Below are 144,179 nucleotides of genomic sequence, written 5' to 3'. Positions count from 1 at the left end.
TAATGTTGGTGCCACAAGAAAACAACCTTGGCCCATGAGATAATTCTGAGTGACATTCACTTTGCTAATCCAACAACCAGTCTGAAAACCTCAAAAGGAAAATATTTTGTCACTTAGTCTCCCAAAGATAGACTACATTGCCAAGAAATATATGTTATTTAATGATTTAATCACATTCCTTAGTCTTATTTTATTAGAACAATAAAATATCGAACAGTAGGTTAGAATTCAATTACAGTAAGATTTGAAAAGATGGAAATATCAGGTTATGATCAGGCACTAGTGTTTGACTGCTTAGTATCAGTCACAACTTGGCCTGATTTATTTCTCTTTAAGACTCAAATAGGACTTTTCAGGCGAATTCCCTAAATGCTTTCTCTTCATGTTGGTGTTTGCCCATGGTGCATTAAGAACTCTAGAACTCTGGCCAACCCTGCATCAGAAACCTTGGAAGGCAATGCATGATAATCCCTCACCTCTAATTGACTTCCTTCTAATGTAATCAGAAGAGATCAAAGTTTCTCTCCTAGGAATCCCAATTATGACGGATAACCAGCATTTACTGAGCTATGTGCCAGTGAATGCAATGTAAGCCAGTATTTACAACTAGCTATGTGTTGTAAATAAAACTAGGCACTGTCCTGGCATTTTTATACAGATTTTTCTCCTTTAACTCTTTCCATTGCTTTTTAAGGTAGGTATGAGTAACACTGACATTTTCCAGATGGGGAAGTTGAGGCTCATGTCCTTATAGCCTTAGAGCCCCCAAACCTTAGAGCTAGGACTTATTACGGCCAAAAGTCAGTCCTGGAAATCCTTGCCCTGGGGCTCTTGTTCTTAAAACCACATTAACTCTGAGTTCTTGCATCCTTGGCGGTCAAGCTGAAAAGAAATTCCTTTCAGTGCTTCTGCACAAATGCTCTCTAGCATGAAATCCTGTGGGGATTTTTTTCTAGTTGGAAATATGTAATTTCCCATTCTCTCTTGCTTTAACTATAAGTGTTTTGAGGCATTCATGAGCCTTGTAAAAATGTCTTGATAAAATCCAGCCAATCAAGAGATGAACTAAATAAAGAACTAAAAATTTATATTCTTAAAAATAAAGAACTGAATCACAGATATAGAGAACAAACTAGTGGTTACCAGTGGGGAGAGGGAAGGGGGAGGGGCAACATAGGGGTAGGGGAGTAAGAGGTACAAAATATTAGGTATAAAATAAGCTACAAGGATATATTGTAAAACACAAGGAATATAGCCAATATTTTATAATAACTGTAAATGGAGTATAACCTTATTTATTTATTTATTTATTTTTGGTTGTGTTGGGTCTTCGTTGTTGTGCGCGGGCTTTCTCTAGCTGCAGAGAGCGGGGATTACTCTTCATTGTGGTGCTTGGGCTTCTCATTGCGGTGGCTTCTCTTGTTGCAGAGCACGGACTCTAGACACGCGGGCTCAGTAGTTGTGGCTTGCGGGCTCTAGAGCGCAGGCTCAGTAGTTTTGGTGCACGGGCTTAGTTGCTCTGTGGCATGTGGGATCTTCCTGGACCAGGGCTCAAACCTGTGTCCCCTGCATTGTCAGGCGGATTCTTAACCACTGCGCCACCAGAGAAACCCTATAACCTTTAAAAATTGTGAATCACTATATTGTATGCCTGTAACATATAATATTGTACAGCAACTATACTTCAATAAAAAATAAAGATAAATTAAGAAAAATAAAATAATACAAAAGATCATAGGAAAATGCAAAAGCAGTCTAACAACTCAGAACTGCTACTGGAATGCAGACTTTTGAAAATACTTCTAATTTAAAATTCAACATATTTTCTAAGTAGAGATTTTGGAAGCTGTATAAAATTAATTTATGTTGATTTCTTTACTGTCATTCATATACGTGTGTTGCATAGTTCACATTATATTGTACTTTGCCTTTTCATTTATTATATGGCAAGTATTTCCCTTTGTCTTTAAATAATATTTAACAGCATTATTTCAACAGTTGCATAATAAATCATTGTGTGTGTGAATTCACCATAATTAAAAAACAAACAAACAAAAAGAAGTTGTGATAAACAAACTGGTATTGAGCAGTGAATCCATTAAGCAAAAACTGAGACTAGAACACTGTGAGAATTATGTTATACTCCTTGATAAAGTAAAAAGAAGTAAGAATAGATTTGGAAGGAGAAGATGATAAGAGGAAAAATAAGAAGGCCAATTTCCTCAACTTTTAGACCAATGAATCAATCAACACTGCCTAAAATGTAAGCATCTAGTTTACTTTAAAAGGTTATGACCCCAGGCTCTAAAAGTGTTTCTTAATCTTTGTTCTCAACCCTAGGGCTATATTTTAGGAAGTCTCTTACAGTGAAGAAGCATTTAGCTAAAGTTTAGGCATTTCTTCAGTTTCATTTTGGTTTCTCTTTCTTCTTGAAATTCAATTAAATTTCAATGTAATATTTTTTCTTAAAATTAGTATATGGAAAATTTTTTTTGCATTTTTAAATTGAAGTGTAATTGATTTACAATATTGTGTTAGTTTCAAGTGTACAACAAAGTGATTCAGTTATATATATATATCTTCTTTTTCAGATTCTTCTCCCTTATTACGAAGTACTGAGTATAGTTCCCTGCACTATACAGTAGGTCCTTGTTGGTTATCTATTTTATATATAGTAGTGTGTATATGGTAGAATCTTTTTTTATCTTTATAGAAATATTTCTCATGTTTATTCTCTCTTACTCATAAAAGAAATGTCTGAAATGAAGTTTATCTGTGTTAACAGTGGTTATTTCCAGTGGTGGAATTGGGGTATATTTTCCTACGTCACCACAGTTCCGCTATCACAGCTAACAAAATTAACAGTAATACTTTAACATCATGTAATACCTAGTCCATGTGAAAAATTCCCCAACTGTCCCCAAAATGGTTTCTTCAAATCAGATTCCAATCAAAGACCACACATTGCATTTCATTGTGATGCCATTCATGTCTCCTTTAATGTAGAGCAACCTCCTTCTCTTTTGCTTTCCTTAACAGTAATTTGTTGAGAGCAGGCCAGCCGTTCTTTAGAATGTACCACCTTATGAACTTTTGATCCCTTGTGATATTGTTTTACTTGCTTCCGTCAGCCCTGTATTTCTTGTAAAATCAGAGTTAGAACTAAAGGCTTGATTAGATTCAATCTAAATAGTTTGGGCAAGAGTATGTCACAGCTGATGGACTTTATATTGCTTTGTCACAGAAGGTGCGTGCTGTTTAGTTGTCCCACTGCTGATGCCAAGGTAGAGCACTGACCCCTCCTTTGTAAGGATATGCTTTCCCCCTTGTAATCTATGAGGTGACATTTTAGCGCCGACATCTATTCCCTTATAGTTTTAACATCCTTCGGTGATCCATGCCTGAATCATTTCTCTTATTAGGGGTTGCAAAGTAGTGATTTTCTAATTCTGTAAGTGCATCTATTTTCAGCTAGGGTTTTACTGTAAAGAAAAATGTTCTTTCATCAACTGGGGCTAATTGTTTACCCTGGAATACAGATCCCACTTGAAAGGCAGGATAATACCTAATTCTTTCCCATTAATTACAAATTTTACCAGTAAGGAATTGATGTAATAGTCTTCTCTGATGGTGACAACTCACTTACCTTTTGCCTTTTCTATTTTAAGTATCATTATAGACTGATGGAATTTTATATATCCAAGTTACAGTTATCATGCATTTGATGCTTAAATTGCTCCAACTTTGACCAGTAAGAAACGCTTCAAAGCTGATACTTGTATTGTTTTGACATAACCTCATTTTTCTTTGAAATCTTGTTTGATTTCTGGCTCAAGAGACTTGGTTTTTAGGGAGTAAATTCCATTCATTTCCACCTCCCCCCCAGGTTCTGAGAGGAGAAATATACTCAAACAGGTGTATCTGATGCACACCTTTTACATAGTTAGCTCAAAGCTGGATACTGTGAAAGAACCAAAAAACAGGTATGTTCTTTTTTTGGCCGTGCCGTGCCACATGCGGGATCTTAGTTCGCCAATGGAACCTGTGCCCTCTGCATTGGGAGCACAGAGTTTTAACCACTGGACTGCCAGGGAAGTCCCAAAAGGTATGTTCTTTATTAGCTGGTGAGAAGCTTATACTCTAGCTGCAGAGCTGACTGGCACCAGCACAGTTAGAGGAAAGTAGAGGAGAGCATTTGTTCTGGGTCGACTGTCAATCAAGCACGTGGGGCCAGGAGTGAGCAGGGGGAGGGAGGAGCTTTGACCCTGGTTCCAGGGGACCAGCCCAGGGCAGGGAGATATGGTTCTCTCCTGCCTCAGTGAAACCCAGGCTAATGTCTAGTGTTTACCTGTTTCCTGGAGTGCTTACTTGAAACCTCACCAGTGAAACAGCACTCCTGGCAGGTGCTGGGTTTTTTTTTTTGCTTTGTTTTATGTTTGTTTTTTTGTTTGCTTGTTGTGGAGAGCTTGGCTTTGGAAGGCAGCACGCAGTTTCCAGGAAGGGGAATCTAGGGCTGGGGGCTAGAAGGGTGAGCTGGTGTGCCCCTTTATTGGAAATCTCACAGGCTGGCAGAGGGCGTGTTCTCAGCAGCTGTTGATTGGCTCTGATAATGGTTTGTACCACACCTATCTCTCTCTCTTCCCAGTACACTGCTGGCTCTGAGCAGGCAACAGACTGCCTTGCTCACCTTCCTGTGCTCAGAGCCTGGCACCACCCAGACCCACCTACCCTTCCCACTGTCTATCACTGAGCTAAAAAGAGAGAGAACAGACTTTCCTACCCAAACACCCTCACAGTGCATCTATCAAATCCTGGCAAGGCAATCCACTGCACCTTGAGTCCTGCCTGTGCCCTGTTGGCCATATGACCCTAATCCGGTTACTTAGCCTTCTCAAAATGCTTCTTCTCCTGGACAGGGGAGATAATACTGAGCACCTGGCAGGGGTGCCTCAAAAATTAGAGCTAATGCATATAAAACACCTGCCACTTAGCATATGATCAGTAAATGGTAGTCACTTCCTCCTTAGTAGATCATATTTATATTCTAGCCCCCTATTTTATAGGGCATTTTCTTGAAAATAATATATTTGTTATCAAACATGTATTTGAAAAATTATTTGAAGGGATCTTATAAGGGACGACTTTCATGTAAATGCAATATATTCCATACTGGAAGATGGGAGAAGGCAATCCAAGTTCAGCTAGGCAGCGTTGCCTAGTAACTTTGGTGCTCAGTTACTCTGCCAAAATACCGGCGCACTGAACACAGGGTGATCGCTCAGTATAAAGTGGGAACAGCTGGAGGGGATCAGAATATTCTTCTTTTCCTCCTCCTCTTCCTTCTTCTCCGGCTCCTCCTCCCCCTGCCCTCCTTTTCTTTTTCACCATTATTGTAATGGATTATTATCAGAACTGGGGTCCTATTTAATTAGTTTCTGATTAATTGAGGTGGATCAGGTAACCCTTGTCATTTCCACCTTTGTCAAGCATCCTTCTGCAACATATGAGCCCACTCTGTTGTCTAACAAGTGTCGTCGTGAAACATACAGAGGGCCCCCGACTTAGAATTGTTCCACTTACCATTTATCGACTTTACGATGGTGTGAAAGAAATATGCATTCACTAAAGATTGTACTTCGAATTCTGAATTTGACTCTTTTCCCGGGCTAGTGATATGCAGTACGATACTCTCATGTGATGCAGGGCAGTGGGTCCCAGTCAGCCGTGAGATTATGAGGGTAAACAACTGATACAACCATTCTGTACTCTTATGATCATTCTGTCTTTCATTTTCAGTATCGTATTCAATAAATTACACGAGATACTCAACACTTTATTATAAAGTAGGCTTCGCGTTAGAGGATTTTGCCCAACTACAGGCTAATGTAAGTGTTCTGGACACTTTAAGGTAGGCTAGGCTATGTAGTTGGTAGGTTAGGTGTAGTACGTGCATTTTCCACTTACAATATCTTCAACTCACAATGGGTTTATCAGGACATAACCCCATTGTAGGTCAAGGAAGATCTGTAATTTGACCTTTCTTTGATGATCAGGAAGATCTGTAATTTGATCTTTCTTTGTTGATTCAGGAATCAACAGTGCTGCAGGGTAGTTATTACAAACATTAACAAGAAGTACAGTTGTGTAGGGAAAATGAAGAAGGCTGAAGGAATTGGACTGAATTTGTATTGACCCCAGGATGTAACTTCTTCATAAATTCTCATTTTCACATTTTTCTTCCAAAAGCAATTCTGGCTTGGAACAGCATTTTGTTGGGTTCCGGTTAATCTAATTTAACCAGCAAGTAAAGAGAGCTCCCTAAGTACAGTTGTGTTTATTTCTCTTAGACCCCGTGGTGATTCCCTGGAAGTCGATCCTGTTTTCTGCCAGGCTCTGGGTCCCAGGGGCAGCTTCATTTGGTGCTATTAGCTATTTTCTTCCCTAATTTATCACCTTGTCCTATCCTGCCTTGTAATTCAATATACATCATTGCAATGAAGCAAAATTAAAATATCAGCACAGCATTCCTGTTTAGGTGCCTAATTATGTGACAATTATATTTTTTCTTGTGAGATGTTTTGCCATTTTTACAAGCTTGTAGAAAGAAGAGTTTATTTGCATTTCAAAATAGAATTTTAATTTTACTAATGGAGAATCCTCACCAAGAAGACAGAATCAGAGATTATTTTCTGATAGTGACAGTACTGGGAGGACAGCACATTTTAGTTGAACAAACAGCTTTTTTAGGAGTAACCTAGATGCACACCTGTTTCTTTTTCCCAAGGGATACTAACAGTCAATCTGGTCTTTAGCTAAACTATACAAGAAGGAGGTTCATCAAAGAGAAAGTTTTTAAAGCTTTTGTTAAGAAAATAATTTTAACAAGAAAAAAATTTTGTTATTTAAATATTTGCTAAAATGTATAAATTCTGTGCTGATTCAAACATTTCCCCAAATATTCTTGAGCTTTTAAAAATTATTATTGGACTTCCCTGGCGGTCCAGTGGTTAAGACTCCATGCTTCCACTGCAGGGGACATGGGTTCAATCTCTGGTAGGGGAACTAAGATCCTGCCTGCCGTGCAGCACAGCCAAACTAAATAAATAAATTTTAAAAAATTATCATTAAAATCCTGTGTCTTTTATTCCAAACTCTAATACATATTTCAACTGGAACATCTAATCCCACAAGTTTCGCAAAGTTGATGAGTTTCTGTCATGGACATATTTCTCATATTTCAAAAATTAAATCACAGAGCCGATTCTGTCTGGAGACCACATGTCCAGTAAAGTAATTTTTTTACAAGGGTACATCAAGTCACACAGCATGCCAACTCACCCTTAGTACAATGTTGCCACATTATTGTGCTACCAGAAAAAAATCCTATTAGATCTAATATATTAATGATGCATCTTGTAAACATAGTTTTGCAAAAACTCTCACACAAGTTCCCAAGATTTATTCAAGATCTCAAGAGACATGACCAACAGGCAGTACAGATTGTTTACCCCGTACCCTCTTGACATCTTCAGTCATGTAGGAGCCCCCTCAGCCTAGAAGTTAAAGAGCAGTAAAAAGACAAAGTCTCATTTGTGCCTGTAGTTGGGAAAATGCAACTTTACTTTGGGAGGAAGTTGCAGCATTCCAAGTGTCCACAAGATGGCACTGTTGCCCTGGGACGTTAATGCAACCATGTTGGCGAGTATTGGGCAGCTGCTACAGAGCCCAAAGTAAGGGAACATTTTGGATGCTGGTGAAAAGCCAAGCAACACGGAGAACAGGAGAGGAGAGGGTTGCACAGGGAGTATAGAAAGCTTAGGGAGTGGAAATCTGGGTCAGCTTCCAATTCATGAATTGTGTTTATAGCAATACTATAATTTTATACACATACGTGCTGGTTACTTTTTGAGAAAGAGGCAAGTGAAACTTACAGGCCCCTTTGATTTCAAATTAAGTTTTCTTGTGGTTTATCCTTTTATCATCTGCCAAGAAAGCAAACTGGAATCAAGGATTTCTCTAAGGAAGAAAGTTTCAGGACAAACCCATATATAGCCCAGTGTATCTTCTCTGACCCAAAAGACTTAATCATTGGAAGACAATTTTTAAACATCAGTTATCTATACTATTACTACTTTGGATGATTACAGTATTGCTGAACATGGTGAAAGAAACATAGTTTCTTTTCATTTTTTAGTCTAAATAGATCCCTGGCTGGTTTTAGGGATCTGGATGCAATGCTTCAACATTTGGGAGTCTCGGGGGTATGTATGCAAGTATGTGCATGTGCTTCTGTATTATACTGGGAAATTTATTTTAAAAGGTCAGGATTGTCCTTTCTGCCTTTGAATCCCCCTTTCCCCTGCTCCAGCCTTCTTACTCCTCCTGGGTACCTCCAGAACGTAAGGATTTGTCAACAGGAATATTGTTTTCAGCAATCCTAAATCAGACCATACTGATTCTATTTTCCAAAGGAAGAGCCTGCTTTTATCTTAGGAAGGGAGAATTTGAGGCCTGTTTGCTTAAGTGGGATGGGTTGGTGGGGAAAACCAGCGCTATCTTCCTTTGGTAAGTGTTCGAATCCACATAGGAACAGCAGAGAGTAAGTTCAAGTAATGTTACAGTGTAGCCCTGAAGTCTAGGGCTGGAACTTTGAGAAGACCAAAATTAAAAATAAGGAAAGCACTTTTTAATAAATGTATTATATAAAGTTAGATGAAACATAATTAATAAAAACAGTACTCATTACTGGCAGTGTACATTGGAATATCCTTTACAGAAAAAAAAAGCAAAGGACCTTAAAATGTTTCTAGACTTTAACCTGGTAAGAACACATATGAGAATTACTCAAAAAGATTAATTCAACAGAAAAAAAAGCCATAATCAAAAATATTCTTTGCAGCATTATCTGTAATTCTGAAAAATTGGAAAAATTAAACGTCAAACACTATATAAGACAGTCATTAGATAGATTAAGATACACCTAACTACCGGATGAAGTTTTAGGCAGCATTAAAAATAAATATAAAATCATTTCATTTTAGATTCCACATATAGGCGATATCATAAGGTATTTCTCTTTCTCTGTCTGACTTACTTCACTCAGTATGACAATCTCTAGGTCCATCCATGTTGCTCCAAAAGGTGTTATTTCATTCTTTTTAATGGCTGAATAATATTCCATTGTATATATGTACCAAATGAACTTATTTACGAAACCGAAACAGACTCACAAACTTATGGTTACCGGGGGGAAGGGTGGAGGGAAGGGATCGTTAGGGAGTTTGGGACTGACATATACACACTGATGTATTTAAAACAGATAACCAACAAGGACCTACTATATAGCACAGGGAACTCTGCTCAATGTTATGTGGCAGCCTAGATGGGACAGGAGTTTGGGGGAGGATGGATACAATTGGTTGAAATATAAACCATAGCACATATTCCAAAGACAAATACTAATGATTTATAGATAGGGTTATAAGTTCTCTGGGAGAGATTTTTTGTTGTCCATTCTTCTCTTTAGGAGTCCAAATAATTGATGGTTCATTGTATGTTGATTTTTGTGCAGATACAGTATAACATAAGCTGATAAAGTTCCAGGATCCTCACTACGTGGCCATCAGCGTCAAAGCACTAGGACAGGGAGAGTGTCCCCTGACTCAGCAAGTTCCTTTCAATATCAGTTTTTCACCCTGAGACACAAAATGGCTCTAACATCTTTACTTCCTGATGACCCTGCTGTTGCCACACCCCCTCCCTCCTTAGTGGAACAGTTAGTGTGAAGAAATTCAAGTCCGTTGAGGTTGACTACAGATGTTAGGGAGAGAAGGTTTCCTTGTTTTGTGAATTATTTCCAGTGTAAGTTAGGATAAATATTGTAAATTATCTGGAAAAGTTTAAGTCCATCTTTGTAACCAATTTGGATGCAAAGGAGTTTACTGGTGAGTTATTTAAAATAATTTAAAAAATCACCTAACTTTTCGGTAGAGGCTTTTATTTTTCTTTCCACTTTCTATGTAAGAGATACTAATGTCTTGAATTGTCCTTTAGATGTTGGCCATGTATCATCCTTGTCAAGTTTTGAGGTTTGAGTAGAAAAATAATAGAGGTGCAGGCTGTGAATTAAGTGCTATTTCAATTAAAAGTGGCCTGGAGGCCCCCTGCTACTTACCTGTGCGTGGTTTGCTCATGGGGGAGTGGATGAGGGGGTGGGATGGAGGTGGGCGTTAGAGGCCAGAAGACAGAAGGATATTGGGATGAACCTGAGAAGGTCACCTTCCAGGGACTGTTATCAGTACCATGTTGTTCCCTGAGGACCAGGCCTCAAGAAACAGCTAAGTTCCCAGCGATGAGGCCAACATCTAGAAAGGAAAGGAATATAAAACAAAACCCAAACCAGGCATTGCTTTCCTAGATTAACTTTCTTTTCCTTTTATTGCAGTGGTTTTCTACATGAATGGGCTACATCATGCTTCTGCAGCCAAAGTAATTTCCATCTTATATTATGCCTATGGTGAATGAATTGGAACCCAAATCTTCAGGGTTTAAAGAGCTATTCCAGCTCCATGTAGGAGTAAGGGCTGAGAGGCTGCATGCATCATTTCATCACCTCTGTGTTCTGGTCTGGTCCAAGGCCAAGAATGTGACCATCCTCCAGAAGGTAAAGGAAGATTCAAATGGGCCTGACTTCTTATTAGCAAATTCGGGACACAAAAGTCATGCACATTAACAAAAAAGTTTGGTTCAAGACAGAAAAAAACAGCATCACTCTGAAAATTAGATGCATAAAGTGTCTTCCTTTACCAACCAGATGATTTAGCTAATGGTCTATGCATAACCTCTACTCACAAACACTGAAGAGATTTACTCCAAGCCTTGTTGCCATGTTTCCCATGTTGGCAAATAGATAGAATCATGTTTTAGCATCATGTCCAAAGAAACATACACATGGGGGCTCAACTCTGCGTCTTCACTGCATTTTCTTTTTCTTCTTTGGAAATTGCCTTTCGAATGGAGAGATAGTGGGAATCATGGCTGGTCTATCTTATTTAAATTAGGAGGATTTTTAAAAAATTAAACAAATATGGAAATCACTGAGAACAACATATCAAACCCATGTATACAGCATTCAATTTAATAAATAACATTTTGGTTTTTTAAGAAATAAAAGATTTACATTAGAGAAATGCAAATCAAAACTACAATGAGATATCATCTCACACCGGTCAGAATGGCCATCATCAAAAAATCTAGAAACAATAAATGCTGGAGAGGGTGTGGAGGAAAGGGAACACTCTTGCACTGTTGGTGGGAATGTAAATTGATACAGCCACTATGGAGAACAGTATGGAGATTCCTTAAAAAACTACAAATAGAACTACCATACGACCCAGCAATCCCAATACTGGGCATATACCCTGAGAAAACCATAGGTCAAAAAGAGTCATGTACCAAAATGTTCACTGCAGCTCTATTTACAATAGCCAGGACATGGAAGCAACCTAAATGTCCATCGACAGATGAATGGATAAAGAAGATGTGGCACATATATACAATGGAATATTACTCAGCCATAAAAAGAAATGAAATGGAGGTATTTGTAATGAGGTGGATGGAGTTAGAGTCTGTCATACAGAGTGAAGTAAGTCAGAAAGAGAAAAACAAATACAGTATGCTAACACATATATACGGAATCTAAGGAAAAAAAAAAAAAAAAGGCCATGAAGAACCTAGTGGCAAGACGGGAATAAAGACACAGACCTACTAGAGAATGGACTTGAGGATATGGGGAGGGGGTGGGGTGAGATGTGACAGGGTAAGAGAGTGTCATGGACATATATACACTACCAAATGTAAAATAGATAACTAGTGGGAAGCAGCCGCATAGCACAGGGAGATCAGCTCGGTGCTTTGTTACCACCTAGAGGGGTGGGATGGGGAGGGTGGGAGGGAGGGAGATGCAAGAAGGAAGAGAAATGGGAACATATTGTATATGTATAACTGATTCACTTTGTTATAAAGCAGAAGCTAACACACCATTGTAAGGCAATTATACTTCAATAAAGATGTTTAAAAAAAAAAAAAAAAAGAAATAAAAGATTTAAAATAAAAAGTCCTCCATTTTCCCTTTCCTGGCCCCATTCTCTCTCTCTCCCTCCTTAAATAAAATCTCTGTCATGAACTTGGTGTGTGTCTGGTCAATGTTTCTATACTTCGCCGTATATAAAAATGTATCCATAGGTAATGAATTTTGTGTGTGCTTTATAAAATTAAATAGATGCATGTTCTCATACTTTGTGTAATGCCTTCCAGTTTTAAGTTTTTCTCAGCCTTTAAAAATATTTTAAATAATTTTGTTAATTACAATAAAATTTACAGTATACTTATATATGAGCAGCATTTTTTCTCAGCATTTTTTCTTTCTTTTTTTTTTTTCTTTTTTCTCAGCCTTGTTTTTGATCTCCACTATGTACCCATGGATTTGGTCAATACATTTATTCCTTCCTATTGACTATGCCATAATTTATCCCATTATTTATTCCATTATCTTGGACATTGAATGTTTCCATTTTTTTTTCACCATTACAACTCTGTTTAAATGGACATTCTTGTTCATGTTTCCATGGGCAACTACACAGGGCTGGCTACATAATTTGCTGGCCCTGTGCAAAATGAAACTGTAGGGCTGGCCCCTGACTGCTTATTCAAAACATAGGGGAAAAGTGCTGTTAAAGAAACTAAAATATAAAATTTTTTCTTTTCTTCCATGGTCTCTCTCACTGAACTTGTCACACTGTTTTTTTATTTGCCATCCTAATATTGTTCTAAGAAAGATGAGAAATGTAAATTATTATCAGGAATTTTACCTTTCAGTGGTCTATGGTATACTATGCAATGCCAGTTTTAAGTGCAAATATAAGCATATTTAACACTTACAGGGAATCACTGAAATCACACAACTCTCATCTTGCAGCTCCTATATGCATATGTATTTCATTCATACCAGAAACAGTAGAAACACTGAACAAAACTAATAGAAGTGTTTTTATGTCACTTCTTGACTCAGGCACCTTCTACCCACACTCTCTGCCTTTGACTTACTGATGAATAAGGAAACACTGAGAGAAAAAGAACTGAGTTGCTCTGTCCTTCCCTTTCCTTCTGTGTCATCATTTTCAGGGTAAGTGGTTGGTTAATACAGGGAAGTAACGTGAGTAAGGAAGGGTAAGACAGGGGTCCTTGGTTGCCCATGCCTTCTTTCTGCATTTGAGGCAAGTTCTGGTTCAGGAGATGTGTGGCCTCTTGGGGATGTCAGCTTCACGATTACTCGATTACTCTGTCGTAGATGTCACATGCTTACCTTGTTCTCCCTCTGAGCCCCACTAAACTCCCCCACATGATGGGTCCACCGGAATGCTGTGCTCAGGGGACATCCTGAATGCGAGATGTGAATGGGGGCAAGGAACAGGGAGGCATGCATATTACACCCACCTCCTCTGCCCAGGACATGCTCCATTGTCCCAGGGAACTTCACTCAAAAGCACAAGTTTAAAGCTGTTAAGAATTTCAAGATGGTGAAAGCAACACATTAGACCAAGCACGGGGCCCTCGTGAAGACAGACACTGTGAGACTACGCATGCCCATGGAGCTGGTCCTGCATCTATCTGCCTGAAAGGTGCTCCAGGATATTGTCTGCAAATGGGTTTCTGAGTGGTCATGCACATTGTCCATTTTAATCTGAAATTACCAAAATGCATTCCATAATGGCCATACAAATGTACACAAATATCAGCAGTATATGAAAGCTCCCATTGGCTCATATTCTCACACATACTTAATAATGAAATATTACTTAATTTTTGCCAAGTGTATTATTTTTGTTGTTATTTCCCTGTGAGGTCGAACATCTTTTCATTTGCTTGTTTATTCTGGGGGCAGGGGAGTATGGGTTTCTCTTCTGTGAACTTCTTGTTCTATAATATTTGCCCATTTATTTACTGGGTTGTCTGTCTTGGGGTATGGATTTGTAGTTTTTAAAAACATTCTCAATACTAATCTTGACTGTTATATATATTGTCAATCTCTTCTCTCAGCCTGCTTCTCATTTTTTAACTTTGTAAGTGGGGCCTTTTGTTCTACAAACATTTTAAAATTTATGGTAGCCCCATTTACCAATATTTCCCATTATTATTTCTATTTTTTATGTTTTCCTTGCCTTAAGCTCACAAAGATACTCTCCTATATTTTTTTCTTGTTTAAACTTTTAAATATATATGCCACCTGGAGTTTGTTTTTATGTACAGGATGAGGTAAGAATTTAACTTTATATTTAATTTGGAAAGTCAGTTGCCCCAGTACCACTTATTAAATAGTATATCACCTCCCCCACTGATTTCTGTTGGGCTGTTCCTCAGATCCCAATATTATTCCACTGATCTATTTATATTTCTCACTTACTAGCAGAGCTTTTAGTTAGTTTTGATGTCTGGTTGAGTGAGAGCCCAGTACTTTTAAATAACACATATTCTACTCATTAAAAACACAGACACAATTAAAAAACAAACAAACAAGTTTTCTTACTTTTTGGGCTGCATTAAGAAGTTCTCCAACCTACATAGTGTGAAAACACAGTGACTTTGAAATCAGACAGATTTGAGTTCTGTCGTTTTCTGGCTGTTTGAACTTGGGGTGTGTTTCTTAACCTCTGAGGCTAGACTCTAATCTGTAAAATGGGGATAATAAGATCTATGACCTAAAGCTATTGAGAGGATTAAGTGAGTTAAGTGCCTGGCACAACTTAAACACTCAGGAAATATGACTTTTCTTCCCCTTTCCTGTCCTTGAAAAGAGCCGTGTGTTTCTTGGTTATTCTATTCACTGGTGGACTCTACAGAGGATGGCTAGAGCTTGCTTAAAGGCAAAACAAAATCCATCCCAGGCTGATTATCTGATTCAGTCACTTTTCTAAAACCCAAATAATTGCCTGGGCTTAGGAATAGCAGAAGTTGCAAGGATGTCCTTAAGTGGTTCGTCAGCTGGCTGCCACTCTTACTAATGAAATGACACAAATAGGTCATAATCAAACCAGAGTCAATCAGCCGCCCCTCCAAATTACACAAACTCAACTTTCCCGACAAGTGCTGAAAAGATCAAAAGGAGGAGGAATCAATAGGATTAAGAGTTTGAAATTCTGATGTCTCACCCACGGTGAGTCTGGGACCTCCAACTCTCCAGCATGGCTCAGACCAATATCATTTCCTCAGATGGAGAGAAATTCTTTAAACTAATACACCTTGAAACCTGGGATGGAGTTGAGAACATGCTTGGAATTTCATCATGTCCAGGTAGACACCTAAATTGAAGTGGCTGTTGTGGAAGATCAAAGGGAAAATAAAGTGCTTCAGGAATAAATACATGACTAATCCCACAGCAGCAAGAGGAGGAGGCTAATGGTCCTAATGAGGTGGGATATCAGGCCTCTTGAGGGGCTTCCGCTGTACAGGCCACACTCCTGGGAAGAAACAAGCCAGCAGGTGAGTCATGGCGCAGGCTGGGTCTGTGCATGTGATGCTTTGGGGCATCATCTGATGGGGTGGAGAGGCCCAGCTGGGAGGGTGCTGAAGGCATATGCCATGAGGAAAGAGTCTGTGGCTGCAGTCGTGGAGGGCCTCGGCCAGTCTCTCCCGGAGCCACCACTGTGCTTCAGCACCTTCCGTAAATACAAGCGTCTGGAGAGTGGCACGTGCAGTGGAGAGCACTTTGGGCACAGACCCGTGTTCAAATCCGGACTCCAGGACTTGCCAGCTGTAGGACCTCAGGCAAGTTCCCCCACTCTTTCTGAGCTTTGTGTTCTTCATCTACTAAATGGGAGAAAGAATTTCAAATTTAAAGCATTGTTTGAGAATAAACTGAAATTAGATATGATCTATAGAGTTCTTAATGCAAGAGGGGTTCAATAAATGTACCCACGAGTGTGGTCCACCTTGAAGAGAAAGATGTGATTGTCTTTGGTGGGCCTGGGTTTTGCTCCTTCCCCACAGACACACCAAGTCTCCAATTTCCTGGGTCCTCCACTCCCTCGGTGAGTCCTCCCTCCACCTCAGCAAGCTTCCCTTCTCCTCCGGCCGCTCGGCAGAGCCCCCCATTCTTGGCTCACCTCCACTAACCATTGTGTGTGTGTTGTTACATGCAAGGGTAAGATCTGAACTTACAGACCATCTCCCCCAAAGTTTGTAGATGGGAGGTCTGTGACTCAGAGCACATGGCCCTTCGGTCACAATATTCCAAATCAATGTCTCCCTTGGACGTTTCTGAATCAGTAGGTTGGGGGAGGGTCCAGGAATCTGTACCTAACAAGTACCTCTAGATCCTTGCTATCAGCGTGTTTTGGCATCTCTGGCATCACCCGCGAGCTTGTTAGAAAGGCAGAATCTCAGGCTTCTTCTCAGAACCACTGAATCAGAAGTTGCACCTGGAACAGATACTCAAGTAGAATTGTCAGACAAAATACAGGATACCCAGTTACATTTCAACTTCAGATAAACAGCGAAAAGTTTTGTAGTCTAAGTATGTCCCATAAGTGTACCTATAAAACAAAAAAATGTTTGCCAAATCTGGCAACCCTATCTTCAGGTGATTTTTATGCACATTAAAGTGTTAGAAGCACTGGTTTCCATTAGTAGATCTCAAACTTTCACACGCTTCAGAATCAGCTCGGGGTCTTTTTGAAACCCACATTGCTGGGCTCCACCTCCAGAGTTTCTGAGTCAGTAAGTCTGTGCAGGGATCTGAGAATGTGCATTTCTAACAAGATCCCAGTTGATGCAGATGCACACACTTTGAATACCATAGACCTACACAACTAGATTCCTAGGTCAGCCCTCAAGATTCTCTGCAATCCCTAGAGTTCGGGTGAGATAGGGCTGAGGTTCCCTCCAACGTTCCTATCTATGAATAAAGAGAAAGAGAGAGAGAGATCTGATTCCAAGCCAACAGCCTATAAAACCTTCCCACCATTTATAACAAGGTCTATCAGGACAAGCACGGAGGACCACGTGGAGTAGGTACCAGGAGCTCATCTTCTTCTGACTTTGTGTGTTTCTTCCCTGTTTCCAAGCTGCTGGTTCTCAGAGCACAACAGGGAAGGACGGAGGGCTGGGAATAGATGGATTCAAAGCAGGGACAAATCTCTTAAGGGGATGGGCAAGAGTGGGGACAGATTGAGGGTGGGGGGAGACCAGCTAGGCAGAATGGGAAATGGTGGGGACTGGGGAGGGGCTGAGAGGTGGGGCAGGGCTGGCTCCTTGGTAGGACTGGGGGACCCCAGCTGAAGTGACCATTGGAACTCAGAGGAAGGACACCAGCTCCTGGGATCTGAGACCGAGATGAAAAGCCTAGTTCTGCCAGGGATCAGCCTTGTGACCTCGGGCAGGTGGTTCCACCTCTCTGAGCTTGAATTTCCTCATGTGAGCAATGGTCCTCCTTCCTTGAAGGCTGATTGTGAGGGATAAATGAGACAATGCAGAGACAGAAAATTCCTGATCCCTTGAGGAGGCACTCAGTAAATGGTATCAGTTGCTATTATAGTTGTAAGAGGGTTTAATGCTACTTTAGAGTAACATCCTGTTTCAGAGAATCTCTTTACCTGTGTTTAATTTTAGAAGATAATAGGTTTAGGGGAAATGTCATGCATACTCTGTGGTGACAGAGGCTTCTTGTAAAAACTATACATTGTGAGCAAGAGACACATTCCTGCTTGAATGTGATTTCCCCTCTCACCCCTCCCACTCCAGTTCCTCCAGGCTCAGATGGAACAATGAGGCCCATGGAAGAGCTATAGGCTGGACTTGTGTGGAACAGGCCCCTGGCCCTCAGCTGGTACCATAGGGAGGTCAGCAGTCAGCTGGACACAGGCTAGACAGTGAGAGGTCTCGGATGACAGACCAAAGAGTGGACCAATTTAACTAGATCCCTTTGTTTCCCGGTGAACGCAACCCAAGTGTTCTTTGATGGTTTCTGTGCCTTGTTTTATAACATTTTGTTTTATTTTCAATAGTAGCATACTGTAAAATTGCCTTTTTGGAGGTACAGCTCTATGCGTGTTAACAGTGTATGAATGGGTGTAATCACTCCTACCATCACGACCCAGAACAGTCCCACCACGCGGAAGTGTCCTGTGCTGCCACTTTGTCATCTACACCTTCCCTCCCCCACCGACCCTTAGCAACTATACTTTTGTCATTTCGAGAATGTCATATAAATAAAAGAAATTATTATTATGCTGACTGAAAAAGCCAGTCTTGCCTTATTTTACATTCTAAAATATAAAGACAGGAAACCTTATTATTATTATTTGGCACAAAAACTGAATACAAGAAAACCCATTGGTAAGCTAGACTTGCCTTGTTCCTGTCACCCCCTTTCCCTCCAGCACACTTCCCCTCAATTCTTTACAGACTTACTTCTTCCAGGAAGGCTTCTCCAGATCTTCCTTATCCTCTCCTTCTGGACCTTTTCCCCCACACGCTGTACCTCTCCTTTTGTAACTTTCTCAAGGAGTCCGTTCTGAGCAAGAATAAAGCAGCAGGACACAGGGAAAAGCACATGTTCTTTGAAGACGCGCAGATCTCAGTACCAACCTGGGTCCACTAGGACTGTGGGCATATTTAGCTTCCTTGAGCATCAGTTTCCTCAGGGCAGAATAACATCTACCCTGAAGAATGGCGTGAGGATGAAATGCGGGATTAACACAAAGCTCCTGGCACAGAGCAGTCCAAGAGGCAGGCAGTCAGTATTCTGAGCTATCGGCAGTAGGAGTGCTCATGATCATAAGAGTTTACATCGGCCTGTCCATCACAGAAGCCCATAGACCATTCCTCCATATATGTACAGGCACAAAAAATTATTCAGTGTTAAAAAGACTCAAAGCAATGGACTACATTTTTTTTCATCTATTATCCCGGCCACGTAACGAAGTGGGGCTCACATAAGGGGGAAGCATCAAAAGGTCTTGCTCGGCCATGGCTTCCCTGTGAGACCTTGACCTTGGAACCTTGGCCTCCTTCCCTCGTCCTTGATTTTTTTTTTATATGAAAATGTGAGGCTAACCTCAAAGTTCTCAGACGATTCTCTCAGTTGTGAACTTCTAAAACCTCAAGTACACTTAGACCACAGCTTTAGAATTTAGTAAATTCTTATATACTCTTTCCCCATTCTATCCGGGTTGAAAACATTTGCTGACCCTGAAGATGTGCACCAACCCCTCACCTTCTGTTTCTTATTCTGACATTTCACTGAGTCTCTACAGAAACATGGAGAGATTATCAAGTGAATCTAGACTGTACAGAAACGATGAGTAGATAATTGACTTAAAAATACACAGAGCTTTTCTACTTAAACATCGTGGGAAAGGAAAAAGAGAGAAGAAGTCTGGATTAATAAAGTAGTACACCTCATTGATTTCTGCCATGTAGATACAGTTTAATAATAATATATGACAGTCATGACATTTCCTGGGCATTTAGTATGTGCCGGGCACCAGGCTGGGCTCTCTGCATGTTACCTCATTTAATTCTGATAACACATCTGTGGCAGGGCTTTGGGTTTGCTATTTTAATCCCCCTTTCAAGTGATGAATAAACACACCCTGAGAGGTATAGTAAGTAGCCCATAGTTGTAGAAGTAGTAAGTAGCATAAAACTAGACAGAGCTAAATAAAGTACAAGTAGTTTCTGAACGGGAATTACATTCACTCCCATCACTAAAGGGAAGATAGTAGCCTCCCAGGGTTGGCCTTGTCCCCCTCTGATCCTTTAGTGCCAAAAAGTGCTTGAATGTGACTAGCACTCCATGACTATGGTTGAATGGATAAAGGTGTAGAGGGAAAGACAGAGGGGAAAGCCTGGGTAGGAAGTAGAGCAAAGGGAGGGGAGACCGCAGTGGGGAAAGAAGATTCAGGCTCCCATGGGGGCGGCTCACAGAGGCTGGCTCTGGAAACACGCCTCAGAGAGCACAGAAGGAGTGGCGGGGCTTTCAGGGATGCAGTTCCCTAAGAGGACTGGGATGAGGTGGGAGGCGGGGAGATGCCGGATGTGAGAACAGGAGAAGAATGTGTTCTCTGACCTGGGAGCTGAGAAACCCACTGAAATCCCCCTTGCCATTTCCAGCTCCTGACTACCAAAGAGGTCAATGTTTCTGTAACCAGAGAGATTTTTTTCTTTTCAGTATAATTAGGAGAGAGCAAATAAGATTTGTCCATGAAAACATTCCTAAACTATGTTTCTATCCCCAGTTGTGCTACGAGGAAAAGGAGTAACCTGAATAACGATGGGCAAACTGTAGCCATCTGGGAAGGGGAAAAAGGCTGGGGATTCTCTTTGTGTCATTTTAAAAAGAAAACGTATGACTCCACTTTGAAGAGATGGACAGACAGACCCTAAGGTGATATTCTCATTCACCATACAAAATACACGGGAAAGGGATTTTTTTTTTAAGTGAAAGAAAATAAATAGTAAATCCAAAATTACAGCTAATACTTATTAAGTGTGTGGCCTGGTACTAAGCACCTTACAACCATAATGTCTCTCAATCCTCAAAACAATCCCATGAGATTAGTGCTATTTCCATGTCCATTTTGCAGATGAGGAAAGTGAGACCCAGAGAGGTCTCACTGCTAGCAAGCAGCAGAGCTGGGATTCCAGTCTTGAGGGTCTGACTCCACACTCAAATGATCAACCAAAATGATAATCTGATGCCTGAAAAAGACGCAAAAGACAAAACGAACCCAAGACAGAAGAGTCCTAAGGAGTTAGTTATCGCTGCAGAAATGACTGAGGAAGTCCCCAAGGACTGTGGACAAAGCGTGTGTTTACTTAAGGAAGGATAGAGACACAGCAGATGCAGGTCGAGATGGCTTACAGGGTCTTGATGGGAGCTAGGACCCAACGTGAGGGAGAAAAGATCTGTGTTTTCAGGGCCTCTTCCTGGTGGCTTTGTGACTGCAGGAAAGTCACTTAACTTCTCAAAGCTTGGGTTTCTTCTGTAAAATAGTGATAATACCTACAGACAGGGTGTGCAGAGTTGACTGCACGGGAAGGCAGGGAAACAGGGACGTGCTACACACCTGGCTTATTGCAGCCTAGCCCCCTCAGGGGACGTAGAGCCACAAAGTAGTTCCAAGTGAGACGTGTGGCCGAAGGGAAAAAAAGTAGTTTGTGAGAAGACGTCAGACCCTCAAATAAACGAATAAAGAAACCAGTATCGGTCTGCAGCAAAATACTTGATTTGTCGGGAGCTTTTTTTCTTTTATGGGGCTGACTGCATCCCTGGCTCTTTTTTCTTTTTTTTCTTTAACTTTTACTGAAGGCTACTTAGAAATCTGTGCTGGGAGTGACAAATACAAGGCCGCCTCATTTTGGAAACAACCACAGACTTTGTGAGGCCACAGATGAAGAATTCAGCCCTCTTGGGCCACCAGGTGATCCAAGTTAAAACAAGTATCTGGGGGAAGACAGGTGGGGCGGTGCACAGCCCTGGGAACCCAGCTGACAGAGGAGACTGCATTTCCCAACTCGCTGGGCCTGTCCGTGGCACAATGACACCGGTGGCTGCCATCAGGGGACTGCTTGTGGTTAGTGGCTTTCCCCTTTCCTTCCTGCCATCTCCTGTCAGCCGACCTTCTTAGGGGATAGGCAGCTCCTGGTTTTAAAGCCCATCCAGATCCCTCCTTCCCACAGAGCCCCTCCTCTTTCCCCCAATTCCTGTGGAACCACATTAGGTTTTATACAATATAATTAGTAGGCTGAAGACATGCTGAATAAGGAAATAAGGCTTAACACCACCAAGAAAGCATTTAAAATTTATGAGAGAACCAGGTGAATCTTCACACCCTCCACCCCCAAGAGAAAGTGCTAACTGCCTAATGCTTTCTTTCAGCCTCTGAGAAAAATAAGAGAAATAGAAGGAAAGCGTGCTGGGCCGAGACCCAAAAGACTTGGGCTGCAGACTGCCCTTTCCTGTTGTCAGGCTGTGTGACTTTGGAGAAATCACTTTACCCCTCTGATCTTTCTTCATTTTCCTCCGTGGTGAAGTGAGCACTTTAGATCAGTGTTTTTCCAAGTGTGTGACTTGAGACAGTATGATTGTAACAGGGGAAATTTTTAATTTCAGTTAATCTTGTTAAAAAAACTACTGCAATAAAAACCTCATGATTCATGTGATTATTGTGTAGGATGAGGGCAAAGTGAAAAAGTGAATCAGATGGAAGAAAAATCTAAAGTTACTAAAATTATAGATGGATGTGACCAAAATTGCGAAGGTGATAGTAGAAAGGAGCCAGCCTTGACCTTCTGCCCCTTACCAAGGGCAGAGACCAAGACTGGCAGGCAGCCTCCTCCTCTTTAATGGCTCTTTTTGGTACCTCCTCTGCTCTGCCCTCCCAGCTTCCATCAGGGATTTCTGTCAACGTTCTTGAGAAACCTTCCCCTCACACCCAGTCCCTGGTCTGCAGTCCTTAGGTCCCAAACTGTAATTTGCATAAGTGATCATGTCAACCAGAACACTTCACAAATAAAAGTCTTAGTAAGGCCAATAGCATTTCAAATCTCCTTTTAATTTTTTATAAAATTATCACATCTTGCCCCCACAGGTTTCTGCCCTTCAGTTCTCCAAGGACTCCCTCCTTTGGCTTCATACATTCATTTGTTTAATATGACTTGTTAGGAATCATCTGTATGCCAACCAGGGAGGCGATTCTAAAACTAGAAAAGCCAGGGTGGGGAGGGGGATGAACTGACATATATACACTACTGTATATAAAATAGATAACTAATGAGAACCTATTGTATAGCACAGGGAACTCTACTCAATGCTCTGTGGTGACCTAAATGGGAAGGAAATCTAAAATAGAGGGGATATATGTATATGTATAACTGATTCGCTTTGCTGTACAGCAGAAACTAACACAACATTGTAAAGCAACTATACTCCCAATAAAAATTAATTTAAAAAAAAAGATAAATAAGGGACTTCCCTGGCGGTCCAGGTGTTAAGACTTTGCCTTCCAACGCAGGGGGTGCGGGTTCGATTCCTGGTCAGGGAGCTCAGATCCCACATGCCTTGTGGCCAAAAAACCAAGACATAAAACAGAAGCAATGGTGTAACAAATTCAATAAAGACTTCATAAAAAAAGGTAAATAAGTACTAGGGATGTAATGTACAACATAATAAATATAATTATCATTGCTGTACATTATGTATGAAAGTGAAGAAAGTAAATCCTGAGTTCTTATCACAAGGAAAAAAACCTTTCTTTTCTATTTCTTTAATGTTTTATCTATATGAGATGCTGGCTGTTTAACAGACCTATTGTGATAATCATTAAAAAAAATAAAACTAGAGAAGGAAGGAGTAAATAAGCATGTTTCTGAGCAGTTCTGTAACGTTGTGTCCAAAGGAGGGACTGGGCAACTAAGAGGCTTTGGAATGTCTCCAAATTGCCTTAAACAGAAATATCATGATAAGTAACTTTTTGTTTATGGCATGCTTTGATCTTCCTACAAAGATGTGACAAATGCTAACTATTCTTAGCAAGGAAATGCAAAACGATTTGGTATACCACGATTGATATACAAGAGCTCAGTACAGGATGAACAAGTCAGAAACAGTGTTCCCACCTTAAGGCAAAGACACAGAGGCTGGGCAGATTGAAAGAATCTGGCTGAGGAATTCAGGGGCCCGAGAAGGGTAAGAGCTGTACTAAACCTGACTAGGAGCAGCAGAATGAGAAACAAGATTGGGGGAAGTATTTCTTCTTTCCCTTCCCAACACACTATACCTTCACTTGCTAAGCTCCCTGGCACAGGAGGGCCCTCTGATGTGAACAACATGAAATGAGTCTAGAAGGGACTGGTGACTCGACTGGTGGCTCTGCAGGAAATCTGCCTGAGCCTATGCCCCTCCAAATCTGTGATGATTCGGGATTAACGTGGTGATGTCCTGGTCCCTGGCTGTGTGTGTGTCGGCAAAACTTAGAAGCAGCTAGTGAGACTTGGGGCAACAAAGCTGAAGCAATGTGGGTCCAGCCAGTAAGAGGGCTCCATCCATGGTGACAGGAGATACTGATTCATTTCAATTGTGCATATTCTTCTCATCCCCCTGAGAAAGGGAAAGCTTTGCAGTTCCTTCACCTTACCCCAAAACTCTACATTTTTTCCTCTTCCTTGGTCTCATCCTCAGCTATGAATTCCATAGGTCCTCAGCACCCCCTCTTTAACCACCTCCAGTGAGCCCTTGATTTTATAGATAGTAGTGGGCAGACAGTGAGCATTGGTATAGCAGTTTCATTGTGAGAGCCATAAGCCCTTGGGTGAGTTACTGAATGTCTCTGAGCCTCAGTTTCCTCCTATGAGAAGCAGGGGTAATAGCAGTACCTACCTCCTGGTGCTTTAGGGAGAATTTAACAACATGGAGTGTCTAAGACGCCTCACGTGCTTCTTTGCACAGAGCGCTTAATTAACATCCATCTAATAAACGACTGTGGTTCTCTCTTATTGCAAACAGAGTACATCTCCCCAGGGAAGATGAAGACAGAGCTTCAGAGTCCTGGAAAGAAATACAATCAATTAAAACATATCCCTAAAACACATTTTACTGAAAGAGAAAAAATAATCTCTTTTAATTCACTAGCTGAGATGGTACCTAAACAGTCGACAACGTTGGCTTTTCTCTCAATCACTGATTTCAAGAGATAAAAATCTCACCCATTTGAATCCAATGGACTGTCTTACCCACCAATCCACGCACAGTCAATGCCCCTTGGAGTAAAACACAACTTTTGCGACTTCTTTTTCTGCATCTAAGCCAGGGAATTCAGTAAATGAATGGTCTGACGCTTGGTGCTCAGACTTTGGCATCCGTGCCAGGCAACAGCTCCACTGGACTCTGGGAGTCTTCCAGGCTTGTCTGATTGTACTCCACAGTTTGTGTCTTTCAGTACCATGGGTTTCTCCTAGTAAGACAGTCAGAACTTTTGATGCTCTCCTCCATCACTGAGGGAAAGAGTATACAAGTGAATTGATACCATCAGTAAGGGACCAAAGCCCCATTGTTAGGACTTTCATGATTCATTGGCAGTGGCCTGGCACTCCCTCCATCATTCCTTTCCCACCCCATTTTATTGACAGTGGTGTGGAACCTTCACATAAGGGCTCTGGATCCATTCAGGAAACTAAGGAATTTGAACCATAGGGGTTGACAAATACATTCATGAATCAAGGTCTTTCCCCCCTTATTAACTAAGGACTGCTGTTTTGACATCTAACTGAAACTCAGAGGATGGCCAAAAGATAGAAATTAATACAAATCCCTTTTGGTCTCAATGCAAAGAATTTTGGTTTTTTCTTTCTGAATTTATCCTACTTTTGAGCCCTCCCCAAACAAGAAGAGTGAAATCAAAATGGTAATTTCCTTTTTGGGAATAGTTTGTCATGAATCAAATGTACCTGTTTTCCTCCAGACTGTCTCGTAAGGGGGTGAGGGCTCCTTCTCTCAGTGGGTTTGATGACTCAGATGCACATCATATTGCACAATGGTGGACAGTGGAGATAATCTAATTTCTGTTCCCATTAAAAGAAAAAAAGGAAGGCAAGAATAAAATGTCGCCGTAGAATGTCCTCTGAGAGTTGGCACGGGAGAGCAAGAGGCTGCCCCCAAAGAGGCAGGCAGTCTTGGTGTGCCACGGGAGCTCCAGAAGAGGCCACCTGCAGAAGGATGGGGCTAAGACAGAGAGAGACCTAATCGCAGGCGTGGCTTCAGATTTGCTGATGTAATTGCTCTTCCTAAAATAAGAAATCCAAAACCACTTCCATGATCCCTCATTTTGCCTGTTAATTATAAAATGTGTTTTCAAGAAATGTCGGAGCAACTTCAACCATCTGCAAAGGGAGCAAATGTTGTTAATTTGACAGCAGATTGACCTCCTATCTGATGCCAACCCTCTCTACCTAACAAGTTGGCTGTGAAGGCTGCTACAATGAGTTGTGTGATACACTTTGAATTTCACCAGGCCAGTGGTAACAAGGCAGGTCTGAACCCCAGGTGACAGCTGAAGATGCCACAGCATCAGATAGGAAGTCATTTGTATTTACAGCTTGTTTGTGCTCACTTTAACTCAGTGTGTAACTCATTTATACACATATGTAAAAGGCTTATTTTAAACCAAGAGTATATTTGGACAGAGAAGAGTTCAGCTTACCTGTTCTATAGATGACTTCAACATGTCAATTTCCTTCTCAAAGAGAATTCAAAGTAAATGGATCCTTCTTATTAGGTATAAGTGTCACAAACAGTCCAGAGAACCCAGGATGTAAAAGACAATGGTAAGGAGAACATTTTAGATGTCTTAAAGGTGTCATCTCATCCAGCTGACTTATAAGCACTCACTTCAAATGAGTCTATGGAGTTTGAGGTGAGAAATATACACAAAACCTTTCAACTTCTGGCCAAGCTGTTACTCCTTTTGCCTCATATTCAGTTTGTTTGATTAAAAATTAGATGGGAAAGTAAATGCATTACCACAGCATAAGGATGTGAGACTGGGAAGAAACCGACATTATGAAAAATGATGCTGATACTTTATGAAGGAAATTTCTGATCTGACAGCAGTGTTCACATTTTAAAAAGGAAAACTAAACATGAGCAGGAGGAGGAAGGGGAGGAGAAGGAATGAGAAAGGAAAAAAAAAAAAAAGAACGGAAGGATTAGTCTTCCGTGTAGAGGAACTTCCTCCTGTGGGAATGCATTTACTGTTTTTCTTAGTTGTGAAAACCATCATCAGATGTTGACGGCTGGTCTTGTCCTTGCTTAGGTCTGTAGATCTCCAATCATCCATTTGGGAGACATTAAAACAGGGGGTGATACTATATTACCCCTTTATTTGGGTGAAAAGTGTCTGTCATCATCTTTTATTTCAAGAAAAGTAAAACCTATTCTTAAGTAATCTTCTCCTCCACTTGGAAGCCCCCAAATAACAGCACTTCTCATTTCTTTCTTGATATATGCAAATTTTGCTACACAATTATTTAGACCTGGCAACTTTTAACGCAGGAGTTGATGCTGCCCATACCTTGATGAAGCAGGAAATCCTCAGGGAAATGTGAACTTGTTCATACCCATAATAGCTCTTTTAATAAAACAATGCATTACTGACCCAACATCTGACTCTACATAAGGATTCATCCTTTGGTACATTTCTATGTTACATAAAGGTTTTCAGCTGGTAAACGTCTTTCTATTGCATGCATATGTTATGGAAAAATAATTGCATATCCTCTGCATACAGTCTTTCAGGCTCAAACTGCAGCAAGAATGAAAGGTGACTATGGTTAAAATTTTGCCCTGAAATCATAATGTTAAATTGTCAGGGATATTTAAAAACAGCAACAACAAAACCTTCTCTCTTTACCTATCTTTACCTACTTCATCTCACTCTCACATTATTTTAAAGAAAGGAAACTTCATTGCATATTCTAGCAAAGTATATTGATGCGGGAAGATTTAACAGAGCCAGAGAAAATGTGCAAGGAGTGAGAAAGTGAATTGATGGATGGATGGTTAAATGAATATAAATGAACTGACACCTTTACAGGAAAATAACATTTCTTTTCTTTTTTTATTCTATAGATCAGTGGGTTTTGTATCTGTAATTCTTTCATATCAGCAAAGAGGAAATAAACTCTCATGTAAATCATTTTCCCCCCATCTGGAGCATATTAAAACCATGCCTTTTTTTTTTTTCTTTTAAGCAGACTCTTTTTTCCCTATTTGCTTATCAGTTCATCCACCATTACATTTTAAATGAAATTGCGAGACCCTTGTCCCTCCCCCAAATTTCAGCCTGATGTAGGAAGGTGGGAAGCAGACTTTTCTTGCTTTAGAATAGTGACCTAGATTCAATTACAGATAGACTCAGAAGAGAGAAGTGACACCTCACAATTTTCTTAGAAGTCTTGAAAAAATTAGAAATCCCAAAACAATACTTAATGGAAAAGAATCTGTTTATTTCCCCCATTCTACCGGCTTAACTTTTTCTCTGCCTTAATTGCATTGCTTCGGTCCATTTAATTGTTTCTGGTATAACATCACAATAGGTTTCCCCTGGGATATTTAGAATCATAAAAACGGGCATTTCAAGGAAATTTCTGAATTTGGTTTTTGAGAGTGGGTGTCTACATATGGGGTGTGTGTAATCCTGTAAACTGGACACAAAAAGATGAAAAATAATCGCATTAAAGGTATACTTTTCCCTTATGTTCTTAAAAAAAAAGCAAACAAATTACATTACAAAAGCACACTTCTTATAATTGCATTGCAGACAAAGCACTGAACGGGGGAAAAAGTCAGGGACATATATGTTTTACTATTTCCCCAATTACTGTGAAAAAAAAATGTGGTCAAAGAAATAGAAAGAGGGGAGAATCCTGTGATTGTGCTTATTGACTTTTATCACTAAATTAAGCATATAAATGACCTGAACGGGTGGCTTGGTATATTAAATTAAAAAAAGAAGAACAATGATTCTCTCTTCCTTTTCCCTCCCTCTCTGATCTCAGCCTGAAAGGAGTCTCGGAGAGATAAGAAAGATGGGATTCGGTAGCGCTGCTCTGGTCCGTCCTGCTTCTCCCGGGGCAGGGAGGCAGTTGCCTTCCACGTAGGATTTCCGTTCCGGGTTCACAAGAAGCGGTCACAAGCCGGGGCACACTCCCCGCCACCTCCACCGTCCCCCCACCCCCAAACAAACACGGAAGCCAAAATTGGCTGTCCCAAGACCAATGCGGTGGGGAACTTTTGCGGTGCGTGAGCGCAAGGCAGGCGGCTGTGGGCGGGCGTGGATACCTCCACCCCAGCCGCGGGGTTGGAGACGCCCAGCGTAGGAAGAGGGCAGAAGTGAGCTCGCGTCTACGCGGGTATCCAAAATGAAAAAGCTGCAAACTGCGCAGAAGTCCGGGGTTGAGGTGCAGAAAACAGAGCAGGTGAGCCGCTTGGGTTCTCAAACACCTCGCATGGATGGGTTTTCCTCGAGAGATTATGTCAGATCCTGGAAATAGGGCTCCGCTGGGCGCTGGCCGCGGCATTGGGGATATGGGTGCACGCCCGGCCCTGCAAAAAGGGTCCCCCGGGTCGCGCAGACGAGCGCAGCAGGCTCCGGGCCCCGGGGGAGCCGGCGGAGGATTGTTTCATTTCAAAGTGAAAATCTGCAGGCTTTGGGAAACGATATTCAAAAAAGTATATAATCTCCATATGCCGCTCAATGGAGGATCCTCATAATTTACAGCGGCAGATAAGGCTAGAGGGTGTAATAAAAAATCTGAAGCCCTCCCCTCCCCCTCGCCGCCTCCCCGGAATTGCACCTTGGGCAGCGGAGCAGAATCCGGAATGTGAACTTCTCCCGACATATGTTTCCCGCAGATAAGTAAACAATCTGGACGTGAAATGGAAATGGTAATTAATGCAGTAATGCTGTTACACCTCGAGTGTGCAAATCCCATTGACTCGCCGCGTCACGGGGGGTGCCGGGCGAACGGGGACTAGAGGCGTGTGCCTCGGCCACCGGCTCCCTCCCTCTCCTCTCTCCTCCCTCGGTCCCCGGGCTGGGCGCCGGGAGAGCCCGCGGGGGTTTGGCCCGGCTGCAGGAAGTAGGGAGCCGCTAAGCGGCTCTCGGGACTAAAGGCTCTCCGCCCTCCGCCAGCTAGGGGGATGCGCCGTGCCACCTCTCCCGCGGCACCCAGCGCGCGCCTCATACCCACCTCCCCTCCTTCTCACCGCCTCTCTAGCGCCCGCAGAACCTCGGGACTCCGAGGTGCGGCCGGGCCCTGAAGCACCCCGGAGAGGCAGGGAGCGGCAGGCGGTGCCTGGAGGCCGAAGGAGGACCTGCGCCCCAGTGCGGTGTATCGTCCCGCACGCATCCGTCGGGTCTAGTGTTGCGTCTGCTCCCAGCTCCAAGGCCGAGTGCGGCCCGGCCGACACTCAAGAGTTTTCTAAAGTCCCTTCCGCTCCTGCCCCGAAGGCAGGGATCCCGAATGAATTGCTTCTTTTCCCAACCCAAGAGTGAAAAAGTTTGGAAATGGCCACTGACTGCCAGAGTAGCGCAACTCCTTCACTTTGCAGCAAAGAGGAAACCCGTGGACTCCTTTCGGTCTCTATCCGGCCAAGGCACCCGCTCCCTTCCCCAGCTTGGAGCAAACTCTTGGGGCATTGGGGGTCGGAGAGGATGCCCAGAGCAGACATTCGAGCGAAGAGGAGGGAGAGTCTAGGGAGGTTGCCCAAGAACGTCCGGGGCCCGGGGCCCTTCCCGCTTCCCGAGAGCACAAGTCCCACACCCGGGCCCCGGGGACAGACCAGGAGTCCACGGGAGATGGATCCTCTGGACGCAGGGCCGGGGGCTGGACGAGGAGGGGCTGCCGAATCACCCTCTTTTCTACTTCAGTCCCCTCCCAGTGCCAGGGCGGACACTACCAAGCTTCGGGCTCCAAGCGCGCACAGAGCCTGGGTTAGGACGGCGGCGACCACTAGTCTCTGGTTCGGTGTGGAGGCCCTAGGATTTCTAGCGGCCCACACCCGCCCCCAACTTTACTATTTCTTAATTACTCTGCAGCGGCCCTGCGCCAGCGCTTCTGGTTCCAGGACAAGGCTCATCCCAGTAGCTCCAACAAAGAAACCAGCCCAAGTAGCGCTCCGGCACCTGGGTCTGAGAGGTCTCCGAGGCCAGGGCCGGGCCAGAGGCTAGGAGCGCGCGCCCCTCGGCCGAGGCGGGAAGCACCGCCCCGGCATCTCCTGAACCCCAATCTAATGGGTCCCTTCTGTCTCTGTCTGTCTTCCTAACACTCATACACGGGTACAATGCACTCAGTGAATAAAGATGAGTTCTCAACACGAATCCTGTGAGTTACATGATATTCAAATTCAAATGACTTGAAATTCATTGTCCGCTTGAACAATGGTGACAAGACCTGAGCTGGGGAGGAGCTGAAAAAAACGAGTCGAGTCCTCAAGGGCAGTCCTTGGCGCCACGACTAGCCAAGTTTTCCCGGCCCTGGCAGTCTCGGATATCTCCAGAGAAGCTGCCCGCGCTGGAGAGGTTTCCCTAGATGGTGTGATGTAATGAAAGTCCTCTAGGCCCCACCCTGTCTGAAATATCACCCCGTTTTAGATGACTGGAGAGATTCCCGGAGGTTATCTAGATCCTGTCTTAAAATGCAAATGTTAAGGGGGGGGTGTGTCTCAGAAGTCAGCCACTCACACTTCAGTCTGATTTACTCTGAGTAGCTGGTCTTTCCCATCAATGAAGTTAGCATTTCTAAGGAAATTGATATTTAAATGAGAAAACTAGGAAACTGGAAGGGAATCAAAGGTGTTTGGAGTCGGATCCAAAACTGGGGAAGCTCAAGAAAGGCTGCAGAGGCTCTCCAGGAGAGGCCAGGAGCGGAAGGGGGCCAACGATCCCGCATCTCCCAGGAGAATGTGGCCAGTGTGCACTTGAGCCAAACGGCTGCCAAGGTTTAAGAAAGAAAGCCTAAAATCCAAACTCTGCCCCTGCCGTGCCAGCGCCGCTCGCTGCCATCCCGAGCAGCGTGTTGGCCAGGTCTCCTTGGTCCTAGGAAACACCCAGTAGAGGAAAGGCGGGGGCGAGCGCGGCTTGCATTTGGGTCAAATTTTTTTTTTTTTTTTTTTTTTGGTTGTTGTTCCCTGGAAGCAATCGCACCCGCCGGCGAGAGGTCGGGGCCTGCCCTGGAGCCCCTGCTCGAGGGAGGCCTAGGTTGAGGGCAGGAGATGTCCCGGACTCCCGGGCCGAGGGACGCGCGCCAAGCGCAGAGAGGTCCGCGGAGTCGCCTCTTGCAGGGTCTCGGGCGCCCCGCGCGCCGGGGGAGCTCGCTCTCTCCCGACCAAGCAGTCTGGCCAAAGGAACTCTTGGTCGCTCTTTGCTGCGCGTCGCGCGCCGGGGAGAAGCGTCTCTCCCCGACTCCGGGCGGGCGGGGCGCTGTTCTCCCTACAGGTTTGCTTTAATGATTTTCTTGAAAGAAAGAGACAGTTGTGAGCAAACAGGTTTGACAGGGACTGCTCCCCACCCCCACCCCCCCAACCCCAGGGGATTTCTTTTTGTCTGCGCCTGACTTCAAAGTCGTAATCGGCCCCTGTCAGCGGCGTGACGGGGAGGATTTGGGCTGTTTGTTGGGGCGAGTCCCGGCTGCGCACCTCGGCGGAGGCTCTGCGGCCCGCGGGGCGCGGGAGGCAGGGCTCAGGCAGGTCCCTGCGGGGGCCGAAGCTGGGGCCAGGCCTAAGGAGCGCAGACAGCTGCACAAGCCCGACTGCCAGGGACGGAGACGAGGTGTGATTGGCAGAAGCTGCCCGAGCTAGGTCTGCGGCTTTAAGTCCGGGACCTGCGCTGGGTCCTCTGCTCCCTGCTGGCTGGAAAGAAGTCTCAGTGACCCAGCCACGGCGCACCCCAGTTTCCTGGAGCTCCGTTCCGAGTCCCCAGGGCCGGGCTCAATCTGGAACCCTGGTTTCAGTTTTCCAACTGCCGCCGCCCGAAGCCTTCCATACTCGGACCCACTTGGTGCCCCTTCCTAGCCTAACCCCGCCTGGAAGTCGGCTGGGCGCCCGGGTGGGGCCGTGCGCGGGGTTCCTCCTCGGGCTGGGGCCCTCTGTGTACCCAGGGCGCTGGTGCGCCGGGCTCTGCGGGGAGACACCCAGACCCCTGTAAGCTTCGTCTTAGGAGATGTTAAGGGACACTGAGCTATGAGGGAGATCAGAGCGGTTGACAGGACTGTCAGCTGGGGTTACATCAGACAGCGAAACCGCGAAGCCTCCACCCTGGGCCTCCTGGGCTTCCTAGGGGGCGGGAGGAGGGGCTTTCCTTAAGCGCCCGGAGCCCCCAGACCGGACGACCACCAGAGGCAAGTCACTTCCTAATTGTTTCCATTTGTAAGAGGGTTTTGTGATGCTAAGTAAGCGTGGCGCAGCCCGCCGGGCCTCCCCCCCACGAGTCCCCCAGCCCGCCTTTGTTTACCTTCGCCTGATCGCTTATTTATCTATCTATTATTTATAGGCGTCCTCTCCTATTCAGCGCCCGTGTATGTTAATTGTGTTATACCATTTAATTCTAACATCGGTCTCCAAAGAGCTCTTAATGAGAAAAGCATATACAACACGGATCACTTTGCTATTCAGCTCAGCCAGATGGACAACTGCTAACTTTTTTTTTTTTAATAATGAAAATCCCCCTTTGACAAAGGGGCTCAGATGAATAGGCTCCAAATAACACCTCAAACACTTCTAATTGTTTTGAGGACAATATGCTAATCCGTGGTTTTCGGCTTTGGTGTCTGTTGACCACGTTTCCGTGCACTTGCGGCCACCGACTCCTTTGGAAATGGCAGAGGCAAGCGCACAAATCCCTCAACAGCAGCAGAAAGCAGACAAGCCGCTCGGCTGCCGCCACCCCCACTCAGCACCATATCAAAGAAAGTGAGAAAGGCACCCGACCTACGGAAAAACATGCGTGAGCACGGCTGTGGCGGTGAGAGTGGTGGTGGGGGGGAGACAAGCAATGGGGGGCACCCTTCGATTTTGAGAACAAGTTCCAAAGAGTTGTTCTGAAAGCAATCAAAAGGTCCTTTCTCCCCGTGAAAGCCAGAGCAATCTTCAAGCCAACATTCAACCACCGGGGATAAGAAAAAGGCTCTTTTCCTTGTTGGATAAACACAAAGGGCTACGAGTTATTTAATTTTTATGATGTTTTAAGAAACTCCTTGTAGGAGCCGTGTCACCATCGTCTTCATTTTCCCTTTGCACCTGCAGGGTCTTAGTAAAAAGTCTCCCACCGTCCGGAGCGGGGACCTACAGCATTTCTTAGACTTTTATTTTTTAACTTAGAAACCAGTATCAAGCCCCCAATCCCCAGCAGACCCAGCAACAGCGTTTTCAAACACCTTGTTAAAAAAAAAATCCATTCCACCGCTCTTCCCCCAACATTGAACTTAAACACCCACCGCAGGACGAGGTGCTCTGCGGGCAAATGCTTCCCTGTAGACTCGGCGCTTCTTTCCATTCCTTTGGAGTTTGGTTTAAAAAAAGAAAATGCACTCAGATCTCAGAAGTCTGGGTCGGCCTTTGTCTTAGTTCAATCGCTTCTCGAAGTGGTCTGACCACTTTGTGAAAAACTCAAGGAAGGAGTGATGTCCCAGGAATGGATACCTTTGTCTGGCCTCTAAAGGCAAAAAGTGGATCCCGAGGGGGCAATTGGGACAAACCCTAGATTCTGGGCCCCTCTGCACCTGGCCCACGGGACACCAGGCTTGGCCCATGCAGGCCAGCCGCCAGCCGCCACTGCTGGAGTCACTCTATGTACACTCAGCCTCCCAGAGACCCCGGCCCCCGTGGACCTGGCCTCTCGACTTCAGATTTTATGCACATCAAAGGTTACTTTTTGCAATGACAGATTGTCTTTATTCAAAACGTCTTGTTCAACAAATGAACAGAGTAAGGAGGTGAAATCCTTCTAGGTACATTTCCAAGACATTGTCAAAACATTTATGACCATTTAGGATGTTTTTATTCTTTTAATTTTTGTTCACTTTCTACTTCCTGACTTCATAACCTGACATTCTGTCTAAAAGTAAACTTAGGTCTCTAGGAGCACTGCTTTATACAAAGTAAATAACCATGTGGGTCCTTTTGTTTTACCTTTAAAGAAGCAAACGCTATCATAGCATGATTTTAAATAGATATGTTTCCCTTTCTGTGGTTTTAAACTTTTAAACCTTTTCCCCCACACGAGAAGAGCAAATGGCACCTAGTTGTGTCTGATGGCAAAACACAGAGACACAGCTAACTCTTTCTTCAGGGTGCAAAAGAAAAAAAATATATGCATATTCTAGATATAATACCAGGATCTGGGAGTTCTGGAGTCCAAAGCCCATCAGAGGAAAGAGAAGGGGACATAAATAAAGCAAAACTGCCTACTTTTTTTGTCCAAAGGGGGTACAGTCGGAGGTTTGTTTTGGGACAGTCGGGGTAGGGGCAGCTGTATAGCTGTCATAAACGTTCACAAGTTTCTGGCACCTGTCTGCGCCTTGGGTCCGGAAGGATGCCCCTACCATCCCCGCGGAAGAGAGAGAGGCAGAGTCTGGGGTAGGGTAGGGGGTGGCAGCAGGACTGACCCCTAGGCATCTGCAGGCCCCGGATAGGCGCAGAGGACGGGGTGCAGACCCCGATTCCAGGCCGCCCTCCAGGTCTGGCAGGCCGGGCTGGGGGTTACATGGCCGTGGCGTGGGCTGACGAATAAGGGTCTATGCCAGTCTTGGTCATGCCCGGGAAGAGGATGTAGGCGACGGGGGGCTGCAGGGTGGAGGCAGACCAGGCGGTACAGTTACAGGGCACCACGTAGCCCGGGTTGGTGGGGGACGGGTGCGTGTGCGTGTGCTGGCTGGGGCAGCTGAGGCTGCCGAAAGCGCCGTTCTGGTAGCCCAGGGTGGACGCGTAGGGCAGCGCGCCGGTGGCCAAGGTGTGGGGCACTTCACCCATCTTCTGGATGGCGCTCGAGCTAAACTGCGCGGGGTCCAGCAGGGAGTAGGGCGCCGAGGCGGGCGGCAAGAAGGCCCGGGCTTTCTCGGGCGCGCTCAGGAGGCCGTCGGAGGCCCCCACGGGCAGGCCGGCCGCCTTGAGCGGGTCCGTGTCGCCCAGGTAGGGCAGGGGGAAGACATACCTGTCCTTCTTGAGCAGGTTCTTGGGCTTGCGCCGCGGCCGGTACTTGTAGTCAGGGTGTTCCTTCATGTGCTGGGCGCGTAGCCTCTTGGCCTCGTCAATGTACGGCCGCTTCTCTGCCTCGGACAGAAGCTTCCATTCGGCGCCTAGGCGTTTGCTGATCTCTGAGTTGTGCATCTTGGGGTTTTCCTGGGCCATCTTGCGCCGCTGGCCTCGGGACCATACCATGAAGGCGTTCATGGGTCGCTTGATGTGGTCTGAAGGTTTGGACATGGTCCGGGAGGCTAGGCGGTGGGGGTGGGCAGTGCAGGGGCTCTGCAGGCGAGCCCGGACGCGGTTGTCGGTCTGCCTGTCTGTCCGTCCTGAGCCGGGGCTCTGCGCTCCCCTCGCCTCCGCACCGCAGAGGGGAAGCCAGAGAGAAGCGCTCACCCCGCAAAGTTCAGCTGATCATGCCAGTCTCGGCACCTAGGCAGGCCCCGGGGGGCGAGCGGGGGCAGGAAGGGCGGGGGGAGGAGAGGGCGGCCGGCCGGGGGGCTGCCGGCACCAGAGGCTGGGGCCCAAGTACCGGAGTCTCTGGGATTAAGTGGCCAGGTAATTTGCTGGCGAGGGCAGGAAGCTCCTCCTTCTCCCCCTCTCCACCTTCGCCTTCTCTGGTTCTCTTCTCTCCAGTGTCTAAGGCCGTGGCTCCCTCCCCCCGCCCGTGGCTTTCCCGGAGCTGCCTCGCCTAGCGCAGCACCAGGCTGAGAATGCGGGGAAGCTGGTGAACGAGAGCCAAAAGCGGCGAAGTTCAAAGGCGAGGTGGGCCAGGACCGCACGCACTCTGACATAAGCGCGGGGCGGCGACTCCCCAACCTGGGCGCCAATCAGCTGCAGAGAAGGCGAGGGGGCGCACCTGCCAACGCGCCCGCGTTGGAAAGAGGGAGCGCGACTGCTGGGGGCGGGGAGAGGTGTAAGGGAGAGACCGAGAGAACGGAGCGGCCAGCTCCGGACCGGCGACTTGGATTCCACCTTGTTTCTGGCACTGTCAACAAATAAAACTCTTCTTGCCCGTTTCCTTTCCCGGTTGTGCAAAGGAGAAATGGGGCTTCGAATACAAAGACCCGGGGAGGGGGCAGCAGAGGGAGCAAGCCAAGAGAGCGTGTTGATAAATAGGACAGCCTCGTCACGAAATGCAAGGACAGCACTTTCCCCCCCTTGTCAAAGATCCTTGGAAGAGGAAAAGAATGTATCAAACTCAGGTTAAAAAGCGAAATAAACTTTTCACGCCGTGCCCTCGGCGGTCCGTTGGCTGCGTTCTCACGGGACGCCGGTGCGGCTCCGCCTCCACCCTGCCCCGGGATGCGGCGCCTTGGGCGAAGCGCAGGGCCCCGGGCTAGCTCAGCCGCGCGTTCCAAACCGATGCCCGAGGGCCTAGCGTCCGGAGGTGCAGAGTTTTCAAACCCTGGTTGGTGACCCTTGAAGAGCACCGCGACTCGCTCTTCACTTTCGTAGAGGGGGCAGGGGATGGGATTTCCATCACGATTCCTATTTATGTTACTATTATTTAGTGTTTTTAAACCTCCAACTTTCTCTCCACATCTGTCCAAACCGGGAGGGCAATCCAAAGGCCGGCTAGCGCCCGGCGGGGCGTGTGGTTTTCCCCGCTGCCCTTTCAGCAGCGGCCCTAGAGCGGAGGCTCAAGCTGTATCCGCACCCAGGGTCGGTTTGTCCCCAGGCGTCTCTTCCCACCCAGCGAGAAAGCGAGACTCGTTTCTTGCGTCAGATGAGCATTCTTCGGGTAAAGAGGACGAAATAACCCGCGGAGCCAAACTGCGCGCCTGTTTCCTTTGAATAATTGCCTGCCCGATGTGAAATGCCCTTGGGGGAAATATTTATTAAATGGAAACCATTGTCCCAGGCCCAGCAGGACCTGCGTGTGTTCCAGGCTTATTGGCTTTTGCACCAGCCTCTCTCGGGAGCACCGACCAGAAACGCGCACTGCTCCTCGGGCTTGGACCGGTTGGGGGTGGGGGAGGTAAGCAGAGAACGAGGATGCAGGGAGAGAGGGTCTTTCTTTAGCATGTAGTGTGTCAAGTTTGAGGCGAAGGCTTTGCTTTTCCTTCCTACAATTAGAAAGACGTGTGGCATTTCTCATCCTCAGCGCGCTCTTCAGAGAGGTGGGCACTATGCCCATTTTACAGATTAGGAAACTGAGGTTGGGAAAGGCTACGCGATTTGCCAAAAGTGACTCCAATGGAAAGTGGTGACGCCGGGTGTACAGAATTTGAAACACTTACCTGTTTTGTTTTGGTTTTTTTTCCCCACCCCACGTGGCGCCACGTCTGAGGATTAGATAGTGCTGAAGCCAAACGCGGGCCCCTCGACGAGACTACTGTAGCCATCGAAACCTGCCATACGGATAAACTACACTGGAGGACTGATCCTCAAGCCTGCTCTTGACTTACTTAGGCTCTTGTCCGAGACTTGGCCTCCCTGAGGGTAGACCTCGCGCCCGGAGAGCCACCTCCGCGTGGGCTCGCGAGCAGCTGCTGTCTTCACATTCCTCTCAGCCCCAGCCCCGGCCTCCTCCTGCCCTCTACCCCTGTTTTCTCGGCAAGAGGTTTCATTTAGCTTGGGGTACCAGGAAGTAGAAGCCCTTTCCAGCCCAATCCGGGGAGGGTTTCCAAGAGAGGCTGGCAACTCCAACTCAGATTGGACCAGCCTGCTGACTTAGCGCTGTGCTCAGAGCCCGCCAGGGATCCGAGGTCTAGGGACCAGGTCATTCTAGTTCCACTGGGCGATCTCGACCGTTTGCGGAAGGAATGACAGCAATGTTCACATCTGCAGAGAGGTATAGGGTCCGGCGGGACCCTCCAAATCTCACTCAGGAACCCTCAGGGGACACTAAACCCACACAGAGGTTTGTGTTAATGCAAACCAACCTCTTGAAAACTGCTTAAGGAGGGGATCTGGCATGGGGTCTTAGACCCCTTCTCTCTTTCCAACATCCAGGCCAACTCAGTCCTTTTGTCCCGAGGCAACTCGGGGCAGGCGCGGGCTCTCCTTCAGTCCTCATATTTCCACCTCGTCTTCTTGTCCGCGTTCCTCTTTAAACGTCTTGCGCTCAGAGCTCAGCTCGCAATCCAGGAGTCCGGAGGGAATTATTACAAAGGGCGCACAGTGGTGGCGTGGCAGTTTGCGGGCAGGGCGCCCCTGACCACCCAGGGTTCCGAAGCCCCAGGCTGTCTGGGTCACGCTGCACTGGCTCTGGCGGGAGCCGGCATCCTGCTGCTCATCTTGGCCTTGAGACTTGAACTCCGCGCTGCGAAGGAACTCAGGGTTGAGGGGCGCGCTCTCCCCGCCTGACATCGCGGCGTCTCCTAGGCGGACGGCGCAGCCTCGTACGCCCCTTACACAGAGCTGGCTGGCCACCGGTTCATTCAACACTCCTTAACGCTGGGCCTGGCTCGGTGCCGTCTCCAGCCCATGCCTCTACCTTCTCCTGGGCTGCTTTGTCCCTCTGAGCTCTGCCTCCCTGCCAGGCTTAGATCCCTGGGCAGACGTCCTGGAGAGGTGGCTCCTGGGAGAACCAGCAGTTTTGGTCACCACCGGAACAGGTCTTTAAGACAGAGGTCGCCTAAACGCGCCTCCTGCTTTATCCGCAGCCTGAAGCTTGGGCCGAAGGCCACTCTCCAGGGCCGCAGACCTCCCTGGGATGTGGCTTTTCCGCTTCCGCGTTTGCCTACACAATCCGCGCGCACGTCCTCAGTACGCGCGTCTTTACGCAGCGCAGTTACTCAAGGCCCGCCGCGTGCGGTCCTGAGCCTGGCGTCTGAATCACTGAGCAACATGGACCCGGTCGGCGAACCGACGTTGTTCCGGTCGAACGAAGGAGAGGCCTCGGAGGTCAAGACCCAATCCACTTCTTGCCCCGCCCCCTCTCCCCTGGCGCCCCAGCAAGGTCCAAGATGCGCCTTCCTCTCTTTTGGCTCTGGGCCTTTGTAGGGAGCACTTACCCCCTCCCGTCGCCCAACTCCTTTCCGTACCTCAGGTCTCTTTCAAGGCTTCACCTCCTCTGAAGGGCCTTCGTTGATTCCCGAACTGGGCTAAGACCCCCTTCTGTGCTCTCCCTCTTACGCCCTCTCCATCTCACGCCCTCTTCCCCAGCCCCGCGTGGCGCCGTGTCGCAGCCCGTGCAGTCCACCGGCCGTCGAGCTCCTCGAAGGTGGCGGCTGCGTGTTATTCATCTTTGAGTGCCCGGGGTCCGCACACCGCCGAACGCAAAGAAGACACCGGATAGTTTCCTTCTGCTCAGGCTTAAACTTTTCCAACAGGCCTTTCCGTGACTTGCAGCTGAGGGGACAGGACCCCAGATGCAGCCTGGTAGAGCCAAACGCGGAAGTCACGGGCCCCCAGGCCTGCACCCACCTGCTTGGCCTCAATACCCTGCCGGCCTTCCAGCCTCCACCCCACCTCTCTAGTGGGAGGAAGGTCTCCTCTCCTAGGCCTCCTGGACTGAGCGAGAGCCCGGCGCGGAAAGGAAGATGCGCAGACCCTGGCTTGGAGACCGTGGTTCGGGGGGTGGAGGAGAAGAGGAGAGCTTGTCACGCGGCTCGCGCCCGTCGGGTTTTCGAAGAGGCCAGGAGAGTCGCCGCGTCTGGACAGGCCGAGGTGTTGAGCACGCGCGGGACGCCAGCCCTGCCGGCTCACTGCGGCCCCTCTGGGATTCCCGAGAGGAACTGAGGGAAGTTCCAGGTGCCGGTTTCGGGGAGCTTGCGCGAAGCCCCGGCTCCCGCTCGCTGCGGGGAGTGTGAGGTGTGCAGCAACCGGAGCGCTGATCCGGCCCACACCCGAGAGTCGACAGCCCAGGGGCCAGCGTTGCAGATGGTAAATTGAATCTTAGGAAATAGTGCACTTTTGGTTAAATCATAAACTTTTACCCTTTCTTATTACAAAAAATATTTTAATATTTGGCTCCCCTGTTTTTCCCCTTTTTCCTGTTTTCTATTTTCAAATTCAGAGACCCAGGGCTGTGGTCCTATTAAAACATTTCCTGGTAATTGCTCTAGGGTCTTCCCTTCAGAACCCAGCCCAGGCCCGGTGCTCCTTGAAATTTTGTAAAACTCCAAGTGTCCCTCGCAGCCAAGATGGCACAGGAGGGCGTGGCTTCCACCAAGAAACGATGAGAAACTGAACAAAACAGGGTCTCAGTCCTGGAGCGCCGGCAACAGCGCGTTTGCCGCCAACTGGCAGAGCGAACTTGGTTGGGCTGAAGGACACTTCTGTCTCAAACTCCGAGTGTGCCCAGGTAAGGAGATTTTTTGATACTTCAAACCACCTTAATTTGAGTAGCTGGGGTCTGTTGGAAGCAGACATCACTTGATTCACCGACTTGGTGCAAGTTAATAGAGGATTGCATAACATCTACACACGCCTCCCAGAAAGAGCAAGGGTTGGGAGCAGGGGTAGGGCTTTGAAATCTTATTCATTCACTAACGGCTATTTCTTGAGCACCTACTATGTGTCAGGCACTATGCTGGATTCTGGGACACAGCAGTGAACAAAACCTGCAAATGCCCTTCTCCCCTGGTGCTTACAGCCCAATGGGAGGACAGACATAAACTGAGAAACAAGTCCTGGGGTGATTCCTGGCTCCACCACTAAGTAGTTGCATCACTTCAGGCAAAGTACTTAACCTGTTTGTGTCCTGGTTTCCTCACCTGCAATGGGTATAATGGATTATTATAAGGATTAATTGAGTTACTATGAGGAAAACCCTTAGAACAGTGCTTGGCCTGTGAACCTGCCCAATAAATAGATTATATTATTTTATCATTAAATAAGTATGGAGTTGATTTCTGATAGTGATAAGTGGCCAACAGTGAATCAGGGTGATGAGACAGGGGCTGAGGGAAGGGGGGGGTGGATAAAGCAGGAGAAGTAGGAAATACCACCACCTGGGGGAGAGACTAACTGAAGGTACCTGAAAGATTTAAGGAGCCAGTATGGCTGAAACCTGGCCATGACCTTGGGGAGAGTATAAGGAAAAGGCTGGGTGAGGTCGGCAGAGCCCAGACTATCTAGGGCCTTGTAGACTCCATAAGGAGTTCGGGTTTTATTCTAAATGTACTGGGAAGTCATTGGAATGAGAGCCATCAGAATGATTTAACAACAATCCCAGCAACCACATACACAAATTATTCATTATCAGACACTCTACTTATGGAGGAATCTCACCTCCAGTTATGGGCCAGAAACTTCATAAATGGACAGATTTTTCTTGGCCCTGGAGTCAGCTGCTTGACCATCCCTTAGAGAATAATGCCACCCTGCTGAACGCTTTGGAATCCTCTTCTCTCTCCTTTCCCCACTGGAAGCCAAGGAATAAACCAAGGGATGGTCAGAGCTGTTCACGATTCTGAAAACATGTCCATTGATAGTCTGTAAATATTAGCAGCCTGATGGGTCCCTGACTTACTCTTCCCACTTCCCACCAAGTAAAGTTCTCCTACTTCCCTGTGGAGAGCCTGAGGCCTCTGACTTGACCCTTTCTGGAGATACTGAGTCCACATTTAGGCATCTTGAATGTCTCAGCCTGAGAAATATAGGAGTTTTATGTGAGCAAGTGAGGTTTCTTAGGATTAAAAAATATCTCGTGGTTATAAGAACAGGAAAGACACATTTGTTTCTAAGAATAAAAGCCAAAGGAATGTCAACATTGTATGCCTATCTCTTGGCTTTTATTGTGTTCAGGTGTTCCACATGCATTAGGGCTCCCACAACCCCATTCTTTTAATGTAAGAATCCTTGGTCAGCTTTTATCATAAATAATACTCTTTAAGCCTCTGTGTTTGCCTAATGCAATCGGCCAAGTTATTGGAGCATACCTTCTCTTGCCAATTTTATCACAAATTATACACCGCAGAGGATAAGACCAAACTCTGGCAACAAGCCCCAATAGAGGATCAGAATAACGCTTCCTCTTTTTGTGGTACCTGCCTTTGCTGCTCCCAACATAAACAGCAGGAAATATTAGGGCACTCAGCAGTTGCAAAAGGGGCCACGTTAAGCATGCTTATTTTTGCGTACCTTTTGTTTCTTTAAAGCATCATTTTTACATGTTCTGAACACGAACAACCCTTAACATTTTATTTAGTAAGAAAGTCATTGAAATATTTATGGAGTGAATTGATGGTTACGTAGAAAGAGCTATAAAAATGGAGTTTAAGACCTAGGGCTTCTAATTACTGTGAGACCTTGGGCAAATCACTTGACTTCTCTTGGCCTCAGTGTAACAAATTACTCCAAAACTTAGTGGCTTGAAACAACAAACTTTATGATCTCATCTGGTTTCTGAGGGTCAACAATCCAGAACTAGCCAGGTAGTTCTGACTCAGAGTTGCTTATGAGAGTGTGATCAAGATGTTGCTAGGGCTGCAGTCATCTGAAGGCTCCATTGAGCTGGATCTGCTTCCAGGCTCACTCATGTGGCTGTTGGCAGGAGGTCTCAGTTTCTCATCACACAAGCCTCTCCCTAAAGACTGCTCACATCATGGCAGCTTGATTCCCTTGTGCAAATGATCTGAGAGGGACTGAGACAGAGGCTTGGTCCACTGTGGGAGAGGACTACACCAGGGTGTGGATATCAAGAGGAGGGATCACAGGGGACTGTCCCGGGGGCTTCCTACCACACGCTCCAACTGGACAAGAGTGGAAAGAGCTTTGTAGGCAGCAAAATACCGTAACTCTAAGTTACCTTCACTGATTCCGTTTCTTCTGGACAGAATCATAGCTAGCTCTGGTCAGAACTGTGCAGAGAACCTCATTTTGTTTTAAATTCTACCACTTGCCTCTGTCGGTGGACATTGGCCCCGCTGGAGCTGGCTTATGCCCTTTTTTGCAGTTTTGTTAGCACCATCCTGCCCCTCACCATTCTCCTTCCCAAACTGTGTCCTATTAACTTCTGTCAGCTTCTGTGAGCTGAGACGCTCACTAGTTATTAAGGTGCCAAGAAAGGACTTGAGGAGCTGGATTATTTTTAAGCCCCAATTGAAATTTATTATAAAAATATGGGGGTGCTCAGGATTTGAAGGAAGGGTTGACTCAGTAGAGAACAGCAAAGGGAGTTCTGGGACCTCACAGGTTCATGGACTTTGTCTCTGGTGCCACAAACACTGAGTGGTGGCCACAAACACCACTCAGCTTATCTGGAGCTGGATTTTAGAAGAGGACCCAGGTTAGGGTGACTGGGATGGAGAAAATAGAGGCAGTGTTGATGATGTTGATGGAGCCCTTTGCAGCACCTCTGAAATGATCTCATTTCACTCTGTCTGCTCTTTAGCTAGTCCTGATCCTGATATCCACAGGTAAAAAAAAATGTGAAAATATCTCTAAGTGAAAAGCCCATTAGCAATCAGTTCATGAGGAACCAGTGCATTGACTTAGAATATGCTGATCAATTTGACCTTTTTCTTTTTTTGTTATTTAAATTTTACTTTACTGAAATAGTACATTCACATGGTTTCAAAAGTTAGAAAGTACTAAAGCCTGGTAAGTCTCCTGCCCCAGGAAACTCCTGCCTTTCACAGTTCCCCAAAGAGCCTTTCTCCAGAGATAGCCATTTTCCGTTCCTCCAGAATCACTTCACATCTCCATATTTCTAAACAAAATGTGCAGACTGTTACCTCCTGGCTGATAGGCGAGGAGTTAGTTCTCTGGCTCCCCACCCACTCTGCTTCCTCTCCTCTCCTCTCCTAATGTAGTTCTATTCTGTGTGGTTTTAAAATTTTTTTAAATTTTTTATTTTTTGATTAAATTAGCAGTGTTCACATGATTATACCTATGCAGATATTCAATATTGCGCATTGTAGTGTATTAGGATGATGTTCATTTCTTACTTTCTACTAATTGCCCTATTTCCCACTTACTTGGTTTGCTTTCTAGCTGTTACTGATTCTCTCCAGCCTTCCCACAGCCCCTTACACAACTTCCCATGAGGCCAGCCATGTCAGGGAGTCCCCCATTCAAGACTCTTTCTCGGAGACATCCTTTCTGGAGGTCCTTTCCTTCTGGGTTGGGGTCTTAGTTTCTATTTCTCACACCTTCCCCTTTCTTGTTTTCTCCCATGTTTTGTGGGAGTGCATCTCCCAGTATTTTCATCAGGTTGAAGAGATGGCAGGGCAATGGTAGTCCTCAACATGAGTCTCCTTAAGTCCCAGGGCTCCAGGCTGGAATGGTTGCTTCTCAGCCTGGTGCCTGTGGTCTCCTTTCATCTTCACCCAGAACATTGCCTTCACTTCTCTCCCCCGTGGGAGTTCCAGGTTATGTGTCCTGTCTTCAGCTCTCAGGTTTCATCCTTCATGGTTTGGGTACAGGAGTGTCCTGTCCTCACTTTTGCTCCTCCCCCTTGACTCTGGCCCCTACCTCTAACTTTCTGAGCTCCCCTCTGTCTTACCTCATGGCATTCTTTCTCCCCTGCCTTCAGAGGCCAGTGCCCTCATGCTGCCCAATGGCAGTCCTGCCCTCTGCGAACATGCTTCTCTACTCTTATTAGAGCTTTCCCTGAAAACATTCAAGGGAACAGCTCTATCCAGGACAGACCTGGCTTTGGAAGAGTTGGCATCTCTGATTCTAGCGTGGGTTAGTGGCGGAGGGAAAGTTCAGTTGACAGAAACCTGGCAAACCTCATCCTAGGTGGTGAGGGACCAACAGGTCTTGATGGAGGAGATGGGAAGAGGAGGGGATCTGTCCTTCCTGGTTATTATCCACAGGGATTTCTGTTGAACCAGTGAGGCAAGACATAGACTCAGATAGTGTTTTGAGAGCAGACAATTGTAGCAGGAAGCAGCCAGCTATTATTGAATTCCTCTTTACTCATATCGTATTCCATGTACTTATGCAAAAACTCTTTACATACATTATTTAATAGTCAATAAGCTTAGGTGGAGAAATCTGTCATTATCCCCATTTTGAAGACAAGGAAACTGAGGCCCTAAAAAAGTTAGACAGGACTTGCCCAAAGTCACAGAGCTAGTAAGCAGTGGATCCAGGGTTTGAACTCAGATGTTGTCTGACTCAAGACCCCTCATCTTGCTGTCCCAGCTCCCCTCAGGATGACCCACTGTGAACTTGAATGGAACCTAAGCATGGTACAAGGCAGAGGAGGACCGTGTGGATCCTTGAGGGCTAGAACTTCACAGAAGGATCCTTGAGCAGAGACCTCGGCCCTCTTCTTTAATGAAAGGATGGTAAGGTCCTATAGGCTGAGGGGAGGGAAGGTGGCAGTTCAGGTGGAGAGATGTGTGCATTGCAGCAGGTATAGAGATGAGAGGAAGGACTCAGTACAAATTGGGGAAAGGTGAAAGTAGACCAGATCTCGATGGCATTGGATACCAGAATGGGGGCTGGCAGTCTATTGGATAGGCAACCAAGACAGTACATGTTAGAGATGAGGAGTAAGGGCTTAAAAGTGAGACTTTATAGAAAGACAAATGCCATGTGATATCACTTCTCTGTGGAATCTAAAATATGACACAAATGAACTTGTCTATGAAACAGAAACAGACTCATAGACATGGAGAAGAGACTTGTGGTTGCCGAGGGGGAGGAGGGTTGAGGGAAGGATGGATTGGGAGTTTGGGATTAGCAGATGCAAACTATTATATATAGAATGGATAAACAACAAACAAGGTCCTACTGTAGAGCACAGGGAACTATAGTCAATATCCTGTGATAAACCATAAAGGAAAAGAATATGGTAAATAATGTATATACTATGTATAACTGAATCACTTTGCTGTACAGTAGAAATTAATACAACATTGTAGATCAACTATACTTCAATAACATAAATTTTTTAAAAAGTGAGACTTTTTGAAGTTCAGTGTGAGAGTGTTATAGAAATGGTTGGAGATGGGAAGAAATTGGGAGTTATCCTGTACTTATTTACTATCCTTATTTATTCTGGATAAGCATTTGCAATGTCTCTGCTAATGCAACATTTATTTCAATAAATTCCCCTAAATTCTTTCTTTTATCAGAAAGCAGAATGTCTAGTCTGCTGATGAGGACTTATTTTGGTCTCTTATTATGGTTTTAACCAAATATATCTTGCAGCAGTTCTTTGCTAAAAATATTTTTAGGTTTGTACTTACTATGCGAGCGTGGATTGATTCCCTTATCAACCTACGTTCAAGAGCTAAATTCGGTAGGATAATTTTAGCAATGATTAGTCTTCACTATAAATCAGGACAGTCCATTTATAATCCTTGGATTATAATTTAGAAGATAATCTCAATCCTTGTATTTCATAGTATTTACTACACACTGAGATTCTCTGTTTATTAATCTCCACAATGGACACAAGATTAAGAGAAAAAGAAGCCACCCTGGAATGTGTGGCAAAGTCCCTTATGTACATTCAAGTCATGGGGCCAGGATTGGTACACAGGTCTGTCTAATCCTACTCTACCAGACTGCCTCGCTGAAATACTTGCTTAAAGATGTCTAAACATAGGGCATATTTATTGGATATGTGAATTTGGACTTGAGCTGAGTAAGTAGGGCAGATACCTTGAAGTACTTTTGTGGTTCTGTTCGCTGGCACAGAACCCCCTCCTTATTTGTGAACATATATTGTGATTCTCTGACTTGCTAACACAACATCTACAACAGATAATGCTGACAGCCCAGTCAACAGTCATTTCCCCTATTCTTCCTTGATAATCGGACCTTGATTTTTTTCAGTATCCACTGCCCAGGGGTAGCTTGATTAAACCAATAATAGACTCACCATCTGCTTGTCAGTGATTGGTTGAAGGGTAGGCATGTGCCCCAGTCTGGCCAATGAGCGGGAGTCTGCTCTGATGTGGGATTCTGGGGAAAGTTTTCCTTGCTCTACACAAGAGTTGCACAGGAGGAAATGATCCCAGTTTTTCAGTTTTGAGATCTTGTTGTATTCATGTTACTATTTCACTGTTGGAATTAGGACGGCTTCCCTAAGACCATGAGGGGGAATGAGAGGAAGAAAGCACATCAATAAGTTGAGGATGAGGAGTCGTGAAAGGGCGAGAATTTAGTTCCTTGATGATTTCATAGAGCTACTGCATTAACTGAACCCAACTTTGAAACTTTTTGATGAGTGAGAGAATTCGTTTTTTTTTTTTGTTGTTTAAGTCCTTTCTGGTTAAGTTTTCTGTTGATGCAGTCAAAAGCTGCCTATGTGGTAACAAAGCCCCCATCTTTACCATCTCAGGTTTTGTTTAAAATTGGACTTAGCTGAATTTATACAACCACTACTAAGCTCTTATGTGTGGAAGCTGAAGCTCTTTTGGTATGCACATCTGAGTCTTCTTTTTATGGATTTTCTGTTCAGCTACACTCTATTTTCACATACTTTAACGTAGTAAAATTGTGATTATTTTTACTGACCAGTTTATATGGGTTGGCATCTGCTTGCTGTATAAATAACCCCTCAGTTTTGCAATTGGGGAGGAATAGGAATGAGCTGGGCTGAGTTTCTCCCTGTAATGATCTTGGAGCAGTAGATACTGCTGTCCTTTATGGCTGCTGGGAGCCATGTTGGCCCCAATACGATTGGGGGTCTAGAGAACGCCCTCCCCAAAACACACACATTGTAGCTCCACAGCGCCTATCCCGAGTCCTATGATTGTGCTGATTTAGCCAGTCCTGATGCAGCTGCCCGTGGCTGCCCAGCAGTCCCTCTATTCATCTGTCATTCTGATTACTCTTCCTCAATGAGGCTGCAACTAAAAATCCATCAGACTCTAGCCATTTCATCTGTCAGGTGTCTCTTAGCATCTCTCTATGTCCAAACTAGGCTGTTTCTTTCCCATCTTTTCTTTTTCTCCCAGTCTCAGAGGGAGAGATGCCTTCCTTTTCTCCAAAGTTCCCTGTACCAGAGGCTCATTCTTCTATCTTCCTCTTGCTATAAAGCTGGAGCCTTTTATATTAACATGTCTTCTGCAAGGATGCCATTCTTTCTACCTAGCGATGGGCTCTGATTTCTCTTGTTCTCGGGCAAAAAACAAGACGACTGTGCTGTTCTTTCAGTGTACTAGACGTCGAGAGTGGAAAATCCATGCCTTTGGCTCCATGTCTTCCCTGCACCTCTGGTCCTTAACACCCTGCCTTCTGTTCCCTGCTCCTGTAAATTACCAAAAGGGAACTAGAGAAGGCAACCAGGCCCTTGTCCTGGCAAATGCATGACCTTCGCTCAGCCCTGCTTTCCCTCGACCATTTGCAGCTATTGGTGCTGTTCTCCATCCTCTAAACTTTTCTGCCGAAAAGTTTAACTTTAAACTTTCCCTGACCTCAGCCCTTTGATTCTTCCCTTTTCACTTTCTCTCTGGGACAGCCCAGTTGTGTATTGAAAACCTGGCAGCTGAGATCAGATGAGCTTCTTGCCAAGAACAGTCTGATTAACCTTGTACCCAGGACAATTCAGGGGCTTGTACCAAATAGCACAACAGATGCCTGGTGACTCAGACCTGTCTTCTGCTCAGACCTCTTTCCCAGCCTCTAACTCTGTTTCTGTGCTTAATGAGCATTTCCACGTGGATGTCTGTATATTGCTTCTTTTTCCTTCTGTCCAAAACAGAAGTTATCTTTCCTTCCATGCTGACTGCTCAGCTTCTTCCTTCTTTATTTCAGCCTGTCATAGCATGATTCACTGGGATTATTAGGGTTCTCACCGACTCTTCCTTTTCTCCTTTCTTTCATATGCTGCCACCCACCAAGCCTTGTCTACTCTTTCTTCTTACTGCCTGCCTATTGATCCCTCCTTTTTCTTTCCCATCTTTAACTTTTGTCACTCCATGCCTGAACTGACAGGAGCTTCTCTTTGCTTCCAACGAATCCACACAATTACCAGATTTCTATTTTAAAACCAAACTTAACACTCCACATGTCACACCTGTGTGCTGAGATGCCTTTCATAACATGGATGAGGTGTCCACTGCTCTCCTGACTCATAAGGAAATATCCAACTGGTTTTTCCCAGTCCACTTTGGTTAGGGGAGAGCCTTTCCCTTCCACCCATCTGCCATCCCAAGGTGCTGGGACTATTAGATGGTGGGTTTTAGGTAGACGGTGGGTCAGCTGGGCTGTGGAGGACCTGGCAGTGTCCTCAGGTTGGCGACACTGAGCAGGATTCCGCTCGCCCCCAGCTCCCTGGTTCTCAAGATGCAAAGACTCCACCAATCCTCCCTCAGGTAGAAATGAATTTCCGTTTCCTGCCCATGTGCCTCAGTTTTCCCACTCTTCCTCCTCCTTCCCTTCCTCCCACTGGGTCTAACTTTGTTTCAGGTTGTAGAAAAACCTCCCTGGACAAATAAGCACCCAATCCTCTGTCTTTTGTTTGGAGGCACTTGGTCTTTGTAGTTGCTCCCCAAGTGGGTGACTCTCACACTATGGCAATGGCTGGCAGAGGGGAAAAGACCCTCAGGACACCTGTGAGAGAGGAGGGGAGAGGGAAATCTGCTGAAACACAGGGACAGTTACTGAGGGAAGTAACCTTGCCACTCTTATATGACTTTCTGTCTTTAAAGTAAATTTCAAATGTCTATTTGAGCTTCAGTTTCCTGAACTATAAAAGATACTAATGCCTTTCCCACTGGCTGACATGGGGATCAAAAATAAAATACCATATAAGCAACAAACAAAATAGAAGCAGAACAAAGTGTTATTTCTCCATTATTTCTCTTCCTCACTGTGGCTCCAGATAACCTCTTGACTCTCACACTGAGGTTACGCATATTCAATCTGTTCTGTTTCATTGTCCAGACCTGAGTCACATGCCCAACCTGGCTGTCAAGGGGGCTGGGAATTACAGTCTTTGTTTTGGACAGACGTGCTGCCCCAAATGTTCTGTTACTGTGGAAGAAGAGAGGAGCTGGGGAGACAACCAGTGGTCTCTGCTATATCATCTTGGTGACTTTTAAATTTTTCTTCCTCTTGTCTATTTTCCTTGGGCACAGAATTTTAACAAAGAGTTCATAAGAATACGTTACACTGATCAAGAAATACATAGCCAGGGACACGGCAGCTCACGTGCTGGGAAAGTTGGTTCAGGGTGCAGGAGAAAGGTGGTTTGCGCTGTTTTGACTTCATTGGAGTCAAGCCTCAACTGTGACTGTGGCTCCTCCTGCTCCCACCAACTCTCCTTCAGCTTCTCCCGGTTCAGGTCTCTCCAGGCAGAACCTAAATGAACTCCAGGCTGCGACTGAGCTTTACCACCTTTCAGTGGACCATCTAGGAACAGCAGTCTGCCTTCCTTCATTTACCTCACATCAGTGTCAATTCTCAGACTCTGTCCTATTGCGTCTGCAGGAACCTTGATCATCTCACTAACCCACAGGCCATCATGCTGGTCTTCTACATTGTTGGCATCCTACCAATCATCCTTGGAGAAAGAGGGTGCATGTTATCATGCTCAGTTGTTGAGAGAGAAAGAAAGCAACAATAATGGCATACTGATGCTGCAGCCTTGTGGCTGACAGGGTCTTGGTGCTCCAGCCAGGTGGCAGGCCTGAGCCTCTGAGGCGGGAGAGCTGAGTTCAGGACATTGGACCACCAGAGACCTACTGGCCCCATGTAATATCAATCAGCCAGAGCTCTCCCAGAGATCTCCGTCTCAATGCTAAGACTCAGCTCCACTCAATGACCAGCAAGGTCCAGTGCTGGACACCCCATTCCAAAGAATTAGCAAGACAGGAACACAACCCTACCCATTAGCAGAGAGGCTGCCTAAAATCATAAGTTCACAGACACCCCAAAACACACCACCAGACGTGGTCCTACCCACCAGAAAGACAAGATCCAGCCTCATCCACCAGAACACAGGCACCAGTCCCCTCCACCAGGAAGCCTACACAATCCACTGAACCAACCTTACCCACTGGGGGCAGACACCAAAAACAATAGGAATTACGAATCTGCAGCCTGCTAAAAGGAGACCCCAAACACAGTAAGTTAAACAAAATGAAAAGACAAAGAAATATGCAGCAGATGAAGGAGCAAGTTAAAAACCCACCAGACCAAACAAATGAAGAGGAAATAGGCAGTCTACCTGAAAAAGAATTCAGAGTAATGACAGTAAAGATGATCCAAAATCTTGGAAATAGAATGGAGAAAATACAAGAAACGTTTAACAAGGTCCTAGAAGAACTAAAGAGCAAACAAAGAATGAAAAACAACACAATAAATGAAATTAAAAATTCTCTAGAAGGAATCAATAGCAGAATAACTGAGGCAGAAGAACGGATAAGTGACCTGGCAGATAAAATAGTGGAAATAACTACCACAGAGCAGAATAAAGAAAAAAGAATGAAAAGAACTGAGGACAGTCTCAGAGACCTCTGGGACAACATTAATGCACCAACAGTCAAATTATAGGGGTCCCAGAAGAAGAAGAGAAAAAGAAAGGGACTGAGAAAATATTTGAAGAGATTATAGTTGAAAACTTCCCTAATATGGGAAAGGAAATAGTCTAGTCCAGGAAGCACAGAGGGTCCCATACAGGGTAAATCCAAGGAGAAACACACCAAGACACATATTAATCAAATTATGAAAAATTAAATACAAAGAAAAAATATTAAAAGCAGCACGGGAAAGCAACAAATAATATACAAGGGAATCCCCATAAGGTTAACAGCTGACCTTTCAGCAGAAACTCTGCAAGCCAGAAGAGAGTGGAAGGACATATTTAAAGTGATGAAAGGGAAACACCTTCCACCAAGATTACTCTACCCAGCAAGGATCCCATTCAGATTTGATGGAGAAATTAAAACCTTTACAGACAAGCAAAAGCTGAGAGAGTTCAGCACCACAAAACCAGCTTTACAACAAATGCTAAAGGAGCTTCTCTAGGCAGGAAACACAAGAGAAGGAAAAGACCTACAGTAACAAACCCAAAACAATTAAGAAAATAATGGTAATAGGAACATACATATATATAATAACCTTAAATGTAAATGGATTAAATGACCCAACCAAAAGACATAGACTGGCTGAATGGATATGAAAACAAGACCCCTATATATGCTGTCTACAAGAGACCCACTTCAGACCTAGGGACACATACAGGCTGTAAGTGAGGGGATGGAAAAATACATTCCATGCAAATGGAAATCAAAAGAAAGCTGGAGTAGCAATTCTCATATCAGACAAAATAGACTTTAAAATAAAGTCTATTACAGGAGACAAAGATGGACACTACATAATGATCAAGGGCTCAATCCAAGAAGAAGATATAACAATTGTAAATATTTATGCACCCAACCTAGGAGCACTGCAATACATAAGGCAAATGCTAACAGCCATAAAAGGGGGAATCAACAGTAACACAATCATAGTAGGGGACTTTAACACCCCACTTTCACCAATGGACAGATCATCCAAAATGAAAATAAATAAGGAAACACAAGCTTTAAATGATACAATGAAAAAGATGGACTTAATTGATATTTATAGGACATTCCATCCAAAAACAACAGAATACACTTTCTTCTCAAGTACTCATGGAACATTCTCCAGGATAGATCATACCTTGGGTCACAAATCAAGCCTTTGTAAGTTTAAGAAAATTGAAATCGTATCAAGTATCTTTTCCAACCACAATGCTATGAGACTAGATATCAATTACAGGAAAAAATCTGTAAAAAATACAAGCACATGGAGGCTAAACAATACACTACTTAATAACCAAGAGATCACTGAAGAAATCACAGAGGAGATCAAAAAATACCTAGAAACAAATGACAATGACAACACAACAACCCATAACCTATGGGATGTAGCAAAAGCAGATCTAAGAGGGAAGTTTATAGCAATACAATGCTACCTTAAGAAACAAGAAACATCTCAAACAACCTAACCTCACACCTAAAGCAATTAGAGAAAGAAGAACAAAAAACCCCCAAAGTTAGCAGGAGGAAAGAAATCATAAAGATCAGGTCAGAAATAAATGAAAAAGAAATGAAGGAAATGATAACAAAAATCAATAAAACTAAAAGCTGGTTCTTTGAGAAGATAAACCAAATTGATAAACCATTAGCCAGACTCATCAAGAAAAAAAGGGAGAAAAATCAACAGATTTAGAAATGAACAGGGAGAGGTAACAACTGACACTGCAGAAATACAAAGGATCATGAGAGATTACTACAAGCAACTATATGCCAATAAAATGGACAACCTGGAAGAAATGGACAAATTCTTAGAAAAGCACAACCTTCCGAGACCAAACCTGGAAGAAATAGAAAATATAAACAGACCAATCACAAGCACTGATATTGAAACTGTGATTTAAAATCTTCCAACAAACAAAAGCCCAGGACCAGATGGCATCACAGGCAAATTCTGTCAAACATTTAGAGAGGAGCTAACACCTATCCTTCTCAAACTCTTCCAAAATATAGCAGAGGAGGAACACTCCCAAACTCATTCAACGAGGCCACCATCACCCTGATACCAAAACCAGACAGAGATGTCACAAAAAAAGAAAACTACAGGCCAGTATGACTGATGAACATAGATGCAGAAATCCTCAACAAATACTAGCAAACAGAATCCAACAGCACATTAAAAGGATCATACACCATGATCAAGTGGGGTTTATTCCAGGAATGCAAGGATTCTTCAATATATGCAAATCAATGTGCTACACCATATTAACGAACTGAAGGATTAAAAACCATATAATAATCTCAATAGATGCAGAAAAATCTTTTGACAATATTCAACGTGCATTTATGATAAAAACTCTCCAGAAAGTAGGCATAGAGGTAACTTACCTCAACATAATAAAGGCCATTTATGACAAACCCACAGCCAACATTGTTCTCAGTGGTGAAAGCCTGAAACCATTTCCACTAAGATCAGGAAAAGACAAGGTTGCCAACTCTCACCACTATTATGCAACATAGTTTTGGAAGTTTTAACCACAGCAATCAGAGAAGAAAAAGAAATAAAAGGAATCCAAATTGGAAAAGAAGAAGTAAATCTGTCACTGTTTGCAGATGACATGATACTATACATAGAGAATCCTAAAGATGCTACCAGAAAACTACTAGAGCTAATCAATGAATTTGGTAAAGTAGCAGGAGATAAAATTAATGCACAGAAATCTCTTGCATTCTTATACACTAATGATGAAAAATCTGAAAGAGAAATTAAGGAAATACTCCCATTTACCATTGCAACAAAAAGAATAAAATACCTAGGAATAAAGCTACTTAAGGAGACAAAAGACCTGTATGCAGAAAACTATAAGACACTGATGAAAGAAATTAAAGATGATACAAACAGATGGAGAGATATACCATGTTCTTGGATAGGAAGAATCAACATTTTGAAAATTACTATACTACCCAAAGCAATCTACAGATTCAATGCAATCCCCATCAAACTACCAATGACATTTTTCACAGAACTAGAACAAAAAATTTTACAATTTTTATGGAAACACAAAAGACCCCGAATAACCAAAGCAATCTTGAGAAAGAAAAACGGAGCTGGAGGAATCAGGCTCCCTGACTTCCGACTATACTACAAATCTACAGTAATCAAGACAGTATGATACTGGCACAAAAACAGAACTATAGATCAATGGAACAGGTAGAAAGCCCAGAGATAAACCCACGCACATATGGTCACCTTATCTTTGGTAAAGGAGGCAAGAATATACAATGGAGAAAAGACAGCCTCTTCAATAAGTGGTGCTGGGAAAACTGGACAGCTACATGTAAAAGAATGAAATTAGAACACTGCCTAACACCATACACAAAAATAAACTCAAAATGGATTAAAGGCCTAAATGTAAGGCCAGACACTATCAAACTCTTAGAGGAAAACATAGGCAGAACACTCTATGACATAAGTCGCAGCAAGACCCTTTTTGACCCACCTCCTAGAGAAATGGAAATAAAAACAAAAATAAACAAATGGGTTCTGATGAAACTTAAAAGCTTTTGCACAGCAAAGGAAACCATAAACAAGACCAAAAGACAACCCTCAGTATGGGAGAAAACATTTACAAATGAAGCAACTGACAAATGATTAATCTCCAAAATTTACAAGCAGCTCATGCAGCTCAATATCAAAAAAACAAACAACCCGATTCAAAAATGGGCAGAAGACCTAAGTAGACATTTCTCCGAAGAAGATATACAGATTGCCAACAAACACATGAAAGGATGCTCAACATCACTAATCATTAGAGAAATGCAAATCAAAACTACAATGAGGTATCACCTCACACCCGTCAGAATGGACATCATCAAAAAAATCTACAAACAATAAATGCTGGAGGGGGTGTGGAAAAAAGGGAATCCTCTTGCACTGTTGGTGGGAATGTAAATTGATACAGCCACTATAGAGAACAGTATGGAGGTTCCTTCAAAAACTAAAAATAGAACTACCATATGACCCAGCAATCCTACTACTGGGCATTTACCCTGAGAAAACCATAATTCAGAAAGATTCATGTAGCATAATGTTCATTGCAGCTTTATTTACAATAGCCAGGACATGGAAGCAACCTAAGAGTCTATCGACAGATGAATGGATAAAGAAGATGTGGCACATATATACAATGGAATATTACTCAGCCATAAAAAGAAACGAAATTGAGTTATTTGTAATGAAGTGGATGGACCTAGAGTGTGTCATACAAAGTGAAGTAAATCAGGAAGAGAAAAACAAATACAATATGCTAACACATATATATGGAATCTAAAAAGAAAAAGGGTCTGAAGAGCCTATGGGCAAGACAGGATTAAAGACGCAGACATAGAGAATGGACTTGAGGACACGGAGAGGGGGAAGGGTAAGCTGAGCCGAAGTGAGGGAGTGGCATTGACATATATACACTACCAAACGTAAAATAGATAACTAGTGGGAAACAGCTGCTTAGCACAGTGAGATCAGCTCGGTGCTTTGTGACCACCTAGAGGGGTGGGATAGGGAGGGTGGGAGGGAGACGTAAGAGGGAGGGCATATGGGGATATATGTACAGGTATAGCTGATTCACTTTGTTATAACACAAGCAAGTAAAACAACAATGTAAAGCAAGTATACTCCAATAAAGACCTTTAAAAAAAAATGAAAGAAATACAAAGCCCACCCTCTTGTTTCTTGCTGGCAAAGCCCACTTTTTCTTCTAGAGACTAAAAATGGCAAATACATACATTCATAGCCTCCTTTGCATTTTTGGGCGGCCATGACACCCAGTCGTGGACAGTGAGACCATGAGACATCACTTAAGAGCTTCATGAATGATTTTCCGCCCTACTGAAAAGAGAAACTAAATTGGACACCTCTGGTGCATCACTTCAAAAGCCCCTCAGCCTCTCTGCTGAGGCGGTCAGCTCTGTGCCAGCCAGTGCCTGACTGCGCAGGTGCTGTCTGATGGGGCCTCACCTGGTCCCAGGCACTGTGCTTCTCATTTCCTGTTCTGGGGCTTCTCTGTTGCTGCAGCCTTGAAAGTCCACAGGAACCCTGTTCTCTGGAAGCAGAACCTGGGGGTGTTGGGGAACTTAATGCCTGTGAGGCAAACCTCAACCACTGGGAGGTCAGAGGTGATAAACCCTTTCTCCTTTTGTCTCTTGTGTGGACAATTATGAGATGCATTTTGTAAAGGCTCCTCAGAAAGCCCCAGTAGTTTGAGCACATCTCCCAGAGTGGTGGCCACATCAATAGTGCACCCTGCATTGGCTTTCCCTCCATTCCTGTTTCACTGCCCGTATCCTTACTCCTATTCTTTGTGAGAGAATCACATTCCCTAACCAACTACTTGCACACAAGTCTTTGTCTCAGGCTCTGCATTCAGAAAAGCCCAGACTAAGAGAATCCCTTGAAGAGAAATACCCTCACTCCCTATCTTCCTCTTCTCCCTCTTCCTCCCCTCCCCTCTCTTCTCTTTCCTTCCTGGTGTCCTGTGGGGATGAGGTATGTGAAGCAACAGCAGCCAACTTGTGACTATGAGGAGAGAGTCAATAGAATCAGTGAGAAGCTGATCCAGAGTCCTCACAGTGGTAAGCCATTGGACCAAGCCTGGAATGATCTATCAATACCTCAGATATTTCTGTTATGTGAGAAAAGTAAACTACAATTGTTTAAATCACTTTTAGTTGAATATTATGGAACTTGCGGCTGAAAGTATCAATATTTTAACAACACAGAATCCATAAATGCATTTGCTTGGAGATGAATAAATAATGTTACCACACATATTTATTTACTCTTGTTTTTCTAATGCATGTTAGTGAACTACAAATTCATTTAACAGGATGTGGGAGGCACTATTGTTTGCTTGCCTGACACGTATTCCTCCCTTCTTCATAACAGAACCCTGATTTTTCCCCTAGGCATCCACCCCCTTTCCCTTGCAGCCAGATACCCAGGGTGAGCTGACCCCACTCCCAGCTCCAAGAAGGAACCTGATCTGTTTTGGTCTAATCCTAATCTCTGTTCATTACTGGTCCAGGAGTGGGCATGTGTATATATTGAAGCCAATGAAACTTGAAGGAAAGTTTTCTAGGAGGCTTCTGGGGACACTTTCCTTTCTGTGAGCGAACTATGGGAAGATATGGACTTCCTTGCCTTTCTGATGTGAGTCTGAACGTGACAGCTGGAGTGACAGCCCTTGTGCTGCCGGCCTGGAGGTGAAGCCCACAGGGAAGATGCAGAGTTGTCTGATGGGAAGACCCTGGGTCTGATGATGATGACCCAGACCCTGGGTCTGATATATATATATATATATATATATATATATACACACACACACACACACACACACATGGGGTTGGCCAAAAAAATTCATTTGGGTTTTTCTGTAAAATGTTACAGAAAAAAACCCGAACGAACTTTTTGGCCAACCCAATATATCCTGATTGGAAAAGCCAGTTTGAATCTGGATTTCTGTGTCTTGCTGCTGAAAGCATCCTGTTTCAAAGTATTACTGAATTCAGTGTAACTTTCTGTTCTACGTTTTCTCAGCCAACAAGTACTCAAAGCATATCCCCAATCATACTGAGGTCTGTGAAATACTTGGATGTTAGAAAGGGGTCTGTATCCTCCGAAGCCTTGGGAACAGCTGGTCTAGAACATCTTTCAGCCTCTTGCACCCTTCCTCTTTTGGTTCTTGTTAGCCTCTTCTCCCTTTCTGCTCCTCCAAGGGCTGGGAGAGTATTCAGGATGAAGAAACAAGAAGGAATTATCAAGGACACTGCCAGGCTACCTTTGTCAATAAGAGGGAGAGGGCTTATGCAGAGGAGGGCAGAGTGGACACTGGCTGGGGCAGAGGTTGGCTCTTGATGGTCACTCAGTAATTGGCTGTTGAATTTAATGAGCTCTTATGAGAAGGATGAGAGGGAGCCTCTGTAATGACTTAGTGGAGATCTAGCCTCAAAGATGATGAGTGACCTATTCCTGGTAGAAAATTCAAGTCAGTTATACCCTAGTCAACAAATTTGTTCTGAGACCTAATATATGCAAAGCATCACGGTCGGTGCTGCATGAGCTTACACAGTTTGTAGTTCACACGCCTGCCATCCAGGCTGAAGAGTAGTTACATCATATACAAGATGCCATGAGATGCTACATGCCACATGCTACCAATCCGGTTGATGAGTAAAATTGTAGCATCTGAAAAGCAAAAAACTAATGGCTCCTCAGACTATATTGAGACCTTCTAATTCTACCCGGAGGGAAGTTTGACCTGTTGTCACCATGTGGATGGACCAACAGAACTAAGAATATCTCCAGATTGGGTGAAAATGACAAATCTTGTTCTTAGTCTAGATTTGTGGGCACCAGTTTCATCAGATATTAGTAAGGAATAAGTGTCTAAATTCTTTGTAGGAACCTTTAGGTTAAAAGTAGAAATAAGTTTTCTTTACTGCAAGTTTTCTGTGGCCTTTAATGTACTGGTGGGCTTTGTGAATCTTTGAGAGAAGAATGCTGTATGAATCTTTTCCTGAATTTATTTGGCTGAGCAATTCTTTCTTCAGTTGTCTGGCCTAGTGGAATATGTTTTGGGGAACACTGCTCCAGCTTAATGGAATTTAATGATAGGATCCAGTAAAAATGAAGCACCTGCAACTGGAAATGGTGGATTATCTATTGAGAATGTAAAGTTTCCATATAAATGGAATTATGATCAACATACTGTGTCTTCCCACAGTTCTTATACTGTGCTCTGTTTAGAACTCACCTCTCTCGTTTGGGAATAATAGCTAATAATGGGATCAGTTTCCCTTGAAAGTAACACTGAGTCAGCACTCCTTTGTGTATGGCCTGTGTCCTTTCTGCAATAGCATCCTCCAGCTGGAAACCTATTTGTGGTTCCCCAGCACAGTGTCTGATACCCAGCAGGAATGAATGCTTCTGTTGAGAAGGCCCAGACACTTCTCCTTTGACTATTGTCTTTTGCGCATTGAGGGTTAAAGAAAACCTTCCTTCTGGATTCCCAGAGATTATGTTCCAAAGTGTGAGAAGACCTTGGATGTTCTGTGGATAGTGGTGAAATCTTTACCCATGTGACTAAGAAGCACATGTGAAGCAAGTAGTTACCCAAAACCTCACCAACAAGCCTTTGGGATAGATGAGATTGTTGGTTGCACAGTGTACCTGCCCAAGTCACAAAAGTACACAGAGTTATTGAATTCTAAGCAGGCAGAATTTTGTGCAGTTACTTTTGACCAGCATGGCTGGTTTCCCCATATTTCATGGGTGAGTGGAGGAAGTGGTACATTGCAGGGGAGTGAGGAAAAGCTGTCTTGCCATCAGTCACTGTGGGTGTACTCAGCAGACCCACGCACCAGGAAGTCCACCTCCAGGAGGCATACTATGAAGAAGAAAAGGGAAAATGGTATGCCAGCTGATGTCCAGTCACAGCTGTGGGTGACATCATGCTGGAGCAAGATTAAGAGAAGAAACAATTATTCATGTGACCTAGAGCAATAGTTCCCAAACCACAAGCCAGTTTTGTCTAGTGGGGAGATGAAGGAACTAAGAAAAAAAGTTATATAATGAATTTTTCATGTTTAAAATTTAAAGTATGACTAAGGGAAGTAAGTCAGAAAGAGAAAGACAAATACCATATGATATCATTTATATGTGGAATCTAAACTATGACACAAATGAACTTACCTATGAAACAGAAGCAGACTCACAGATACAGAGAACAGACTTGTGGTTGCCAAGAGGGATGGATAGATTAGGAGTTTGGGATTAGCAGATGCAAACTATTATATATAGAACGGATAAAGAACAAGGTCCTACTGTATTATAGCACAGGGAACTATATTCAATATCCTGTGATAAACAATAATGGAAAAGAAAAAAAAAAAGGAAAAAAAAGAAAATTTAAAGTGTGAGATTATGTTTTTCCTAATCTTTAAAAGTATACATGTCCTTGGATAGGAAATGATAGTAGGTAGTAGCTGTTTTTCTTTTTTTTTAATTTTGATATACTCGGCAAAATAAACAGTTATCAACTCTCATGTATATACCCGATATTTTTGCGTGTGATATTTTTCTTGTGCTTTGTTGGCAGTTATACCGCTCCACATGTCGGAACCACTGCTCAGCAGCATATTGAGAGCTTAGTCAAGACTTTCATGTTGGGTTGAAAGGTGGTGAGAATGGGCAAAGAAGTGAAATAGAAATGACTCAGAGGGTGTGAAAGTGAAGAAGAGTCCACCGAGGAGTTTCAGTGAAAATTGATGTATAATTTATATTTAAACAACATGTTTTAAGTAAGTTAGTTTTCCTGAAATAATAATGATACAGATATGATGCCTATTGGGGCAGCTGTGGTGGTCCAACTCCTTGAGGGTTGGTTCTGGTTTACTATCCTGAGCGAATCCATACTCACAGGCTTGAGGGAAGGAAGCCTATGAGTCACTAGAAATCTTATTAAAATGAGAATTAAAAAATTAATTGCTTCTGGTTTAAGCAGAAAATTTTAGGTTTATTGTAAAATATTATATTGAAAGTTACTTATGATTCTGCTACCTAGTACGTGCCCATTACAAGTTATAAAATCATACATATTTTTTCCTAGTAAAGAATCTGTTATCTAAAATGGTGAGATACATCTTTTGAAATCATAGGAAAAGAAGCCACTGGATTCAAGCTATCAAAGTTTCATAAGCCATTTCTACTGATGATACTAAAATACTTCATGTATGAAGTTTGATTACAAGAGAGTTGGATGGATTTATATGTATGGTTGATGAAATCTGTCTCATTTATCCATAATAATACTTTGGACATGAACAAGAACTTTCATGTAGAGTAGAGCATAGTAACTTTGGAGTCAAACTCATTTCAGTCTCTCAAGCTTAGGCAAGTTGCTTAACCATTCTGAGTTTCACATTCTTTAACTATAAAATGTGGACAATAAAAGTTCCAACCTGAGGAAATTACGTTCAGTATGGTGGGTTGAGGAAATGCTAAAATCTCCACACATACACCAAATCACCAAAATGATAATAAAAAGAAATACATAGCCAAGCCATAAAACAACAAAGGGGACTGTCTGTGTAGTGGAAATGAAGAGTCCTTAATAGAAAAAGCAGAACACGAACCAGATCAGTAAGCAGAGGCCACCATACTGCTGCTAAGGACTCAGGTGGTCTCTTGGCTTTTGTAGCATCTTCTCTGTGAGTCTGAAGCTGCCACTGTCATGAGTCTTTCCCATCAAGAGAGGACAGGCTATATAAGTGACCCACAAAAAAACTAACCAGTAACTCAGGAAGGTCACCATCAAAAAAGAGACAATGTGACAGATTGTACTTTCTTAATTTGCCATCCCTACAACTCCCATTCCAGATTTTCTTCTTATAATATGACTTGGACACATTTCTTATTGAGAAATGGAATCTATGTTCTCATCCCTTAAATTTGGGGAGGTTTATGGCTACAGCAGAAGTGGTTATGGTACTTCCAAGGCTAAATCATAAAAGGTAATACGGTTTCCACCTGGATCTCTCTGGACATTTGCTCTTGGGACTGAGCCACTCCATGAGGAAGCCCCAGCACCCCACATGAAGAGAAACCAAAGCCCCTGATTATCAGCACAGGCTGAGTTCCTAGCTGATAGCAAACATCAACTGGCCAGTCACATGAATCTATCTAATCTACCTATCTACTTACAGCTACTAAAAAAAAAAATCCTCAATTTATGGTTTGAATAGCACATTGAACCAGCTGAAGAGTGCATCAGTGAGCCAAACAGTTAAGTTGAGAAATTCTCCCAGAATGGTACGCAAATAGAACAAGAGATGAAAAGTAAAGTATAATAGTGAGGGAAATGGTGCAGTCCCAGCCTTACTGAGGTGGAGAATCTCTCAGAAGGACAACAGCAGCTGCTGCCCACAGATGAGCATCCCACAAGTATTCCGTGGGTGAGATCAAAATATTTTGTGGAAAATCCATAAGTAACTTGAGCTATCTCCCTGACTACAATGTCAGTGTGCTCTAGAGCACACAATTTTATTCAAACATCTACCAAGGACATAAAAATGAGTCTCACTTTTCCACGAAATGTGTTTACTTTTTATTTTATAAACCCTGTATCACCTTTTTTTCCTGGTAATCAATCTATATATGTTTGATCTTTCTCTTAGTCAAGTAAATTTCAGCTTTGCTTTTAACTAAACTGAATGTCTCGTCTTACTCTGACAAAAGTATGGAAAAAAGTAAAGGAAAAATGGAAATAGATAAAGAAACCCAAACATTGTGATAAGAGTATCAGGAAGAGAAAATGAAGAGAATGGAAGAAAGGCAATATATGAAAAAATAATAACTGAAAAATTTCCAACACCTGAGATGGTCATAGTTTTCAGATTTATAGAGACCGCAAGTGCAGAACAGGATAAATAACCCATACTTAGAGATGTTTCATGAAACTTCAGAACATTAAGAAAAAACAAAATTTAAAAGATAACAATTACATTAGAGAAATACAAGTCAAAACTGCAATCAGGTATCCGCTCACACTGGTCAGAATGGCCACCATTAAAAAGTCTACAAATAACAAGTGTTGGAGACAGGAGAAAAGGGAACCCTCTTATACTATTTATGGGAATGTAAATTGGTGCAGACACAATGGAGAACAATATGGAGGTTCCTTTAAAAACTAAAAATAGAACTACCATATCATCTAGCAATCCCACTCCTGGGCATGTATCCAGAGAAAACTCAAATTTGAAAAGATACATGCACCCCAATGTTCATAGCAGCACTATTTACAATAGCCAAGACATGGAAGCAACCTAAATGTCCAACAGATGATTAAGTTAAGATGTATATATATATATACATATATATGTGTGTGTATATATATATATATATATATATATATATATATATATATATATAATGGAATATTACTCAGCCATGTGGTATATATATATACATATATATGTGTGTATATATATGTGTGTATATATATATATATATAATGAAATATTACTCAGCCACAAAAAGAATGGAATAATGTCGTTTGTAGTAACGTGGATGGACCCAGAGATTATCATACTAAGTGAAGTACGTCAGAGAAAGACAAATACCATATGATATCACTTATATGTAGAATCTAAAATATGATACAAATGAACTTATTTACAAAATAGAGACAGACTCACAGACATAGAAAACAAACTTATGGTTACCAAAGGGGAAAGTGAGTAGGGGAGGGATAAATTCGGACTTTGGGATTAGCAGATACAAACTACTATGTATAAAATAGATAAACAGCAAGGACCTACTGTATAGCACAGGGAACTATATTCAATATCTTCTAATAACCTATAATGGAAGATAATCTGAAAAAGAATATATATATACATATGTATAACTGAATCACTTTGCTGTACACTTGAAACATTGTAAATCAACTATACTTCAATGAAAAAACAAAAATTATGAAAAAGATAGCAATTACAAAAGGCAGATTAACTACAATGAAGTAATCATTTGAGTGACACCAGACTTCTATTCAAAACATTTAATTCAAGAAGACAACGGAGAAATATCTTTGAAACCCTGATGGAAAATAATTTTGAACTTATTTTTATACCCACCTCAACTGTAATTCAAGTATGCATGTTAAATAAGTAAATTTTCAGATAATAAGGACTTGGAAATTTTACTACCACAGATCCTTATCCTTGAAAAATGTATTCCAACAAGAAGACAGTTTAATGAGATGATGCATAGGAAGCATTTAGTATGCTGTTAAATCTGCTTTTTCTCTACTATTAAAAGGGACAGAAATATATAGCACCATTCTTCTCCTTATCACTTTATTCATGTATTGAATATGGATGTGATATGTGGAGATACAGCAACCGTCTTGTTACCATGAGACTATAAGAAGAAAAGAAAGAACAAAAGAGCCATAGAAATGTAGATCCTGAAATTTTTACCTATTGTATCATCTCCAGAAATTCATCTGCTTTCTTGTTATGTGAGAAAAATAAATTTCTATTTATTTAGGTCATTGTTGATTGGATTTACTGCTACTTCACCCAGTGTAGTCCTAAGTGACGTATGTCTCTACTTTTCTTATTCTTAAAGTATGAACTATTAGGATAAATTGGACAATTAGGTTAAACTTTTCCAGTACGTAATTCATTCTCCAATAAATATTAAGCCTCTTCTTAATCCTACAGAGTGTAAGCTCAAGAGACCATACTATCTTCATTATAGTATTTATCTCCATTCTCATTGTTTAAGCAATTCACTCCAGTTCATTGGATATTTATTGAATGCCAATTTATAGGCTAGGCACCTTGATAATTGCTAACACATAGTAGAATATCAATAAATATATGTTGAATGGATAGATGAATAAAAGCTGCAGATAGGTCAGTAGGAATTAATATTGATGGTTGCCTTAAATATTATCAAATCAACCATCTATCTTCTCTGTTTGTTTCTCCTCTGCTAAGACAGCTTTTGAGTTGTTCCAAAGAGTGCTTCTTACCATCTTTTGCCATCATCCTGGCTTCTTTTACTCTTAACATTCAACACATTTTTATTTCATTCTGAAGAGAGCTATAATTGGAGGGGAAAAGTGACTTTATTATCCTCTCTCAACTGACCCAGATTTTATCAATTTAAACTTATTTCAGGAGTTGTGAACTCCTTGAATTCTCAAACAAGTAAGCAAATGACAGCATATACAGAATGGAGCAGTGTTCTTTGTTCTTGTTTTGAAATAACTCATACACAGGGACACAAAATGTTATGAGTGTTAATCTTTGAAAGGGAAGTGTCAGGGAAAAGGAAAAGGCAAAGATTGAAGAACATAAAAAAATACCCAAGAACATTATACACAAAGAAATGTCAAAGGAGAGCCATACTCATAAAGGAGAAATTTATGGATGAGTAGATGAAGTTATTAAAAATTGTTTGTAGAGGCTGCAGGAAATATCAATAGAATAACTTGGTCAAGTAGATAAGTCTTATAGATGATTTCACATTAAAAACATCTGAAAAAAACCCAAAACAAAACAGAAGTAGCACCAGGTTCTATATAAGAAAAGAACTATGTGTTTAAAGCAAGGGTATGGAAAACAGAAAACATGCCAACATCAGCCTTTGCTGCCATATAGTAGAAGATTCAGGAAGTTGGCTGCCCAGTAATATAGAAACAAAATCAGAGTTTATCAGAAAGGAAACAGGAAGAGCATATGTCTGTGATTCCCGCTGACAGATGGACTGCCTGGGAGAGCAGAAAAGGCAAAACACATGTATAATAAAGACTCAGGAGAGAAATGACCAGAGGCACCTGGTGGTGGGCAGCGTACTGGGCCTATGGTCAGACCTAAGCGGTCTCCTAGGTCTCCTTCCTAGCTGTGTGACCTTGAGAAGGTCACTTACTCTCTCATCATGATCTATAAATTGGGAATAAAACTGGGTTATTATGAGGATCCAGAGAGAATGGATGTAAAAGAGATGATTAAAATTATTAAGGAAAATAGAGGTAAGAGAAGGTAGAGAAGAGAAAATAAAAATGAGAATTAATTTTGTTCATAAGATAATGCTCATTGTTGGTTGGAGATGATTTTCTTGGTGCCAGGAAAAAGCTGTATATACCAAAAACATTTTAAGAAACGTCTCTGTGTGCTTACCACATACTAAGAACTATACTTTAATGATTCTACTATAAAAGATAGTCCCTTGGAATTTCATGTTAATCATGGAAATTACCACAGAAATGGAAGTAAAGAATAATTCAACAGAATATTGCAAAATCTATCATATATTATACATATATAGTGTGTGGTATAGGGACATGTAATGGTAAGTAATTTGGATTAGGGATTGGGAAGAGAGTTAGATGTATTAGTCAGCTATTGCTGAAATAATGTTGCATAACAAACCATTCCCCAAAGTCAGTGGCTTACGACAGGTAATATACAGTGTTCTCATTCATAGGTCTGCAATTGGTGGGGCCAATGCTGGGCTCAGGTGAGATTAGCTGGATTTATTGTCAGAGGCTATTGGGTTCAATAGATTGGGTTCAGGTCTGTTCCACATGTCTTCTCATTTAGGAGCCAGAAGGTACCTGGGGCATATTCTCCTCATGGCAGATGACAGACCTCAAGAGGGATGAGTGCACACTTGTCATGTCACTTAGGACCTCATCTTGAAGCTGTCATACTATTCTTTCTTTCTTGCTTGCTTGCTTGCTTGCTTGCTTGCTTGCTTGCTTGCTTTCTGGCTGCTTTGGGACTTCGTTGCTGCACACGGGCTTTCTGTAGTTGCAGCTAGTGGGGGATACTCTTCGTTGTGGTGTGTGGGCTTCTCATTGCAGTGGTTTCTCTTGTTGTGGAGCACGGACTCTGCGCACGCAGGCTTCAGTAGTTGTGGCACACGTGCTCAGTAGTTGTGGCTCGCGGGCTCTAGAGTGCAGGCTCAGTAGTTGTGGTGCACGGGCTTAGTTGCTCCACAGCATGGGGGATCTTCCTGGACCAGGGCTCAAACCTGTGTCCCCTGCATTGGCAGGCAGATTCTTAACCACTGTGCCACCAGGGAAGTCCCCATACTATCATTTCTGCAAACAATCCACTGGTCAAAATAACTCATATGGCCAAGTCCACCATTAATGGGGAAGAATTATACTCTGCTCACAGGGCGAGACACTACAAGATTACATGGCAAAGGATGTGGAAGTATTATCTTACTGGTGGGGAATGAAGTATTGGGAGCAATCATTTCAGTCTATCTTATGTCCACAAAAAACACATATGCAGCCTTATTCACAGTAGCAAAGACTGGAAACAATCAAAATGTCTATCAGCCAGAGAACAGATGAACAAAATGTGGTATATTCATAGAATGGAATCCTATGCAGTACTAATAAGGAATAGAGTTCTGATACGTTCTCCAATAGGGGTGAACCTAAAAAACATTATCCTACATGAAAGAAGCCAGACACAAAAGACCACATATTGGGTGATTCCATTTATTTGAAATGTCCAGAAAGAAAATTCTATAGAGATAGAAAATAGATTAGTGGTTGCCTGAGGTGGAGTTTGGGAATAGGGAGTGATGGCAAATGGGCTTGAAGGATCTTTTATTGGGGTGATGGAGATGTTCTAAAATTGTAGTGATGATTGCTGAACTCTGTAAGTTTACTAAAAGTGATTAGATTGCTCACTTTTAAAAAATGCATGAATTTTGTGGTATGTTAATGTACCTTAATAAAAGTATAAGAAGAAGAAAGAAAGAAAATAGATTCATTCCTGGGTTCCAAGAAATAGACAATTATTCTATCTCAAGGGTTTTTCTGAGGATCAAGTGAGATAATGTTTATAAAGTGGCTGACATAGGGACTGGCACATAGCAGGTGTACAATAAGTGATGGGCATTATTGTTATCATTTCAGGTAGATGGACCAACAATGTGTACAGACTTACGGGTGAGAGGAAGCAAGGCATGTTCAGGATGCCAGTGGTTTGGAGTAGCTAGAAGGTAGATCACACGTGGGAGAGTAACCATAGAGGAACCTGCCCCAGGTCACCAAGCTGGGAGAAGGTAGAGCCTTTAATGGGGACTTGGCTCAGTCTGACAGCAAAGTAAATGTTTGTCTCCAGGAGCATGTGCCATATGAAGTGCAGTCTGGGGAGGGCCCTGGGTTGTAAACTTTAATTATCAATCCTTTAGGAAAAACAAAAGAAGCTTATTTGTAGGTGTTTGAATTAGTTTACAAACAACAAGGAAACACTGTTTAACTCAGAAGGGAAATTGCAATGTCCTCATGATGTATCCAGAGAGAGGGAGTCAAAAGAACAAGCACAGACTGGACACCCTGTGATCCCTGATTGGACAGATGAGTGTGGACTTGCTTAGATGTGACTAAAAGATAGTCTAAGGTGTTATGGTCCTCCTGATCGCTATAGGCTGGGCACCGAGGACAGAGGGTACATTGCCCCTTGCCAAGTGCATCCCCCAGGGACAAACAAGCCTGGGATATGGAAGAGACCAAGATGTGCTCTGGAAGTGGCTCACAAGGTCACCTGGGTTCAAAGTGGAGCCAGGCAACGATGTGTAGTGTGGAAGCAGGGGCCTAAGCCTTCTGCCAGAAAGAGTCACAATAAAGGGAGGAAAAGGCTGCTTCTGCATGCTGCTCAAGGTTGCCTTGGCGATCAAAAAAGATCACAAAGATCAATATGTATTGAAGAGTAAAGGCACACTTGATATACAGTAGAGTGAAAAAGAGCAACTTAGAGAATCATGTATGGTATGATCTCGTTTATGTACTAATGTGCACGAATATGTGTAATGTGTCACCTTCTGGCATCTATATTTATTTCTTCCTTTATTGTGTGCTCCCTAATTGGAATATGTACTCCAAGAAGGCAGGGACTGTGTTTTGTGCCTAGAACAGTGAGTGCCTGGCACATGGTGGGCACTCAATAAATAATTGCTGATTGATCTAATAATACATACAGGAATATGCAGCACACTATGTGTTCTCTCTGGGGAGTGTGGTTATGCACATGCACAAATATTTGCGTGTATATGTGTTAGGGAAGACTTTTGAGATCAGCTGGCAAAGATTATGGGGAAGAGAGTGCCAGAAGTCTGCGTTGTCATTGAGAACTCAAGGGTTAAAAAGAGTGAAGGCAGCAGGGGCAATAGAGGGATCATGAGTTGGGCAACCTTGGATACAGTGGGAAAAGGAGTTGCATTTGGGAAGAATCAGGAAAAAGAAAACTTGCCCTGTGGATTAAACACACTAGGAACTGGAAGAGAAGAATGAGATGAAGGGAAGAAATTAAATCAGAGTACATGAGAATATCTGACTTTATCATGCAAGTTCTGTGAATTTGTCCTGTGCACTCCTGCCCCTAGTCCCTGGAATGTGCTGCTTTCTTTTCCAGGACACTCTTCACTCTTCATCTAATCAACATCTGCTCTTTCTTCTGTTCTCAGCTTAGATGTTTCCTCTAGAGAGTTTCTTCTGATGCTTCCTTCCTCCCCTGACTACAACCAGGGAAAGTGCTCCTCTGTGTGTTCCTATAGCATCTCCTTCTTCCACTGCTGTTGCTCAAGTCCATGGGGATTTTAACTGCCAGTTTTACTGGTCTGTCTTGTCCACTACACCGTGAGCTCCTTGAGAATAGGAGCATGTCTTACTAACCTTGGTATTCTAGAATCTGCATAGTGGCTGGTTCAGAGTAGGTAATGAATGTTGATGAATAAATGAATGAACAGCATGAATTTGTGACTTATTAAACTGAGATTTGGATTTGGAATTAGAAAATCTTTGCTTAAATCTTGACCCCTCCAACTTCTAGCTCTATAACTATAGAAAAGTCATTTAACCTCCTTAGGGCTTAGTTTTCTCAATTGTGAAATGAGATACTACTATCTATTTTGTAGTACCCTGAACACACTAATCTTGTCTGACCATAAGTTCTTGTGGAGATAAAGTAATATTGTGGTTGGAAAAGCTCTTTGTGAAATAAAAAGTGATTTTCAAATATGTTATTAGAGTTTAGAATGTGTGTGTGTGCGTACGTGTGTGTATACATATATAGTTGATGAAGAAAGAAATTTTAATATGGAAAAACATTTATAATAAAACACAGGTAGCACCTCTGCTTCAGAATGTTTTTAAAGTGTTTTTGATAGGTTAGGACAGCACTGTCAAATGGAACTTTCTGTAATGATGGAAATGTTCTACATCTGTGCTGTCCAAAGCATTAGCCCCTGGCCACCTGTGGCTGTTGAGCACTGGAAATGTGGCTGGTGCGAGAGAGGAACTGAAGTTTTTTATTTTATTTAATTTTAACTAATTTAAATAGCCACATGTGGCTAGTGGCTATCTAATTGAACAACATAGATGTTGAAAATTTCCCTCATGACAAAAACTTCTATTAGACAGAGCTGATTCTATGATTTCTTCATAGATAGAAATTGTAAATATTGTCAGGTAGATATTGTAAATGTCAGAAGTGATTGGGTGTGAGACTGAAGGGAATGATGTGCACCCCACTTAAAAGGCTTTTCTATTTATTTATAGAACCTTTGGTTTTGGATAGTTACCAATTTTAATTTCTGGATTAATACCTGGGGATATTTGCCAGTATGGAAGGAGCTGACCTGCCTCAAAGCGTCAAATCCACTGTGAAACTAGAGGAGTTAACTATCACTTATTTACCTACTGTTCTACCCACCTACCTACCTACCAAACTTACTCATATACATCAATAATAAAAGAAAGGACTTGGGCTATCTTGGATCCCTCCCAGATTCATGATTCCATCACTGTACTCCTAAGGAAATTGGTGAGAATTATACCCAAGTCAGTGATTCAATAATCTGCATATATGATGATGATGTAGTGATTCAGGGAATATGTTAATAATATTTAAGGATTGATAAGAAGACCTGCAGTGCTCACTTTAAATTTTGTGAGACCAGTCTGAAAACCTCAGAAGAATTTTTTATCTGCATAATCTAATTTTTCCCTAAAATCTATGTTATACAATAGATGGCACTTTGAAAATGTTGCTCATCACATGGCCTCAACAGCAAGGAAAGACAGGTTCATTCTTCATTGTTTTCTAATGCTTATTACCTCCCTCTTCTGATAATTCTGCTTGTGTGTTCTGTTGAAGAAAAATAATAAGGTCAAACTACAGAGAGGATCTTGGAAGGAACTATAATTCACAGTATCTGGTGTATTATAACCATCCTTGGTTGTGTTGAGCAGCAGACACACTGAGGGCAAGTTTCTCCAGAGGCAAGTGGAAAATTCAGAAAGGTCACCAAGTGTAGATTAATGAGAAGAGCACACATCACCCACTTGAGTTAGAAAAATGAAATTCTACTTTTCTAGATGCAAATATTTTGTGGCGTTGATGGGCTGTGTTTTTCAATAATATGCCAAGATGATTTATAGTGACACATCGGTCTACTTTTAAAAGATATTTTCTGATTTTTCCTTTTCTGATTTTTTCGTAGTGTACCTTTGTTTAGTCATGTCTAAACAAATAGGCTTACAGAATTAGCCATCACTAAAAAAACCTAAACCCAGTTTGCTTCAGTGTTCAGGGGTTCATTAGGGTCAATTAGTCTTTGTTTTCTAAATGACTTCAATGAGTGGCCCTAGGAACTGAGCTTTCTACCCCCTGCCCTGCCCCCTACCATCAAGGTAGGTGTGCACAGTCACCAGCTTGGGCTCTGGTCACTGGCCACAAGAGTTGATTTAAGGCTTGCAGATAAAGTCTGTCTACAGCTTTGGCCTGGTCAGCGCTCCACTAGGATACAGTGGAGAGTAGATCCTATTTCAGTGCAGTGACTTAGCATAGCAAAATACTGCAGCTGAAGTACAGACCCTCCAAAGCAGCCTCCATCAGCTCCCTGCATCTCAGTGCTCCTGTGTGGGAGGCAAGGAGTCATCTGCTAGGATGAGTGAACATGGAAACACGGAATATAGAGGCCAAGGTTGGAAAACCAAACTCAGCTTCATTTTACCCAACCTCTAGAGCAGAACCTTCCATATAAAAGTATACAGAGCAGTAGAAAAACTCTAAACAATGGTTAAACTGTTCAAAAGGCCTTTGTAAACCTTTGAAACTCATAACATAAGTGAGGAGCATATTTAAAACTTTGATCCTACAAAGATTTATTTTCCTACAATTTCTTTTCCCCTCTGTCTCCTGTGCACGTGTGTGTGTGTGTGAGCCTCTAGCTAACTTACTAGAATTGTAACCTCTTTGTGATTGGAAATGTGCCCTCAAGAATATATTTTTCAACTCTCTGTTTTCTATCTTAATGTGGAACACTTAAGATTTATTTTTAGAGGAACAATATCACTGATCTTGAGAAATTACTCCTTTTTATTTTTTAAACAAATGAGATAAGCTACTCAGGGAGCCCAGCATGACATTAGTTCTTGATAGCTGTGTCCCTCGGTTTTGTAGCAATGGAAAACCCATTTCTGTTTGTGGAATCAGGGAAGGTTTGCTGAGGAGGCAGCAGAGAAGATGCGCCTTAAAAAATGGGGCAAGTGTGTTTAGGGAGCATAAAGAACCAAAGCAGAAGCTAGGGATGCATGATGGGGCAGCAGTGGTGATGGGCCTGGACAAGCTGGCTGGAGGTATTTTGGAGTACTGGGGAGGCCAGAGTGGGAAGTCTGTACTTAATTCAAAAGGCAGAGGGACTTCTAGTTATGCTATGTCCCTAATGTCCCCCAAAATGACACTTACAGGATAAAACAGGGTAAAGGCATTGCAGAGAGATGTTAACCAAATATGGGAAGCTGGAAAGCTGATACACAACTGGTAACTGACCCATTAGTCCAGAGAAAGCTGAACAGTGAAAGCCTGCAGAGGGTATGAGTGTAGGGGAAGTAAATGAAGAAACTCTCTCATTCCTTTCACAGAATCCTGAAGATCTTCAGAATTAGGGACACTGAAGGTGGGTGCAGCTGGTGTTAAAACATGTTTGACTCAAGAAGCAGTTAGAAGCCCAACCCCTGTCCAGGCCCCACATAGTTAAAAAGGGAAGGATTCCAGGCTCTGTATGTTAGGACTTCAGGAATATGATGGAGGCAAGGAGAAAAACTGTATTAGTTACTAAGGCCCAATGCCTCTGACACCAACTCCAAGAACACTGGCAGTCAGGATTTTCTCTCCTAGCCAGAGATGAGAGGAGAACAAGATGCTGAAGAGAAAAGATGCACAGACATCGACAAGTGGGAGCTCTTCTGGCCCTGGACAAGCACAGCCAAGCACGCAGGGCTTCCTATCAGCTTTTTAGTGGCTCCCTCTTGAATAGGAGAAGACAGCTGTGCATCACCAGACATTTGAGGAAAATGTCTCCTGTGAAATATGAAGATCAAAATAAAGATATAGAAAGCAGGAAGTATAGAACAGAGAGATGATGCAGAGTGGGCCAAAGGAAATTGAACAACAAAAATAAAACCGTGTGAATAAATATTCTCAAAGAGATAAGGAAAGTTTGTGTTCATGAAACAAGAACAGAAAGCTAATAAAAAGGAAACATTCAGAGAGAAGGAAGAAAAGAGTTCTTGGAAATTACTATGAAAGCAGAAATGAAAAATTCAATAGTGGGTTTGAAAGATAAAACAGTAGCACAAATTGGGAAAGAATGGAAAACAGAGAAGAAAATAGGAGGAAAGGTAACATAATTAGAGGAGCAGGCCAAGAAATCCAATATCCAAAGAAAAGGCTCTTCAGAAAGAGAACAGAAAAATCACAGATGAGAAAATGACCAAAGAAGAAATTCAAAACAATTTCCTTTTGCCATGGGACATATATTTCAAAGTTGGAAGGGCCCTTAAGAGAACTCCATTTCAGTGAAAGAAACACAACAATGGTAACAACAAGGCTTATATAAAGTTGTATTATTACAAAATTTCAAAACCCTGGGGACAGAGTGAGTACTTAAAAACTTCTGGACGTGAGAAATGGGTCATATAGAGAGGATCAAAAATCCGAATGGACTCAGAACCTGTCAACAGCAACAGTATAAACTAAAGGACAATAGAGCAAAATGTTTTCCAATCTGAGTTCCTATACTTAGCCAAATTTTCAAAAAACTGTGAGTAGAATAAAAACATTTTTTAGCATTCAGGTCTCAATTTACCTTTCATGCACCATTTCAGGAAAGCCACTGGAGGATGGGCTCTTCCAACATGGGAGATAGGATCAGCTGAAGACACTAGATTTGGGGAGTGAGAATCCCGCCTAGGAGAGAAGTGCAAGGAATTTTCAGGATGATGGTCTCAGGATGATGACTGTGTGGCAGGGATACAGAGAGCATATAGCTCAGATTAGGTTAAAAAAATCGGCTTAGACTCATCAAGAAAAAATGGGAGAAGACTCAAATCAGTAGAATTAGAAGTGAAAAAGGAGAGGTAACAACTGACACTGCAGAAATACAAAGGATCATGAGAGATTACCACAAGCAACTATATGCCAATAAAATAGACAACCTGGAAGAAATGGACAAATTCTTAGAAAAGCACAACATTCTGAGACTGAACCAGGAAGAAACAAAATATAAACAGACCAATCACAAGCACTGAAATTGAAACTGTGATTTAAAATCTTCCAACAAACAAAAGCCCAGGACCAGATGGCTGCACAGGCTAATTCCATCAAGCATTTAGAGAAGAGCTTACACCTGTCCTTCTCAAACTCTTCCAAAATATAGCAGAGGGAGGAACACTCCCAAACTCATTCAACGAGGCCACCATCACCCTGATACCAAAACCAGACAAAGATATCACAAAAAAAGAAAACTACCGACCAATATCACTGTTGAACGTAGATGCAAAAATCCTCAACAAAATACTAGCAAACAGAATCCAACAGCACATTAAAAGGATCATACACCATGATCAAGTGGGGTTTATCCCAGGAATGCAAGGATTCTTCAATATATGCAAATCAATCAATGTGCTACACCATATTAACAAACTGAAGGATAAAAACCATATGATAATCTCAATAGATGCAGAAAAAGCTTTTGACAAAATTCAACACGCATTTATGATAAAAACTCTCCAGGAAGTAGGAATAGAGGGAACTTACCTCAACATAATAAAGGCCGTATATGACAAACCCACAGCCAACATCCTTCTCAGTGGTGAAAAACTGAAACCATTTCCTCTAAAATCAGGAACAAGACAAGGATGCCCACTCTCACCACTATTATTCAACATAGTTTTGGTAGTTTTAGCCACAGCAATCAGAGAAGAAAAAGAAATAAAAGGAATCCAAATCGGAAAAGAAGTAAAACTGTCACTGTTTGCAGATGACATGATACTATACATAGAGAATCCTAAAGATGCTACCTGAAAACTACTAGAGCTAATCAATGAATTTGGTAAAGTAGCAGGAGACAAAATTAATGCACAGAAATCTCTTGCATTCCTATATCCTAAGGATGAAAAATCTGAATGAGAAATTAAGGAAACACTCCCATTTACCATTGCAAAAAGAAGAATAAAATACCTAGGAATAAACCTACCTAAGGAGACAAAAGACCTGTATGCAGAAAACTATAAGACACTGATGAAAGAAATTAAAGATGATACAAAGAGATGGAGAGATATACCATGTTCTTGGATAGGAAGAATCAACATTGTGACAATGACACTACTACCCAAAGCAATCTACAGATTCAGTGCAATCCCTATCAAACTACCAATGGCATTTTTCACAGAACTAGAACAAAATATTTCACAATTTGTATGGAAACACAAAAGGCCCAGAATAGCCAAAGCAATCTTGAGGAAAAAAAAACAGAGCTGGAGGAATCAGTCTCCCTGACTTCTGACTATACTACAAAGCTACAGTAATCAAGACAGTGTGGTACTGGCACAAAAACAAAAAGAAAAAGAAATATAGATCAATGGAACAGGATAGAAAGCCCAGAGATAAACCCACACCCATATGGTCACCTTATCTTTGATAAAGGAGGCAAGAATATACAATGGAGAAAAGACAGCCTCTTCAATAAATGGTGCTGGGAAAACTGGACATCTACACATAAAAGAATGAAATTAGAACACTTCCTAACACCATACACAAACTTAAACTCAAAATGGATTAAAGACCTAAATGTAAGGCCAGGCACTATAAAATTCTTAGAGGAAAGCACAGGAAGAACACTCTTTCATATAATTCACAGCAAGATCCTTTTTGACCCAACTCCTAGAGAAATGGAAATAAAAAAAAAAATAAACAAATCGGACCTAATGAAACTTAAAAGCTTTTGCACAGCAAAGGAAACATAAACAAGATGGTATGGAGGTTCCTTAAAAAACTAAAAATAAAACTACCATACGACCCAGCAATCCCACTACTGGGCATATACCCTGAGAAAACCATAATTCAAAAAGAGTCAAGTACCACACTGTTCATTGCAGCTCTATTTACAATAGCCAGGACATGGAAGCAACCTAAGTGTCCATCGACAGATGGATGGATAAAGAAGATGTGGCACATATGTACAATGGAATAGTACTCAGCCATAAAAAGAAACTAAATTGAGTTATTTGTAGTGAGGTGGATGGACCTAGAGAGTATCATACAGAGTGACATAAGTCAGAAAGAGAAAAATGAATACTGTATGCTAACACATATATATAGAATCTTAAAAAAAAAAAAGTTCTGAAGAACTTAGGGGCAGGACAGGTATAAAGAGGCAGACATAGAGAATGGGCTTGAGGACATGGGGAGGGGGAGGGGTAAGCTGAGACGAAGTGAGAGAGTAGCATTGACATATGTACACTACCAAATGTAAAACAGATAGCTAGTGGGAAGCAGCTGCATCACACGGGGAGATCAGCTCGGTGCTTTGTGACCACCTAGAGGGGTGGGGTAGGGAGGGTGGGAGGGAGACACAAGAGGGAGGGGATACGGGGATATATGTATACATATAGCTGATTCACTTTGTTATACAACAGAAACTAACAACATTGTAAAGCAATTATACTCCAATAAAGATGTTAAAAAAAAGCAAAAAAAAAAAAAAAACCCAAAAAGCAAAAACAAAAAACAAAAAAATCAATGGGCTTCAATGTGGTATATATATATGCATACAATGGAATATTATTCAGCCATAAAAAGAAATGAAATAATGCCATTTGCAGCAACATGGATGGCCCTAGAAGTTATCATACTAAGTGAAGTAAGTCAGACAGAGAAAGATAAATATCATATGATACCACTTATATGTGGAATCAAAAAAAAATGATACAAATGAACTCATTAACAAAACAGAAGTAAACTTACAGACATAGAAAACAAACATGTTTACCAAAGAGGAAAGGTGGGAAGTAGGGATAAATTAGGAATTTGGGAGTAACATATACACACTACTATATATAAAATAGATAGACAACAAGGATCTACTATATAGCACAGGGAACTATACTCAATATTTTGTAATAATCTATATGGGAAAACAATCTGAAAAAGAATATATGTATATGAATGTATATATGTATATATATATGTGTGTATATATATATATATACACACACACACATACACGAATATGTATGTATAACTGAATCACTTTTCTGTGCACCTGAAACTAGACCAACATTGTAAATAAACTAAACTTCAATTAAAAAAATAAATTAGTTTAAAAAAAATGGGCTTCAGGAGGGAGGGGAGGTTGAGGTACTTACTGCTGGAGTTCTGGGTCTGTCTGAGTCTACTGAGATTATGTGACGGTCCACAGAAAAGTCAGCAAAATAGAAAAAACAAGACAATTGTATAAAAAAAGAAAAGAAAGAATAATACATTTCTTAACCATACATAGTATTAATATAAGCATAATAATGTAAATTCAGCTAAAATTTGTGATATCACTATACAGAAAGGATAGGAAGGTGTGAATGGATTGTGTTTTGCGTAGGGGTATTTTGTGAGTGTGTTAAAACTTCATCTTCCATAGTAATAAATCAATAGATAATATCATACACTGAAATGCAAGCGATGAGGATATATAATATGAATATCACATCATATTATATCACATAAATAATATAGTAATATATAGAGAAATAGCAGCAGAAGCGGCTTAAAAAGATGAAAGTGGCTGCAATTGGGTGGTAGGACCTTGGTGGGTTTGGAGGGTGGGAGGTCAGGGGCCTCTGCATTTTTCATGATAAGCCTAGTAAAAATTTTCACCTTTTTAACAAAGTACATTATTATTTCGGTTTTTAAAAAGCAAAAGAGAAAAAGGTGATGGGAAACGAGTTTTGGTTTTTGACTTGGGGAGTGACAAGATCCGAGTTGCACTTTGGGAGGGTTGTCTTGTGTTGGGCAGGGCTGGGTTAGTAAGGGAGGGACCAGGAGCTCAGGTTGGAGGTCTTTGAAGTGGCCTAGCCAACAGATACAGGGGGCTAAGCTAGGAGGGCCCCCTCGTAAGGGTAAAGAGGCTGAGTCTGAGGCCCTCTGCAGAGCCCAAGTGTGGAGAAATTCGCCCTCCTCATCTGGGCTTAGGGAATTATTTTTTGAAGCAAAATGCAGGATCACACACTGTATAGTTTAAATATCATGGTTTCAGTCCAACATTCCAGATAGTGTAAAGTTGTTATTATTTACTAGATTTATTTAAAATATATACATAGGGAAAAATCAGAACAGTTTAAAAATATATAGAAAACAGTAAATTTTGATTCTAACTCATACCCCAGATATCCTAGTTCCTCTCCCTAGAGACACTCATCAATTTCTTGATCTTCTTTCCAGTAATTTATCTATGCACCAATTATCTATGCACAAACTAGCGAAGACTATAAATATCTTCTTTGTTTTCACACAAGCTTAAACACAACATGTACACTCTTCAGCACCTTGCTTTTTTCCCCTCTCAATAGTATATTTATCTATTCAAACATATCTCTTGAGCACCTTCCATATGCCGGGCACTGATCCAGGCATTTGGAGACCTGAGCTACTCCAGAGACCATGTCGTATCCACATATGTGCATCTAATTTAACCTTTATGCAATTACCCAGCATTTAATAGGGTTGTACCACCATTTTCCATATCAGATTCCTTGTGGAAGGACATCTGAGGAATTCAAGGAAGTTGAGAGTGTTTTGATTTTGAGTTGATCCTTGCTGTGTTAGTGTTCCTCCCAGCTCTGTGCCACCGGAAAATTTGATTCATACGTCTTCTTCGTGACACTGAAAGAAACGCTGAACTTTGTAGAGTGAGTCAGCACTGCTCCAGAGTATGCCTACGATTTTGCTGCAGTTTCTAAATTCTCATTGTGGGGATTTACCAGCTTCCATTGAACGACTTCTGGTAAGCAGCGCTCTCCATTCCTTCTCTAAACCCACTGAGGAGTTACCCTATTTTGCAGAATCAGGCTGGCAGCCTGCTCAGGTAGTCTAGGCCTCCTGCTGCTTCCAGCATTAAGGTTTATGCTTTCTAGGAGTTCGTTGTGTTTGCCCCAAGCCCATTGATACCAGCTGTTCTTGCTACTGTAATTATGGAAATTAATTAAATATCATGGGAACCAATGAAATATTAGTGTGAAAAGGAAAAGTTGTTTATATGAAAACTGAGCCAAGTGCTTTGAAAAAATTGATAAGGCTGAGATGTTTAAAAAATTCTGCCCATTTAGATGTAGGTGAGAGAACTGTAGAAAATTGTAAAACAAACAAACAAACAAATCACAAATAATATTAAAGGGTTTAAATTTTTCTTTGCTAAAAAAAAAACCAAACCCAATAACCTAGAAATCATATAGGATTTATCAAAGATGTGCTTTTTGCAAGAAAGAGAACAAAACATGTACCTTGGTCTCAATCCAAAGACTGCCAAGTGATTGTCCTTTTAATACATTTTAGCATCAAATAAAAAATTTAAAATATAATATATAGGTATCTTTTTTTTTTTTAGTGATGCTTAACTCTGATTTGTTTTTTCAGTTAATGGGTGAAATACCAGGCTTCTACTGTGGATGATAAATGATCTAAATTCATCTGATAGTAATATCATTGAGTACACAGTTATTTTATTCAAAATGGTACCATGGACAGGTGTTTCAGATGCTTACTGATATCAAAATACAGATATAAGTTCTCTAGTATTTTCCTTGCTCTTAGTAACTCCAGAACTGGGGATGTTGCAGCATGGTCTGTTCTTTGTAAACTCTTTTGTTCTGATTGATTTCTCCTTTTTTTTCTAAAACATCACTTTTATGATGTGTCGGGATTTTCAAATCCTTCTAATAGAAATTATTCTAGTCTGAGATGCTAGGCTTCCAGTCTAGAAATTCTTCTAGTCTGGGATGTTGGGCTTCCATTCATTGGTGTGTCCTCCATTTGTGTATAGTAATTGGTGACATCTATATGAAGAAGTTACACCAACATGTTTGGACTAGTATAACACCAAGAATGCAATTGCAGAGGAAAGGAGATGCACTAAAATGCAAGCTCTATAGGGCAAATGATTTTTCCCTGGAACTTGACTGTACATAATGTCAAGCTATTGGTGAGTAGATACTTAAGTGTGTCTTTTAACTTAAAAAAAAATTGGAATAGTATTTGCTTGTTTTCATTCTTCAGGTCCCCATTTCTAACATTGAAAGTGACCCTGAAATGATCCTTGCCTGCCTATCATTCAGGATTTGGAGACTTGAATTCAGATTCACTAAAGCACCCAGGGCTTTGTTGCTATTTCCTAACTCATTCTAGACATAATTACTTTGTGATATTTCTTGCTTTTCACTTTCCATTTGAAGAGAATTCCACTTTCTGGTCACTTTGAAAATAAAACGGACGGTGTGATACAGTGGAAAGAGTCAGGAATCAAGACTCAGAAGAAATGAGTTCTATTTCCTGTTGTTTTTGACCATGAAAATTTCCCGGTAGGGCCCAGAAGTTAAGTGTCCATGCCACCGCTATGATTGCGGGAACACACTTCATGAACAAAGCAGGCATGGCTCTCCTTCAGATTTTCTTCTTTTGTTCTCCTTAAGAAGACCCCCAATCTGTTGTAAGCTCCCGTTCTCTCAGTAACTACTGGCTAGTTTTTCCCCCCATGTTCTGCCACTTCTGTATTCTTTGGCCTTTTTTATTACCTCCTTTAAATTAGCTTATCTCTGGTTTCCATTCTGGCTATTATTATACTTCTTATTGTTTTCAATCTTATTATAGTGGAGTGAAGTGAGCAAAACTTTACATTTTTTTCAAGGAAGAGATAATGCCATGTAAAAGATATGCACTTACACTGTTTCTCTGATGTATATTGTCACCTCTTCTTTCTTTCATTCTTTTTTCCCCTTCTTCCCTCCCTCCCTCACTCCCTTCCTCTTTCTTTCTTTTTTCTTCTTTCTTTTTTCTGTCTTTCTTTCTCTTTTTCTTTCTTTCTTCCTTCCTTGCTCCCTCTCTCCCCCTTTCTTCCTTCCTTCTTTCTTTCTTTCTTCCTTCCTTCCTCCTTCCCTCCCTCCCCCTTTCTTCCTTCCTCCCTCTTCCTTCCCTCCTTTCCTTCTTTCCTTCCTTCCTTTTTTTTTTTGAGAAGAATGACTTGAATGCCTCCTATAGTCTACTCATTCATTTAACAACTACTTACAGAGTGCTTCCATGTGCACAGCCTTGTGCTAGGCACTGTGATTACAAGAGTGGATGAGACAGAGCTAACCTTCATGGGCAGAGGCAGATAACAAAGTAAATAAACAACATAATTACAAAACAAGATGACCTAAAAAAATGAACACAGGACTGTGAAAGGTGGGGTGGAGCGAGTCCACTTTAGATGGCATGGCCCATGTAGCTGGACTGAGAAGGAGATGAGATTTAAGGTAAGAAAAAGTCAGCCATGTGAAGAGTATCCAGGTAAAAGGAATACATTGTGATGTCCTAGGAGGGGAAAGAGGTAGATATTTTAGGAATGGACCCAAGACTGATGAGGTGGGAATCCAGTGAGTAGAGTGGGAGACAAGGCACAATGATGTGAGTGGGGTAGAAAGATAGGGCCAGATAAATCAGGGCAAGACCATATTCATATCCCTGAGGTATACATAGACACCTGTTACATTACTAGTATATCACACAAGAACAGCTAACGTTTAATAACAGCTAGTGGCAGTGGAGCTCCTCATGATGTGTGTGGTGTTGTCCTAAGAGTCCCTATGAGACAGGTACAGTCATTATCCCCATTTTGCAGATAAGGAAACTGAGGCACAGAGATAACTTCCCCAAGTCCTACTGCTAGTAAGATTAACAAGTGAAATTCAGACCTAGCCAGTCTAGCCCCAGGGCCTGTGCTCTAAGTTACTTTGTTCTACACTACAGCTTCTGAAGGGGTCAGTTGCCCTGCCCAAGTGGTTAAGAATGACTTTGACCAAGTCAGTTGCATGTGGGCAGCATGGGACTGGAGGTTAGATTTTAAAATTTGATGATTCATGTTAAAGAATTTAGGCTAGAATGTATCACAGGTGATATATTCATAGGGGAAAAGTTCCTTGACATTGGTCTTGGCAATGATTTTTTGGATATGACATCAAAGACAAAGGCAACAAAAGCAAAACTATACAAACAATACTACATCAGTCTAAAAAGCTTCCGCACGGCAAAGAAAAAAAATCAACTAAATGAAAAGGCAACCTGTGGAATGGAGAAAATATTTTCAAACCATGTATCTGATAAGAGGTTAATATCCAAAATATATAAGGGACTTATACAACTCATTAGCAAAAAACCAAATAATTCAATTAAAAATGGGCAAAAGATCTAAATAGACATTTTTTCCAAAGAAGACATATAAATGGCCAACAGGTACATGGGAAGGTATTCAACATCACTAATCGTCAGGGAAATGCAAATCAAAACCACAATGAGAAATTACCTCACACCCATTAGCATGACTTTTATCAAAATACTAGAGATAACAAGTGTTGGGAAGGATATGGAGAAAAGGGAACCCTTGTACACTGTTGGTGGGAATGTAAATTGGTATGACCATTATGAAAAACAGTGTGGAAATTCTTCAAAAAATGAAAAATAGAACTACCATGTGATCTAGCAATCCCACTTCTTGGTATACACCTGAAGGAATCAAAATCAGGATCTTGAAGAGATATCTGCATTCCCATGTTCATTGTGGCATTATTCACAATAGCCAAGATATGGAAACAACTTATGTTTGTCAATGGATGAATGAATAAAAGAAGTGATATATATATATATATATATACACCATATATAAAAAATGTGATGTATATATCATGGAATTTCTTATTGAAATATGATTGACTTATAACATTTTAGGGGTTTTAGGTGTACAACATGATTTGATATTTGCACATATTGCCAAATGATCACCACAATAAGTCTCGTTAACATCCATCATCACACACAATTACAATTTTTTTCTTGTGATGAGAACTTGAGAACTCTTAAGATCTCCTCCCTGAGTAACTTTCCAAATATATGACACAGTATCATTAACTGTAGTCCCCAGGCTGTACTAACATGGAATATTATTCAGCCACAAAAAAAGAAGAAAATCCTACCGTCTGTGGCAACGTGGGTGAACCTGGAGGGCACTATGCCAAGGGAAATAAGTCAGACAGAGAAGACAAATATTGCAGGGTGTCGCTTATATGTGAGATCTAAGAAGAAAAGTTAAATTCAGAAACAGAGAGTAGAATGGCAGCTGTCAGTGGCTGCGGGTGGGGAAAAGAAGGAGATGTTGGTCAAAGCGTAGAAATTTTAGTTATGAGTAGCTCTAAGTTAACAGTACTGTACTGTATTTCAATATTTTATTGAAATTTCCGAAGAGAGTAGATCTTAAGTGCTCTCACGAAAAAACAAAAACAAACAAACAAAAAAGGTAACTAGGTGAAGTGATGGATGTGTTATTTAACTTGATTGTGGCAATAATTTAACAAAGTATACATATATCAAATTATCACATTGTACAATTAAGTACATGTAATTTGTGCGGTGGGGGGGGGGGGCCGGAAATCTTCTCTGTCCTTAGATACCCTGAGTTTTCATAAAAGTTGCAAGTCTTTTTAAAACTCCATCTAGTTCCCACTTCCTTCCCCTGAACCACCCTCTCCAGCCTCCCCTCCATCCTCCTCCCAACAATACTGTTGTTCCTACTTCAAAATTTATTCTGTTTCCAGTTCAGGATTATTCAAATATTTACCTAAATCCTCCTCCTTGGTTGTGAGTTATGACTGTGTCTTCTGAAATTTAAGAAAGATAGGGACTTCCCTGGTGGCGCAGTGGTTAAGAATCCACCTGTCAGTGCAGGGGACATGGGTTCGAGCCCTGGTCCAGGGAGATCCCACATGCTGCAGAACAACTAAGCCCATGCGCCACAACTCCTGAGCCTGCACTCTAGAGCCCGCGAGCCACAACTACTGAGCCCACGTGCCACAACTATTGAAGCCTCGCACCTAGAGCCCATGCTCTGCAACAAGAGAAGCCCCACAATGAGAAGCCTGCACACCACAATGAAGAGTAGACCCAGCTTGCCGTAACTAGAGAAAGCACGTGCGCAGCGATGAAAACCCAACACAGACATATATACACTAATATGTATAAAATGGATAACTAATAAGAACCTGCTGTATAAAAAAATAAATAAAATTCTAAAATTCAAAAAAAACTGAACAGAAAAAAATAAATAAAAAGACCAACAATACCAAGTGTTGGTGACGATAATTTTTTTAAGATTAATTAATTAATTAAAAAAAAGAAAAGAAAGATAATATGGCTCAACATTTAATCTTTCATTATTACCCAGTAACTCATTTTTCTCTTAGAAAACATATGTCTTTTCAGTTTAGAGATTTAAGTAGTTTGTGATTACTGTTATAAGTGAATTCTGAATCCTTAAAGAACATGTGTCTAAATCCACACCCAGTCTGTTCTTTACCTTCCCTCTTTAAATGTGCTTCCTATGCTGTTTTGTGTGTGTAGATGAATGTGTTTCTTAGGGCAGCGACACCCCTCCATTTTCTGGTTCCTGAGGACGGCAGGGAATTCTAGTTGGTTAAGCCTTTCCAGGACATGCTCTCTCTTTTTCCTGGGCCCAGGGCTGCAGGGCCTCTGGTGAAGGCTACTAAGGAAAGTCCATAGAGAATTAAACTGAAGGAGCCTCGGACTAATGAGCCTGATCCTGAGACTCTGTGGGTCTTCATCACCGGCACCTTAGGGGTGATGTTTGATGGATGGGTTGAAGTTGCCAGGGGGCTGTTTCACTAAACTTAAAGAAGTACAATGGATTACAACTGGACAGACGTCTTTAGCAAGACCAAGTAACACTTCTGGGGATAATGTATCTATTAGGAATTTTGCAATTAATTAGTAAGGGTCTGGCATACAGTATGGACTAGGAGCAAGAGTTAGAGGGGCCAATAATAAGTGTGGAAAAAGACGTAGGTGAGGCCAGCCCTTCTCAAGATTGCAGCAGTGTAGGTGTCTGTAGTGGGAGAACACTACTCTCTCGAGTACTATGACTACCTTCACTGTATCCATCAACTTCTCTTTCCTCTCTAATCAATCACCTTTTTGGCCCATGCCTTAAATGTCAATCCCTAGGTGTTGTCCTCAGGCCACCTGTATCCTTAGTCTGCACACTCTCCAGGGGCTCTTTATTCACACATTGTTTCCAGAGCATGCTGGTGACTGTTATATGTTCCACTGCCTGCCAGACTGCTCTTCTGGTTTGCCTCTGTACCTTGACCTTAGGACATCAAAAGCTAAGCATGTTATCTGCTCTTCTCTCCTCCTCAAGTCTCTGTTCCTCTTGTATTTTCTATCTTGGATAAATGGCACAAGCCTCTACCTGGTTGCCTAAGCAACGGTCTCCTTTACTCCTCCTTCTCCTGTCCCCCAAGCTGTCTATTGTGCCTCCTGTTTTACCTTTCAATGCTGTTCCCTTATTTCTATTCCACTTCCACCACCCTAGACCATGCCATCATTGTCTCCCACCTGGACTACCCTAATCCACCCTGAACATAGCTTAAAACCATTCAGTGGCTCATTATCACCAATAGGATCAAGTATCTACCCCTTAACTTGGTGTATGGCTGTTTATGACATACACCCTACTCATATTCCCAGCTTCATTTCCCCTAATGTCTTATGTCCCAGCTACATCAAACGGCCTGTCATCCTTAGAATAAGTCGTGGTGTGTCATACTCGTATACCCTTGCACATCCATCCCTCTACCTGAAATGTCCTCTTTCTGCATCCACCTGTAAATTACTGTCTTTCAAAACTTAACCTAGAAGTCACTTCTTCTGTGAAGTCTTCCTGAATTACTGGTTGCTTTCAGAGTTAATTGCTTTCTGCTCTGCACCACCTGTATGACTTGTGCACATTTTTATTATACAATTAATTACACTATTTTGATATTGCCTACTTACTTTTTTGTTTTTCACAATAAACTTTGAGTTTGAGGCGAGGGACCCTGCTGATTTATCTCTGATATTCCAAATCACACAGGTACAGAGGAGATCCAAGGGGGCCAACCTACAAAAGCAATTCAAGGAAGCCATAAGAACTGAATAGAGATATATCAACTGTAGCACGTAGTAGGAGATACAAAGTTTGCAGTTTGAGTCCAGGCATAAATGGACTAATGAAAAAATAAAATCCAACAATTTCCAACTCAACCAAATCCAGAGTTGCTATAATGTATTATTTACGACATCCAGTTTTCAACCAAAATTATGGAAATGCAAAGAAGTAGGAAAATGTGGCTCGTACTGAGGAAAAAATAAATAGAAATTGTCTCTAAAAGGGACCAAATATTGGACTTAGCAGACAGACACCAAAGCAGCTATTATAAAGATGTTCATAGGATCAAAGAAAAACATATTTTAAAATTTAAGGAAAATAGTTTTTTAAAAACATTTTTATTGGAGTATAGTTGCTTTACAATATTGTGTTAGTTTCTACTGTACAGCAAAGTGAATCAGCAATACGTATACATATATCCCCTCTTTTTTGGATTTTCTTCCCTTTTAGGTCACCACAGAGCATTGAGTAGAGTTCCCTGTGTTATACAGTAGGTTCTCATTAGTTATCTATTTTATACATAGTATCAGTAGTGTATGTATGTCAATCCCAATCTCCCAATTCATCCCACCTACCCCTTTCCCCCTTGGTATCCATGTTTGTTCTCTACATCTGTGTCTCTATTTCTGCTTTGTAAATAAGATCGTCTATACCAATTTTTTCAGATTCCACATATATGCATTAATATATGATATTTGTTTTTCTCTTTCTGACTTACTCCACTCTGTATGACAGTCTCTAGGTCCATCCATGTCTCTACAAATGACCCAATTTCATTTCTTTTTATGGCTGAGTAATATTCCATTGTATATATGTACCACATCTTCTTTATCCATTCCTCCGTTGATGGACATTTAGGTTGCTTCCATGTCCTGGCTATTGTAAATAGTGCTGCAATGAACATTGAGGTACATGTGTCTTTTCAAATTATGGTTTTCTCTGGGTGTGTGCCCAGTAGTGGGATTGCTGGGTCATACGGTAATTCTACTTTTAGTTTTTTAAGGAACCTCCATACTGTTCTCCATAGTGGCTACATCAATCTACATTCCCACCAACAATGCGTGAGGGTTCCCTTTTCTCCACACCCTCTCCAGCATTTATTGTTTGTAGATTTTTTGATGATGGCCAATCTGATGGGTGTGAGGTGATACCTCATTGTAGTTTTGATTTGCATTTCTCTAATAATTAGTGATGTTGAACATCTTTTCATGTGTTTGTTGACCATCTGTATGTCATCTTTGGAGAAAAGTCTATTTAGGTCTTCTGCCCATTTTTTGGTTGAGTTGTTTGTTTTATTGATATTGAGCTGCATGAGCTGTTTGTATATTTTGGAGATTAATCCTTTGTCAGTTGCTTCATTTGCAAATATTTTCTCCTATTCTGAGGGTTGTCTTTTCGTCTTGTTTCCTTTGCTGTGCAAAAGCTTTTAAGTTTAATTAGTTCCCATTTGTTTATTTCTGTTTTTTATTCTCATTACTCTAGGAGGTGGGTCAAAAAAAATCGTGCTGCGATTTATGTCAAAGAGTGTTCTGCCTATGTTTTCCTCTAAGAGTTTTACAGTGTCTGGCCTTTTATTTAGGTCTTTTAATCCATTTTGAGTTTATTTCTGTGTATGGTGTTAGGGAGTATTCTAATTTCATTCTTTTACATGTAGTTGTCCAGTTTTTCCAGCACCACTTATTGAAGAGTCTGTCCTTGCTCCATTGTATATTCCAGCCTCCTTTGTTGTAGATTAGGTGACCACAGGAGCATGGGTTTATCTCTGGGTTTTCTATCCTATATCATTGATCTATATTTCTGTTTTTGTGCCAGTGCCACACTGTCCTGATTACTATAGCTTTGTAGTATAGTCTGATGTCAGGGAGCCTGATTCCTCCAGCTCCAATTTTTTTTTTTTTTCTCAAGGTTGCTTTTGCTATTCGAGGTCTTTTGTGTTTCCATACAAATTGTAAAATTTTTTGTTCTAGTTCTGTGAAAAATGCCATTGGTAACTTGATGGGATTTGCTTTGAATCTGTAGATTGCTTTGTGAATGAAAATATCCCAATCTTAACAGAGAAATGGAATATATATGAAAATTTAGGAGATGAAATTACAGCCACTGAAATGACAAATTCACCAGATGGGCTCAACAGAAAACAGGCTCAACAGACCTGTGGGAGAATATAAAGTGGTACAATACATGTCATTGCAGCCCCAGAAATAAAGGTTAGAAAGAGATAAAATATTTAAAAAACAGTGACTAAAAAAGTTCCCAAATTTGATGGAAAATACTAATTCACAGATGCAAGAAGCTTAACAAACCACAAGCAGGATAAATACAAAGAAAACTACTCCTAGAAAACTACTCCTAGGTACATTATACTTAAACTGCAAAGATAAGAGAAAATTTTCATGGCTGCTAGAGAAAATGATCCATTACATAAAGGAGAATAATGGTATGACAAAGAGCTGACTTCTCATCAGAAACAGAGGCCAGGAGATATCAGAATAACATATTCAATGTACTGAAAGAAAACAATATTAATTAAGAATTCCATATCCAATGAAACTATTCTTTAAAAATAAAGGTAAAACAAGGACATATTTATCTAAACAAGAACTGAGAGAATATACTGCCAGCAGACCTGTACTCTAAGAAATGCTAAAAGAAGTTCTTCAGGATAAAGGGAAAGTACACTAAATCTCTGGGAAGTAAGAGAGAAATGAAGAATGTATATATATATATACATATATATATATTTTATATATATATATATATATATATATATATATATATATATATATATATTTAATGTACCATTTTTTCACCCTAAAAGTTGATAGGAACAGAAGATGCCCCAATAGGTTTTAAGAGACCTTGTAATCGGATTTATTCCAATTTTGCATTAGATGTGTTTATCTGGATTAAATGTTCTTAGATTTGAACATAACAGAATAATTTTTTAAAGACTATTTGATCTCCACAGTTTCTTGAGGGAGCAGGAGAAAGAGAGGAATAGGGATAAAAAAGGGGAAGTGAGAGAGAGCTGGCTACAAACAGATATGGAAGGTGCCAGAGAAGTCTTGGATGCAGGAAAATATATTTTCACACACATACACACATACACACATGGGGTGGGCTGTGTGTGATGAGACAGAGAGAGAGAGAGAGAGAGAGAGAAAAGAGATTGAAGCTACAGCTGATTTAAACAACTCAGGACCTTGATAATTCCATGAGGACCATATGAATAAAAGCTGATACTTACTATTTCCCAAAGGAGGGTGATCTTTTATATTAAAGTGATATGTCTTTTAGTCAAAGCAGAGTATTTCCTCACAGGGGTTTCTTCCCTTTTGTAGTAAGGCACCCATTTCATTTTTGGGTCTCCTGAGAAGCAGGCAGCAAAACTGACTTAGACGTGAAAATATTTATTGGTAGAAAAGTCCTTAAAGGGAGAGCAGGCATAGACAGGGAAAGCCTTCAGACTGCAGTGTAAGTTTGACACATGTGAAGAGAGGGAGGGAAGGTGGGAAGATTGTGTATAAAGAGCCTCACCCCACAGTACAACTCTAAGAGAGTGTCAGCCAGGCAATGGGGGTGTCCCAGAGCACAGATTGCCTGTTAGAGGAGTCCTATGTTGGGCAGGAATTTCCCAGGTATCGTACCTCAGCAGTTCTAAGTTATTGGCTAGAAACTACCTAGGGAATGTGGTGGATCTTGAAAGTGGGGCAGGTCAGTTGATTGCATTCCTTTCAGAAGTTCTGTCTTAACAGGAGATCTGAGCAGCTCACTCTCATGTCTGCTGCAGAACCTCTCCAGTGAATAATTTTGGTTGCCAATGCAATTACAAATTGTCCTTGGTGAACTTATGACATTTAGAAAGATAAATGCAAGACTTAGAATGCATAAGCCAAAATTCTTCCAGGAGGTAGCATAGTTTACTAAGACATGGCTGACAGTTGGTTTGACCCTAAGGTCAAGCTCATCTTAACTTCTGACTCAAGAAATCAGCAGCCCTTTGCAGGTCAGAGTGTATGGATAGAAGAGCTCTCCCAAAGCCATAGTCTCACATACAGACCAGCATGAGAAATGTTCTTAATAGCTTTTGATGGTGACCCAAGGCAAATTTTGTCTTAAAAAGAATGCTAGGGCTTTCCTGGTGGCGCAGTGGTTGAGAATCTGCCTGCCAGTGCAGGGGACACGGGTTCGAGCCCTGATCTGGGAAGATCCCACATGCCGTGGAGCAACTAGGCCCGTAAGCCACAACTACTGAGCCTGCGCGTCTGGAGCCTGTGCTCCACAATAAGAGAGGCCGTGACAGTGAGAGGCCCGCGCACCGCGATGAAGAGTGGCCCCCACTCACCGCAACTAGAGAAAGCCCTCGTACAGAAATGAAGACCCAACACGCCAAAAATAAATTAATAAATTAAAAAAAAAAAAAGAATGCTAGTCTATCAAGACCTTTTACTCAGTGGTTTTCAGGGCCAGATTGGAAGACAGAATTATGAAATCTGTATCCATTTTCTACTCTCTGAACTCCTTATAGACATAAAATAGTGTAGATAACAGATGGGCATACAGAAGATTAATGGCAAATTATGGCTTTGGAAGACCTTTACCAATAAAGGCTGTTTAAAGTCAAAATTTTCCCTATACTTTTTCAAAAAGTTTTAGTTTTGAACTTTATCTTTAATTCACCTTGAGTTTTGTGTATGTGCAGCTAGGGATTGAATTTATTTAATAGTACTTCCTTTCCTTAGTGATTATCAGGGCCATCTTAATCATATACCAAGTTTCCATGTATACATTGGTCTGTTTTTGACCTTTTTCTTTTGTTATACTTGCATAGCTGGCTGTATCTGCACCAATACCATATTCTTTCAACAATTCTCATTTTAGAATCTTGAAATATGATAGAGCAAGTCATTCTACCTTGTTTTTTAGAAATGTCTTGGCCATTTGTCATGATCATTTACTCTTACATATAAATTTTGATTGAAGCAATTACGTTTCTTGGAATTTGATTTGAAATTTAATCGAATCCATCGATCAATTTTGGGAGACCTGGCATCTTTACAACATTTAATCTTCCTATCCATGAACATAGTATAACTCTACATTTATTTTATTCTCCTTTAATGCCTTTCAATATCATTTTATAATTATCCATAGACAAAATTTTACAAGTCTTTTATAGGATTTATCCCTAGCCTCACTCTTGTTCTTTCTCTCTCTCTCTCTCATTTTCCTTTCTTGTATTTTATTTGCTTAGTTTTAATATCAAATAATCTCACAAAATGAAGTAGGAAGTATTTCTTCTTCTTCTAGTCTCTGGAAGAATTTGTGTAATTGATCTGTTCCTTAGGATTTTGTTAGGCGTGAACTATAAAATCATCAGGTCTGGTGTTTTATCTGTGGGAAGATTTTAAACTATTGATTCAATTTCTTTAATAGATATTATAAAGTCTAACCAGGTATTCTGGTTCTTCTGGAAACTACTTTTAAAAGTTATAGTTTTGAAAAATGTGTAAATTTTAACTCAGCTTACTAATTTATTGGCATAAACACATCAATGGTATATTCTCATTATTTTAAATCTCTGCTGATTCTATTGCATCTTCTTTTTTATTACTAATATTTAATACTTGTGCTTTATTTCTCTTCCCCACCCCCAGATTAATCTTACCATACATTTGTTCTTGATTAGTATATTCGAAGAATGCATTTTTGGCTTTGTTCATCTTCTGTATTTTATTTTCCTTTCTATTTTATTATTTCTGCTCATATCTTATATTGTATCATTCCTTATACTCTATCATTCCTCTTTGAATTTATCTGGATGTTCTTTCTCAAACTTCTTAAATTCTTAACTTTTAAGTGGGATGCCTATTGCTTTCTACTTTTCTAATATAAGCATTTAAGGTGACAAAATTTTCACTTAGTACTGCTTTAGCTTCATCCGATAAATTTGATCTGTAGTTTTTACATTATTATTCAATTATAAATGAAGTAAAAATCACATTTCCATTATGATTTTTTTTTACCAAGGAGTTATTTATAAGAATCTTTGTACATTTCCAGGTGTATTTTCTTTTGGTAAACTGTCTTATGTTATTGATTTCTAACTTAATTGCATTGTGGCTAACAATGTGGTTAAATGGTATTGATTTTTTAAAAAAATTGTTGAGACACTATCACCTAGTATATGGTCAGTATTTAAATATTCCATGTGTTACTGAAGAGTAGGTGTTCTAATTTTGAGTGCAGGGTTCTATATATGTCTAATGTTAATTTTATTTATTGTGTAGTTTGTATCTTTTGTATATTTACAGATGTTTTAATCTGCTGACCTGTCTTTAATTGATAGATGACATAATAAAGGCCATATATGATAAGCCCACAGCTAACATCATACTTAATGGTGAAAAGCTGAACGCATTTCTTTTTAGATCAGGAACAAGACAAGGATGCCCATTGTCACCACTTTTATTCAACATAGTACTGGAAGTCCTAGCTACAGCAATCAGACAAAAAGAAATAAAAGGAATCCAAATTGGAAAGGAAGAATAAAAACTGTTATAGTTTGCAGATGACATGACACTACATAGAGAAAGTCCTAAAGACACCACCAAAAAGCATTAGAACTAATAAATGAATTCCATAAAGGATATAAAATTAATACATAGAAATCTGTTACTTTTCTATACACTAACAAACTATCAGAAAGAGAAATTAAGAAAACAATCCCATGTGTAATTGCATCAAGAAGAATAATATACCTAGGAATAAATCTATCTGAGGAGGTAAAAGACCTGTACTTGGAAAACTACAAGATATTGATGAAAGAAACTGAAGATGACACAAACAAATTGAAAAATATACCATACTAATGGATTGGAAGAATTAATATTGTTAAAATTACCATACTCCCCAATCTACAGATTCAGTGCAATCCTTATCAAAATACCAATGGCATTTTTCACAGAACTAGAACAAATACTTCTAAAATTTGTAAGGAAACACAAAAGACCCTGAATAGTCAAAACAATCTTGAGAAAGAAGAGCAAATCTGGAGGTATCCCATTCCTTGGTTTCAGACTATATTACAAAGCTAGAGTAATCAAAACAGTATGGTAATGTACAGATTTAGACACATAGATCAATGGAACAGAATAGAGAACCCAGAAATAAACCCATGCTTATATAATCAATTAATCTACAACAAAGGAGGCACGAATAAACAATGGGGGAAAGAGAGCCTTTCAGTAAATAGTGTTGGGAAAGCTGAACAACAACATGCAAAAGAATCAAACTGGACTACTTTTTCACACCACATACAAAAATAAACTGAAAATTGATTAAATACTTAAGTGTAAAACCTGAAACCATAAAATTCCTAGAAGAAAACATAGGCAGTACACTCTGACATCTTCCATCTTAGCAATATTTTTTTGAATCTGTCTCCTCAGGCAAGGCAAAAATAGCAAAAATAAACAAATGGGATTACATGAAACTAAAAAGCTTTTGCACAGCGAAGGATACCATCAACAAATGAAAAGCCCAACTACTGAATAGAAGATATTTGCAAACAATATATTTATTAAAATTTAATATCCAAAATATACAAAGAATTCATACAACTCAAATTTTTAAAAAATCTGATTAAAAAATGGGCAGAGGACCTGAATAGAGATTTTTCCACAGAAGATTTACAGATGGCCAGCAAACACATGAAAAGATGATCTACATCATTAGTCATCAGGAAAATGCTAATCAAAATCACAATGAGATATCACTTCAGATCTGTCAGAATGGCTATTATCAAAAAGACAACAAATACCAAGTGTTGGTGAGGATGTGGAGAAAAGGGAAGACTCATGCACTGTTTGTGGGAACGTAAATTGGTACAGCCACAAAGGAAAACAGTATGGAGATTCCTCAAAAAATTAAAAATAAAACTACCATAAGATCCAACAATTCTACTTTTGGGTGTTTTTCAAGAACAAACAAAAACATTAATTAAAAAAGGTATATAACCCTTATGATGATTGCAGCATTAGTTACAATAGTGAAGATACAGACGCAATCTAAGTGTTCATTGATAGATGAATGGATAAAGATGTGGTATATATCTACAATGGAATACTACTCATCTATAAAAAAGAATGAAATCTTGCTATTTGTGACAACATGCATGAACCTAAAAGGTGTTATGCTAAGTGAGTAAATCAGCCAGAGAAAGACAAATACCATATGATTTCACTTATAGGTGTAATCTAAACATCAAAATAAATGAACAAACATAACAAAACAGAAACAGACTCATAGATACAGAGAAAAACTGGTGGTTTTTAGAGGTGGGGGGTGGGGGGGGAGGAACAAAATAGGTGAGGGAGATAAAGAAATATGAACTTCTAGTTACGAAATAAATGTCACTGGGATGAAATTTTCGGCATGAGGAATATAGTCAATAACATTCTAATAATTTTGTGTGGTGACAAATGGTAACTAGACTTACGGTGATCATTTTTTAATGTATAGAAATATCAAATCACTATCTTGTACACATGGAACTAACATAGTGTTGTAGGTCAAATAGACTTCAGTTAAAAAAAATTGATAGATGTGTAACAAAATCTTCCACTGTGATAGTATATTTGTCAATTTCTTTTTCTAGTTCTATTAGTTTTTGATTTATATAATCTGAGCATTTTTGCTAGTTTATTTATGGTTAAAATTATTATATATCTTCCTGCAAAATAAAACCTTTCATCATTATGTAGTGATCTATGACCCTAGTAAATTTTTTTGTGTTAACTTCTATTTCATTTGATATTACTATAACTAACTCTGGCTTACCTTCATTTTGAATTTTCTTGTAATGCCTTTTACCATCCTTTTGCTTTCAGCCTTCTAGAGCCATATGTATTGCATTTCTTCTCTTGTATTTAATACTGGTAGACTTTCTTTTTATTTACTGTGATAATCTCTGTACTTAGCAGATGAATTTATTTATTGTGATTACTAACATATCTGGACTTATTTCTGCTGGGAGACAATTCTATGTAAGTCTCTTCTGTTTCTGCAAATCTTTCAAGAGAAGTACTGAGTGCCTTTTGTTCCAAACTAGCTTTTCAAGGATGTTTGTGTAGTGAATAGCCTTAGAAGAGAGAGATAGTGTCTCCCTCTGGAGCAAAGGGCAATTTTACTTACAGCCTTGGAGGTTAGAGATGGAGTCTCTCTCCAGAGCAAAGAGCAAGAATGCTTACTATTTATCATCAAAGATTCAGGTTTCCTAAGCTCAAGGTTCCTCTCCTGTAACACAACCCACTTCAAGTGCAGGTGTCATCTGGCCATCTCCTATCGCACTGTGGGAATTGTGGTTTGGAGAATAGGTACAAAAATGCTGACACACTGGCTACTGCTTCTGCTGTGAGTAATAAATCGTCTCTTGTCTTGGACCAAGGATTCTTGTGTCTTCTACCAGTATCCATGAAACTGGCAGGCTAACTTGTTAGCTTTTAAATAGGGTAAAATCTCAGTCTCTTCACTATCCTTGACGATTTTTGCTTTATTATTTAGTTTTTTCGCACTTGTTTTTCCCATCCTATTTCCCTTCTTCTTTGCCTTCTTTTGGATCAGTTAAGGTATTCCCCCACTCCCCCACCTTCCTTCCTCTCCACTGGCTTGAAAGCTAAATTCTCCATTGCTATTCTCTACTCTCCTCCTGGTACTTAGAATAATAACTCTGATCATCCACTCCTGACATGTATACTATTAATGTTACATATTTAACTATATTTTGTGTTTTTTCTCAACCTCACAAATTAAACATCATCATCATTTCACAGAGTCAGTATTTGTTTAGGTCTATTAACACGTTAACTAATTTATTCACTCATCATTTCATCCTTCATATCAGGTCTTCTTTCCTATCATCACTCCCTAGCGAAATTACAAAACATCAAGGATAAAAATTTTAAAAGCAGTCCCAGAAAAATGGGAGATAACCTCAAAGTGAATTAGACATGAATCCATAGACACAGGCAGAAAACCCAACATATTCCAAGCCATACAAATGAAAAGAAGTCCTTGCTTAGACATGGGTCTGAAAATGTCTTTTCAAAAGTCTTTATTTGAAAATGTCTTTGGTCCTCATTTTTGAAATAGTTTTTTTTTGGCTATTCATTAATAGATTGATAAATGTTCTCTCTGAACACATTGAAAGTATTGTTTCACTGCTTTCTGGGTTAATTATTGATGTTTAGGAGTGTGCTATTTGTATAATTGTAATTCTTTTGAAGGTGATCTCTCTTTTCTTCTGTTGCTGCTTTTAAGATCATCTCTTTATCTTTGGTGTTTTATAATTTCACTATAATGTGTTGAAACACAAACTTCTTTTTTATTTATAGGCTTTGGTATATGTTGGGCTTCCTGTATCTAGATTCATGTTTGATAACAGGTCTGGAAAACTCATGTCTTTGATTTTTTTCCATCTCTCCCATTCTGTTTTCTCATTCTGGAACTCTGGTTAAACATTTTCTCTCATATAACCTCTCTTTCACAAGTTCAACTTCCTTTGTTTCTCTGTGCTGCAATCTGGGTAATTTATTTTGATCCATCCTCTTATCCATTTTCTTTTCAGCTGTGTCTAATCTGATTTATAATCCGTCCAGTGAGTTTTCAAAAATGATTAAATTTTAATGTTTTATTTGATTCCTTTATTAAATCATTTTTAATAGTTTTTAATTCTTTGACCATTTAAAATTTCTGTCTGATTTTTTAAACATTTCATATAGAGATACCTCATAAACATTATCCAAAATTTCAGTAACTGAGGTACCTGTGAGGAGGGATGTCTAAATTTGTGGTTTGTTTTTTTTTGCTTCATCTCCCTCATGGTGGCTCATTTCCTTGTGTAATGCTTTTATTTTTAATTGTGGGTTCATGTTTGATCCAACTTAATCTGTGTGATCCTGAGCAGTTAGGGAGTGTTCACCTTTATTTTTACCAGGTGCCACAGGGTTTTATTAACCTTGAACTACTTTAATTTCAGACTGAGTGGATTCCTGTCCGATGAGTATCCTACATTTGAACTCTAGATCTGAGTGTGAGGGCCTAGGATAGCAAATTTTCTGGAGAGACTAGTATAATTACTATGATTATTGTTATTGCTGCTGTTATTGTTCTTTTCTACATAGAACCATCAGAGCAAAAAGAATTCCTCCAGTCTCCCATTACCGACAGGTGGATAATTTACCCCTTATTTCACCGACGGTGCTACTCTTTTCAAGGGCTTTGGCTTGGGATGAGAAAATTTGGCATATTTCCCACATTTTTCTTGAGCCCAAGGTTTATTCTTCCATTTCCCTGCATAGTAGTTAATCCCCAAGGCTTGGGTTCCTGAATTCGCATTTTCTTTTAGGGCCTCACAAGATTTTGTTCTTCGTTATCATTTACGTTTTGTTTTTTTGTTTTCATTTTCAAAAAATTTCAGCTTGTGCTGTTTTGTTTTGACTTTAGGAAGAATTTCTCTTTATTTTTAGCTCAGATGTTAAAATATATGTTTGTTGGAACATATTCAGGATCTAGGCATGTTATTAAAATGGGAAGGCATTTTGGAATTTCTAGTATTCCAAGCGGTCAGAAAGGAAATATCTAGCCTTAGACTTTTTCATTTAATAAACCATGTCTCCTTTATTAGCTTCTTTGTTGAAGCTAAATAACAATCTAGAATCTTCGTGTGTGGATGAAAGGCAGGGGAGAAACCATTTCCAAATAACCAATTTGCAGTTTCCAGAATCTATTTTTTTAGTCAAAATTGAGACCATATAAGTCCATCTCTATTTAATCTCTTGACAACTTTCCTGGTTTCCATAATTCCATAAAAATTATCAACTGGTAAAATTGTTTGGCATTTTCCTCTCTGTTTTTTTAAGCTCCTTCTATGTAATTCATTTGGATCTGGAAGCATCCTCATGCTACCTCTCACCTCTCTTGGAATTCCGCTTTTCTTACCACCTGATTGAAGATTATTTCTTTTAATAGAGAAGGTAGAAGCCTTGTTAATACGCAAATTGTGGAAGAGTTGGCAGGTGAAGGATTACCTTATGAGTGGCTTATCTTGTCAATAAGAGAAATCCATAGGCTATGAGTCTTATGCTCACATGGCTCTAAGTCATTTAATTTGGTGTGTGTTCTTCCTACCTTGACTTTCTGCATGATGTGGACACGTGGGTGCTTTTCAGGGGCATCTGCTGCTTCACGGCCTCTCTTTCTGGGCTTTCCCTGCTACTCTTGGGTGAGTTTCTCCTAAAGGAATGTGTGCTCTATTCTCCTGATGCCTGAGCCCCATTGCCAAGCTCTCTATTTTATTGTAGTCATGGGGGCTCTTGGATCTGAGTTTTACAAACTGGGGATCCTGCTAAGTATTACAAGATCCTGGTCTGGGGCATATAGTTGAAGCTTTAGAGGTAAAATACTGGTGTGTGTGGGCAACTCTGGGCTGGCTCCGCAAAGCTGGGCAGCAGAATAAGGATGAAGAAGTCAACCCATGGTCCTGGACTCTGAGGTTAAGCCCCACCAGATTTCAGGGAGAACCAGCCACGGAGGTGCCTGGATACCATAGTGATGCCCTGAAGTTTGAAGTGATAGTCCATTGTCCAAGGCAGGAGCTCTGTGGTTGGTTGAGGCCTGCTGCAGCTTTTAAGCTAGTGTTTTTTGTTTTTTGTTTTAGCTTTATGCTTCACCCATGTGCCTCTAGTTTAAAAGCAGTGGCCACACTGGTTTCCTCACGGCCATCACTCCTTGGCAAAGGCAGCCAATGTGGACTGAAGGGAGGGTCAAGAGGCCTCTCCAGGGACCCTGGCCTCCTCCTGTCATCTTGTTATTATTGCCACATAGAATTGGGCAGGGATCCTGCTCACGGGCCCCCAAGGGACAAAGGTAGATCACATTTAGGTAATGGAGGGAGCATTTGCTTGAATTCTGTTGGGAAGTTATGACATCAGTAAGGGGAAGGAAAAGAAGAGGAAGTGTTTTATCCCACTGCATGTTTTTGCAGCTGCAGCAGTAGATGCATGCTGGTGTCTGGGTGCAGCGCACACGTCCAGCAGTACATGCCATGGTTTCAGATTTTCTGTGTGCTTGTCTGCCTTCCCCAGCTAGAGTAAGAGTATTTTTAGGGCAGGGACACTGTTTTATCTTTAAATCCTGACAGCCCCACTTAGTGGGTGTAGGGCCTTGGGCAATTTCCTTATTCATTCCAAGTCTTGGTTTCCTCATCTGTAAGATGGGAATGATAATAATAGTACCTACCTCAGAGTGTCATTTTGAAGATCAGAGCATGTCAAATGAATACACAATGAATGAAGTGCATTTTCCTTCCATTTTTATTCCCTTTCAGGAAGTTCAAGCCAAATGGTGTTAATGTTGTTAAACGGTGTGGGATTGTGTGTAATGGTCCAAGTTCTCCCATCAGGAGTGCTTGGAAAGAGAAGTCAGTAACCCATCCTTCCTTGACCTCCCCATTTCCCCTCTCCCACCTGGATTCTCACGGGTTGGGAGTTGGGTAGGGATGGGGAACCCCATGCTGCTGAAAAACTGCCTTTAAAGTCTTCGGAATCAAAGGCAAGGAGCCAGAATCAAAGATTACCTTGTTTTTTGGAGTGTATCACTGGCTATTGTCCCCATCCAACAAAGCCCTTTCATCAGAGGTTCTTAAAACACTTTTTTCCCCTCCTTTATTTTGCTTTGAAATAAGCTGGGCAACAATTAATTTCAGAGAGAGAGAGAGAGAAAGATAATTCAACAAGGATCTATGACTACTCTCAGCTTCTATTGCTGTAATGAAAATCTATTTCCTTTTCCTTTTGTGTCCCATATAATTTAATGCCCATTTTATTAATGGTCTGAAATAATTATGGAACCCTTTGTGATTCTCAAGTATGTTTCATTTAATTGTGCAATAAATGCCTAATCTCTTTCTCCATCTGAAGCTATTATGGCGTTGAAATTAACAATTATGCAGCAATGCGCCGGGGTCCATAGAAATCACTCCAGATAACTAGACATATATAAATCATTCATGAGAACAATTTCTGAAAAGAGACGGAGGGGAAAAAAATTGTGTCGAAAATGACATTGGGAAGCCAAGGGCCCAGCCTGTAAGAAGATAGCAACACCTTTAAAAAATCTTTTTTCTTTCCTTTTTTGTTATTATTATTTTATTAATTGTGTGGCACAGCCCCTCCCCCCCCCCCACTTCTATTAGCCTGACAGATATTTTCAGAATTAATTAACTGTTAGCTCTGAGGATAAATTGTTCATTATCAATTTCCCCCCCTCTTTCTTTCTTTCCTTTTATAGTTTTTCTTTTTCTTTCAGGCCAGCAATTACATTCCCTGCCTTTCTCCAACAGCTCCTGTTCTTCACAGCTATCCAAATGGGGAAAGTGCTTTTTCTTTCAGCCCCATTCACTCCTCCTCTTCTCCCTTTTGTGGGATTTAATAACCATGGCTGATAGGCTCACGCTGGACCGAGAGGTTAAGTTTGTTGTCTCAGCACTTTGCTGACAGGGGACAGTGCCGGAATTCTGTAACTTCTAACCAGCCCTGTGGGGCTGCCTAAGGCCTGGCCCACACTGGCATAGCCTGTAAACAGTGTTCAGAAACCCTGCAGCCCCAAACATCCTGCTTACCTAAGAGCACTTCCATTGACGCTGCTAAAGCCCGCCTCCATCTTTTAAAACATTCTTAAATCCTAAGAGATTCCCAGCAAATATCCTCCAGCCCACGTCCTGCCCCAGGACAGGTATGTGCATGCGTGCACATGCACATACACACACAGAAATGCTTGCTGTGGAGCAATGGGCAGGGTCAGAAAACCAAGTGCCCTCAGGGCTAGGTAGGAAATATAGGTGAATGAAGTGGGTGGAATGGGGAAAACTGGGCAGAAAACTGCCCTGCCTGAAGGGGGCAGCTGTGACCCAGCTTCCAGTGATTGCTGCCTTCTGGGAATGTGGGCTCGATGTGGCCAACTCTTCTGATACTTCAGGAGAAGCCTGAAATTTTAATGTGTCAACTAATTGTTGGCAACCAATTTAGAAAAATTTAAGACAGCATAGGCTAAATGGGCAGGATGGATTCTGGCTGGGGCTGCTACTTTTGGGCCCCTGCTATAAAGGATTGATGCTTATTTCCCGAATTTGGTCCAGCAGAAGGTTCCTGGAAGGGACAGGCTGAGCACGCTGTCCCTTGGCTGTCCACACTTCACAGGGTCCAGGCTTGGGTCTTTTGGGTCTGAGGTTGCTCTGAAGGTTGAGCTCCATAATGAAGAGGGTGTTGGGGGAGGGGAGGGGTCACCTTTGATTTCCTGTCAAGTGTCACCAATTCTAAATCATCAGTTTAAGTACTGAAGAATCATCAGGGTGGTAGTTAAGGGTGACAAGTCCATCTGTGCTCCTGTTCCTGGTGACTTCACAGGTGATTTGGCTCCGTATTAATTGAGGGCTCATGGGATTTAGAGTCCAAATGTGCTTGGTGTGATGATGCCAGAAATTTGGGCTCTGTTGATGATAGTTAACATTTATGGAGAGCATACTACCTATTAGGCCCTAATCCATGTAACTGATATTGGATTAACTCACTCAATCTTCTTTGTAACCTTATTAGGTAGGCATTATTATCATTCCCATTTTGCAGGTGAAGAAACTGAGAAGTTAAGGAACATGCACCAGACAGTTTAGCGTAAGCAGCAAAGGCAAGATTAAAGTCATGGCCATCTGAGCCCAGAGCTTTCTTGGCACTTGGTAGAACTAAGCAAGATCGAACACAAAGGTAGGACATGACTGGAGAAAATTTAGTAAATGATAGCAATCAAAGCACATCTATACAGAACTAAACAGTTCATAACATGTTTTAATGTTCATTATCTAAGTGGGAGACAAGTTTTAACTACTATGGACAGCACACTGATAAACATCTCAATATCATTGTACTTCTTTCTTTATAGACTGACAAAATCATTTTCTTAAAATTAAGTCATGGAGATGGAATTCTTTTATCAAAAGATATGGAAATTTATAAGGATTTTAAATATATACTGTTGAATTGCCCTCCAGATTATTTGTATGTACATCCCCACCAACAGGTCCGCCATCATTTTTATTGGTTGCATAGCATTTCTTCACAAGGTGGAGCTATACTAATGTCAGACTTCAGGTTTTCAACTAACTTTTATTTAAACCTTTCTTCTAAAACAAACTCTGATTCTTGCTCCCAAGGTTAAGTGAAAAGCCAGCTTGATTCATGCTGACACATCCTCATAGAATAAAAACATTGACTGGGCTGGCACTTTGGGACATCAGGGAAAGTTTGACACCCAAATCCCTAATAAGTGTCTTTCTACCATGTCAATATTCTTTAATTAACTGCTTATATGAATAAAAGAGCAGGAGCTAGTTCTTAGTACTTCCAGCTAGTTGTTTTACTCAGTTTTGGTCTCTTTTTATAAGTACTATCCCTGGTTTTCTCCTCCAGCAAAAAAAGAAGCATCCTGTCTGCAATTTGCATGTATGTAGCCTGAAACCACCTGTCGCAATGTTTCAATTCAGAATTTTGTGATTTTCCTGGTCAGTGGCATCTAGACTACTCAACAAACAGTGCTACTCAATTTTGTCACCAAAGTCCTGACTCAGATTTCTAACTCTGTAAATTTAGCTTGCAGATAAAATGTCTTTTAGGGAAACACACTAAACATTTAAACAGAATATCCACTTCTAAACAATAAATCACCTGGGACCTGCTTTCGGTAGTAGAATATCTATCTCACCCCTGAAGACCTTTAAAAAATAGGATAATAATAAAAGCTGACATTTATTGAGCACTTATGATCTGTGAGGCACTGGGCTTTGCAAGCATTAATTTATTTGCTTTCACAGTAATCTTACGAGGCAGGGTTTTTGCTATTTTTCTTTTTTTTACCCTATTTAACAGATAAGGAGCCAAAGCTTAGAGAGTTTAAGTAATTTGCCCAAGGTCACACAGGTAGTAAATGGAAGAGCCTGTATCCCCCCACAAGCCTGTCTCTTAATCACTGTGTTACAGCACAGTGTCTTGATTGGTGTGCAAACTGTCCCAGGAACAAAGGCATCAGGACTCCAGGCCACAGAACAGTCTGAAGTGAGTGCAGAGACCCTTAACTATGTGTCGCCCATGCATTTTGAGGAGTAGATATGTGGTTTTGAGGTCATTTAACAGCTTGACGGGACACCAGCGAATGGACATTAGAGCCACGGGGCCTGCCCATCCCAACGCTGCAAAGCCCTGGTGTCCAGAGGGGCTTCTCTGGGCCTGCTGTGATCTTGGGGATGGTAATATATTTCTCTTAGAGGCAGAATTCAGGGGTGACACGTTATTACCTTTCCTTGCAATTGTTTTTTTTAAATTTCCATTTGAAAATTTATTTCCTGTGAGAATGAACTGACTAGAATTCATTTGTGCCCGGGAAGGAAGGTGAATTTCTTATTAACTCTCCCAGGTAATGGACAGCTGCAGCTTGGGCTGTGGGGCGGACTGGAATCGCTCAGGGCTGGGGAGGGCGAGGGAGGGCTTGTGTGGGGTGTGATGGATGCCAGGCAGCCCAGAGGGGAAGCAGTGTGCTGTGGGCCTGGGTGGTGTGGTCTGCAAGGCAACACACTGGTTGAAGTTTCACACAAAAATGTAGAGGAGGCAACTCCTTCAAATGGGAAGAGAATGTTGTCTTTTCCCCTGGCTGAAACAGAGACCATATTAACGAAAACAAACAAAATGAATGTTTTTAAGCAATTATAAAAATCCTTTTTTGAAACAAAATTTATTTCCCTTCCTATGGTTGGCAAATGTGAAGCTGGTGTCGATTGAGACTGACATATACACACTACTATATATAAAATAGATAACTAATAAGGACCTACTGTACAGCACAGAGAACTCTACTCAATACTCTGTAGTGACCTATATGGGAAAAGAATCTAAAATAGAGTGGATATATGTATAACTGATTCACTTTGCTGTACACCTGAAACTAACACAACATTGTAAATCAACTATACTCCAATAAAAAATTTTTAAAATTTTCTCCAAAAGAAAAAAAAGGAAAGGAGTTTTGTAAAGCAGCAAACACAGGGAAAATGTCAGGACATCTTGCTCATGCCTTTGTCTGTGAACATGTCTGAGTGGGACCCTGGGCAACTGGACGTTTATTCTGCAGTGGCCTTGGCACTCCTTTCCATGATGGCCTTATCCTTGGACAAGCTGGATGGCTCAGACCCTGCATATTGAAAACCTCAGAGCCTACCCTGTCAGCACTGCTGCCAGTGAGTGGCCAAGTGCCATCCACCCTCCCTCCCAATGTACCTGGTGTCCATTGCTTCTGCATCTACTGCCCGTGCTTTGTTTCAGTCTCTCATCCCCTTGTTCAAGAGACCCCATTCTGAGCCTCCTGCCTCCGGTCCATGGCCTTTGAAACTGTTTTACATGCTGGCACCAGATTCATCTTTCTAAAGCGTGACTTTGGTGATATCATGCTTCTTTAAAACTTTCAATAGCTTCCCATTGGGTAAAACAAATGTCTTATCTTGGTATCTAGTGATGTTTCAGCCATATTTCCCCATGATCTAGACTCACCTGACTCAAAGCAGCTGCTCCTCTTGCCAGCATCCCTGAAAATGCCCCTGGCTGTCATCCTCTTAAGCCCAGAGGCAGAACTGAAATATCTTCAGGGGCCAGGCAGACCAGATAAATGGTATCTAACACTTGGTCTCATGTTAGGGCAGAAGAAGAAAAGCTGTTGTGGACTCTGGAGAATTAAACAACACACATCCCACGTCAGGGGGGCAGCTGCTACTCAGACCCCGGTAGTCTTTCCATGTAAGTATTTTTTTCCAGCTTTTCTTAGAAAATGTACATGTTTCTCTGGATCCTGAATCCTGAGAAAAATCAGTCAAAAAATCAGGAAAATAAGAAAAAGTGTTAGAATTCTTCCGCAAGAATTAAAGTTAACAATCAATATGGAGACATAACTGGTTCAAAGGAATCCACTTTTGACAAGTTGAAAATAAACAAGAAATGGTGACATGTGGAATTGAGGGTTAAGTGTGTGTTGGCCCTGTCTGCTGCTTAAAGTGTGTCAATTTTGTAAATAAAATAAATATTAAATTTATATGAATTGTATATTTAATACAAATCCTATGAATGGTGTTCCAAACAAGGACAAACTGAGAACAAAGTCAATTCTAAAACTGGCAATTTTGACATATGATTCTGTGTAGTGTCAGTAACCTTGATAGATCTACTTGAATACTACCAATGATTTTAGCTGCTCTTTACCAGTCTTTATTGTGGCCTACATTTATATGTAAATATTGCCAAGCTTAATATTTATTATTTATTGAACAAAATGTTTTAAAATATCCACAATAATAAGTAGTGATTTTGAAGAATTGTGAAGATATTTTAAGGTTAACTTAGGAGTTAAAGGAAATAGTCAAGAATTCCCAGGGATTCTAATTTCTCCTGTTCTTGAATCCTGAAGATTAATATCTATAGGGAATTTTGAAACCTAGACTCAGCTGATTGTTGCCAGATCGAATAAAGTGTGGGCTTAGTGCTGTTGGATCTCTCCTGACTTTATAAGAGATATTAGAAATATGGACACTTATGTAAAAATATTAAATCAAAATATTTTACAATGTTCAATTTTTATGATCTAAGCTGTTGATCTTGTAGACTTAAAGAAAAATGTACAACGTGAGAGTTATGAGTTTAAGTTTTATTCAAGGTCTTACTGAGGACTATAGCTGGGGAAACAGCTCTGAATAAACTGCTCTGAAGAGGTATGGGAGGAACCAGTATATGTATGAATTTTTTGATTAGAAAGTACATGTAGTCAAGTATACTTCTTGATAAAAGTTTATTGTAGGATACTATAAAACTCCTAGAGGGAAAGATGGGCAGAACAGCCTTTGACATGAATCGCAGCGATATTTTTTTGGATCTATCTCCTAGAATAATGGAAATAAAAGCAAAAATAAACAAATGGGACCTAATTTAATTTAAAGCTTTTGCACAGCAAAGGAAACCATAAACAAAATGAAAAGACAACCTATGGAATGGAAATATTTGCAAACAATGTGACCGACAAGGGGTTAATTTTTAAAATATACAAATAGCTCATACAGTTCAATATCAAAGAAACACACAACCCAATCAAAAATGGGCAGAAGACCTAAATAGACATCTCTCCAAAGAAGGCATATGGATGGCCAACTGGCATATGAAAAGATGCTCAACATCACTAATTATTAGAGAAATGCAGATCAAAACTACAATGAGGTATCACCTCACACCAGTCAGAATGGCCATCATTAAAAAGCCTATAAATAATAAATGTTGGAGAGGGTGTGGAGAAAAGGGAACCCTCTTAAACTGTTGGTGGGAATGTAAATTGGTGCAATCACTATGTAAAACAGTATGATGTTCCTTAAAAAAACTAAAAATAAAGCTACCATATGATCCAGCTATCCTACTCCTGGGCATATATCTGGAGAAAACTCTAATTCAAAAAGATACATGCACCCCAATGTTCATAGCAGCACTATTTACAATATCAAGAAGTGGAAGCAACCTAAGTGTCCAGGGATAGATGAATGGATAAAGAAGATGTGGTGTATATATATAAAATGGAATATTACTCAGCCATAAAAAGGAATGAAATAATGCCATTTGCAGCAACATGGATGGACCTAGAGATTATCATGCTAAGTGAAGTAAGTCAGACAGAGAAAGACAAATATCATATCAATTATATGTGGAATCTAAAAAAAATGATACAAATGAACTTATTTACAAAACAGAAACAGACTCACAGACATAGAAAATAAACTTATGGTTACCAAAGTGGATGTGGGAGGTGGGGAGGGATAAATTAGGAGTTTGGGATTAACATATACACACTACTATATATAAAATACATAAACAACAAGGACCTACTGTATAGCACAGGGAACTATATTCCATATCTTATAATAACTTATAAAGAATATATATAAGAATATTTATATATTAAACTGAATCACTTTGCTGTACACCTGAAACTAATACAACATTGTAAATCAACTATACTTCAATTAAAAACAAGTAAAAATAACAAAAAAGACTACGGCTAATCGCAAAGAACAGATACCTCAAGTTGATGATTTTAGTACTTTTCTGTATATGGGAAGATGCAAGACTCTGGGGTCATTGAAATTTTTCCTGAGATATGCATCGAACTATCTAGGGGGCCTTTTATCAAAGGACAGAGTGCCGCATCCTGGTTTTCATCCTGAGTTCCCCTCAGGGTGCACTGTCTGTAGGTGACTTCTGTGGGTTGAGACTTAACCCTTGTATAACTGGTTGATGAGTGATGTGCTGTTCTTTTTTTGTTCACAATCTCAACTTTCCCTCTACTTAGTACATCTTTTCTCTCTCCACACTTCTAGCCCTACAGACAAAATCCTCCCCATCTTTCAATCCCTTTCCTCTCAACTGTCACCCTCTTCAGGAAGGCTTCCTCTTTACCCTCCACCCCTCAACCTTTAGAGCTACCTGGGCAATTTCCGTGGTCCCACAGGGCATTGCTGATATTTGGGTCCACATCTAACAGCAGGGTTTAGATTCTTACCTGGCTGGAACTGTGCTGTCTTCGTATTTGGATAACCCACAGGCCCAAACACTGCAGGGGCTCAATAAATATTTGAGTAAATGGGTGAAAGAATATACGAGGCTTCCGACTGCCCCCCCCCCTCCGCAGGACTCATCATCAGACAACATATAATATTTCAATCAGTGACCTCTTCCAGGGAATGAAGATTGGCCAAAGGCCAAACAGGGAATTGCAATTAACAAACTCATGAATATCTTGTTGACATTTCAAACAAGCTCATAGCTTGGTTTCTGCATCTAAAGGATTGTGCTTTATTTATAGACAACTAATGACTATTAATAAGTGGAACTGTGGTTGAATTTCACAAATGTTACAATCGGAGAACAAACTCAATCCACCTTGTTGTATGGAAATTACTCTGATTAGAGCATAATGACTAACTAAAGAGTTATTTGTCTATTCAATTGCAGGGCAGAGAAGGGTAATGAGTTTACTGGCTCAGGCTCCATTCTTCTAGGAGTCAGTAGGAGGGAACTTTTGGTCTTCAGACACAATGGTCCAATTGTTGAGAAGTCTCAGCTGACTTCCCAAGAATCCACTTCTCTGGACCCTCTCCCTATAGGAACAGGAGGTTGATCATCCTTGTGTTTCACTCACATCCATCACAGAGCCTTGAACTTAGTGAGTGTTTAAGAAATGTAGGAAAGAATTCCAGAATCTTATATTCTCACACCCATTTATTTGGATCAAGCATTTACTATGTCCATACTGAGTATTATGGGCTAGGGATACACAGAATAACAGGATATGTGTTCCTTGACTTAAAAAGTTTACACTCTCGGGGCTTCCCTGGTGGCGCAGTGGTTGAGAATCCACCTGCCAATGCAGGGGACACGGGTTTGAGCCCTGGTCTGGGAAGATCCCACATGCCGCGGAGCAACTAGGCCGGTGAGCCACAATTACTGAGCCTGCGCGTCTGGAGCCTGTGCTCCGCAGCAAGAGAGGCCGCGATAGTGAGAGGCCCGCGCACCGCGATGAAGAGTGGCCCCCACTTGCCGCAACTAGAGAAAGCCCTCGCACAGAAACGAAGACCCAACACAGCCATAAATAAATAAATAAAATTTAAAGTCAAACTAATTGAGTAACAGACATTAAAAAAAAAAAAAAGTTTACACTCTCATATGGGAACGGACAGATAAACAAATGGTGGTATGTAACTCAGTGAGGTAAATGTTAGGACTGTTCAGGACCTCATAACTTGGGCATTCCTCACTGTATCTTGTACATAACTTTAATAAGACCTTCAACTGCTCTGTACTTCAGTTTGTTTTCTCATTTGTTTCCCCCACTACACAAGGAGCAACTTGAGGGCAGAGAACGTGCCCTATATAATAGGCTTTCCCTAAGAGTTGAATGAATGGATAAACGAATGGGAATGTCACAGAGCTCTGACACTGCAAGCTCACAATGCCTGCAGAGCATGGAAGGAGCAGAGCAGCCCTCCTAGAAGTCTGCCAGGGATTGTGTGTCGGGGGCGGGGGTGGTCTATCAAGGAAGCATGCTTGGTCTTACAAGGAAGCTTCAGGGCCCACTGCTGAGAAGTGGACATGACCGCTAGCTTGCTGTAAGGCATGTGCCTCCAGACTGGAAGTCCGGGCCTGAAATGACTCACTGTAAATTAACATACCAACATCCTAGGGACTCTGTGTCAGCTGTGACATGAATTGGTTTCCCTGAAGCCCCTCCACTTCCGACTCTGATCAGGTCAAGTATCCAGGCTGGCAAAGCTAAGGACTAGGTTTTGGACCCAGAAGAATCATGGGAGCTGGAATTGCTTATATTTCATCTCACACTGTTGCCTGAAGAAGAAAACCATTTGCAATAGGAAGGAATAAGGTCAACAAACAAAGAAAAGAAGAATCAAGAGTTGGCTCCTTGATAACATTGTTCCTGCATCTAGGTGTGCCTGAAAATAGCTATCCTCTGGATTCTTCAGTTATGGCAACCAATAAATTCCTCCTCCTCCTTTTTTTAGTTTGACTTTCTGTCTTCTTTGACTTCTTAGAAAATACCAGTAAAGGACCTGTGCTTTGGATTGAGACAAATCTGGTTTCACACTCTGACCACTGCATTGTTGAGTCGCTCTATTACAGCAGCTCAGCCTCTTACCCTAGCTAAATACACCAAGTGAAAAATGATTCAGGCCTGAAGTGAGGTGGTGGCAGAGGACAGAAAGAAGGAGCTAGATTTGAGTGCCTTTAAGGAGTTAGAATTGACAGAACATGGAGTAGTTTATTATATGTGTGAGAGTAAAAGGGTGGGGGGAGGACTTGAGGAGAAGTCTTGGCTTGAGTGACTGGTGGACAGAGTGCCCAGGGCCACTAACTCCATGGGCATGTTTCTTTTTTTTTTTTAATTGAAGTACAGTTGATTTACAATGTTGTGTTAATTTCTGCTGTACAGCAAATTGATTTAGATACACACACACACACACAGAGGTATATATATATATATATATATATATATATATATATATATATATATATGCACAATCTTTTTTGTATTCTCTTCCATTATGGTTTATCACAGGATATTGAATATATTTCCCGGTGCTATACAGTAGGACCTCGTTGTTTGTACATTCTATATATAATAGTTTGCATCTGCTAACCCCAAACTCCCAGCCCATCCCTCCCCAACCCCCTTTCTCCTTGGCAACCACAGGTCTGTTCTATATGTCTGTGAGTTTGTTTCTGTTTCATAGATAAGTTCATTTTTGTTATATTTTAGATTCCACATATAAGTGATATCATATGGTATTTGTCTTTCTCTTCCTGACTTACTTCACTTAGTATGATAATCTGTAGGTCCATCCTTGTGGCTGCAAATGGCATTAGTTTGTTCTTTTTTATGGCCGAGTAGTATTCCATTGTATACATGTACCACATCTTCTTTATCCATTCATCTATTGATAAACATTTAGGTTATTGTGAATAGTGCTCCTATCAACATAGAGGTCCATGTATCTTTTTGAATTATAGCTTTGTACATGTATCTTTTTGAATTATAGCTTTGTACATGTATCTTTTTGAATTATAGCTTTGTCATGGGCATGTTTCATATACTCCTGATTGGTCCTGTTGTGACAAACTTCCAGATGAGCTACTTTGCTCCTTCCATTCTCTAAACTCTTGAAAAGTCCGAGTTCTGGAAGGCCCATGACACTCTTGCTCTTTCTTTTCATTCATTCAACTCTTATTGAATGCCTACTGGGTACTGGTTTGAGCTCGCACCAGGACATAGAACCGATTAAGGCATATTCTCTGCCTTCAAGTAACTCACAGGGTAGTGGAGTCAACTGATGAGAAGACAATAAACTCCAATAACAGAGAAGGTGAAGGTCATAATTAAAGTCACAGGGCCTCACACTTGGTTTAATGCTCTGTTATTCCTGTCTTGAAATTCCTAAAAGTTTTTGAATGAGGGGCCCTACATTTTCATTTTGCACCAGGCCCCACACATTATGGAGCCCGTTCTGGTGTACCATTCACTTGGAAAGGGCGTGATGGCAGAAGAACAGTTTAGGGGTGAAAGATACTGGATTTGGTTTGGAAGTTTAAAGGTTAGAGGCTGACAGGAGTGGTCCGGGATGGCTGCGTGAGGAGAAAGGGCAGCAGTGGGAGTGGTCAGACTTCTAGAGCTTGAGGGGCAAGTGTTGTGAATTTCATGTGGGCCAAGAGGATGTGGAGTCCCTGAGCTGTTGTCTTGGAAACATGGGGATCACAATCCCTGTGGCTCCTGAGAGTGCTTCCTCCAGTTTCTGAAGACCCCATGGACACGTAACCAGACATGCTTATGGGAGGCAGATCAAGAGACTGAGGACAAAAACAAGGCAGCTTTCCAGATGAAGGTTTATAGAATGAAGGTTAATAGTCTCAATATCTTGCTCATACAGATGCTGTGAAAAGAACAGAAATGACTGCTCTTAATCTGCTGCTGTATTCCTTGGCAGATAATATTTTGTTTGTTTTTGTTCCAGCAATTTGACAGTTTGACTGTGGATAATGTATCTATCTGGCAGCAGGGCTGGAAGCAGTCCTATGCAGCTCATGGGGGAGTGTCCAATATTTTATCTTGAGAATTTTTTTTAAAAGCCTCTTGACTGATTTAATTTGATGTGAGTCAGAACGTTCTGAAGCATAGTGCAAAGGGTCCTGGCTCTGAAGTCAGACATCTCAGGTTCAAATTCAAGTTCCACCAGGTGCAAGCTGAGTGAACTTGGGCAAATCTCAGAGCATGTTTCCTTACCTGTGAAAAATACACACCTTGTGGGGCGTGTGAGGATTGGAAGTGAGAGTGGCTGGATGTTGAATGGTTGACAAAGCTGGGGAAGATTTTAAGTGATCTTAAAGATCTTAGAGAGTCTTTAGCAGAGAAGGGCTTGCTAAGAGGTGGCCAAACTGATGCAGTAACCATCTCCTCCAGTAGCCTAAACAGTGGAAGCTTGGAGGGTGCATTGTGGGAGAATCTTGGAGGGGAATTTGTAGGCATAGAGGATGCAGAGGGGAGGGTCAGGGTGCTTTTATCCTATCTCAGCCTAGTGAGGAGCACCCCAAAAGAATGACTTAGCAAGATTGGGGGTGCCGAAGAGGAGGGGAGACCCTCATTTCACTCCCTGCACTGCTGGCAGAGTGTGGCTTGAGAGAGTTCTTGGGAGACCCTCATAGGTCACCTGAAGTTCAAGGGACCTGGAAACTGCTGGCTGGAGAGAGGGCAGCTGAGGGAGGGATTTTCACCTCACATGATGGCCAAGGGTTAGTGAGCTTCCTTATGGGCTATGAGGATGCCCCAGGAGGTTACCAGGCAAGAGCTGTCTTGAAAAGACTACAGCAAGAGAGCTATTTTCTAAAAGGGGAGTCCCTTGAACACCCTAATGCTTTACCATTGAAGCAAGAGCTTAGGATGTTTGCAGGCGGTCAGGTAAAGAGGACATCATCCTCATCAGGAAATGAGATGGTGCACAAGTCCTCATCTGTGTGCTGAGCACTCTCTGAAAAAGGGGCAGGACTTGGACTCCTGCACTGAGAAGGAATTGACAACAAAAGGAGATTTACCAACGGTCCCATGTAAGGTAGAAAGGTATTTGCCTATGTTTCCTCTAATTCCTCCTCCCTGATCTGACCTCAGGGAGGTTTGAAGGTGGAGGGGATCAAGGAAAATTTTTTAAAATATCAGAACTTGGACCTAAACTTGGAAGTTGGGAGCAGGGAGGTAGAAGAAAGGGTATAAATGAAATAACACTTAAGTTGCACTAAAGATTTTATTTAAATTGGACTTGACTTTTTTTCATTTTATTTTTAACTGTGGAAAATTTCAAACATATACAAAAAAGTAGAGTGAAGAGTATAATAAGCTCTCAAGTATCTATTTCCCAGCTTCAATAATAATCAATTTGTGGCCAATCTTGTTTCATTTATAATCCTAAGTACTCTCCATCTCCTGTATTATTTTGAAGCAAATCCTAGACATCATACCATTTCATCTCATAGTTTTCAAGTATGTCTAAGGTATAAGAACTCTGTATTTAAGCATTACGACAATATCATTATTATACCCAAATATTTGACAATAATTCCCTAATGTCATCAAATATCCAGTCAGTGTTTAAATTTCCTCATCTGTCTCATAATATTTTTTATAGTGAGTTTGTTTGAATGAGGATCCAAAGTTCATACATTGCATTTGGTTTATTGGTCTCTGTATTGGTTTCCTAGGTCTGCTGAAACAAAGTACCACAAACTGGGTGGCTATAACAACAGAAATTTATTCCCTCATAGTTCTGGAGGCCAGAAGTTCAAATTCAAAATGTTAGCAGGACCCTGCTCCCTTTGAAGCCTTTAGGGGAGGATCCTTCCTTTCCCCTTCCAGCTTCTGGTAGCCCCACGCTTTCCTTGGCTTTGGCAGTTCAACTTCAATCTACCTCTATCTTTGTGTGCCTTTCTTCCCTCTGTGTGTGTCTGTCTTTGTGTCTCTTCTCATAAGGACACAGTCATATTGGATTAAAATGACCGCATCTTAACTTGATTACACTGTAAAGAACCTATTTCTAAATAAAGTCACTTTCACAGGTACCAGGGGTTAGGACTTCAACATGTTTTTGGGGGAGACACAAGTTAACCCATAATAGTCTTTTAAGATATTTTAATCTATTGATTTCCCATCCCTTTTTTTCTCCCCCCTTGAAATTTTTCTGAATTTCTCACATTCCAAATTTTACTATACATTCCCACAGTGTCATTTAGCACATTTCTCTATAAACTACTTTTTATTTTTTATTTTATTATTTTATTTATTCATTTTTGGCTGCGTTGGGTCTTTGTTGCTGCACGTGGGCTTTCTCTAGTTGCGTCGAGTGGGGGCTACTCTTTGTTGTGGTGCGCGGGCTTCTCACTGTGGCGGCTTCTCTTGTTGCAGAGCACGGGCTCTAGGTGCGTGGGCTTCAGTAGTTGCAGCTCGTGGGCTCTAGAGCACAGGATTAGTAGTTGTGGCTCACGGGCTTAGTTTCTCTGTGGCATGTGAGATCTTCCCGGGCCAGGGATTGAACCCGTGTCCCCTGCATTGGCAGGCAGATTCTTAACCACTGCACCACCAGGGAAGTCCCTAAACTACTTTTTAGATCTAGAAGCTGGATCTGATACAAGTTTGATTTTTCCCAAGAAGTGTTGTATTGCAAATGTTGTATTCTTCCATCAGGTGCCATGTAACTTTTAGTTTGGACTGGACTTTTCAATGTTGGAAAATAAGAATTTTATTATGTGAAAGAGACTAACAAAGTGTAGAATTTGCCTGTAATGTCATCCAGAGGCTGGGAAGGAAGTTCTGATATGGAGTGTGAGGGAAGTGGTACAAAGACAAGTGTAGCAGTAGCCTTGCCGTATTGGACCAGGGTTCTCACCTCAACTCTGTCATAATCTACGTTAGTGCTCTTGGGTAAATCCAGGCAATTCTGTGTTTTTGTCCTCATTTGCAAAATGACAGAGTAGCATAATTTCCATTCTAAAAATTAAATGCCTTATCAAAAAGCCTGTAACAGATCCTCACTCTGAACAAGCCTCATGGTAGACTAGGAAACTTGAATAGTCACCTTAGACATACACCACCACTTCCCCATTCAAATATGGGTCTTCCTCATGCCTGACAATTTCTCTACCCTCTTTCTAGGATGACTCAGATCTCCACTTCAGGTTGGTAGTGATGTCAAGACCTGGGAAGAAGAGGAGGTAAATATCCCACATAATGATCTAGTCTGAATGCTAAAAATTGATTTCTAAAGCCTTTTATTTAAATTTATTTAATAAACACCTATGTTACATTTATTTTCTTCCAACCGTGGTTCAAATGCTTTACAAATATTAACTAATTTAATTCTTACAACTACACTCTGTGATAGGTACTAATTCTAATTTTACAGATATGGAAACTGAGACACATAGATTTTTAACATGTAAAGTCACACAGCTAAGGTCAAAGTATACTTAAAAACAGTTTAAAATATCTCATATAAATATAAAGTGGATATGTATCAAAATTGTACTCATTAATGAGGAGAACAGCAGGATGGTAAATGAAGTTCAAAGAGCATTTGGAGAAGAGTTATTTATATAATTAGTTGGGAAAGCCCAGCTAAAGTAAGTTTGCTAAATTACAAAGCTGGTTAATGTCTTATAGGGCAATAAAACTGTAACCTTTGGAGTTATCTTCTATAAGACAGAAATTGTTAGCATCTCTGCTGACGATTTGTAAGTTAGCACATAACACAGAGAGTCTGGGTCTTAATAAATAAAAAATAGTACTTCAAACAATGGTTGTTCTCCTAAAGAATTAAATAGTCCTCTGGTCTCCTGGTAGGTGAGGCTCCAGTGTCATATCAAAAAGAAATGCATTTCTCCTTATGTTTCAGTTCCAAGTTTTGGATTCAAACCCAGCAGTTTGGTTATTAGAGCTCAAATTGGAACCACTGCATTGCATTGCATTTCTAAATGACAGGATTCCCCTCCCCAGTTAAGTCATGGCCAATAAGAATATGTATGGTATAAAAAAGAACACTATTTTGTTTTTATAATCTTAGTATTGTAAAAGCACATTCATGTCCAAAGACCTGCATTTTTAAGAAAACTCCTTTCTCCTGTGATTCTTCTTTTCCATTGGGAGGGGAAATGTAGGAGGGAGGTGGGAAAAGTCTGTTCCTGGGAAGATTAACCATTCTGTAAATTCATGTTGGCCTCTGACTGGAGTGGAAGCTGGTTGTCTTGGAAGAAAATCTGGGGACAGAGAATCTACCTAAGGGTCCCTCATGCCTGTCAAAATTATCCTCTTCTATCTAGAGAAATGGACACTGACCTTTAGTTTCTTAAAAATATTTATTGTGATTATAACATTGCATAAACAACAAATTGATAAGTATTATATAAAAGTATCCTGTTGGCTGAAGTTTGACTGGTGGGAGTGATGGTAGATGATGTGAGTATAGAGTTGTGTACTAAATAACAGTGAATTATTTATTTGTGAGAAAAAGAGGTCCACCGAGTACCTTTCAATATGCTCCATTCCCTAGAGATTTTTCTAAACCCAGACTCCTTAGTGAGCTGCCCTTTATCAGCTTAGTTGTTTAATTCCTGCTGCCCTTTTATTGATTCTGGGCATGAGTTATCTTCATTAGAGTTGATTTCTGTCAATTTCTTCTCACTCATTGTTACTGGGACTATATTTAAGATCTTCCATTTCTCTGGGCTTATTTGGGACCCACCACCAATTTCATGGAATAATTATCCCTTTCTTGACTTCTCTGTTGCTAAGCGCCTAACACAGAAAGGTAAGTGTTCTGTATCTCAACAAGGGGGTAAGTCACCACTGTTCATTGCCATATTTTCCAGGGACCCTGATTTCATATTACAATTTAGTCTTGAAAATGTTTCCTGACAGAAGTGCAGATAGACAAAAAGATGACTTGATCCATTTGTAGAGGCCTGGAAACCAAGGACATAGAAGAAATTAAAGTTAACTTAAGAGGGAAAAAAAATGAATAGTAGGTGAAAAAAGGATTTGAGGAAAAAATGTAAAAGATTAAATACTGTAATCATGGGCACAAGTTAAGTTATAGGACTCTAAGCAAAAATACAGAAAAGGTTCTCTGTCCCTTGGTAAATAGGTAGCAGTGGTAGAGCTGTACTGTTTGTAAAAAAACAAGCAAGAGGTGAGCATGAGCCATTCTTCTTGCCTTGATTTGGGCTCGCTCTATTTATTTCTCATTTTATTCATTTTTCATTTATTAATTCATCATATATTGGGCATTCGGGTATAGTGCTAAATTCAGAAGGTAGCGATGACCCTTCTGCCCTCATAGAGCTCATGGTTTGCTCCTTCTCACTGAATTTTTCATTTTGTCCGTGCACGGCAGAAAATAATTATCAAAGAATTGGTCAACCTATATTTAAAATAGATAACCAACAAGGACCTACTGTATAGCACAGGGAACTCTGCTCAATATTCTGTAATAACCTAAATGGGAAAATAATTTGAAAAAGAATAGATACATGTGTATGTATAACTGAATCACTTTGCTGTATACCTGAAACTAACACAACATTGTTAATCAACTGTACTCCAATACAAAATAAAAATTAATAAAAAAAAGAATTGGTCAACAAAATCCTATTATCAGGCTCAGTAATTTTGCTGAAGTATTACTTCAGCGAAGTAATACTGTATATATGTGTATCTATGAGTACATAGATACACATATATATATATGCGCACACATATTTATAATGTATAAATATACATTTATAACATATAGTGCTTTATAATGTTGTAACCTTGCAATGAATTGAATTTTTATTGAATTATTGATTATTGTTCCCATTTGCTCCCCATTAATTCACTCTGTTAATCTCCTGTGATATGACCATTGAGAGGTCATGACTCATTTCCTGGTTGTCAGATGCAATGACCTTTTCCAGTTTTCTACTGTCCTTGAATAGGGGACATGTTCTCTGAAATGTTTTCGGAGCATTTGACAGTGTTGAATACCCGTCCTTCCTAACCCCTCTTCTCCCTTCCTTGCGTTCCTATCCTGGGCAGGATCATGGGCTTTAGCGTCAGGCCAAACACACTTTGAGTCCTTGCTCTGCCACTTTCTGACTTTATGACCAAGGAAGCAGTCACTTCATCTCTTGTGCTTCTGTTTGCTCATCCATCCAGTAGGAATGACATTACTGCCTATGTCACAGGGCTTCAGAGGGTGAGGATGAAATGAGATAACATATATGAACAATATAGTGAGACCTCTGGCTCAGTCTTCTTTCTTCCCTCCTAGTGCGTCCTTTGTCTAGGTCCTTGAATTTGAGCCTCAGTCATCTCAGCCAACAGCCTGTCTTTCAGATCCCATCTTTTCCTGTGGCTTTGTTGCCCCCCCCCATATGAATGAGAATGACTCTCCAATCATTATCTCTAATTCTAACCTCTATCCCAAGAGTCAGTTCCACCTCACTACCCAGAGTGCTCAAAGATAGGACACAACCTCCATTTTTCAGAAACAACCTAGGATAGTGTTAGGGTTTCACCCCCATTGTACAATGATGGAGGAGGGGAAACCAGGCTGAGTATGATGGGCTAAAGCTAGGGTGGCCGTCTGTCCCAGTTGCTCAGACCAGTCCTGGATAATGCATGTTGACCCAGTGTCCTGCCTTGTCCTTCCACTCTCACTCTCAATAGCATCACAGTTAGGAGAATAAATTATTTGGGCACCTTAGTTAAGAGGCTACTGTTTGAACATAAATTGCTGGTTGAGTCTCTCATTTACTTGCTTATTCATTTGGTCTTTTACTCAACAAATATTGAGCTTTTCCTCTGGGTCAGGCCCTGGGGCCAGAGAACTGAATGACATGTAATCCCCACTTAAGAAATTCACAGTCCAGTGGATGGGACATATAGTAAGGCAATGATTATAGAATAGTGTGATCAGTGCCGTGACAGGGCTTAACCCAGAATGCCACAGGAATGTGAAAGAAGGAGAGACAGACAGACAGACATAGCCTGAGGGGTGTGTGAGGGGACCAAAGGGTACCGATGGGTCTGGGGAGGGGACAGACCTCTTTCCAAAAGAGGTCCCAGGAGAACAATGGCATTATGAGGTTGATATACTAGAGTAAAGGTTTAGGGAAGGGAGATGGGAGAAACAATTTGGGCATTTACAAAAACTGCGGTTTTACCGAAATCACATCCCAGGCTGCAGAGAATCCCTTAGCAAAAGAAAAAGATTGCCACAACCCCAGGGATGTTTCCTTCCCTTTACAAGGCTCTTCACTTCCTCCTGCTTGATAGCAGTGCCCCAAAGAGCTGCCTTATAAAGAGAAGTTTAAAAATGGCCTTCCAATTAAGACATAATTTCCACACCATTTGGAATTTTTTGTTAATTTTTAATGTAGTTTGTCATCTAAGGGATTTTATTTTGCCAGTTTTCTCTTCAGAGGGAATAGGTGCAGCAAAATGTCTTCAGCCATCCCTGGCGTTGGTTGGGGGATAGGGTAACGAATGAGGTTTTGTGCTCCAAATTGGCCACTATCTCACATGTGGATAGAACCCCATGAACTGGTGCTTTAGAGGCCAATTAGTCAGCGCTGCTCCAGCAGCCTCCATGCCCACCACACCTCAGACAAGCCTTGCATTAGCTGCCCTCAGCCACAAAGAAGCCTGGGGAAATGTTTGAGAAATGCTTGAATTCCACTTAATGAGGATACGTGTAACTCACCAGCTTTCAGTGGGCATGCAGTTTACTTTACTGACATTTTGTGGGGTTTTGATCTTGCTGCTTTTACCAGACAGAATTCTTGATCTCAAACAGAACCTGAGTTAACTGGAGCAGGAAAAGAAAATTTATTGGAAGGATATTGGGTAGATCACAAAATCTATAAGAAGGCTGGAGAACTACACTGAAAACTTGACAACCAAGGCCACACTCATGAGTCTGCTAAGGACACCACCTGACATAATTAATGGCTAACAGCCAGCTAGTCTGTGCCATTGGATTGCCCTGCCCCAGAAACTCACCCCTGTACTTCTGGACCCTTGGCTCCCTCAGGGCCCCGGTGAACTCTCTCTGATTCTCCCTGTGCCCTTGTGGCACTGCCAACTCATCTCAGGCAGGATCATCTGACTGACTGAGCCTGGACTGCTCATGTTGTAGCTGTAAGGAGGCTGGTAGAAGAAAGATTTTCTCTTCCTTAAGATCTATCACCCACCTGTCTTGGGATTTCTCCCCCCAGTAGGGCTGTTTGTGATGTAGTAAAAAGAAAGAGAAAAACAAAAAAAAAAAATCCAGATGTATTACTGACCTAAATATGAAAGGTAAGACAATAAGCCTCCCAGAAAACAATTTGTAAAAGTTTCTTCATGACCTTGGAGTAGATAAAGATTCCAAAATAGGACACAACAAGCAGTAACCATAAGAATAGGTTGACAAGTTGGACTTCAATAAAATTAAGAACTTCTGTTCACCAGAAGACATTATAATGAGACTGAAAAGATAAGCCACAAAGAAGAAGTAGAAGATATTTGAGATATTTGCTATATATGTGCCATATATATAATACATATATAATACATATGTATATAGCAAATATCATCTATCTATCTATCTATCTATCTAACATATGTAAATAACAAATAAAAGAGAGACAAACAATTTTTTTTAATGGGCAAAGATTTGAACAGGAACTTCACAGAAGAGGATGTCCAAGTGCCCAGTAACATATAAAAAGGCGCTCAACCTCATTAGTCATCAGAGGAAGGTGAGTTCAAACCACAATGAGATACCACAATATATATCAGAATGGTTAAAATAAAAAAGACTGAGAGTAGTTGGTGTTGGTGAGGATGCTGAGAAACTGGAACACTCATATATTGCTGATGGGATTGACACAACCATGTTGAAAAACAGTTGGCAGAATCTAACGTTCACCTACCTTATGACTCAGCAATTTCACTCTTAGGTGTAGAAATGATGTGTACAGATGTCCACCAAAAGACAAGTGCACGAATGATCGCAGCAGCTTTAGCAGCATTATTCATAATCACCCCAAACTGGAAACAACCTAATAATGTCCATCAACAAAACATAAAAATACATTTTGGTGTATTCATACAATGGAATGCTGCTTGGCAACAGCTACACACACGACATGAGTTAATCTTACAGACATGATAGTAAGCCCCCCCCCAAAAAAAGCCAGAAACACAAGAGTATACACTATATAATTTCAGTGATGTGATTTTCAGAAACAAGTGAAACTGTTCTATAGTGATGGAGGTCAGAAAAGTGGTTCCCTTTGGGGTATTTGAGAGAGGCCAAAGGGAAATTTCTAGGGTCTTGGAAACATTTGCTATCTTGATCTTGAGCTGTGCACTTGAGACTTGTGTACTTTATTGTATGTTAGTTACACTTCCATAAAAATATTTTTAAAAGTTGGCTCACAAAAATGGCAATGCTCTGTTTGGTTTTTGTCAAATAAATATGTCCACATGGTAATGATTAAAATAGGACAGAAAAATCTACACTGAAAATTGACAGTCTTTTATCCCAACTCTCCTTTTTTCTAGTACTAATGGCCAGATTTAATTTTTAAGACAATTTCTTCTTTTAATTCTTCTGCCATAAATATAAATAAGTGCTTACACTTTAATTTCTTGATTTATATACTTTAGATAAGATATATGGATATTTCACTGTGAATAAAAGATTTGGATCACATACACAATTTCCTCCTTCACTCTACCTAATATTTTATAATTTCAATATTATTATCTCTTCTTGTATTATAACTTTAAATAATATAGTAAACTGTCATATCTTGTCCTGTCAGCATTTGATAGCATCTCTCTACTACCAACTTTATAAGATAAGGATAATAACAGCCTACACTTTCTTTTATACTTTCTCCCCAATTCTACCTCCTTCCATCAGCTCACTTTTTCTTTTTTATTGTCAAGGTTGCTAAGGTTTACATTCTGTCCTGCAATCACAAGCAAGTCTTCTGTGCTTTGTTCACAGACAGACACTAAACATTAAGCAATAAACATTATTAATATTATTACTACTAGCACAGGGAATTATAGCTATTATCTTGTAACAACTTTTAATGAAGTATAATCTGTAAAAATATTAAATCATAGTGCTGTACACCTGAAACTAATATATTCTTATAAATCAGCTATACTTCAGTTAAAGTTTTTCAAAAATGTTACTACATAAATATTGAACTTTGATGGTCCAAGTAGTGGGCTAGAATTTTATTTCCTTCTCTATAGGTTCAATGCAATGATCACTATTGAATTAGATGAAGGATGAAGGACTTTTGGATGAAGGGTACTTCTAGCATTAAGATAAAAACAAATGATTACACTCTATCAATCGCTTTAAAACATGCCTCCTTATTCAGAGACCTAAGAGCTAAAAAAACAATATGTCCTCTGCTATGCCCAGTTAACAATGATGACACACATATAGGATAATCAGAATACAAATTGCCATTCAATAAGAGGAAAATTGGGAGCATAGCAAACACAAGTCTATAGCAATCCTGAAATCCTGTTGGTAGGTGCTGCATGGGATCAGACTCCTGGGGGGTGAGTATGTTCCTGATCCTGTGCTTAGGGAGGAGCTCCCAGCCACTTTTCTCTGAGGTTCTTGCCCTTCCTCTATCCTTCTTGGCCACATCTGAAGTGGGCATTGGAGAATACGTCCTCCTTATTCTTTCAGCAGCTTTCTCAACCCACTTCCTTCTATAGAATATTGGAAACCCAAGTGTTGATTTAGGTCTTTAGCAACTCAATATTTTGATCTAGCACATTTTGGGGAAGGGGGAAATAAACACAGCTCTCTCAAGAATTTAGTCAGTTTCTTATCTATTTGATTCTAATTAGCATTGTACGCCAATACCTACACCCAAAATTTAAAAAAAAAAAAAAAGTTTTCTCCGACCTCGTCCCCCCTGTCTCTTTCTCTTTCTCTCTCTCAATTTATGGGTGGGTATCTTGAATCTATCAGGCTTAGGTGGGAAAACCTTACCCTTGTCATCTCTCTGAGTCATTTTGACCAACTGAAAGGATTTACTGGTATCACAGTCTTGACTGGGTATTTGCTGTCAGACATAATCCATTCAGAGGTTAACAATGGGTATGACAACCATATGTTTTGATTTGCTTTTCTCTTCTAAGCTGCTTGTTCTCCTCTTTGCCTGGAGGTCTTTGTCTTTCTGTTTGTTCCAACAGGAAACCTGACTAGGAGCTCTGAATGTGGTGGAGGATGATGGCCATTCCTACTTCAGTTTAGGAGTTCCCTATCATTCCCAAAGGGATTGACAAATCAAGAGATATAATAACACATTATTAAGAATACTTGAAATTCTGCACCCAGAGCAGTAAAGTCCATGGGGATGATACATGGGATGTGTGTTTATGGTCATAGTAGCAGTAAAAATGCCACCTCTGATGTGGTCCCTGTTTCTTTGTGTTTCAGCAGGAGCCCTGGTTGCCCACTGACCTCTGATTTGGGGCAGACAACGAGGCAGAAGGGATAAAGATAGGTCAATAAGCTGAAGGATGGTTTGGCACTCTGGTAGTTCAATACAACCCCACAAGAGAGAAAAGACATTGTGATACAGTGGTTCTGTACCAGGAACAACAGACCAGAGAGAGTGGTGGAATTTACACATTCTTGACACTGAAAAGAGACCCACTGTTTAGGGATAGCCTGGTGAGGATCTGTGCTAGTTTGTCAGACAACCAGAGACTGGATGTGGTGGATGGGGACCCATCAAGGTAAGGTGGTACATCACAGTAATCTCTCCACTCAGGAACCAGTGGGAGGAAATCTGCCTGCCCTGGGACACTGCCTTTGAAACCCAAGACAGAATTTATAGGCAGTATCCTAATGGGACCAAAACACAACTCCAGGACCAGACACAGGGAGGTGAGTTGAGAGTGGAGGGCAGTGATGGGACTGGCCACTCTTGGAGGTGGGGGAGGCAGTGATCTATGAGCTGGGGGGTTGCAGACTCTCTTTTGTGGAACTATGTCCAGAGGGAGCAGTATTTGAGTCCATGGGACACGGCCAGTACTTGTCCAATGAGGAAAAGGGTATTGTTGAGGAACAGATGGTACTTATCTCTAAGCAGGGGTTGATCCATCTCCTGAGGGAGAGGAACAAGCGTCCACTCCCCACTGGGGGTACTGGGAAATCCACCCCGCCTCTCAGGGGTGTGTGACGGCATGGCCGGGGTGGTGGGGGGCTTTCAGGGCCATAAACTGCCTGGTGTGTGGGAAGCAATGGAATAGACTCTCGTTCCCCACCTGTGGTGGAAGAGGCTGTGTATCAGCCCCTACGCCATCACTTGAGTGTGGTTGGATGGGATTGTCACTGTCAGGACAGAAGAGAGGAAGAGAGTGATTTGGGGTTGGGCAGCCTGGCTCCAATTCCAGTTTCAGGCCTTTCTGGTTCTGTGGATTTGGGCAAGAAGCTGAGGTCCTCTTGGCTTCCTGTTCTCCACCAGTGAAAAGCAGATAATAATATTAGTACCTAAATCATTTCACAATATATACATTTATCAAATCATCACATTGTACACCTTAAACTTAGTGTTATATGTCAATTATATTTCAATAAAGCTAGAAAAAAATAACAGTACTTACATCCTCAGGATGTAATGAAGGTTAAATGAGGCAGTCAATGCAAAGTTCTTGGTACAATGCCTACCACATAGTAAATACAAATTAAATGTTAGCTGTTATTAATATTTACCCCCCTACCTCCTGGAGCTGTGTATATCCTAGGCTAAAGCAATGAAAGGGTGCTGTTTGTAATTCAGTTCAAAGCTGAGAAGGAGACAGTTACTCTCTTGGTAGTAAGGCAAGTCGAGATGTCATGGTTTTTCAGATGTGCCACTGGCTCACTAAGATAGCCTCCCTCCATTCCTCTCTCCCACTCTCCCCTTACCTGGCAGAGGAACTAGTAGGGGCAGAGAATGGCTGACAGCCCTTTCTGGGGTCTGTGGCACAATTGGAGGTGGGAGCTGGATGGAGGGGTTGGAGAAGGGGTTTGGGACTGGAGGGCTGTGGGACAAGGGAAATGACCCAAGGAAAGGATTCATGAGTGTGCTGAGTATTTGACATCTGAAGGGGTGGCCACAATGCCTGTCAGGAGGCCCTGAGCCTGTGAATAGCACACTGAGGCAACCTGCCTCTGCCAGGGACAGTACTCAGAGGAATAGTATCCAGAGGAACAGTACCCAGAGGAACAGCACTCAGAGGAACAGTACTGAGAGAACAGTACTTAGAGGAATGGTACCCAGAGGAACAGCACTCAGAGGAAGAGCACTCAGACGAACAGTACTCAGAGGAATAGTACCCAGAGGAACAGTACCCAGAGGAATATACCCAGAGTATCAGCACTTAGAGGAACAGTACTAAGAGGAATAGTCCTCAGAGGAATAGTATCCAGAGGAACAGTACCCAGAGGAACAGCACTCAGAGGAACAGTACTGAGAGAACAGTACTTAGAGGAATGGTACCCAGAGGAACAGCCCTCAGACGAACAGCACTCAGATGAACAGTACTCAGAGGAATAGTACCCAGAGGAACAGCACTCAGAGGAACAGTACCCAGATGCAGCCAACCTCTACCAGGGTGGTCCCCAGGTTCTGTTACCCTTGGGTCTCAGAATGCAGTGAGCTATATAACCTGTATGTGAAGGAAATCACTGATGGGACATTATCGTGGCTGTCACAGGACACGTTGGTGCGGAGCGTGGTTCGGTGGCTGCTCTTCCTCCTCAGATTCCCCCAGCCACCTACGAGGATTTCTCTCAGGTGGAAGGCAGGTTGCAAAGAACCTGTATGGGCCGACATAATATCTATTTAAGTTACTGGATCTACCGCCACTTCTTCGTACATGAAAGGAATGCTGAGTTAACACAGGGAAAAGTACAGTCAAGGGAGCTTAATAGAGAGTGGGGACCAAGAAGGGAAGGGAAGCTTCACTTAGGAATGGGACGTGGGGAGAGAGACGGGCAAGCAAGAGTGAAGTGTGAGGTAGGCGGGGAGTCTTATGTCCTCACGGGGGTGTAAGGGACCCACCATCTCTGTGTGTTTCCTGCCGGTTGTGCTTAGCAAACATGTTAGCTTCAGGGCCTAATTTCTGCAGCAGCTGAGCTGCCTGGAATCACTACTGCTATTTATTTTCTCTGAGCCTGTGTTTAAGGCGTGATGAAAAACAACTTAACGGCCCAAGCACAACTGCCCCATATTGAGAGACCATTAAGATAAAGTCCCGCGTAAGTGGCCCTAATAAAAGAAATTCATCACAAGACATGGAGAGGAAGGTGTCTTTATTCACTAGGTGAATAACACCAGGCATCATCAACGTTGCTTTTCAAGGCTCAGAAATTATCATTCATTCTCCAAATTACCAACCACACAAAAATTACTAAATGGTGCGTTATCACTCCCTCTCAGCGAGAGAATGTCTTTGTTTAACGTTTGATTACAAATGGCTTTCCTACGATTATCATCAATAAATCACAGGTAAGCGTAGCCGTGGCTGGGACCGAGGCAGAAAGACTTCATAAGCTACCGGGAGAAGGAAAAACAAAAAGCGTGCGATAGCTGACACTTCAGGGAGGGCTGGATATCTAGGGCTGACTTTTTTGGGGGCCTTGTGTGGGTATCTCAGAAGCAGAGCACTGTGTCTATTCAAGGGAGGTGGGAGTTCTCTAGGGGTCTGATGATGTGCTTTGTGGTCCTACAGCATTTGGAGATGGAGTTTCATCTCTGAGGAGGAGAGTGTATGCAGAAAAAAGTACACAGAAGGGAGAGAGGTCTTCGTCTGTGCAAGAAAGAGGGGACCTGGTCATTAAGAATCTTTGAGAAGAGAGAAAATTAAAGCAATGGAATTATGATCTCTATTGTTAGGAAGGAGAGCGATTAGAGAATGTTCCATGATTTCATTCATTCCTTCATTCTTCCAGTCTTTCAGTCAGCAAATATTTATTGAAGTCCTACTATGTGCCAGGTACTGTTAAGGGGCTAATATGGGAAAGTAAGGAGACAGTCCTTGCCTTCATGAAGCTCATGCTTCTGGAGAGAAATAAACAAATGAGATAATGGTAGTTTGTAATAAGTGCTATGGAGAAAATAAACAGGTTAAGGATAAAGAGTAACTGGTGTATGGAGAGCTACTAATACTTCGGTTACAGTGCTCAGGGTTTCATGTCTTTAGAGAGGTATAATATTTGAACGGAGACCCTAAGGGTGAGAACAATGAATCTTCCGAAAGAACATTTCTAAGAAGGAGTCTGAGGACAGAGAGAGATGAAAGTTTCTAGCAATAATCTAGATGAAGTGATCAGCTTTGGACTCAGGTCCAACACTGTCACTCAAGTGTCAACAGGCTATTTGGGAGACAAAACTGAACATGGAATGAAATGGAATGAATTCTTTAACTCCTCACCTGGATCTGCTTACAGTGCCTCCAAGTGGAGTGCCCACTTGGCCACTGCTTTTTACCCAGGTTTCTCCAGACCTTCTTGGAACTGGGACGGTACCCATGTGGTCTCCCGGTGCAGGTATTTAACAGACGGGCTTCACCCTGATTCCGCAGTGCCTGCTGTTTGACTGGCTCTCTCGTAAACATGTTGCTCCCAGGCCTGGTTCAGGTTGTGTGACAGACACCACCAACCAGGACACTAGCTAAGGGGAGACAGTTATTTTGCTGAATTAGCAAAATATACGCATCAAGGATCAAAAAAGTCACTCTCTTCCCTTTTGCCACATACGTTTATCTTAAGCCTCTGCTTCTATTTGTGAAAATTTGCCAAAGTGTAATTTTACTTTCGTAACAATTTCAGAGGTTGTTGACAATGAATTGAGAACTACCGACATGTTAAAATTAAATGTGGCCTAAACTCTCTGGGAACTCTTGAGAATTTAAATCTGATGGATGTTGGGACTTCCCTGGCAGTCCGGTGGTTAGGACTCAGCGCTTCCACTGCAGGGGTCACGGGTTTGATCCTTGGTCAGGGAACTAAGATCTCACATGCCACGCAGCACGGCCAATAAATAAATAAATAGATAAATAAATAAATAAATAAATAAATAAATAAATAAATTTGGTGGGTGTTTATGAGAAAGACAAAGGAACAAGAGAGCTAGAAGGATGGAGAGGGAGATCCAAGACCCTACAAAGAGTGAAGGAAGGAAAGAACCAGACTGTGAGAAAGAGACAAAGGGAGGTGGCCACAGAGAAGTACAAAAACGGTACAAAAAGGGGTCAGGGTGGAGGGAAAAGAGATGGAGAGAGACAGAGCCAAGAATGGGGAAGGAGGGGGTGGGCAGCAGGGCTGCTGCCTTGTGAAGGGGACAGTGTGGAGATTAAGATCTCTATCTGAGCTTGTGGCTGGAGCGATTACAGTGTATTAGGGTCCTGTCAGTGTTGACAAACACTGCCCCAATTAGGAATTAGTTCCACAAGGCATCAGATATCAGGCTGCTGTTGACCTGTAAATAGACGGGTCCTCCCTTCTGCCTCTCTTATTCAAATAGGCGCAGCTGTTTCCTAGAATAGCCCAGGAAGCCCAGCCCTCTAAGGCTCCGCCTACAGCAGTCCCCAGGGAACTGAAGTGAATATCAATCATCTGGTATTCAAAAAAAAATTTTTTTTTTAAACACTGGTATTCTGGTAAATGCAAGTTCTTTCCCTAAGAATGCGTGTTCAACAACCATAAGAGTTCATTCTCCCCACACTTCATCCAGCATCAATCACGAGACCCATCTTTTTACCACAGTTTCAGGGACGTGGAAGTACTGTCTAGGGGAGGTGCCTATTTCATGGCCAATAGTCAGTAGGCAATTTTAAATTAATTGCCAAAGACTGGATCAAGAGGGCAGTTGAGCACACACTGCAGACTCATCCTTCCCCAAATCTGAGAAAATGATAGAAAAAGGGTATAGTTCTTGGAAAAAACACCCACAACCAGAGTGGAAAATAAGAGATTTCATGGATACATCCAAAACTAGAGGGGAATCTCAGAGAGATGAAAGGTAGGTGAAATCAGACAGAAGCAGGCAATGTCTGCAGAAAAGCATGGCAGCAAAGGAGGGTGTGGCTGGTGGGGAGCCCCAAGCCTCCTGAGGCCGGATCCTCAGAACAGGAGCGGCTGCTGGGTCCAGAGTGGGAGCCTCACCTGGCAGGAGAAACGTCTTCAACTCCCTACCCTTCTCTTTTCTGTCAAGGCAGGCAGCATGGGGCGGGTGGGCTTTTGCCCAGAGAGGAAGGACAGCACCTCAGGAGGTTGGTGCTCCCAGAGAGGCTCCAATATTCAGGAACCCAACTACTGGGTCACACTGCCCAGCGTGTGTTCCATGCCTCTCCAATAACCTTTGGAGGCAGGCTTTCACCTATAGGCTAAAGGGAATCGAAAATACAGACATGAACACACAACCAAGATTCATTAAATATCTGAGGGAAGCCAAAACTATGAAAGTGAGTACCAAACTCAACAAGTGGATGAGCTGATATCAGGAACTTGGGCTAATTAAGAACAAAATGAATAAGATGTTAGAATAAGGATAATTAAAATCATTAGAGAGGCATAAAGGATATTACATTCATGATAATCACCTAGAGATTTGGAAGTTAAAATTTTGATTTTTGAAATAAAAACTCAACAGACTGAATAATAGGATGGAGACAGCTGAAGAGCAAGTGAGTAAGCTTGAAGACCAAGCTGAGAAATTCTCCTGGAAAGCAAAAATATGAAATAAAAATTAAGATGCATGGCACATGTGCCAACACACATCTAATGGAAATTGGGGGATAGGTCATTAGCATTAGCTCACAGCAAAGAGAAAACAAACAGAAACACAAGGATCAACTTTAATCCTTGTAATTATGATAAATCCATAATTACAGTGAGAAACCTTAACTTACTGTGCTCACAATCATTAGATGTCATAGAAAAAAAAGAAATGAAATGAATTAAAGTATGTAGAGAAATAGAATAACATAATTAACTGTATATCTTAACTTACTCCAACAGAGAAAACATATTTTTAAACACAAAAAAATCTTTCATAAAAAGTGATCATGTTTTAAGTTATAAAAGAAATCTTGATAAACTCCAGAAAACAAAAATCATGTGATTTGTATTTACTGATCACAAGGCAGTAGAAATATAAATTAACAACCAAAAGAAGCTTTGTCCAGGAAAATAAAAAATCATGCTTCTAAATAATTTTGTAACAGAAAAGGAAGTAAAAAATGGTTATTACCAACTCTGCAAATGCACAAAATTAAGAACACACCTATCAAAGTCTATGGATTAGGCAGAGACAGAGGAGTAGGCATAGTATTACATGCATTTACTAGAACACAAAAAACATGAAAATCAATTAACTAAGTTTCAGTTTAAGAAGCTAGAAAAATGATAATAAAACAAAATGATCTCAAATAAATTAGGAAAAAATAATTAGCAAAAATAAAAGCAGAAATTATTAAATTACAATATCAAAAATAGAGGAGATGAATACAAACAGAAGCTGATTCTTTGAAAAGATTACTAAAATATACAAATATTTGGCAAATCCTGTAGAGGAGGAAAAATAATTTTCCTTCTGCCCAGTTAAGGAAAACAGAAGGTAAAATTGTTTATTTAAAAAATAAATTTAAAAGGGATATGGCTACAGATATATAGAAAATAAAATTATAAAGCACAACTTTATACCAATATATTAAAAATACTGTAGACAAAATTAAAAATGCTTGAGAAAATATAAATCGTAAAAATTTGCTTAGAAAACATAAAATCTGACTATAACGATAATCATAGAAGACTTTGAAAGAGTAATAAAACAATTACCTATTAAAAGGGCACCAGGTCCAGACAATGTTAAGGATTAGACTTACAAACTTTCAAGGAACAGATAATTTTCATGTCATATAAATTATTCAAAAACATTGGGAAGAAAAAAAGAGATACTGTAAGAAGCCACCCAATTGTTTTATCAGACTAGCAACCCTAATCACAAATAAGTATTATTCAGTGCACAGCACACTCCCACTGGCCCATGCAAGGCCCCTCAATTTGTCATTTGTTCTCACTTTCATTTTTTCCCTTTGCCCTTCAACTCTGCTGCCTGCATCCTGTCCCCTCCCCAGCCCTTGTCATGGGTCAGTCAGCACTCTAGTATATTTGCAACCTTGTAAAAGGCTTTTGTATGCCTATGTTTTTAAATTCGGCAAATGACATGCTGTAAATTTTTTTTTCAAAAATCGTACTGTAGGGAAAGAAAAAATTACTGGCTTATCTCATATCAGAATTTAGACACAAAATTCTATCACAACTATTTTTCCAGTACACACCCTGGTATATTACATCCACTATTATGCTCAGATGTCCAAGACACAGTTCAGCAAAAATGTTGCAAAAAAAGTGCCCAATATTATCCAACTTTTTGTGTGTGTATCCTTGTAATTTTGTAAATTGCCCTTAAATTGCCAGAAGCCTGCTCAAGAAACTGTTAGTAGAGGTTGCTTTGGGGCAGTGGAAATGGAATATTGGGGGGGGGGGTGGGGTATTTGGGAATATTTGTCGTCACTTGTGTTCTTTAGAACTTTTTTTCTTTTTAACCATAAGTGTGTTTACTTTTAAATTTTAAAAAGAAAAGGGGGGGAATACAATGGTTTTTATTGTTCACTGATCTAAAGTCTGATTTCTAGAACCCTCTCCAAGACTTAATGATTCTTTCATTTGTGGGGTTGAGTTCCCCTAACTTGGAGAAAGAGGCATATTTTCTGGGATCCCAAGGAGCAGAGCTAGGAAGAACGAGCGGGGACTGTAAGGAGAGAGAGATGTCAGCTCCCCTTGAGGAAAGTTTCTTCAAATTACAGAGAGCCAAAGATAAAATGGACCTCCCTGTTTCTTTTTGAAACAATTGTTCCTGTCAGGCAGAAGTTGGATGAGGCCAGCTGGGAGTAGTCAGTTTAACTCTGAGGTTCCTAGTTCTTTCCTTAAACCTGATTATTCTGATCTTAAAAAGTACGTAAATATTTGTTTTGCCAGTTCTGTACGCTTGAAATTCCTCACTATACATACCCATATATATGACTACTCTGTGAAATTTAAAGTGCTACAAATCAAAGATAACGTTATTTTAGCATATTAATCAGTAAGCGCCTTAATTCCCCATTTAATTCGTGCTTACATTACATTATTTGTAGGTTTTGAAAACGTACAATTTTTTTTTTCTATCATAACCTTAAAATCCTTATAACAATCTTGTTAGGCAAACAGAATGAGTACCATTACCGCTTTTTTGGAGTCAAGCCGCTAAGCTGCTCGGTCAGGTTCACCCAGCCCAGTTCCGGCTAGTTTAGGGAAGGCCACCACATTCTTAACTCTAAACTCAGGGTTCACGTAAATTGCATCATTAGGTCGCAATATGCAATCTCAGTCAACAGAATCAAACAGACTGTCACAAATGTAATGAGTTGGTGGGATACTTGGAGCCAAAGAAAATCTGTTTTTGTTTGTTTATCCGTCTTCTTCCTGAATGATTTACCTGGGCGAATAAGGAGGGTTGTTGCCTAAATTTTCTAGGCATTTCTTCGAAATAACGGTGGTTTACTTTGTACTGTGTAGAACTGCGCTGGCCAAGCTGCATTTCTGAGAGGCATGTGACTCCCCGGGTCTGGTGAAAGCCAGGCTGTTTTGATCTACTCCCGTTGTCCTGGAGGTTTCAGACAATCCCCGGCTCCGCTTTTGGAGGATGAATCATTCATTGGAAGTTGCTAATGGGCTGGGAAACAGCAACCGGATCCGGTAAACGGTTGAGTGGTGTTATTCGCGCGTTGTTTACACTAAGACTGTAGAATAACTCAGGGGCGAATTGGCCTTAAGTAAATTACTGACACAACCAGCGCTAGGCCTGAGGGAGCTGCAATTAACACATTAATCACAAGGAGCCACAGGGGCCGGCGTGTTAACACACGGGGATTTAGTAGCACTCCACTAAGTTGTTGATGAGGCCTGCGGCGGGATGAAAACCCTTAGAATACAAATGTGACATCCCATGCCCCTTTATTTGTTAGTCAATAATCTGAATAACCCCAGTTTCACAGCTTCTGTGTTGGATTTGCTCTTCCTTTCTCTCCTCCGCTAATCGCCAGCGAGGCGCGATACGGTAGACTTTAACTTTGATTTGAACCCCCTCTCCCTCCCCCTAAATAAAAGCACAGGTTTTTATCCACATGCGTATATTGCACAGACATCAAAGAAAAAAAAAAAGCCTCATGCATTTCCATTAAAGCCGCGCGGACCAGGGGGAGGCACCAAGCTGGGTGCGGGCTTTTGAGGCGGTGGAAATTGATAAGGTTCATCTGCATACAAAAGACTGAATGGAGAGGCAGCGGGGTGAGCGAGGTCGGACACCCAGATGGATTTTTTAATTCTGGGGAAAATAACACCACGCTCACAAGTGATAACTGAGCCTTTCTTCCCAACTCAGACCAAAATATGATTTCCATTTGTGCATTGGAGGAGAAGAAAATTATACAGAATTTCATTCTGCAGCATAATAAGGCTTCGCACTGAATAATGCTACCATAAGGCAGTGTAATTACTGAAGGGCAGAAAATACACTTTCAGTTTATATCTAATCACAATACCACATTGTCTGCTTTGGAAAAAAAAATCTGGGGAGGGGGTGCGGCGCGTTGCTAGATTGTGAGTGGGACCGAGGGGAAGTTGTTGGTCTCGAGCTTATCAGAGTGCTGAGAAAAGGTGATAGTGGGTGCCTTGACATCATCTAAGACTGGATGCATCCAGGAGGTATGGGCTTCTTTCCTCTGAGGATCTCTAGATGTTTCTCCTCTTCTAAAATGAATTGTCCTGCTCTATGCTGACCCATTAAGACCATGGGTAGTGCACACAGTGATCAAATAAAGAGCTGAGACTCTTCAGGGACTGAAAGAGACAGAATCAGCCAAGTTATTATTACTGTTTGATTGTCCTGATTATTTGAAATAGCTGAAGAGGAGTTTTGGTTATGTGTTTCTCGTTGGTACTTGACCCACTACAAATTGTTCCTTCCATTTTGCGATCTATTTCTTATCCACTCTAAAGTAATATATGTTTATTATAAAATATTTTGAAACATAGAAAAGTCTAGTGGAAAAAAACATCAATTTTTCTACCAGGTAAAAAAAATAAAACTGTTAATATTTTGGTGAATTTTTCTTCGTGGTGTGTGTGCTGTGTTTTGTTCTGTTTCATCCTGGATAATAGAAAAGAGTTTTCACAGTGACAGAACTTGTTTGCACAGTAGATATTAAAGGCAATTCTGGTTTGAAAGCAATGTATTTTAGAGTTATATTTTAGATGCAGTGTAAGAAACCTCTAGGCTTAATAGTTTCCAGCCCAGTGGTTCTTAAACGTGTATACATCAGAATCACCTGGAGAGCTTGTTGAAACATAGATTGCTGGGCTCCACCTACCCAGAGTTTCTGAACCCGCAGGTCTGGGGTGGGGCTGAGATTCTGCATTGGTAACAAGTTCCCAGGTGATGTGATGCTGGTACTGATTTGGGCGCCACACTTTGAGAAGCACTGCCTTTGACTGGTTGAGGGTGTGGTTGGGAGAACCACAAAAATTGTAAACTCCCAGGGCAGAGAAATGCACAGATTTGGCGGAGGTCTTAAAATATTGAGTAACTGTTTGTGAAGCAAATTTACTGAAATAATCTCATTTGTAGTGTGGTAGACAGAATAGTAGTTCCTCAAATATATTCACATCCTACTTGCGAGAACTTGTGATTGACAAGAGAGAATTAAGGTTGCAAATGGAATTAAAATTGGTAATCAGCTGACCTTGAGATGCGGAGATTATCCTTGTTTATCTGGGTGGACCCAATGTAATCAAAAGGTCCTTATAAGTGAAAGAGGGAGACAGGAAAGTCAGTGTCAGAGTCAGAGAGGGATCTGAATATGCTGTGATACTGGCTTTGCAGATGGAGGAAGGGGCTACAAGCTAAAGAATGTAAGTGGCCTCTCTTGACTGGAAAAGGCAAGGTAATGTATTCTCTATTAGACACTCCAGAAGCAATGCAGCCCTACTGGCACCTTGATTTTAGCCTGGTGAGACTCATTTAAGACTTCTGACATCCAGAACTATAAGATAATAAATTTGTGTTGTTTTAAGCCACCAAGTTTATAGTAATTTGCTGTAGCAGCAATAGGAAACTCATACCAGTAGCTATCCACTCACATACACACAATGTGCTATGACACATGGATCCCATCATTGTTTCCTGAGCAACTTTCTTCATCAGTTAACATTGTTTAGATTCACCTAGCACCTGGACTGGCCAGACCTGGGGAATCACCATTGCCTCATGCCAGTTATAAGGAAGGCTCAGAAGGCGTAGGCCAAGCCAGAGACCCTTACTGAGACCTGGTGTTCTTGGCCTGGTCCCTGGGCAAGTCCAGTTGATGTGCTCCAAGACTGAAGACTCCTCTGTCACCACTAGGGAAACTGCTGAGTCCTAACCACTGGACCACCAGGGAACTCCCTCTGTCACCACTAGGAATAAGCAATGTGTTTATAAACATTTTCTTACTTAAGGGACACAAAGATTGGTGGCAGGGATCATTATAGATGGTACATTAAGAAATTGGGGCCAGATTGTACAGAGTTTGCTAAGGATTGGGGGGAGGAGAGGGTATCATTTATTTTGGTCTCAGATTCCCCCTAGAAACCTTTTCCAGCACTGGTTATAGCAACTAGACCTAGCAGATCCCATAGATCTATGTGTCTATCCCTCCCCTCTGCCAATACCAATCTTGATTACTGTAACTGTACAGTAAGTCTTAAAATTGGATAGAGTGGTTCCTCCTGCTTTATTCTTCTTTTTCAAAACTTTTAGCTATTCTAGTTTCTTTTTCTAAAATATGACTTTTAGAGTGGTCTTGTCTATAACTACAAAAAATCTGGCTGGTATTTTGATGGGAATTGCATTAAAACTATACATCATTTGGGGAGGACTGACATCCTTTCTATGTTGAATCTTCCAAGCTATGAACAAGATTTGTCTCTCCATTTATTTGTCTTTTATTTCTTTCATCAGCATTCAAGCCATGTACATATTTTGTTAGATTTACACTTAAGGATTTTCTTTTATCTTGATTATAAGTAGAATTGTATTTTAAATTTTGGTTTCTATATGTTCACTGCTGGCATATAAAAGTACAACTGATTTTTGTATCCTGCACCATCCTGAACTCACACTTATACATCTAGGATTTTTTCTTATTTTGTAATTTTTTTGTTGATTTTCTTTTTTTTTTCAATTAATTAATTAATTAATTTATTTATTTTTGGCTGCGTTGGGTCTTTGCTGCTGCACGCAGGCTCTCTCTAGCTGCAGCGAACGGGGGCCACTCTTCGCCGCGGTGCACGAACCTCTCATTGAGGTGGCTTCTCTTGTTGCAGAGCACGGGCTCTAGGTGTGCGGGCCTCAGTAGTTGTGGCTCGCAGGCTCTGGAGCACAGGCTCAGTAGTTGTGGCACATGGGCCTAGTTGCTCCGCGGCATGTGGGATCCTCCCAGACCAGGGATCGAACACGTGTCCCCTGCATAGGCAGGCAGACTCTCAACCACTGCACCACCAGGGAAGTCCCTTGGTGATTTTCTATGTAGACATTTATGTCATCTGCATATAGGGAATTTTATTTCTTCCTTCCTTGTTTTTGCTTTATTGCCCTGGCTAGGTGTTCCATGTTGAATGATAGCAGTGAGAACAGACATCCTTGCCTTGTTCCTGATTTGGGGGAAAAGTATTCGTTCATCATTAAGTGTGAAGTTAGCTATAGGCTTTTGTAGGTGCTCCTGGTCCTTTGACTAAAGAGAGCAGGCTTTTGTTGTCATTGTTGTTGTTTTTTTTGTCTGTGCCCATTGGCATTTATGGTTTGTTGGCTTCTTTAATACCCAGTGGGATATATGAGGCAAAAAGAAAGTCCAAGGAACTTACCTCCTCAGGTCCCAAGATCCTTAGCCAATTCTCTTCCTTCTCTCCACCTTCCATGGCCTACTTATCATTGTTTTATATAATGTCCAGGGTGTTTGGCTGTACTTAGTTGGGGGAACAGAAAAAAGTACACCTACTCTATCTTCCCAGATGTAGAAGTCTTGGCACATTTTTATAATAGTCATGGTCAGATAATTCCAACCTCTGTGCCATCTGACATTGGTTTTGTGATTTTCTTTTTCCATGTGAGTTAAGATTTTCCTTGTTCTTCTTGTATATCCTGGACATTTTAATATTATGTTTTGAGATTCGGCATTTTGTCTAAATTATATGGAGAGTGTTGAAATTTTTGTCTTAGCAGGTATTGAGGCCACAACTTCAGATCTACCTTCTATGGGTTCCAATGTCAGTTCAATTTACAAAGCATTTGTTATGCTCTTCAGATCTGCCCTGTGTGTGCTTTTCAGTGGCCAGTCTGGGGTCTGTGTAGTGATCTATCCTGTAATTCAGTTGTCAAAGTCTAGGTATGTTGTTTAGGGTCAAATCAATGCATGCATCGCTCATGTAAGCCCAGGATTTCATAAACAACTTTAAGAAGTCAGTTTTCTGAGCTCCTCTGACTCTGTGATCTCCCTGGTATTTTCTGGTTTCCCAAGGCTGTCCCTTTTTGACCCTCTGGCCAGAAGGTTGCAGCTTTATAATCCCGCTCAGATGTCCACTTCCAATGATGATGTCACATCTCAGGCCAAATGGTAGGATGATAGGGAGAGGAGAAAAGTTTTGAGAGTGTTCTTACTCCCTTGGGGAATCTCTTCTAATTGGAGAGGAAGGTCACCCTCAAAATTTTTGCCATTCGAGTTCCCCTTAATGCCACTGCTGCTGCCACTGTGAGATAGGTTGGTAGTGGGGGCACAGAGAACACAGAAAAGAAGGGAAAAAATTGGAGTTTCTTCTACTGTCCCTGAGTTTTAGGAGTTCCTTTATCCTGTTCTTTGAGCCAGAGATTGAGGAATTTTCCTGAAGCTTTCTCTGTCTGTGCCCTGGTGCCCACTTCTAGGTTTTGGGCTATGTTGAGTTCAGGCCAAAAGAAAAACAAACAGTAAACTTACTGCTGCTTTGGTGGTATTTTGAGTCTTCTTCCTCAATCTGCCTATTACTTAACTAGTTTACAGAGACCACAGACACCTCTTCTCCATGCATTCTATTCAGGTTTTCTGATCATTATAGAGACAGGAGGAGTGTACCTATTCCATCTTACCTGGAACCAGAACTCTTCCTCTAATTTTTTTTTTGATTAATGATTTCTAAGCTCTCCAGTGATTTAAAAAAATCAAACCAGGATACATGGTGTTTTACCCCTCAGCCTTACTCTGGCCATCTTGTGAAGCTTTCAGTATTTATTACTCATAGTTATTATGCCATGTTTATCTATTGTTCTAGATATCAGTGAGGGTCAGGTTGAGGGTTGCAAGATAATGCTACAGCAACATTTCTGAGATGTAAATTATCCCTGAACTCCTAAGATACTTGTTTGCAAAGACAAGCAGGGAAGAGCTTAAATAATCAATAAAAACAAGTCAAGTTCTTTCTGGCCTTTTCTATGAGCCACTACTTAACATCATTAAATTGTGACTGGAGGTGTAGGTGAGTTTGACCATGTTTTTTTCTCAACGTTAGTATTTTCTAAGTATATTTGATATGATGTTAATAGGCTGTATGTAAAAATGGAACTCTTGGGTTATATAAATTAGTCAATGTTGGGAGAAATAAAGTTAAACAAATTTCTTTACTGAGAACTTCTAAAAACATTTCATATGTTAATGTGAATTATGTATCTTCCAGAGGCAAAATTGCACTATGCAACATTGCCCTAAGAATGGAACAAGATGGCTACTTCCCTGGGTCCCCTCTTAGAGGGGTAAGGAGTCTGCAGAACCAAGGATGTGTGCCCACTCACAGCCCACGCCTCTTTCTAGACCACACTCCAGTTACTAGGACCCTAGAATACACCACTCAGATGGTCCAAACTAGCTTCTAGAACCTGAATGGCCACTTCAGAGAGCAAATTTCCCCACCAGTGGGCCTGAGGCAAAGGGCGGCTGTTTGGAGAAAGGTATGGATGGGATATGAGCGCACAGATTGGAGTGTCTGTAGGCCCTTTGGCCTTGTAGGATAAGAAGGGCGGGGGGGGGGGTGGCGGGTAAGGCCACTAACTGGGGACTGCCTCTCTTTACCCAACCATGTTCTGCTGTAAAAACTACCAGTAGTCCAGAATTTCTAAATGTGAACCTGGTCTTCTATGTCATTTTGAGGGTATCTTTGTCAAGGTGAAAGCATAGAACATACTATATTTAACAGTTTATTAGCTTGATTATAATCTATATTTTTAGATATATGATATATTTCATCATTTAGGGTGACCAACTGTCCCAGTTTGCTCGGGATTTTCTCATTTTAGCACGGAATGTCCCATGTCCCAGGAACCTGAAAGAGTTGATCACCTGCCCCAGTTCTTGAAAATGTTAGAAGTGGGTGTGGCTATATAAAGCATTTCCCATACTTACCTGATTTTGAAATCCTTTCCTCTTAACTCCCACCCAACCTCATGAGCATCTTATATAAGTGTAGAGACAAGTTAAATCTGTCATAACGAAGCACATCTTATAGAGAAACAAACTTTCAATCTATATTTTCCACTGATTGAACTTTGGCAATACTTTTCTAGTCAGAGTATTTAAGGCTCATGTAATTATTTTTTAGTTAATAGGTTTATTTTTATTACTATCATTATAACTAATAATAACAACAATAATGTAAGATCTACCATTTTTATAAGTGCTAAACACTATGCTAGGTGTTTTACATGCATAACTTCTAGTTCTTATAAACACCCTATAGGGCAGGTATTATGGTTCACGTTCTACAGATAAAAAACTAAGTGACAAAGATGGATTTGAACCCAGATTTGTCTTTCTCTTAAGTCTATATCCTTTTAATTATGCCTGCAGGATGAAAAATAGTAGGTGAGATTCTTAAATTAGATCCTGAAATCTAATGATTCCACATTGACTATGATGGTAGCAATGTATGCTTTGAAAAATATCAGCTCTGACTTACCCAGGAACTACACCAAGGTGAGGGGGATCACGTGTTTGTTATGTACTTACAGTTACTCATAATTGCTCCTGCAGTTATATTTGAGGTCTGTGAAGGTAGTATGCCCTTCTTCTCTTCTAAAATTTCACATTTAGGGCCAAAAAAAAAAAAGTGCCAAAAGCTTTGAACTTAAGAAAATTTGTTCTCTCCAAAATCTTGTCTCTTCTAAACAAATAATGTCAAAATACAAGAGATTTGTTATTCAGGCCTTTCTATGTATCTGTCAGTGAAATGTTCAGAGTTTTGTTATATGGCTCTTACACAGGTTGTTTATAGTTATTTTATTTGTTGGTGCTGCTGTAAAAAAAAAGTTTTCCATTACATATATTTTTTCTATTAGTTTTTAAAATTATTTTAACCTAAGTTTTCTTTTTGTTTAACATCTTTATTGGAGTATAATTGCTTTACAATGGTGTGTTACTTTCTGCTTTATAACAAAGTGAATCAGCTATACATAATACATATTTCCCCATATCTCCTCCCTCTTGCATCTCCCTCCCATCCTCCCTATCCCACCCCTCTAGGTGGTCACAAAGCACCAAGATGATCTCCCTGTGCTATGCAGCTTCTTCCCACTAGCTAGCTATTTTACATTTGGTAGTGTATATATGTCCATGCCACCATCTCACTTCGTCCCAGCTTACCCTTCCCCCTCCTCGTGTCCTCAAGTCCATTCTCTACGTCTGTGTCTTTATTCCTGTCCTGCCCCTAGGTTCTTCAAAACCTTTTTTTTTTTTTTTTAGATTCCATATATATGTGTTAGCATGTGGTATTTGTTTTTCTCTTTCTGACTTACTTCACTCTGTATGACAGATGCTAGGTCCATCCACCTCACTACAAATAACTCAATTTCGTTGCTTTTTATGGCTGAGTAATATTCCACTGTATTTATGTGCCACATCTTCTTTATCCATTCATCTGTCGATGGACACTTAGGTTCCTTCCATGTCCTGGCTATTGTAAATAGAGCTGCAATGAACATTGTGGTACATGACTCTTTTTGAATTATGGTTTTCTCAGGGTATATGCCCACTAGTGGGATTGCTGGGTTGTATGGTAGTTCATTTTTAGTTTTCTAAGGAACCTCCATACTGTTCTCCATAGTGGCTGTATCAATTTACATTCCCACCAACAGTGCAAGAGGGTTCCCTTTTCTCCACACCCTCTCCAGCATTTATTGTTTGTAGATTTTTTGATGATGGCCATTCTGACTGGTGTGAGGTGATGCCTCATTGTAGTTTTGATTTGCTTTTCTCTAGAGATTAGTGATGTTGAGCATCCTTTCATGTGTTTGTTGGCAATCTGTACATCTTCTTTGGAGAAATGTCTATTTAGGTCTTCTGCCCATTTTTGGATTGGGTTGTTTGTTTTTTTGATATTGAGCTACATGAGCTGCTTGTAAATTTTGGAGATAAATCCTTTGTCAGTGGCTTCATTTGCAAATATTTTCTCCTTCTGAGGGTTGTCTTTTCATCTTGTTTATGGTTTCTTTTGCTGTGCAAAATCTTTTAAGTTTCATTAGGTCCCCTTTGTTTATTTTTGTTTTTATTTCCATTTCTCTAGGATGTGGGTCAAAAAGGGTCTTGCTGTGATTTATGTCCTAGAGTGTTCAGCCTATATTTTCCTCTAAGAGTTTGATAGTGTCTGGTGTTACATTTAGGTCTTTAATCCATTTTGAGTTTATTTTTGTGTATGGTGTTAGGAAGTATTCTAATTTCATTCTTTTACATGTAGCTGTCCAGTTTTCCCAGCACCACTTATTGAAGAGGTTGTCTTTTCTCCATTGTATATTCTTGCCTCCTTTATCAAAGATAAGGTGACCATATGTGTGTGGGTTTATCTCTGGGCTTTCTATCTTGTTCCATTGATCTATATTTCTGTCTTTGTGCCAGTACCATACTGTATTGATTACTGTAGCTTTGTAGTATAGTCTGAAGTCAGGGAGCCTGATTCCTCCAGCTCTGTTTTTCTTTCTCAAGATTACATTGGCTATTCAGGTCTTTTGTGTTTCCATACAAATTGTGAAATTTTTTGTTCTAGTTCTGTGAAAAATGCCAGTGGTAGTTTGATAGGGATTGCACTGAATCTGTAGATTGCTTTGGGTAGTAGTGTCATTTTCACAATGTTGATTCTTCCAATCCAAGAACATGGTATATCTCTCCATCTGTTTGTATCATCTTTAATTTCTTTCATCAGTGTCTTATAGTTTTCTGCATACAGGTCTTTTGTCTCCTTAGGTAGGTTTATTCCTAGGTATTTTATTCTTCTTTTTGCAATGGTTAATGGGAGTGTTTCCTTAATTTCTCTTTCAGATTTTTCATCCTTAGGATATAGGAATGCAAGAGATTTCTGTGCATTAATTTTGTATCCTGCTACTTTACCAAATTCATTGAGTAGCTCTAGTAGTTTTCTGGTAGCATCTTTAGGGTTTTCTATGTATAGTATCATGTCATCTGCAGACAGTGACAGCTTAACTTCTTTTCTGATTTGGATTCCTTTTATTTCTTTTCCTTCTCTGATTGCTGTGGCTGAAACTTCCAAAACTATGTTGAATAATATTGGTGAGAGTAGGCAACCTTGTCTTTTCCTGATCTTAGTGGAAATGGTTTCAGGTTTTCACCACTGAGAACGATGTTGGCTGTGGGTTTGTCACATATGGCCTTTTTTTTTTTTTTTTTTTTTTTTTATGAGTTCATCAGTTTTTCATTAGAGTTCTGAAAATGCTTATTCATTCAGTTCAGCAGTACAGTCAGTTTCCAGAAACCTGTACTTGTCAGAGTCTTTTCCATGAATTTCTTGAAGATGAAACCCTTTTATAGGAACATATTTGCAAAATCATCAGAGTACACCCAGAACTATCTGTAAATGACAAAAGACTTAAAAATGACCACGGTTAAA

The 144,179-nt window shown here is 41.2% G+C and overlaps 1 protein-coding gene across 1 annotated transcript; it reads right to left on the bottom strand.

The window, feature by feature from the left end:
• Positions 1-35,311: 35,311 nt before the first annotated feature.
• SOX14 (SRY-box transcription factor 14) lies at positions 35,312-36,034 on the bottom strand. The gene has a single exon (XM_068547322.1). The coding sequence runs from the start codon at positions 36,032-36,034 to the stop codon at positions 35,312-35,314; it is 723 nt and encodes a 240-aa protein (XP_068403423.1).
• Between the last annotated feature and the right edge of the window lie 108,145 nt (positions 36,035-144,179).

This window comes from Eschrichtius robustus, chromosome 6 (assembly GCF_028021215.1).
Source record: "Eschrichtius robustus isolate mEscRob2 chromosome 6, mEscRob2.pri, whole genome shotgun sequence".
In the NCBI taxonomy this organism is placed as follows: Eukaryota; Metazoa; Chordata; class Mammalia; order Artiodactyla; family Eschrichtiidae; genus Eschrichtius; species Eschrichtius robustus.
This window is presented reverse-complemented; position numbering and strand designations above follow the sequence as displayed.

Excerpts from the sequence above, each read along its gene's own strand:
- SOX14 (XM_068547322.1), bottom strand. The coding sequence starts at position 36,034 with ATGTCCAAACCTTCAGACCACATCAAGCGACCCATGAACGCCTTCATG.